This window comes from Bacillus rossius, chromosome 1 (assembly GCF_032445375.1).
Source record: "Bacillus rossius redtenbacheri isolate Brsri chromosome 1, Brsri_v3, whole genome shotgun sequence".
Classification (NCBI taxonomy): domain Eukaryota; kingdom Metazoa; phylum Arthropoda; class Insecta; order Phasmatodea; family Bacillidae; genus Bacillus; species Bacillus rossius.
In genome coordinates this window covers 42887613-43031791 of record NC_086330.1, presented here as the reverse complement: position 1 = coordinate 43031791, position 144179 = coordinate 42887613, and the positions used below count along the sequence as shown (strand labels likewise).

The 144179-nt window shown below is 45.7% G+C and overlaps 1 protein-coding gene across 1 annotated transcript; it reads left to right on the top strand.

Moving 5' to 3' along the window:
• Positions 1-49891: 49891 nt before the first annotated feature.
• LOC134535189 (mitochondrial import inner membrane translocase subunit TIM50-C-like) lies at positions 49892-97253 on the top strand. The gene is made up of 9 exons (XM_063374213.1): positions 49892-50110; positions 53292-53450; positions 58516-58628; positions 66609-66728; positions 68605-68712; positions 71998-72129; positions 78751-78874; positions 82633-82736; positions 96464-97253. The coding sequence occupies exons 1-9, from the start codon at positions 49945-49947 to the stop codon at positions 96551-96553; spliced, it is 1116 nt and encodes a 371-aa protein (XP_063230283.1). The 5' UTR covers positions 49892-49944; the 3' UTR covers positions 96554-97253.
• Positions 97254-144179: the final 46926 nt, after the last annotated feature.

Genomic DNA, 144179 nt, shown 5'->3' with positions numbered 1-144179 from the left:
TTCAGGGTCATGAAGTATAATTGGAATAAAATGCAAATTAAGTGTAGAATACTGTGTGTAATTTTAAAGTGTTCATAGTACTCCAATGACAACACACATTTCCAAAAAATATAATCATTATATATAAGAAATACTATTAATCATATTCCTGTTCCTTAATTCTAATTTAAATAGTAACAGATGGTCTCGGTTAACACGGGCTCAGTTCTGTCAATACAATGCTAATTCTGTCAAATAGCTATCAAAATTGCAAAACATTATTTACTTATTTTCATAATCAAAACGGGATAATCTACGTATGATGGATGTATGGTGTTCTGAATATATAAATCAGATTTAAGCTAAATTAATTTTAAATGTAAACCTTATTACTTCAAAGGCTCAAGCTAAGAGTGCTTAGCATTTGAGCAATTGGACCATTATTTGATGAACTCTAATATAAGCACAAAATTAAAATCAACGAAAATTATTATATTTACTCTAGTATTCATAAGGCGGCAAATTGAACTTTTTATTTATAATTTGCAAGACAGAATTTTCATTGTTGGAGGATCCTATTTTGGATTTGGGGCATTTTGATGTATTGGTTAGTTTTGTTGTTTGTCTGTGAGTGATTTTGAACGTGTAGTTGGGTCAACAATCTTAGTGTTTCAGCCAATCAGCGGCGGTGATACTTAAGATAAGCGTCACTACAGAATTAACGGTAGAGAGTCTTAAATTAACGGTGATGATGGCTACATAGCCCGGGTTGAAATCCCCTCAAAAATCAACGAAGATAAATAGCTGGGTAGATCATCCTACAACCAGGATGTTTAATACGTCGTATAAACCTAAAGTACATGTTATTTAATTAGGGCACGTCATAACTGACGTGTATTTAGGAGTGATTTACCGTGAGTAAACAGCCGACTCATGATGCTATAGTAATGTAACTGTTTTCTACCTACATACATCGTAATATTGCCGACGGACTTTTAAATATTACATTTCATTGTTGAGCACGTTAAGGGACCTATTGAGATAAACATTTTATTAAAAACAATTACGCATCCTGTTTCTACACTTGATTTTGTTCAAACACCCAGAGGTGAACTGAGACAGATGTCTCAAGATGCTTTACCGCAATTATTTATTGAGTTCAGCCGCGGAATATAAACATCAATTTTAATCACGAATACTACAAATAAATATAATTTTCTCACGCTAATTTTCGATTATAAATTGAGATTTCAACAGACATTATTATTTTGAAACTATATGAACTTTTGTTTTATGCTATCATGTGTGCAACCTAGATCCAGCAATTTTAGAAAATATGAATGGCATACCTCTGGACCAACTAGAAACTAAAATATATTTTTATTTGATTAAAGAATATTGATGTTAATCATATGTTTCCATGTTGTCATTTTACAGTGTATGTGTATGTGTCCTTTATGTTTTCAAGTTGTCTGTTGTCTATTCTCATGCCATGTGAAGATTTTAAAGTGTGAGAATATTTCATCTTTCCCTTATGTACCACACTACACTAACCTTGACCTATTAAGGAATTTAAGTTGTGCATAAGGGTGGCGCCCATATATGAATTTTGAAACTTAATCACAGAATATACTTATTTGACAGAGCCATAAATATCCACAGAGAATTATTTTTTATTTAAACTTTATTAACTAAATAACACCATTCCTACATCTATACACCATATTCAGGAAGTGACAATTATATTTTGTTTCTACCTAACAACACCACACATTATCTGTGTATATGTGTAGATAGAGCATAGCACAGAAAGTGGCAACCCAACTAGTGGGGCCCGATTTGTTTGTATCAAATCTAATAGGTTTGTTTGCATACAAGTATTTTATTGAACTGTCAAGTGCGCAGGATATTTGGTGTAATTGTAAATTGTAGTCTTGTTAGAGGTCTTACAAAATGGCTCAGCAGACATTTAATTTAAGTAGGGCCAACAGTATGTGTGAAGAGTGTCCCACGACTCACAGCTCTGACAGTGACACATCGTCGGCCATGGAGGACTGTAATTCGCCAGAAACAAGAGTAATGGAATGACGCCACTCCCGCTGCCTGTCTTTAGCTTTTAAATTTATTATTAATAATGTGAAATATCTCAGGGTTTTTAACGGGGGTTCGGCCTCGTGGCTGCAGGCAGGAGTGCGTCTCGGAGTTTGAAAATTACGTTCAGAAATTACCTGGGCTGTTTAGGCCACCCAGGACGCCTTAAAAATAATTAATGAACAGATTATCAGAACACTGCACTTTATTCAACGTCGATACACTGGATGGTCCTTTTACTGGCCGCGTCCGTTGTCGTACCGCTGTGACACACGTAACGCCGGCGAATAATATGCGCGACCAGGATAGATTGCAAAGTGGATCGACGGGTTGAAGCTGTGGCTACGTGTATCTGAGTAAGATTTAACATACAGTCACGGAGTTGCGGATGCAACAAATTATACAGCAAAGTTAACGAATAGCGGAGTCCCTGTGATTAGGGTGGTTTGCAGTCTAGCCTGCGACAAAACTAAAGACTCGAGAAGTTATGCAGTCACGTCAGTGAGCGACGTACGCGTAAAGTCTCAATGCGTGGCAAGATAGTCACTTAAAACACACGTTACCAATTACACTAAAGCATGAAGAAAGTTACAATATGAAAGTTATTCAATCTTTCACAAGATTCTCGACGGTAACAATTAATTGGCTACTGGAGCCTAAAACTGCGTGCCAATATTACGCGGTCCTTAAACTGGACATGGCCTTACGTATTACGTTAAAACAAAATCCCTAACGGGAATTAAATATTAAGTCAAGTGTCGCACGAAGTATCGTGCGACTTAAGTGGGGTCGGCGCCGAGCTAAATGAAAGGTTTGTAGAAACTTACACTATTGCTGAAATGTTGAAGAGAAACTAGAAGTGCTGGCCCGACGTTCGCGGAGCGTCCGACCCCTGGGAGCCCGAGTTCAAGACTGAGCGCGAGACCGCCCGGCGGCCTCGCGCCTAAACGCGTGGAACGCGGGAAAACCGACCCGACCAGTTTTGGACTTAGAAACAAATTACACAACATATGCTTATAAGACAATTAGACATAATTACCCTTACATGAACCCTTCTTTTAAATTGTTATTAATTTGGTTGTTTTTTAATTACAAAATAATCAAGTTTTTAATTAGGCGCATTGCCACACCCGGCCGGGCGCTGTCGTCGTCGCGGCGTTCGTTGCGGTGCACTTTCTTACACTTTGTGAAGATCACGCTCGGGCTTGTTCGTCGCACTTCGGAGCCAGTGTTGCTGTGGCATAACGACCTTTGCGGACCAGAGGGAGCACCGGCGGTTGGCGTCAAATGCCCCCCCTCAACGAGGCCGTTATGCTCAACAACACTGCCCCACACGCATGGAAGAGGTACGCCGATCGATGCACTGCGGGGTAGGCAAGGTGGGGACCTGAGTGTGGTGTACCTAGTGGAACCGTTTATAACAGAATCATGGGATGATCTGGCGTGGTCCGTCTGAGGGGTGAGAATAGTGATTGCGAGCCTACTAGGGGGTCGAAAATTGCGTGTGGGTCCTCCCTCGCTGAGGTGGGAGACTGTCCTATCAACCCTCCGGATTCCTCTACCATGATCTGCCCCAGAAAGTAGTCTCCTAAGCGAGTGGGTACCCGTGGAACACGGCGAGATACTCTGGTAGGAATCAATATTGGTGTCGTCTGTTCCCGTCGCCCTCCCTGTTGTGCGCGAGTCACCTCCGGGACGCTTGTCGTTCCCTGTTTCTGTGTATTTCCGGCGACGTAGTCCTGTGAATGCACCGGGGGGCGAGGTATGGTATTTTCACTAACACTAACATCTACAAGTGTCTGCTCCTCCCCCTCACCACCGACCCTGTTGTTCTCGGCCGTGCACTCCTTCTCGGAGCTTATCGCGCCTCCAACTGTCGGTTGTGGTTGTGAGCAGTACGTGCGGGTTATCAAACGCCGCCGCCTCTGCGGATACCGCCTCTGCACAGTCTCACCCTCCCCCTCTGACGTAGGCTCCTCAACGGACATATTAAACGTGGACTCGCTCAAGCTGACGTCCAGCGGCCACCAGGGTTCGTCGACCTCGCCCTCCACCTCGGGCGCGTCCCCATCGTCCGGCTGCCAGACCAGGGGAGTTGTCTCCTCCCCCTCCAGAGAGATCGGGTTTAGGTTGGTATTGTCTGTCGCAAGAGGAAGGAGGCTGGGTGGGAGGACGTTGGGGACCGTGGAGTCCATGATGTTGATGGACTCGGCTGGAGTCCTTGGTGCGGAACTTCCTGCAAGAGGAAGGAGGTTGGCTGCAGTGGAGGTTGTATGGCCGTCGTGGTGTCGGTGTGGGTTAGTTACGTCCGGTTCGGGCGAGCCCGGAATCGGGCCCGGAGGTGTGCCTGGTGGCCTATCATCCGGGGTTCCCGCCCCTGTTGGGGCCGGGTGGAGTGCTGCGAGACGCAGGTCGTCTCGGTGCACTTTGGCCGGTCGTCCGCTGGGGGTGCGCACGGTGTATGTTGACGGCCCGGTTCGCCACAGAATTTGACGGGGTTCTGACCACTTGGGGGCCAGCCCCGCGCAGAAGTTATTTTTTCCGGAAGACAAATGGTGTTGCCGCACGTACACCCACTGACCGGGCTCAAGCTGAGTCGGCGGGCGGGTGGATTGCGGTGTCTTGTGGGCCAGGAACTGTGTTTGTTTTACGCGTGCCTGCTCCCTCATGGCTGCGATCTCCTCCCCCCATAGATCTTCAGTGGCCGCAGCGGCTACCCGACACTCCCCAGGTAGGGCCAGGTTCTGCCCCAGGAGGAGTTCGGCTGGAGAGTGGCCCGTGACCACATTGGTACGTCGGCGCAGACAATACAGGAGTTTTGGTAGGTGTATGTCCCACTTTGAATGATCCTCCCCGAGGCGGAGGCGGAGCTGAACCTTTATCTCCTGGTTCCTCCGCTCGGTGGGATTCGCCTGAGGGTGGTACGTAGGAGTGGTATGGTGAAGAATTCCCCACTGGCGGCATCCGGCTCGCTAGCGCCCCCCAGTGAACTGGCACCCATTGTCTGTCAGAAGCACTTTTGAGAAGCCGAATCGTGGGTAAATTTCCGTTTCAAGGAGGGACAGAATGGTGCCTGACCTGACGTTGGAGACCGGGAATGCTTCCACCCAGCGGGTGAAAAGATCGGTAATGACGACCAAGAACCTTTTCCCGCGTGACGTGCGGGGGTATGGTCCCATGATGTCTAAGGCAAGTGTGTGAAAGGGTTCCGTTGGTCTGCGGGGCTGCTGCTGCTCTACTCCATCGGCTCGCCGCGACTTGCGCTGTTGACACAGCTGGCACCTCCGCACGTAGTCGCGGACATCCCCGGTAACACCGGACCAGTGAAACTCCCGACTTAGCGCCTCTCGTGTCTGCTCCGCGCCCGGGTGGCCGGCCAGGTCATGATCGTGGTAGAAGTTGATGACAGCTGCCCGGGCCGCTACAGGCACGTATGTTCTCCAGGCCCCCCTGTCCCCTGGTACCCGGGTCAGCAGCGTCCCGTCCACGCATCTGTGGTGCGGCTGCACCTGCTCCCCGCACCTGGCCACCCACCCCCTTGTTGACTCGTCGTCGTGCTGTGCCTCCAGCACGACACGATGTAGGGCCGTGAGCGTGTCCGGGGAAGACGTGTCTGGATCTGGGTTGGAGTTGGTGGCGTACAGAACTGTGGGTTCGCCTGTCCCAGGAGTGTGCGCGGGGTGTCCTACGGGCGGTAGCAGCTCCTCCCAGCTGCCCTCGTCGTGATACTCCGTGTTAGGGTCGGGATGTCGCGACAGCTCGTCCGCCAATTGGTTTTCGCGCCCTGGAACGTGCTCGACGTGGAAGTCGAAGTTCTGGAGTGTCAGAGCCCACCGCGTGAACTTCGACTTCCGGCCCTGTGCCGAGTCGAGCCATTTGAGACATTGGCTATCAGTTCTTAGGGTAAATGGCCTACCCTCCAGGTGATGTCGGTAGCGCCCCACCGCCCACACGACCGCGAGGCACTCTTGCTCGTTGACGTGGTAGCGGCGCGCCGCTGGGCTGAACTTGGCGCTCGCGTATTCCACTACGCGCCGTTCCCCATCCGGACCTACATGGTACAGCACCGCCCCCATCCCCTCCTGACTAGCGTCCGTTTGCAGGAACACGTGCTCCTCGGGGCGGAGGCGGGCGAGGGTGTGGCACTCCCGGAACAAACGCTTCACGTCAGCCAGCGCGCGGTCCGCCTCGTCTGTCCACCTGAAACTGTTCTTGGGAGAGAGAAGGGCTGTCATCGGCGCCGTGACAGTGGCGAAGTGGGGAATGAAGCCCCTCAGCCAATTGAGTAGGCCTATGAGTTGCTGCAATTGTTTGCGGGTATGTGGTGCGGTTTTGGACTCAATTAGGTCAAGTTGCGCTGGCAGGGGTCGGCATCCGTCCGCGCTCACGATGTGACCTAGGTACTCAAGTTCCGTGGCGCCTACGTGGCATTTGTGTGGCGCGCAGGTCAGCCCATGTCTGGCCAGCCGCTCGAGGACCATGGCAAGATGCTGCGCATGCTCCTCCCACGTACGTGACCAGATGATCACGTCGTCCAGGTAGGCCGCGGCAAACTTGCCCACGAACCCATCCAGGACGCGGACCATCATGGTCTGGAATGTCGCGGGGGCGTCCATCAGCCCGAACGGCATGGCGCAGAACTGGAACCTGCGGCCATCGGGGGCAGTGAAGGCTGTCTTGGGTCTGTCCTCCGGGCACACTGGGACCTGCCAATACCCTGACTTCAGGTCTAGTGAGGTGAAGACGCGGGCGTCTCCCAGCCCCGCCAGAGCGTCGGTTATGTTGATGAGAGGTGGAGGTGCTGGTATGGTGACGGAATTGATGGGCTTAAAGTTAACGCAAAATCTGAGTGAGCCATCTTTTTTCTTCGCCATCACCACTAGACAGTTGTAAGGTGACTCGCTTGGCTCGATCAACCCGTCCCGTAGCATCTCTGCTATCTGCACCTGAATGGCCTCACGTTCTTTGGGTCCAAAACTATAGGGTTTTACGAATTTAGGTTCGTGAGGACGGGTCGGGATCGTGTGCTGTGTTACCGTGGTGCGGCGAAGCATGTCCGCGGCCGCGAACACCTGCGGTTGCTGCGCTAGGACCTCATTGAACCGACCTACGTGTTCCTTCGGTACCTCGTTACGCAACTCCTCTATGGTAATGGCTGGTGCGGTCGCGAGGGGCCTGTCCCCGCCGACGCTGTACACCATTCTGCGGCTCGTACGTCCCACGTGCACCTTACCGTCACTTACGTCGATGGATGCGTCCTCCTGGACGAGCCACGGGAGGCCCAGGATGAGGTCGTCCCTCAACTCCCGCAGCACCAAGGCAGTGGTCTGACTAGTCATATCTCTGATGGTGATCGTTACCTGGGCGCGCCCAGACGTGAGCGCGCGGGTCCCACGAGTGGCCAGGAGGACGTCCTCCTCCCCCGGCTCCAGCTCTGCCTCAGGTACCAGGTGGGCGGCGATGTAGGAGTGGCTCGCCGCGGTGTCCACCAGTGCGTGGACAGGTCGCCCGTTGACCAGGACCGGCACACGGATCAGCGCCTCCGCGTTGCCCCCTGCACGCCCCAGCCGGTTTGGTGTTGCCGTCTGCGCTGCCTGAGTCGCCGGGTGCGCCGACGAGTCGGCGTGGCACGGCGGCGACCCGGGGCGGGGCGGCGACACGTGGTGCGTGGCACCACCGCCTGACGTGACAGATGGCGGTGGTGTGTGGTCGCGCCTCGCAGGTGATGCCGGAGTCGTTGGTGCGCCGACGAGTCGGCGTGGCACGGCGGCGACCCGGGGCGGGGCGGCGACACGTGGTGCGTGGCACCACCGCCTGACGTGACAGATGGCGGTGGTGCGTGGTCGCGCCCCGCAGGTGATGCCGGAGTCGCCTGGTGCGCCGACGAGTCGGCGTGGTGCGGCGGCGACCCGGGGCGGGGCGGCGACACGTGGTGCGAGGCACCACCGCCTGACGTGACAGGTGGCGGTGGTGCGTGGTCGCGCCCCGCAGGTGGTGCCGGAGTCGCCTGGTGCACCGACGAGTCGGCGTGGCGCGGCGGCGACCCGGGGCGGGGCGGCGACACGTGGTGCGAGGCACCACCGCCTGACGTGACAGGTGGCGGTGGTGCGTGGTCGCGCCCCGCAGGTGGTGTCGGAGTCGCCTGGTGCGCCGACGAGTCGGCGTGGCGCGGCGGCGACCCGGGGCGGGGCGGCGACACGTGGTGCGAGGCACCACCGCCTGACGTGACAGGTGGCGGTGGTGTGTGGTCGCGCCCCGCGGGTGGTGTCGGAGTCGCCTGGTGCGCCGACGAGTCGGCGTGGCGCGGTGGCGACCCGGGGCGGGGCGGCGACACGTGGTGCGAGGCACCACCGCCTGCCGTGGCGGTTGGCGAGTCGGTGCGGGCGGGCCTGGTCTCTGGTGACAAGGCCGTGAGCTGGGGGCAGTAGCCCGCTGGTACGCTGCCCCCTACTTGGCATTTCCCGCCGGCGACGTTCCTGAGCGCTGAGCCTGCTGCAGCGCGGCGAGGTTGGGGCAGACTTCGTGCCAATGATACACCACCCCTTGGCAGTACCGGCACTTAGGTGGCCGTGTATGTTGCTCGCCTGTTCGTCGGGTCTGCTGGGCTGCCTGGTCGGGACAGCGTGCGGCCGTCGGAGGAGTGCAGTCCCGTCTCTCGCCCGCCGGTGCAGCGTCTGAAGGCGCGGGGGCCCTGTAGGGCACTACCGCCAGTCGATCCTCCGGCGCCACATGCCGCGGCAATGCCTGTACGTCCCGCTCGATCTCCCTGGCCAGCTGTACGAAGTCCTCCAGGTCCCGACCAGTGGCCCCCCTCAGGTGAGGGCGCAGCTCCCGCCGCATCAGCTCGACCACTATCCCTAGTGCCTCACTTAGATAACCGCCCGTGGCTAGGCGGCGATGAAGTCGTACCTTGGCCCGAATGAACGCCTCCACGTCCTCTCCGTCGCCTTGTGGGGTGCAAAACAGGGACCGTCGACACTGCGCGCGTGCCCGCGCGTCTTCGAAACGGCTTTCCAGACGGGACATGAAATCGTCCCAGGGCATCTCTCCCTCTCCGACCATGGTCCACCAGTCCCGTGCGGCTCCCCTCAGCTGTTCGCTCACCCGCTCTGTCCATTCGTCGAGTGGGACGCTGTAACGGGCCAAACGGTCTCGGCAGGTGCGGCCGAATGCCCCCGGGTCTTCATGTGCTTGCCCGGCGAATTCGGGGAGTCTTATTCCGGCGCCTGCGCGGACTGGGCCGGGCATGACTGCTACTGGCGCCGGCGCGATCGCCCTGCTCTCGCACGCTTGGCACATGAATAGTCCGTCCCGAAACGTCAGAAACTCCCGCGCGACTGTACATGTCCGGTGACGTAGCGTGCCGCACTGGTAACACGTGGCTAGCTCGTCGTCGCGTCCGCGGCACTGCGCGGCTTGGCACTCGCCTACTCGCGACTCCAGTTTCTGTGGTTCCTGTTTCGCGGCTTGGTCCCTCTCGTCCCCGGGACGTCTTGCGGTGCCCGTCTCCGCGGCGTACTTTCCCGCCCGTAAGCACATCTCCCACGGGTCGTCCCCGTTCATATTGGCTTGTGACCTGTTACGCGTTCGCGGCTGACTGTCCGATCGCCGGATCAGGACGCCGATGACAGGGCGCGAGCAGGTAGGGAGGACCGCCTCCCCTCACCCCCGAGTCGGTGTCCCGTGCTCGCACGCCTCCTGTCTCGCGGAAGCCCGGTGATGCGCGCGTGGCTGAGCGCGGCTGTGCGCGGCTGTCTGTCTGGACGACGGATCAGAGCGTCGTTGACAGGGCGCGAGCAGGTAGGGAGGACCGCCTCCCCTCACCCCCGAGTCGGTGGCCCGTGCTCGCACGCCTCCTGTCTCGCGGAAGCCCGGTGATGCGCGCGTGGCTGAGCGCGGCTGTGCGCGGCTGTCTGTCCGAACGACGGATCAGAGCGTCGTTGACAGGGCGCGAGCAGGTAGGGAGGACCGCCTCCCCTCACCCCCGAGTCGGTGTCCCGTGCTCGCACGCCTCCTGTCCCGCGGAAGCCCGGTGCTGCGTGCGCGGCTGTCTGTCTGTGACGTCACCCTGCGCCGCGCAGGTGTCCCGCGGTTGCGACGCGCCGTTCCCGCGGTTCCGAGTCGTCACCGATCCCGGTGAGACGCAGTGTAACCGATCCCGGCCGTATCTCGCGATGCCGACGTTATCGCGTCGCGGCGAAACCGATCTCCCGTCGTTATCTTGCCGCGCCGTCTCAGGTCGCTATCTCGCGGCGCCGAATCCTGTGACCTGGCGCGCCGGCTTCCGCTGACGCCTTGGCGTGAGACTCGCGTTGGAGTTAAGAAATGAAGTTAGAAAAAATTTTAAAATATAAATGTTCCTTATTAAAAAGTCCCGAAATGTACTTTACAGTTCAAAACACGTTCACTAAGTTCGTTTTTGAAAGCCACACTAGTTGGGCGACAAATGACGCCACTCCCGCTGCCTGTCTTTAGCTTTTAAATTTATTATTAATAATGTGAAATATCTCAGGGTTTTTAACGGGGGTTCGGCCTCGTGGCTGCAGGCAGGAGTGCGTCTCGGAGTTTGAAAATTACGTTCAGAAATTACCTGGGCTGTTTAGGCCACCCAGGACGCCTTAAAAATAATTAATGAACAGATTATCAGAACACTGCACTTTATTCAACGTCGATACACTGGATGGTCCTTTTACTGGCCGCGTCCGTTGTCGTACCGCTGTGACACACGTAACGCCGGCGAATAATATGCGCGACCAGGATAGATTGCAAAGTGGATCGACGGGTTGAAGCTGTGGCTACGTGTCTCTGAGTAAGATTTAACATACAGTCACGGAGTTGCGGATGCAACAAATTATACAGCAAAGTTAACGAATAGCGGAGTCCCTGTGATTAGGGTGGTTTGCAGTCTAGCCTGCGACAAAACTAAAGACTCGAGAAGTTATGCAGTCACGTCAGTGAGCGACGTACGCGTAAAGTCTCAATGCGTGGCAAGATAGTCACTTAAAACACACGTTACCAATTACACTAAAGCATGAAGAAAGTTACAATATGAAAGTTATTCATTCTTTCACAAGATTCTCGACGGTAACAATTAATTGGCTACTGGAGCCTAAAACTGCGTGCCAATATTACGCGATCCTTAAACTGGACATGGCCTTACGTATTACGTTAAAACAAAATCCCTAACGGGAATTAAATATTAAGTCAAGTGTCGCACGAAGTATCGTGCGACTTAAGTGGGGTCGGCGCCGAGCTAAATGAAAGGTTTGTAGAAACTTACACTATTGCTGAAATGTTGAAGAGAAACTAGAAGTGCTGGCCCGACGTTCGCGGAGCGTCCGACCCCTGGGAGCCCGAGTTCAAGACTGAGCGCGAGACCGCCCGGCGGCCTCGCGCCTAAACGCGTGGAACGCGGGAAAACCGACCCGACCAGTTTTGGACTTAGAAACAAATTACACAACATATGCTTATAAGACAATTAGACATAATTACCCTTACATGAACCCTTCTTTTAAATTGTTATTAATTTGGTTGTTTTTTAATTACAAAATAATCAAGTGTTTAATTAGGCGCATTGCCACACCCGGCCGGGCGCTGTCGTCGTCGCGGCGTTCGTTGCGGTGCACTTTCTTACACTTTGTGAAGATCACGCTCGGGCGTGTTCGTCGCACTTCGGAGCCAGTGTTGCTGTGGCATAACGACCTTTGCGGACCAGAGGGAGCACCGGCGGTTGGCGTCAGGATGTACCTACACACTCACACACGCAGCATAGTGAGAGGTTAGGGTGGCCAGTGTCACCTCTTCCCACAGGAGAGGTAACACAAAAACATGACATGACAACCACTACACCAAGCATGTCCACATCAAGCCCTGACATGACACAGATGCTACAGTAGCTGTTCCAACAACTGTCCAGGCAGGCAGAACACACTGCACAGCTCACAAAACAAACCGAACAGTCTGAAAACAGGATTATGTCTCGACTGTCCAGTCAGGCTGAACACACAGAGCAATCTGAAAATAGGATAATGTCTCAACTAGCAATACACACTGACGTCGTCCGACCGACGACCATCCCTAAGCCCGACCTGCAACCGCCAGTATACTCTCCCGCTAACGGAACGCACCCCTGGCCGTGGCCCACCCGAGTCGAGCGAGCCACCGAGCCGAACGGCGAAACCAGACATTATTATTATAAAGCACACTAAATCCGAGTGGACTAGAGACGAACCACACCCATTCCCCCTCAAACAATTAATTACGAATTTTGCGACCTTAAAGTCTCTTCCAGACGCAGTCATTTAGTTTTTAACGTAATGAGGTCAAGCTTGGCGCGGCAGGGGCCGACGCGCCACCGGACGCCATGCTAGTTCCGCAGTTCAACTCGACTCGCGGACCGGGACGGACCTACGTCCCACGGAGAGACCACAACCATTGTCTTCATCGCAAGTAACGTCCGGTAAATATAGTCATTTAGCATAAATCAAACCTTATTCTATTCACCTCTCCGTGCGTGCCCGGTCCGTTTTTTACGGTTCAGGACCTAATCCGACCGCGTAAACGTAAAGACGCCCCGCACCACACCTGGTGCGCAGTGTCGTTCTTCAGCATACGGCACGGGCCGTCTCCCGCAAACCACAGAACTTTCTTAAAGCCACGCGCCTTCGCGCGGACCACAAACCCGCAAGGGAAACTTCGCCAAGTTTAGTGGCGGTGCGTGTACCACCCCAGTGGGCACGGCACCCGCGTAGAAACAATCGCTTACGGGACTGGCCGACTCCAGTCACCCACAAACTCTGTGTGCCACGTCAATTGTGCGCGCCTAATTTTCATTAAGGGTACTTTGTTAACGTAATTTTGCGCCACTTCATTTGTGCGCGCCTAATTTTCATTAAGTGTACTTTGTTAACGTAACTTTGCACCACGTCATTTGTGCGCGCCTAATTTTCATTAAGTGTACTTTGTTAACGTAACTTTGCGCCACGTCATTTGTGCGCGCCTAATTTTCATTAAGTGTACTTTGTTAACGTAACTTTGCGCCACGTCATTTGTGCGCGCCTAATTTTCATTAAGTGTACTTTGTTAATGTAACTTTGCGCCACGTCATCTGTGCGCACCTCTCTTGCATCAAGTGTACTTGGCCTGCATACTGTTACCCGAGAAACCAGTACCACGAAACATTGAACATCTACCGGCCTGCACCCCGCAACGGACAAGTAGCCCTCAGGGGCATGTCTGTGCTCAGTAATTGTATGGTGTGACGTCAATCCCTTGAATAAAGGCACGTCGCTACTACGGCAATCCCACGCATTCTTCTTTAACGTAAATTCCCAAGCAATACCGCCGACGGTTCTAGCGGACCACGCTGGGGCAACGAACCACGAACCCCCATTGGTTAGACACCGAGCTAGCCTGGCGCCCTCCCGGAACATAAAACGTTAACCAGACCAGCCACCCCGCTAGAACTCGCGCCCGGACTCGAACACGAGACCGCAGCCGACGGCAAATGGCGCCCAACGTGGGGCAAAATTTTAAGCAAAAACGTGAAAATTGAGCAAACGGCAAGAAAACGGCCATCTTGGACGCACCAAGAGCGGCGGACAAAGGATCCATCAACCCCCACCCCCAGCGCTGACATTCCAGCAGAGCGTGCGACGCAGGCGAACAACATCACAGCCCAGCACCACCCCCAACCCCCCGTCACCCCCGCACCCGCCCGCTTTCACTTTCGCGCGGCGGTCAGAGTACTCTTCCCCCCCCCCTCCCACCTAACCACCCTCGTTTTTCACTCTCCGCTTTGTGCGGCCACCCTGCGCTCAACCCCCACCCATCCACCCCCTATCAACTCTCCGCTTCGCGCGGCCATCCGGACAGCTCCCCTCCCCTTTCAATCCTCCGCCGCGGACAGTTTCGACCTCCGCTTTGTGCGACAGTCCGGGCGCTCTCGGCCATCGCCTCGCACACACATCCGCAACCCGTCCCCGCGCCGCGGCCATTCTCAGTCTCTGTTTTGTGCGGCTGTCCGGGCACCTGCCTAGCCGGCGAGCGCGACCCCGCGCGCAGACTTGCAAAGCGCGCACAGAGCCACGAGTGAAAAACACGACTCGACACAGCTGAACACGCACGATAACAAGAGATGGATGCAGACAAATGCATCGGGTGTTACCATCCCTACCCGAGTTGGTACTTAAACGGCAGGATCGCCGCGGGGTACGAGTGTGGCTATTGTCAAGAGTATCTCACATACGGGATGACGATGTGTGGAAGCCGGTCGTGTCCTGGAGGAAGTAGCATGGGCTACCACTGCGACGAGTGTGCTGGCCTATGGCATCGTAACTGCACCAACGAGCGTGAAGGTACTTTGAGGCGCGAGTCCTTCACATTCACGTGCGCGCGATGTACCGCAGAACGAGCCACCCAAGTGCAGTATTCAGGAGCAGCGCTAATAATTCCTCCCCTACGATACGCCGCGACGATTCACGACATCGAGACGCCACTCACGCAGACGCATGACGTATCACGAACTCACGCCCCGACGACATCCGCACCGTCTTGTACAACCGTCCCGACGCCGACGACCTTCATCATGCAGCCAACAATCCCGCTCCCGTCGCCTCCTGTCCCGGAGCCACCAACCTCGGCATCCCTCGTAGACCTGACGCCTCCCGACCCGAGTCCGGAAACACCATCACCAGCGAGACCACGCTTCATCAACCTGACGCCACTCACGCCGACGCACTACGCCTCACCAAGGACGCCTTCCGTCCCGACGCCGACGCTCGTCAACCTCTCGCCGCCAATCCTGTTCCCTCCACCCCCGGGCCCAAAGCCACCAGCCTCAACACCCCTCGCAGACCAGACGCCACTCAACATGTCTGTGACGACACTTGACCCGCCGAAGCCGACCGAACGACGCATGACGCCGACCTTCCCACCGCAGTCTGTCACGACGTCCCGAACCCGCCTCGTGTCGGAGACAACTCACGACGCCGGGATGGCCTCGCCACCGCACCTGACCACCGTCACCGTGCTGCGAAGGACCATTCCGACGCAACCCGCATCGTCTCCGACACCCGCCTCATCCAGGACGCCACCAGACTCGACAACAACATGTCGCGCCACACCGTCGCCACCGCCTAGCTTCAACGTCATGCAGCCGTCCTCACTGCCACATGAGTACGCGGTCTCAAAAGGGACGCTGGACAAGGCAACGCCCAGGGCCACGACGCCGAGACGCCTGTGCGAGGCCCCGCCGCCTGGATTCGCCCCGCGGTGCCCGCCTGGCTTCGAGGCCCAGTCGCCACGACGCCACCCCTCGGCCGGCCTGCCACAGCAGCTGCCGAGGCGACGCGCCCTCAAGCCGCCACAGGCGCCACGACGCCACCCCTCGGACAGTCTGCCACAGCAGCTGCCGAAGCGACGCGCACTCTGTGCTCCAGAGGCGCCACGACGCCGCCCCTCAGACAGCCTGCCACAGCAGCTGCCGAGGCGACACGCCCTCAAGCCGCCACAGGCGCCACGACGCCGCCCCTCGGACAATCTGCCACAGCAGCTGCCGAAGCGACGCGCACTCTGTGCTCCAGAGGCGCCACGACGCCGCCCCTCGGACAGTCTGCCACAGCAGCTGCCGAAGCGGCGCGCACTCTGTGCTCCAGAGGCGCCACGACGCCGCCCCTCGGCCGGCCTGCCACAGCAGCCACCGAGGCGACGCGCGCTCAAGCCGCCAGAGGCGCCACGATGCCGCCCCTCGACCAGCCTGCCACAGCAGCCGCCGAGGCGACGCGCGCTCAAGCCGCCAGAGGCGCCACGACGCCGCCCCTCGGCCGGCCTGCCACAGCAGCCGCCGAGGCGACGCGTGCTCAAGCTGCCAGAGGCGCCACCACGCCGCCCCTCGGTCAGCCTGCCACAGCAGCCGCCGAGGCGACGCGCGCTCAAGCCGCCAGAGGCGCCACGACGCCGCCCCTCGGCCGGCCTGCCACAGCAGCCGCCGAGGCGACGCGCGCTCAAGCCGCAAGAGGCGCCTTAACGCCGCCCCTCGGTCAGCCTGCCACAGCAGCCGCCGAGGCGACGCGCGCTCAAGCCGCAAGAGGCGCCTTAACGCCGCCCCTCGGTCAGCCTGCCACAGCAGCCGCCGAGGCGACGCGCGCTCAAGCCGCCAGAGGCGCCACGACGCCACCCCTCGGACAGTCTGCCACAGCAGCTGCCGAAGCGACGCGCAATCTGTGCTCCAGAGGCTCCACGACGCCGCCCCGCGGACAGCCTGCCACAGCAGCTGCCGAGGCGACGCGCCCTCAAGCCGCCACAGGCGCCACAACACCGCCCCTCGGACAATCTGCCACAGCAGCTGCCGAAGCGACGCGCACTCTTTGCTCCAGAGGCGCCACGACGCCGCCCCTTGGACAGCCTGCCACAGCAGCTGCCGAGGCGATGCGCTCTCAAGCCGCCACAGGCGCCACGACGCCACCCCTCGGCCAGCCTGCCACAGCAGCCGCCGAGGCGACGCGCGCTCAAGCCGCCACGGGCGCCACGACGCCGCCCCTCGGACAGCCTGCCACAGCAGCCGCCGAGGCGACATGCGCTCAAGCCGCCACGGGCGCCACGATGCCGCCCCTCGGACAGTCTGCCACAGCAGCCGCCGAGGCGACGCGCACTCAAGCCACCACAGGCGCCGCGCCACAACACCGTGACATCACCGCGGCTACCGGGTCGCCTGAACTCCCTGCATCTGCCTGACGCAATGCAGGTCGACGCCACGGCACCTGGACGCCCGACCGCCCCACCACCGCACGTGACCGCCACTCGGCCGATGACACCTGTCATCCGTCTGGCACGACGGGCCGCGAAACGCCCGCATGTCGGCAAGGCTGAGCCGGGCCGTGCCGAGCGCCGCCCGCGCTTGCTGCCCGCCTGCCGAGAGCCGCCTGACCTTGGTCACCGCCGCCCCTGCCGGCCGGCACCCTGGCCACCACCGCACCGCCGCTCGCTGCGAGACACCGCAGCCACAGTCGGAACCACTGTCACCCCCGAGAACGAGTCCAGGGAGGTGCTTAGGGCACAACCGCAGAAGACCACGCCGACACCACCCCATGGTGACGGAACTGGACGACGAGGACGAGGAGGCCTCTACTCCAAACTCGCCCGGCACACCGGAACGGGAGAGGAGGCTGTACCCATCCACGCCGTACCAGGTGCCGAGGGACTACATCAACAGGCCAACACCCGGACTATCGACGTGGGATCACCAGGTCCAGTGCGCTGGCCCTACCAGCCGCTGACCCCACACAGGCGCCACGACGTCGCCCCCGGCACGCCTGCCACGACGGCAACCGGGGCGGCGCGCACGCTGGCCCAGTCGGCCACGATCACCAGGTCCAGTGCGCTGGCCCTACCAGCCGCTGACCCCACACCAGCACCACGACGCCGCCCCTGGCACGCCTGCCACGACGGCAACCGGGGCGGCGCACACGCTGGCGCAGTCGGCCACGAACAGCAGGTCCAGAGCGCCGACCCTACCAGCTGCCGACCCACGGGCGCGCACACCTGCTCCAGAACGCGGGGCCTATCAGCTGCAGAGCCGCGAACCGCAACTGGACAGGGCTGCCGGAGCTAGGGGTGATACCACGTGGCGGAACCATAAGCGGCGCAAGGTCGGGCTTCTCGAGGGGGGGGCGTTTGACGTCGTCCGACCGACGACCATCCCTAAGCCCGACCTGCAACCGCCAGTATACTCTCCCGCTAACGGAACGCACCACTGGCCGTGGCCCACCCGAGTCGAGCGAGCCACCGAGCCGAACGGCCAAACCAGACATTATTATTATAAAGCACACTAAATCCGAGTGGACTAGAGACGAACCACACCCATTCCCCCTCAAACAATTAATTACGAATTTTGCGACCTTAAAGTCTCTTCCAGACGCAGTCATTTAGTTTTTAACGTAATGAGGTCAAGCTTGGCGCGGCAGGGGCCGACGCGCCACCGGACGCCATGCCAGTTCCGCAGTTCAACTCGACTCGCGGACCGGGACGGACCTACGTCCCACGGAGAGACCACAACCATTGTCTTCATCGCAAGTAACGTCCGGTAAATATAGTCATTTAGCATAAACCAAACCTTTTTCTATTCACCTCTCCGTGCGTGCCCGGTCCGTTTTTTACGGTTCAGGACCTAATCCGACCGCGTAAACGTAAAGACGCCCCGCACCACACCTGGTGCGCAGGGTCGTTCTTCAGCATACGGCACGGGCCGTCTCCCGCAAACCACAGAACTTTCTTAAGGCCACACGCCTTCGCGCGGACCACAAACCCGCAAGGGAAACTTCGCCAAGTTTAGTGGCGGTGCGTGTACCACCCCAGTGGGCACGGCACCCGCGTAGAAACAATCGCTTACGGGACTGGCCGACTCCAGTCACCCACAAACTCTGTGTGCCACGTCAATTGTGCGCGCCTAATTTTCATTAAGGGTACTATGTTAACGTAATTTTGCGTCACGTCATTTGTGCGCGCCTAATTTTCATTAAGTGTACTTTGTTAACGTAACTTTGCACCACGTCATTTGTGCGCGCCTAATTTTCATTAAGTGTACTTTGTTAACGTAACTTTGCGCCACGTCATTTGTGCGCGCCTAATTTTCTTTAAGTGTACTTTGTTAATGTAACTTTGCGCTACATCATCTGTGCGCGCCTCTCTTGCATCAAGTGTACTTGGCCTGCATACTGTTACCCGAGAAACCAGTGCCACGAAACATTGAACATCTACCGGCCTGCACCCCGCAACGGACAAGTAGCCCTCAGGGGCATGTCTGTGCTCAGTAATTGTATGGTGTGACGTCAATCCCTTGAATAAAGGCACGTCGCTACTTTGGCAATCCCACGCATTCTTCTTTAACGTAAATTCCCAAGCAATACCGCCGACGGTTCTAGCGGACCACGCTGGGGCAACGAACCACGAACCCCCATTGGTTAGACACCGAGCTAGCCTGGCGCCCTCCCGGAACATAAAACGTTAACCAGACCAGCCACCCCGCTAGAACTCGCGCCCGGAATCGAACACGAGACCGCAGCCGACGGCAACACCAAGCAGGCAGAGCAGATGGAGACAAAATTAGACCTCACTTGTTCCAGTGTACAAAGTCTAGAACATAGCATAGAGGAGAAGCTAGTGCAACAACAGAGGGAAATTAATCAAGTAGTGGAGAAGGTGACTCAGACAGTTGAACGGGTAGGTGAGTTGGAAACACAACTACTAGCCATTCGCGAGAACGTGAACCTAGAACAACATGGTCTGAGGGAGTTTTGTCAGCGCAGTCAAGTCAGCATGAGGGACGAGCTGCATGGACAGACTCGACGACTCGAGGTCAGGCTGGATGACATAGAGGTGGCGACCTCTAGCCTACGAGATTGTCTGCAGAATCTGACTGTAAGTCAGAGTCGTACACCTGACACAACTGGTAATACCCATCGAGAGGCAACTGAAGTGCCACCTGCATGTGCAGATAGACAGCCGTACAACACTCCGCGGTGCAGTTATGACATCCACCCTGCTGAATCACTACCCAGACAGACTGTAGAGACTAGGGCAACAGTTGAGCCTAGAGCAACTACAACAACAGAGCGCCATTTGGACCCGGTAGCTCTGATGCACCATCCAGCAAAGCTGTGGGCAGAGGCCATGCCTACTTTCGCAGGTAGAGCAAATGAGAGTCCTATGAGGTTCCTCAGAAAATTCGAGGAATATGTGACCATGTTTAACCTCACCGACGTAGAGGTTCTGAAATGTTTGAACAACGCGTTAAAGGGTCAGGCATTCTATTGGTGGGAGCTGACCAGCACCAACACCCGCTGTTTCACCCAGTTCAGGGAGCTGTTCAGATTGCAATTCTGGAACATCAGAATCCAGAGTAATCTGAGGGCACAACTCCACACAGAGAAATACGACCCAAGGAAGGGCACATCTCTGGAGGCACATTTGTCTAACATGTACGACAAAACAAGGTATTTGGACCTCCCTATGACCGATGAGGAGTTTGTGGCTGCCATGTTAACACAGCTGCCGCTGAAATACCAGAAGCAGTTGTCTGGCCTACACTATTGTGATGTCACTGAGTTCCGTGACCGGCTGCTCAACTACGATAAGCTCGAGAAACTGGATCGAGTGGCACCCAGGACAGAGGAGGCAGACCGAGCACCACCTCACCAGAAGCAGCACCAGGTCAACCCTTACTGGCAAGGACGTGAGGGGAAACAGAAACCAGAGCGTCAGGCCGCAGTAAACTACATGAGCTGGCAAGCAAGGGGGGAAGCACCTCGTGGTAACGGTGGACCCTACCACAACCGATACAAAGGGGCACACTACAACAGGAAGCGTACCTGGTGGCCCAGCAACAGGGGATACCACAGCGGTGAAGAGGGGGCAGAACGAGCCAGGAAGAGTGCCCGTTATGAAGAGAAAAGGCGGTCATACTCGCCGGAGCAACGTCCACCCAGGGAGTCCCACAACTACGGTCGTCGTGCCTCATCCGATGACGAAAGAGAATATCACTACAACCAACACCGTAGGATGAAGGAGAGACAATACCACGACCAGCGTGAAGATTTCCGCCTGCCATACTACCGAAGCCCCAAGACGACAGACAGCGGTGGAGGCAAGCCCCACTACAGCCACCCGTCTGAGCAAGCGGCGTCGCCCAACAGGACGTTTTGCCAGAGCCAACAACCTGGAATGACCAATCAGCATGGAGCACGTCCACGCTATCTACTGGAAAATCCTGTTGCGGCAGAGTTTAAGTCCGCAGTACAGGAAGCAGCATGTGCCAGTGCATGGTACCATAACAACAGAAATGTGCCAGACTCGCAGGATGCGCGAGTATCAGCAGGCACATCGTACTAATTGGATAGGTCCGAGGCGATCAACCCTATCTACCTGCCCCGACTGAGTCAAGAACAAGAGGAGAAAGATTTACCCACTGGTGAAGAGGTGGAGGAATTTATAAGCAAGAAACTTACAGCAGAAGCTGCAGTCCGCAAGAGGAGGCACCCCGCATCAAAATTAGCAACTTTCAAAATTGGTGACCTAGTGCTCAAGAAAACTAATCCAGTGTGCAGAGCTTGGGAAAATGTTACCAATAAATTGTTTTTATTATTTGATGGTCCATATGTTATAACTGGATCCACTCATGAAAATTGCTATGCTTTAGCCGAAACATCAACAGGCCAGTCAATATGCCGTTACAACATTGCACAGCTGAGGGAATATAAGAACCCTACCTCTGCAAATTAAATATTGGTCGATGCACTAGTTAATGTTTACCTCATTGTCATGTGAGCGAGTAAGCTGGAGTAACAGCTGAGAGCAGTCTGTATGTGATGGCTAACACAAGAGCCATATAATCCCCGTGTTTATAGTGTGTTAGGTTGTTATGTATATGGTACGCCAGGAGAGGCGTAATATAGCCGTTGAGTATACCCTTGCGTAAGAGCGGAAGTGTAATTCCCGCCAGTGTCCTGTGACGAGGTGAAGTGACATGCCACCCGCACTGGGATTTTGAGTAGCCAGTGAAGCTATTATGGGTATAAATTATTTATGAGGTATTTGAGTATTTTACGGCTAATGTATTCCTCGATTTGGGTACTGACCCACTAACACTAACACATATTGGGAAGCACTAGACTCGCCCTATTTACTGTGAAGAGCTATGTAATTATCTAGCAAGAAGACATGAGTGTAACTGTGTTCGACAAAATACATATGAGATGTTATTTCACCTAGCTGTGTACACATGTGTAAACACTGGCATGCAAAGCAGTTCTACAAGCACAAAACACTTTGCAACTACAAGCAAAATTATTCTAGGTTACCTTATTATGGGTTATTCCAGTTGATATTTCGTTGCACTAACACTTTTTCTTGCAGAGATCACCACAATTTAAGATGAAAGAGATATATTATTTTTGGTTTGATATGAGAAAACTAATGAGATTTGAAGGAGTAATCCTTTTTCTGATGTTTTAGGTTGGTATCACTTGGGGATACTGATTAGAAAAGTATGCATCCATTTCGCATACAAATCCAATCTGTTAGTAGTGTTGAATTTAATTAGGTTTTATTCCTATATTTGTGGTTAAAAGAAAAAAAGAAAGGGGTATGCTGATCTGCTATGAAATGATAACAAAAAATTTGCAGAAAACATCTATATGAAGTTTTATTGTGAAAAGGACCCTATACAGAAAATTTATAAATTTTCATTATATGAATCACTCGATTTTTCGAAGTTTGTTTATATATTTTGTTTCTTTGAGGAAAAATCTTGGTATAGGCTGACCTGAAAAACACTGTGTAGAATCCTATGTCGCGAGATGACATGCTCTTGCAGTGAGTGTCCACAGGCCTCAATATAAACCAACTTCAAGTTAATACAATTCTCCCAGCAAAAGAGAAAAATTTTCAAGAAAATATAATTATTTTTTTTTGTCTTAAAAAAAATACTAAATTCAGCCCTGAGAAGAGAGAAAAATGAAAAATGTACTACTCAGCAGGAGCTGTTGCAAGCTATCCTGAAGAACACATGTTTTGTTTACAATTGAAAATATAGCATGTTGCTATCTACACCGAGGCTAGGTGCCTCAGACACATTACAAGGCTAAATTCCTGTAAGGAATATATTTGTGAAAAATGAACGTGAATTTCCGACCCAGCGAAGTCCGCTGCGGGTCGGTAAAACACGATGAAAATGAAAGTGAAATGAAACAGCACTGAACTGCTCTAGCTGATCTGCTCCGACAGTCGCCAGAAGGAAATCGGAGACCACCAAACAGATAAAAGAGTTCAAGTTACTCACTCGCCGAGACGACTGAGATAAGAAAAGAAAAAAAAAAAGACAAGAGAATTCGCTTGCTGCTGTGAGAAAAGAGGCTGATGAAAAGTAACCAAGAAAAGGAACATATGGTGTGATTTCTTTCACACAGCCTTGTTACCTAGCAAAAAACACTTTGTTTAGCTAAAAACAATTTTTGTTTAAAGAATTTAAAGAACGCATTAAAAATGTTATTAAAATCAGGCTATTATAATAACAGCCTATAACACTGTATATAAATGTAATGTAAATGTTATGATAGGAAATTGTGAATTGTAAATTTTTATTAATTGTTGATGAAATGTTAATGTAAGATATACATGAAGTTGATATGTGAAATGATATTGTGAAGTATACAGGCAGCACTAGGCTTAGACTGCATGCAAATGAACATTGTGAAAATCACATCCTAACAATATGAGAAATGTATTAATTTTCCAATTAATTTATGCAAAGTTGTGGTAACTTGAATTTAAAACTTTCAAGAAATAACTTATTGTTAATTAAGCTAATATATTATTCTTGTTAATAGATTACGAACCGAGAGCTATCTAAATGATTTTATTTATTATTATTACATATAAGCATTAATATTTTAAGTATATTTGGGGGTCCAGTGGTATGCATGCATCAAGAGTAGAAGTTGATAGGCCTGCAGACACTCGTGCTTGCAAGTGCACGATCACACATGTTATATCGATAAACTTTGATTTACGAACGAGAGTTTTAAGTTAAGTGAGTGCAGTGATGACACTCGGCAATAGGGGCGAACAGAGACGCGAATTCCTTCGGAAGTGTACCTAACAATGACGTGTGCTGCAATGATGTGCTGGCGCCGCGGTGCTCCGCCGCGTCACGCACTGGGCCAGGACCAGGGCGGCAGGTGTCGTCGCTCCGAGACGACTACCCCAGCAGGAGCAGGTGGCGGTGACCCCGTCTGCTGTTCCGTCGCCGCCGCGCGCCTGTGACGTCAGCCGACGTTCCGCGCTGATTTGGTCGGCAGGGCTGTCCAAGGGCAGCTGAATCACCACCCGGTGATGTATGGTCCCAGGTTCGCCTTCCACAGGATGCTGCCAGCACCACGGATGGAGGCCGATCCACTGCTACAGTGATGACCTGAAAAGTCCCATTGTTATGCAACATGTACATTGTCCTCGCATATTTCCCTTGTGATTGCGACGAATACTTACTGTAAGTATTATCCTCCGAGTGCCACTGCATCCAACTTAGTTCCAGGACTGACGATGCCGAGAACTTCAACAAGATTGCAAGTTTTCCCGCGAAAAATGCAACGACGACCAGCGCAGGTCTGAACTCTGTGACGGAGTGCCAAGTACTGAGGGAATAGTCCACGAATCAGGAGGAGGGGTGCGGGAATGGTGTCCTTTCTCCCGCCAAAGTTTTTTTTATTCTCCCTCTTTCTTTCGTCGTTTTGTGGTGTCGCGCGAGTCGTTGCCTGGCAACTAACTTTTTTATTTAACTCGAGCAGCGAGTTTCCAACTGAAAAGCACACCGTGTCTTGTTTGAAAATTTGAAAACTGCAACACACTATGCTTATCAAGGGCGGCAATTCTGTGCTGAAGCATGACTGTCCTACGCACGGAAGGTGTTTTGTTTAATTTAAATAACATTTTTGATGATTATTATTATTATTTGTTGACATTTTGTGTTTTGTTCTATGGTTATGTATTTGGACGTATCTGCAACTACCATTCTCTATGGTGTAATCTGAGTGACGCCGAAGCTCAATTAACAAGACCCCTCTAGGGAACAATGGACTTAGGGCGGCAAATTGAACTTTTTATTTATAATTTGCAAGACAGAATTTTCATTGTTGGAGGATCCTATTTTGGATTTGGGGCATTTTGATGTATTGGTTTGTTTTGTTGGTTGTCTGTGAGTGATTTTGAACGTGTAGTTGGGTCAAAAATCTTAGTGTTTCAGCCAATCAGCGGCGGTGTTACTTAAGATAAGCGTCACTACAGAATTAACGGTAGAGAGTCTTAAATTAACGGTGATGATGGCTACATAGCCCGGGTTGAAATCCCCTCAAAAATCAACGAAGATAAATAGCTGGGTAGATCATCCTACAACCAGGATGTTTAATACGTCGTATAAACCTAAAGTACATGTTATTTAATTAGGGCACGTCATAACTGACGTGTATTTAGGAGTGATTTACCGTGAGTAAACAGCCGACTCATGATGCTATAGTAATGTAACTGTTTTCTACCTACATACATCGTAATATTGCCGACGGACTTTTAAATATTACATTTCATTGTTGAGCACGTTAAGGGACCTATTGAGATAAACATTTTATTAAAAACAATTACGCATCCTGTTTCTACACTTGATTTTGTTCAAACACCCAGAGGTGAACTGAGACAGATGTCTCAAGATGCTTTACCGCAATTATTTATTGAGTTCAGCCGCGGAATATAAACATCAATTTTAATCACGAATACTACAAATAAATATAATTTTCTCACGCTAATTTTCGATTATAAATTGAGATTTCAACAGACATTATTATTTTGAAACTATATGAACTTTTGTTTTATGCTATCATGTGTGCAACCTAGATCCAGCAATTTTAGAAAATATGAATGGCATACCTCTGGACCAACTAGAAACTAAAATATATTTTTATTTGATTAAAGAATATTGATGTTAATCATATGTTTCCATGTTGTCATTTTACAGTGTATGTGTATGTGTCCTTTATGTTTTCAAGTTGTCTGTTGTCTATTCTCATGCCTTGTGAAGATTTTAAAGTGTGAGAATATTTCATCTTTCCCTTATGTACCACACTACACTAACCTTGACCTATTAAGGAATTTAAGTTGTGCATAAGGGTGGCGCCCATATATGAATTTTAAAACTTAATCACAGAATATACTTATTTGACAGAGCCATAAATATCCACAGAGAATTATTTATTATTTAAACTCTATTAACTAAATAACACCATTCCTACATCTATACACCATATTCAGGAAGTAACAATTATATTTTGTTTCTACCTAACAACACCACACATTATCTGTGTATATGTGTAGATAGAGCATAGCACAGAAAGTGGCAACGCAACTAGTGGGGCCCGATTTGTTTGTATCAAATCTAATAGGTTTGTTTACATACAAGTATTTTATTGAACTGTCAAGTGCGCAGGATATTTGGTGTAATTGTAAATTGTAGTCTTGTTAGAGGTCTTACAAAATGGCTCAGCAGACATATAATTTAAGTAGGGCCAACAGTATGTGTGAAGAGTGTCCCACGACTCACAGCTCTGACAGTGACACATCGTCGGCCATGGAGGACTGTAATTCGCCAGAAACAAGAGTAATGGATGTACCTACACACTCACACACGCAGCATAGTGAGAGGTTAGGGCGGCCAGTGTCACCTCTTCCCACAGGAGAGGTAACACAAAAACATGACATGACAACCACTACACCAAGCATGTCCACATCAAGCCCTGACATGACACGGATGCTACAGCAGCTGTTCCAACAACTGTCCAGGCAGGCAGAACACACTGCACAGCTCACAAAACAAACCGAACAGTCTGAAAACAGGATTATGTCTCGACTGTCCAGTCAGGCTGAACACACAGAGCAATCTGAAAATAGGATAATGTCTCAACTAGCAATACACACCAAGCAGGCAGAGCAGATGGAGACAAAATTAGACCTCACTTGTTCCAGTGTACAAAGTCTAGAACATAGCATAGAGGAGAAGCTAGTGCAACAACAGAGGGAAATTAATCAAGTAGTGGAGAAGGTGACTCAGACAGTTGAACGGGTAGGTGAGTTGGAAACACAACTACTAGCCATTCGCGAGAACGTGAACCTAGAACAACATGGTCTGAGGGAGTTTTGTCAGCGCAGTCAAGTCAGCATGAGGGACGAGCTGCATGGACAGACTCGACGACTCGAGGTCAGGCTGGATGACATAGAGGTGGCGACCTCTAGCCTACGAGATTGTCTGCAGAATCTGACTGTAAGTCAGAGTCGTACACCTGACACAACTGGTAATACCCATCGAGAGGCAACTGAAGTGCCACCTGCATGTGCAGATAGACAGCCGTACAACACTCCGCGGTGCAGTTATGACATCCACCCTGCTGAATCACTACCCAGACAGACTGTAGAGACTAGGGCAACAGTTGAGCCTAGAGCAACTACAACAACAGAGCGCCATTTGGACCCGGTAGCTCTGATGCACCATCCAGCAAAGCTGTGGGCAGAGGCCATGCCTACTTTCGCAGGTAGAGCAAATGAGAGTCCTATGAGGTTCCTCAGAAAATTCGAGGAATATGTGACCATGTTTAACCTCACTGACGTAGAGGTTCTGAAATGTTTGAACAACGCGTTAAAGGGTCAGGCATTCTATTGGTGGGAGCTGACCAGCACCAACACCCGCTGTTTCACCCAGTTCAGGGAGCTGTTCAGATTGCAATTCTGGAACATCAGAATCCAGAGTAATCTGAGGGCACAACTCCACACAGAGAAATACGACCCAAGGAAGGGCACATCTCTGGAGGCACATTTGTCTAACATGTACGACAAAACAAGGTATTTGGACCTCCCTATGACCGATGAGGAGTTTGTGGCTGCCATGTTAACACAGCTGCCGCTGAAATACCAGAAGCAGTTGTCTGGCCTACACTATTGTGATGTCACTGAGTTCCGTGACCGGCTGCTCAACTACGATAAGCTCGAGAAACTGGATCGAGTGGCACCCAGGACAGAGGAGGCAGACCGAGCACCACCTCACCAGAAGCAGCACCAGGTCAACCCTTACTGGCAAGGACGTGAGGGGAAACAGAAACCAGAGCGTCAGGCCGCAGTAAACTACATGAGCTGGCAAGCAAGGGGGGAAGCACCTCGTGGTAACGGTGGACCCTACCACAACCGATACAAAGGGGCACACTACAACAGGAAGCGTACCTGGTGGCCCAGCAACAGGGGATACCACAGCGGTGAAGAGGGGGCAGAACGAGCCAGGAAGAGTGCCCGTTATGAAGAGAAAAGGCGGTCATACTCGCCGGAGCAACGGCCACCCAGGGAGTCCTGCAACTACGGTCGTCGTGCCTCATCCGATGACGAAAGAGAATATCACTACAACCAACACCGTAGGATGAAGGAGAGACAATACCACGACCAGCGTGAAGATTTCCGCCTGCCATACTACCGAAGCCCCAAGACGACAGACAGCGGTGGAGGCAAGCCCCACTACAGCCACCCGTCTGAGCAACCGGCGTCGCCCAACAGGACGTTTCGCCAGAGCCAACAACCTGGAATGACCAATCAGCATGGAGCACGTCCACGATATCTACTGGAAAATCCTGTTGCGGCAGAGTTTAAGTCCGCAGTACAGGAAGCAGCAGGTGCCAGTGCATGGTACCATAACAACAGAAATGTGCCAGACTCGCAGGATGCGCGAGTATCAGCAGGCACATCGTACTAATTGGATAGGTCCGAGGCGATCAACCCTATCTACCTGCCCCGACTGAGTCAAGAACAAGAGGAGAAAGATTTACCCACTGGTGAAGAGGTAGAGGAATTTATAAGCAAGAAACTTACAGCAGAAGCTGCAGTCCGCAAGAGGAGGCACCCCGCATCAAAATTAGCAACTTTCAAAATTGGTGACCTAGTGCTCAAGAAAACTAATCCAGTGAGCAGAGCTTGGGAAAATGTTACCAATAAATTGTTTTTATTATTTGATGGTCCATATGTTATAACTGGATCCACTCATGAAAATTGCTATGCTTTAGCCGAAACATCAACAGGCCAGTCAATATGTCGTTACAACATTGCACAGCTGAGGGAATATAAGAACCCTACCTCTGCAAATCAAATATTGGTCGATGCACTAGTTAATGTTTACCTCATTGTCATGTGAGCGAGTAAGCTGGAGTAACAGCTGAGAGCAGTCTGTATGTGATGGCTAACACAAGAGCCATATAATCCCCGTGTTTATAGTGTGTTAGGTTGTTATGTATATGGTACGCCAGGAGAGGCGTAATATAGCCGTTGAGTATACCCTTGCGTAAGAGCGGAAGTGTAATTCCCGCCAGTGTCCTGTGACGAGGTGAAGTGACATGCCACCCGCACTGGGATTTTGAGTAGCCAGTGAAGCTATTATGGGTATAAATTATTTATGAGGTATTTGAGTATTTTACGGCTAATGTATTCCTCGATTTGGGTACTGACCCACTAACACTAACACATATTGGGAAGCACTAGACTCGCCCTATTTACTGTGAAGAGCTATGTAATTATCTAGCAAGAAGACATGAGTGTAACTGTGTTCGACAAAATACATATGAGATGTTATTTCACCTAGCTGTGTACACATGTGTAAACACTGGCATGCAAAGCAGTTCTACAAGCACAAAACACTTTGCAACTACAAGCAAAATTATTCTAGGTTACCTTATTATGGGTTATTCCAGTTGATATTTCGTTGCACTAACACTTTTTCTTGCAGAGATCACCACAATTTAAGATGAAAGAGATATATTATTTTTGGTTTGATATGAGAAAACTAATGAGATTTGAAGGAGTAATCCTTTTTCTGATGTTTTAGGTTGGTATCACTTGGGGATACTGATTAGAAAAGTATGCATCCATTTCGCATACAAATCCAATCTGTTAGTAGTGTTGAATTTAATTAGGTTTTATTCCTATATTTGCGGTTAAAAGAAAAAAAGAAAGGGGTATGCTGATCTGCTATGAAATGATAACAAGAAATTTGCAGAAAACATCTATATGAAGTTTTATTGTGAAAAGGACCCTATACAGAAAATTTATAAATTTTCATTATATGAATCACTCGATTTTTCGAAGTTTGTTTATATATTTTGTTCCTTTGAGGAAAAATCTTGGTATAGGCTGACCTGAAAAACACTGTAGAATCCTATGTCGCGAGATGACACGCTCTTGCAGTGAGTGTCCACAGGCCTCAATATAAACCAACTTCAAGTTAATACAATTCTCCCAGCCGTCGGCGAGGTGGGCGACCGGAACATCGACACGTCAACTCCGGGATGAGCCGATGACATCACCGCGAGTTCCCCATGCCCGGATGGCTAGGAGGCCGGGGGTGGTGGGGAACAGACTGCTGCACAGCGGGGGCGGGTCGGCCCCGAGAAGCAGAAGCTGCTGTGAGTTCCAGTTCGCGCTAACAAACAGTAGATGCTGGCCCTGGTGGACACCGCCGCCAGCCGATCCTAGATCGCAGCCCAACTGGTGACGGCGGAGGCGGTGACCCCGCGGAGGGAGCTGGTGCAGCTGGCTACCAGGGATACCGTCGTCGCAGCAGGGGGCACCATTAAGGTGACATTGAGCATCTTTGGTCATGTTAGCCACATCGAGGCCTGGGTGGTCCCCGAGCTCCGCGAGGGGCTGATCCTGGGAGTCCCATGGCTGTACGAGGTCGACGCAACCATGGAAGTACAAGTTGGGTGGATGCACTTCGGCACCCGGGGGCGCTGGACGGTGTACAGCGTACACCAGGTTCCCCCCAGTCCCCCTCGGTCAGTCATCCGCCTGGAGGATCTTCAGCACGGTGTCCCCGAGGAGCACTTCGACGCCATCAACAGTGTCCTCGCCTCCCAAGCACAGGTATTTGTGGCCGCGGACCGGCTACGATGGACGAACGTGACCGAGCACCAGATACCGATGGTACCGCACCGCCCTCCTTTTGAGAAGGTATACGGATTTGGTCTCCGAGAGCGAGAGGCCATCCAGACACAAATTGACGAAATGTTACATGATGGAGTGGTTGAGCCCAGAACCTCCCCGTACAACTCGCGGGTGGTGCTGGCCACCAAAAAGGACGGAAGTTTACGCTTTTGCGTGAACTTCAAGGCAGTGAACAAACTGACTATTACCGCCCCGCCCCAGCAAATCAACATCACGGATGCTCTAGCCGAACTGGTGGATGCGACCATCTCAGGGCTGCAACTAGAGTCTTTGGCACTCGGGGCATGAATGGATTTATGCGCCTCCCCCCCTCTTTTTTTTGCACATACCACACCAATAAAGCGGGGCATCCGGGGGCCCTCCCACAGAAAAATGGTGTTAATTAAGCATTTTCCATACCTACATGTAACAGTTTCTGTGCTACTGTAAATTCCATGTATGAACCCACTACCAGTTGTAGTAGGAATTACAATGCAAGCCTGCGATTTCGGCGCCCCCACAGCTTTGCGCCCGGGGCGTATGCCCCGCTTGCGCCCCCCTAGTTGCAGCCCTGGACCATCTTCACGACTCTTGACTTGAAATCAGGCTACTGGCAGGTGCCAGTAAGCCCGGAGGACCGCCCGAAAACGGCATTCACAGCACCAGACAGCAGGCGATATCAGTTCTGCGCCATGCCTTTTGATCTCATGGACGCCCCTGCCACGTTCCAGGCCCTGATGGTACGTGTTCTGAACGGGTACATTGGTGAATTCGCCAGTGCTTATCTGGACGACATCATCACCTGGTCCAGGATGTGGGAGGAACACGCGCACCTTCTGGCACTGGTGCTAGAACGTAAGGCCAGACACCAACTGAGGTGTGCACCAAAGAAATGTCACATTGGGGCAACTGGGATCGAGTTTCTGGGACACATAGTGACAGCGGAGGGGTGCCGTCCCTGACCCGAGCAGTTGGAGCTGATCGATGGGAAGGGGGCAACAAGAACCAGGAAGCAGCTTCAGAAGTTGCTGGGGCTGCTCAACTGGCTGCGGTACTTTGTCCCCGACTTCGCCACGATCACGGCCCCGAGATCCCTTCCACATTGTGGCGGTGGATATCATAGGGCTGTATCCTCGCACGTCCGGTAGCCGGCGTTTCATCGTTGTGGTCACAGACATATTCATTCGCTGGGCGGACGCTTTCGCAGTGCCAAACGTGAAGGCCGGCACCGTGATTGCCCTGCTTGAGTGTGAGTTCTTCCCGCAATACGGTTACCCTGCAGTCCTCCTGATGGACAACGAGGTGCAATTCACAGGGAGAAACTGGCGAATATCCTGCGCGGGTTGGGGGGTGGAGCAATAAACGACACCCACCTACCATCCGCGCGCGAATCCGACCGAAAGGCGGAATCAGGACATTAATACTCAGCTGCGCATCCGGTTGGACGAGGACCACACCAAGTGGGACCTGCACCTACCGACGCTGCTGTATTGCCTGCACCGTCGGACAAACATGGTCACGGGCCATTCCCCTGCTGAACTGGTGCAGGGCCGAAATCTCGCCCTGCCCGGGGAGGCGTCCGCAATAGCCGACTCACACGACACGACCACAGATGATCTACGTGACAATGCCCGACGACGCCAGGAACTCTACCTGGCCCGACGCACGCCGCAGACGCACCAGTCCCCAGGGCAATTGGAGCCTGGCCAGCTGGGTTTTGTCAGGTGTCACCACCTGTTGTCTGGCAAGATGGGCTTCTGCGCAAGCCTGGCCCCTTAGTGGTCAGGCCCGCAGGAGGTGATTGACAGACTGGGGACCACGGTGTACCTCGTCCGTCGCGCCGACGGTCGTACGACAAAGGTACACAGGGACGATATCACATTGGTAGTCGGGACGAACGATGACAGCGGGTCACTAGTTGAGGACGGGGCCAATTATGCCGCCACCGTGGGAATACTGGTCGACCTCAGTGACCCCGTGGAGATGCCACCAGAGCTTGACCAGGGACTTCGACAGGGACACACCCACCCCTAGGGACGGCAGGTGGTAAGCGGAGACGTAGACGGAGACGACGACCCACGGGACACGATGCACAGACATGACACCACAAGAGTACCGACTCTGCCTCCCACGAAGGGGCGTCAGAGATGGGGTGACAGATCCTGACCAGCGAGAGGGGGTGGGGCAAGGATGCCCGACAGAATGGTAGGATGCGGCTTACGTGGCACGAGCATGGTAGAGCTGGAGCGCTTTGTGGACCGGGTACTTCCGCCCGACGACGACGACGACATCGACGGTGGGCCACTCATTGAGGATGTACTAATGACGACACTATCCAGGGGGATCTGGTCGACCTCAGCACCCCTGTGGTGACGTTACCGGAGCCTGACCAGGGACGTAGATGGAGACCCGCCCACCCCTAGGAATGGCGGGTTACGAGAACGGACGTAGACGAGAACATGACTGACGGGGTGACGGTCCAGCTCCTTAGTGGGGAGAGTGACTTTGACAGGGCCCAACAGGTGGTCCTGGACTTGCCCTCCAAGAAGCCAATGACGACCACTCACGCGGGGAGCAGGCCGGCGTTGCGCCGGTCCACGCATGAGATGACTGTCCCTCGCTACCTCCGGGATTACGAGTGGGGGGTCAGTACAAGCCCCAAGATGCGCGACAGACAGCCGCCGGGGGGCTGTGCTGCAGTGTGATGCAGCTCCTGCCCCAGTTCGCCCGACCCATACCAATGACGTAGCTGACTGCGACGACCAGACACATAGCCGGACTTGACCGCGGCTGCCGGTCTAGGCCGACATCGGGAGCCAGGACGGCCTCGTGAAAGGAGGGGCATATGACGACAGTCGTCGTGCCCTCCTAGATGTAGAGGCCGTACCTGTCCGCCGACATGGGCCTAAGGGAGGTATGTTCCCCTAGTGTGCCGTCAGTGAGGTGTTTTGAGCAGGGACGCACCTGCGTGCGCCCTAGCACGTCAGTGAATGTCATGGTGTTTTAATAATTGTTATACTTTTTATGTAATCACGAGCCTCCACGAGTGTATATAATCATAACATACAGAACTCTCACATCTTGAATAGTGTATATAAATGTTGTACAAATACTTCGCTTGTCATTAATCCGTAATTCATTAATTCATTTGTATTTCAGTAAAATTAATTAATTACTGGTTATGTCGTTTTAATAATTCTGTGATTCTTTCAAGTGCTATGTTAGTCATGTAATCGCAGCCTGGCTCACCGCGAGGCAGGCCTCTCCCACGGCGGCCGGTTTTCCCTCCCCTCCTCAGCGGCTCGCGGCCCATGGCTCGTGGACGGGTGGAGAAGGGCAGTGGCGAACCAGACGCGGGGACGAGCTGACGCGCGCTCGCTCCGCTCCGCTCGGGACACGTGTATCTTAGCTTCGAGTTCGCAGTCAGTATTAGCGTCACGGGACTGCCTGTGCAGTCGATCTGCTTTGTGTCAGCATTCGTTGTACCGCTGAACTTCTCTCTGACATTATGTATCGTTACAGGACTATATTGGCATACGTCACGAGCCACGTATGAGCTACTAAGAACCGCTGAACTTCTCTCTGTCATTACATATCGTTACAGGACCATATTCGCATATGTCACGAGCCGTGTATGAGCTACTCCGAACAGCCGAACTCTCTCTGTCATTACGTATCAGTACAGAACTATCTACGCATACGTGACGGGTCGCGTACATGTTGCGTAGCACTGCTGAACTTTCGTAACCGGTACGATTCGCTACGGGGCTGCATTCACTGTCACATCGGGTCACATTTTGTGGCCAAGAGTTTATTTCCAGGAGTCCGGGTTGCAGCGGGGGAGGACGCTCGCTCCGCGACGTGCCGGCCAGGCTGCTGCAGGATTCTTCAAGGAATAAAGGAGCTGGTGAAAACAGACAGCATCATCTTATCCTTGTTACCATCTACCGTTCCTTCTACCTACGTAAAGTTCCCTCCAGGTCCCGTATTTTCTGGTCCTGGCCACATTGGCCTGAATTCCACTCCCTCTGTGACGAGAGCTACGCAGGCAAACCAGAGCGAGTCTCAGGACGATTCACAACAAGGAATTAGGGACCATAGGCAGAGGGATGTCAAGTTTATAATGCCATGCGACCGGCATGGTGCATACAAATATGTTGAAAGTCCTAGAATTAACATGTGAGGCATTGGATATGCACACATTGAAGTGGTGCCATCAGACAACGAGGGAACTCTCATCTTATCTTGGTAAGTAGGGCAGAGAGCCCCGTAGACCCGTGACTTATGTGGATGATTTGCAGTGCACTGCAAATACTCTGTTAATCTAGCGTTGAATAGTTTAGTTACACATGAAACACATAGGCAGAACTTTGTGGGCGATGCATAAAAAGACTATTTGTTAGCCCACTTTAGGTGATGGCCGGTCTACAAGAATAACTCGTATTAAAACACAAGTATAACATATATTGCAAAACGAGTCCTAAATGTACACTATATGATTTTTTAAGCGACTTGCGGTGTCAGACAGAGTCGTGGAAGGCCGGCCACATTTTCGGCGCTGGGTGAACAATGACTGCCTTGTTTACTGGGAGGCACATGCCGCCTACTGTCATGCTCATACGCGAAGTGCATAAAGCATGGGGAACGAATCAGACAATTGTTATCAAAATGTTTTGTCGATGTTAGGGCTGTTCCCGTGGTTCGGAGTCGCTGCCCAGCTGCTCCGGTAGAGAGGGTACGTGCCACATGGCAAGGGAACTACCCTAAATCGGGTTTAAATAAAAGAGTATATGATGTTAAGTTGTGTTTACTGCACACGTCACACATTGTACATGGGCTGTCACGGCTCCCATCTGTGACAGTCCATCAGGGCGAGGCCCGGCTCCACGCACTTAGAGCGCGACACGACACTAATAGTGACCAGACTGGCAGTGACACGACAGTGACGCGACTGGCGATGACACTACAGGGATGCGACTGACAGTGGTGTGAATTATGGTGACGTGACTGGCAGTGACACGAATGACGATGACACGAAAGACTGTGACGTAACTGACATCGCGAATGATGGTGACGTGACCGACGAAGACGCGAATGATGGGGACGTGAAAACTGACTCGACTGACAGTGTCCGTTCGACTCTCACTCACAACATCGCGACCGCACTCTCTCATCCCACTCAGGCGACTTACTCAACCCTTACACCATCATGTCTCCACGGCCTCCCCCCTCACCACTCGCACATGAATCCCCCTCTTCCCTTCGTGTGCGAGTGTGTGGAGCCCACATGGTCACAGGGGGGGAGGCACAACTTAGTCGCCCGGGAAACACATCTACAGGTACATAAAAACACAAATAGATATTTACACACTCACATAATTACATAAACAAAACCTATGTTACACTTTAACGCACGGGCGCCGGCGCACACACAAGCCTGATGCAGCAACGGGCAATAATGGCATCAGCGACCCGGAGGAGCACTTGAGACGATGTCAAATGCCCCCCCTCCCCGAGGCCATTTTGCCCGCTGATGCTAGATCACACGCACTTCACCATTAGCACTCGGGCACTCGGGTGTTCATATTGGCGTCCCATGGGCGGAAGTAGAAGTAACCCGCTGGGTGGGAACCCATGGCCAATAGTCTAGCAGGTAGGAGGGAGAACTGCGGTAACGAGTGGAACGGCAGGCTATTTCCAGAAAAACTGGGAATTCGGGGCGGTGTCTGGGTGCATAGGTTGGGATCTGTCCCCATCCTTCACCTCATCAAGGAGTTCAATGATGACCCCTTCCTCGGGGCCACAGGACCCTTTTAGGTGGATTACCTATGTGGTGGTGGCACCTATCCCTATTTAACCCTTCCATTACTTCCTCGGGGAATACGATGTTAGGGATGGTGTCAATGGCTGGTAATTCAGGGTCCTCTCCATCAGGGATTGGGGTAAGGGATGTTTTAACGACAGTGTTTTTGGTATCCCTGGAGTCCAGCCTGTCAGCAAGCTCATCCAGGTGGTCCATGGTGAAACCGTTATGCTCATACCCATATGCTTGTTGGGTGGGCGTAGCTTCTCGGGAAAATACTAGAGATTCAGGGTTTAAAGAAACCTCGCAACCTGCTGGGTTGGTATTGCCAGTGACCATTTCGTCGCCGAAGTTCATCGGCACCTGAGGTGAGTCCGATCTCCTTCCTTCCCTACTGCAGTGGTTTCTTCCAGGGTTGGTGTCTAAGGGTTTCGGGTCAGAATTAGCACAACGGCCTCCCCGCGGTGTCTCTGGTTGTTTACTGGGGCTGTTCCGGTCTGTAAAACCATCCGCAGCTCCTGCAGTTGACGGCTGCTAAGGCATCGGGACCGTGGTTAGCCGCAAGGCATCACGGTGTTTTTTGTCCATTCGGCCATTCGGCTGCAGCACCAGGTAAGTGGTCATCCCCAAAGGAGCCACCACCTCCCTGGGCTCAGACCACTTTGGCGCGAGGCCCGCACAAAACATACGGCCCCTGAAACTGGGCCTGATGCCTGCATGCCCCAGCCCGTAGGTCCTCTACCGGGAAAGGTTCTTCTGTTTGAATGACGCCCAGTTTGGCTGGCAATGCCAAGTTGTGACCGTGGAGCAGTTCAGCTGGAGAATATCCCGTGACCTCGTTCGTGCGCCGGCAGAGGCAGTACAAGAGGGTGGGGAGGTGAATGTACCACTTAGTGTGGTCCTCATCAAGGTGGATACAGAGCTGGGTCTTAATGTCTTGGTTGTGGCATTCAGTGGGATTTGATCTGGGGTGATAGGTAGGGGTGGTGTGATGATGGACCCCCTACCGCCCACATGTCTTCCGCCAGCTGTGACCCATAAACTGGACTCCATTATTCGCGAGCAGCACTCGCGGATATCTATACCGTGGGAACATCTCTCAGTCCAGTAGGGCGATGATTGTTCCCGCCTTGACATTGGCTACAGCAAACGTCTCGGTCCATCGCGTGAACACATCAGTGACTACAAAAATGAACCGCTTTCCCTGTGAGGTGCGTGGGTAGGGGCCCATAATGTCAAGGGCCACCTCGTGGAATGGGTGGTCAGGGCGTCGGGGAAACTGCTGTTCCATGCTATCAGGTCGACACGCCTTACACTGTTGGCAGCATTGGCACTCACGCACGAACCTCTTGATGTCGGCCGTGACCTCCAGCCACTGGAATGTCCTGCGGATTTCTCGCAGGGTCTGTTCAGCCCCAGGGTGCCCCGCCAGCTCATGACTGTGGAAGAACAGTAGGATGACTGGCTGTGCAGCAGGGGTCGCATGAATGCTCCAGCTGCTTCCTCTGCTAACACCATGGATATGAAGCATGCTATCGAGACTACGCTGATGGGGAAATTCTTGGTCACGACACTCGGCCAGTCGGACTCGCTTTTGTCGGTCGTCCTGCTGGGCATCACGCACGTGAGCCACCAGCTCTGCCATGGTTGCGAATGGGGTGGCCGGCTCTGGTGTGCTGGGCCCAGGCAGTATGTACAGTAGGGCATCGTCGGGGCCGGGTCAGAATAGTTGGTAATTGGAACCGGTGGCAGGAAGTTGTCCCAACCCTGGTTATCGTAGACTGTGGTTCTGGGGTCAGGGTGCCGGGAAAGCTCGTCAGCGAGCTCATTTTCCCGGCCAGGAAAATGTTCCACTGTGAAGTGGAAGCTCTGGAGAAGGGCCCGCTGGGTGAACTTGGACTTGCCCTCCTGCAAGGAATCCAGCCATTTGAAGCACTGGCTGTCCGTGCGGAGAATGAAGGGGTGCCCCTCGAGGTAGTATCGGTATATTTTTAGTACCCACACCACAGCGAGGCACTCTTACTCATGGACATGGTATCGTCTTTCCGCTGGGCCAAACTTGGCACTCACGTACTCGACGATACGTCTCTGGCCTTGGCCGTCCAGCTGGTACAGCACCACCCCCATGCCTTCCTGGCTGGCATCGGTCTGCTCGAACAGTGGTTCATCCGGCACCAGTTGCGATATAGTATGACAGTTGCGAAGCTGTTGTTTTACCTCACCCAGGGCCTGGTCGGCGGCCTGGGACCACCGGAATTTGTGCTTTGGTGAAAGCGGGTCGGTCATGGGCGCGGTTATCAAAGCGAAGTGGGGAACAAATGACCTCAACCAATTCAACAGCCTCATGAGTTTCTGGAGCTGCTTCTGTGTCTTGGGTGCCTGCTTACCCTCAATAATGGACAGCTGTTTGGGCAGCGGGCGGCAAACCTCTGCATCCACAATATGGCCCAGAAACTCGATCTCCTCCGCCCCAAAGTGGCACTTCGTCAGTTCGCACATCAGCCCGTGCCTGGTGAGCCGCTCAAACACCAAGGCTTGATGGTGTGTGTGTTCCTCCCACGAACATGACCAGATGATCACATCGTCCAGGTAGGCTTGGGCAAACTTGCCTATGAAGCCATCCAGGACACGGACCACCATGGTCTGGAAGGTCGCAGGAGCATCCATCAGTCCGAACGGCATTGTGCAGAACTGGAAGCGCCTGCCGTCTGGGGCAGTAAAGGCTGTTTTGGGGCGGTCGGCAGGGCATACTGGCTTTTGCCAGTACCCCGACTTGAGGTCTAGCTTTGAAAATATGGTGGCATTCCTCAAGCCAGCAAGGGCGTCCGTGATTTTGATTAATGGTGGTGGTGCCGGAATGGTGAGGTGATTTATTGCTTTGAAATTTACGCAAAATCTCAGTGTTTCATCTTTATTTGTGGCCATTACGATACGACTATTATAAGGTGAATTACTAGGTTCTATGATGCCACTCGCCAGCATCTCCTCGATTTGCGCCTGTATGGCATCCTGTTCATGGGGTCCGAATTCGAACACTTTCTGGAACGTAGGTGTATGGGGCACCAGGGGTATGAAATGCTCTGTAGTTGAAGTCCTCAGTAACTGGTCCGCAGCTGCAAACACTTGCGAATGAGCCCTTATCACCTCGTGGATGTCGACATGGTGCTCGGCTGGAACTTAATGGTACAGCCCATCCAAACCTACAGCAGTGCTAGGTGGAGATGGAATAGGCCGGTGGATACTGTAGACACTCCAGCGGCCACTGCTACCAAGGTGCAAGCCCCCGGCTCGGACTTCGATTGTAGCATGGACCTGTGCCAGCCAGGGGGCTCCCAGGATCTGCTTCTCTTGTAGCTCATGCAGAACTATGGCGTCCGTTTGGCTAACATGTCCCTTATGTGGATTGTTCCCTGGGCACACCCAGTCGTGGGCATGCAAGCGCCCTGGTGGCCAGCAGGACTGTCCCCGCCTCAGCCGTCACGTCAGCACAGGCGACGAGGTCGGCGGCAATATAGCTGTGGCTGGCGGCTGTGTCCACCAGCGCCTTCAGTTCCTGGCCATCCACCCAGACAGGTATGCGCAGCAGACTGCCTTCCTCGGGACCCATGCGCCTGAGCCGGGACAGAGTATCCTCTAGCCCCGAATCTACTACTGAGGCCCCCAGCGATGTAGGGCGAGCGGCAGAGCTCGCCGGAGACTTGGGGTACGGCCCATCTGGCCGGCACGTACCGCCCCCGCCGACATCATGTGGGCGGGGCAGTAGCTCACTGACGCCCACAGCTGCTGGCGGGGACGCCGACGACGTGGGGTGAGAGGCAGAGCTCGCCGAAGACTAGGAGCACGGCCCATCGGGCCAGCACGGACCGCCCCCGCCGATGTCAGGTGGGCGGGGCGGTAGATCACTGGCGCCCTTCGTTGCTGGTGGCGACGCCGATGACGTGGGGCGAGCGGCAGACCTCGCCAAAGACTCGGGGCATAGCCCGTTGGGCAGGCGCGGACCGTCCTGCCGACGTCAAGTGGGCGGGGCGGTAGATCACTGGCGCCCGCAGCTGCTGGCGGGGACGCCGACGACATGGGGTGAGTGACATAGCTCGCCGATGACTCGGGGCACGGCCCGTCGGGCCGGCGCAGACCGCCCCCGCAGACGTCAGGTGGTCAGGGCGATATATCACTGGAGCCCGCAGCTGCTGGCTGGGACTCTGATTACATGGGGCGAGCGGGATAGCTCGCCGAAGACTCGGGGCACGGCCCGTCGGGCCGTCGCTGACAGCTCCTGCCGTCGTTAAGTAGAAGGGGCAGCGGGGCTGGTTGGAGTTTCAGAGAGCGGGGCCCAGCTGTCTCATCGCCCTCACCTAGGCATTTCCCGATGGTGTTGTGTCACCTCCGTTTCCCTTTTCTCCGGCGGCCTTGACGGGGCATTCACATTGCCAGTGGTACAATTCTGTGAGACAGTACCTGCAGCATGAAGGCCGCTCTTCGAGGGCTGTCGGGCCTCCGCGTCGCTCCCCTTGGTCGGCCTTCCGCCAGGTCAGCCGCGACTGGCTGTGTGGCTCAAGGTTGCATCCCCGAGACCCCGGCGACTGGGCGGATCTGTCCGGCGGTGCGGGTGGGCCAGTGTACTGCACTACCGCTGCAGCATCTTCTGGTGACAGCACCGCTGGGGTAAGGATGGGCCTCCACTGAATCGTGGTCTCCGTTGCACTCCGTATGGCCTGTATTTCTCTCTCTGTTTCCCTCGCCATGGCTAGGAAATCGTCCATGCTTCTCCCCGCGGCATTACGCATGAAAGGTCGTAATTCCGGTGACAGTAGATCCACGATCACTGGCAGTATCTCGGCGACTGAGCCACTTGTCGTCAGACGTCGGTGGAGGCGTAGCTTTTGATAAATAAAGAATTCCACGCTTTCCCCTGCCCGCTGTGTTTTACAGTAAAGCTGGTACCGACAGCTGGCATGGGAATGCGGGTCATCAAAACGGATTCGAACCAGGTAACGAATTCGGTCCAAGACATCCGGTATTCGCCTGCCATTGCCCACCAGGCTTGGGCACTGTCCCGGAGCTGTCCACAAACTGTGTCCGTGAACTCGTCATCAGGCACCGTGTGTCTTGATAGTCTGTCCCAGCATGCTTGCAGAAATGCATGCGGATATTCATGTGCTCGCCCCATGAATACAGGCAGTGACACCGCCACACTTGCATTTCGCGGTACCGGTTCCGGTTGTGACTCCCCATAGCACCGCACAACATCGTTTCAGGCTACGCATAGAAATAGTCCGTCCCTGAAATTAGCGAATTCACATGCAGTCATGCAAATCCGGTGTCTGACAGTGCGGCACACATAGCACCGCGCCGTCTCGCCTGGTCGCCCGGGACAGCCTACCATCGCGTACGTCACGCGCTCCCTTATTACGGCCCGCTCTGTGTCATGATTATATATTTCTTTTTTACAGTCTTTTCCTTAGGGGGACATGAGTACTATAGTGTAGTGCCCTCCCCTCGCAAGCTACCCGCCCCATGTGGCTTATGACACACCTGGCAGACCCCATCCCTATTCACGCACACAGGTGTGTAACATTTCACGTCCTGTGTGGCTGACCGGCCCGAGCGGCGGACCGGGATGTCAGGTGGCGGGGAACAGACAGGCTGGGGGGCACGCCTCCCCTCCTCCACGGCCGGAGGTCCCGTTTCCGCACGCTCTTCGCCCCGCGGAAGTTGACTCGGCGGCGTGGTAAATTTGAATTGTCCGACTCGTCTGTACTCTTCGTCGTTCGGCTGGACTCGGCTCCCGCTCGACCTGAAGGGCGCAAATTGCCTGCGCTCATCCGGCGCGATCCCTTGAAGGGGAAAAGGGGGAAGAGCGAACTAACTCTCCCGGCCGAATGAAACCTGATACCTGTGTGACGCGCCCTTATCGCTTGACGGCACAATCTCACACCATTTTTGTTCGTCGGCTTCCGCTCCCGCGCCACTCTTGTCACCGCTCGACTCCCTGCAGCATCCTCGCGGCTCCCGAAAGTTTTGAAAATCCATACTTTTCATGTCCGTTTCTATGTAATAGCTCATGGTCAGCCACACTAGTTGGGCGCAATTTTGTCGACGTTAGGGCTGTTCCCGTGGTTCGGAGTCGCTGCCCAGCTGCTCCGGTAGAGAGGGTACGTGCCACGTGGCAGGGGAACTACACTAACTCGGGTTTAAACAAAAGAGTTTATGATGTTAAGTTGTGTTTACTGTACACGTCACACACTGTACATGGGCTGTCACGGCTCCCATCTGTGACAGTCCATCAGGGCGAGGCCCGGCTCCACGCACTTAGAGCGTTTCACGACACTAATAGTGACCTGACTGGCGGTGACACGACAGTGACTCGACTGGCGATGACTTTACAGGGACGCGACTGACAGTGGTGTAAATGATGGTGACGTGACTGGCAGTGACGCGAATGACGATGACACGAAAGACTCTGATGTAACTGCCAATGCGAACGATGGTGATGTGACTGATGGTGATGTGACTGACGGTGACGTGACTGACATCGCCATTGACGGTGACGTGACCGACGAAGACGCGAATTATGGGGATGTGACAACTTATACGACTGACAGTGTCCGTTCGACTCTCACTCACAACTTTGCGACCGCACTCTCTCATCCCACTCAGGCGACTGACTCCACCCACGCTCTGCGACGTCTCCGCTGCCTCCCCCCTTGCCGCGCGCTCATGAATCCCCCCTCTTCCCCTCGTGAGCGAGTGGGTGGAGCCCACACGGTCACAGGCGGGGAGATGCGACTCAGTCGCCCGGGAAACACATCGGAGAAGCACTTGGGACGACGTCAGTTTAAAAAATCATTATTTCAGTAATTTAAAACAAATTCGAATTTACATATAGGTAGAAGTATACAGCCATACTCGATAGAGTGATACAGGTTTTGAAGTCGATAGCCACGTGAGTTGATAGAGATATATCGGTTACTCAAGATGTTCGACACACTAAAATACTCGCATGAGCGTGTTCGACACACACACATTGGTTGAGGTGTGATGAGGCATAGCTGCCTGTGCTGTTAGGTGTCAATATTCTGTAATAAAATGGGTATTCATACGTGTTTCCACCCACATAACAATTTAACCTGTGGTAATTCGCATGCGGCTATCTCATCACCCATTACAATATTTCCCATATATATCATGCTAAGGGCTTATGTCAATACTTTGTATCTATTACATCTCTGACTCATATCAAGTCTGTTCGAATATTAAGTTCTGGATTTAAGCCACACATTCAGCCAATCAGGCTCCACGCAATGCATCACGACAGCATAATGCCACTGTGACCATTAACAACCACTGGAAGGATAGGTAGTCTGATGCCTATCCACTTTGCCGAGTTGGTAAGGTGGTAGGTTGGGCACTGGATAGGAAGTCGCGAGGAGACCCTATGCTCATAGAGGTGACGTCTCCACATAGCTGCAAGGCGGTAACAGAGGTATAGACAAAAATATTCTAGGGTGTAAATCCCCCAGGATGCTATGCTACTGAAGACACAATTATAGGGAACTCCAGTTGCAATATAGATGTATTGTGTAGCACACTCATACAGATGCTGCTCTAAGTATTGTGCTATCCCAGTCCTCAAGTGCAGGGTCATTGCTAGGGGTATGGTGTGGCAACTTAGCCAGATCTTATTGAATTGATGCGGTGCTGGGACTGACAACACCCTCGCTATGGGTTCACAGAAACAGGTATGGCTTAGCCACCTATTTTTGAGTCCACTGAGGGGCACAAATGCTATCTTTTGACTTCGTACCGACCATGGCCTCTAAGCCCGTGCTCCGCACCGTTAGTACCCGATCCCATTTTTGGAGCGCACCCCCAGGCCAGCGGGAATGAGTCAGGCGAGCGCCTCGGGCGTGACCCCAATAGACGTAATGAAACTTAAGGGCACAGAACCTTTTGGGCTCGAACCCATAATTCAATTACAGGAAAGCCATTAGTACAAAATGACTAATTACCCGACATGTTATAAGTGTTTCGTAGCCACTCCAGGCTAGTACCGCACGCACGGAGCAGACAACAAACCTTATTTACATTCACCGCGGCCACTGGCCTTAATTAAAGTGCCCATGACTATGTTAAAGTCAGACTAGGAGAAATCCCTCTAAAACAATTCGCAGTGGGACAAAATGTTAGTAAATTTACAGTCGCCAACTTGATGTCACAATTTAAATAATTAAATACATTAAAACCATTGTTTAGCCTTAAGCACCCAATTACCAAGTGCTACATTTTAATTGGGCACCTGGAATGTTTCTTAACTGATAATAGAATAAATTAAATTAATATAAGTTTTTTGGCACCAACTCACAAAGAAGATAAAGTTTCTCTTCCTTGCGAGACGGCCATGTTATGGAGTCTCCAACCACTCCGTGCCGGGTCAAGACGTGTGTCTGTGAGCAGCCTTTCACTTTGTTTCACCGACCAGTCATTCTGCAGTCATTTTTAAAATTTAAACCTTTTCTTTTATTTCATCGCTGCTCACATCGACTCGTCGTGTATTTTGTGGGCCCAGGCTTATCCCGACCGCCTTCGTTAGTGGTTCCGCACCGCGTCGCGGACCACGCTATGTATGGCACTGGCCGACTCCAGCCAACAAGCATGTAAGTGTAATTTAAGGTCATGCTCACTGAGCCACCCTAAGACTTTCGGTACTGGCCGTCTCCAGAACAATCGTAACCGCGTCCCGCGAGACTGCCATGCGAGTTCATTGTGTGAGATTAGTGTCGTGTGTGTTCTGTAATTAACGTTTGTTCATGTAATGTACAACGGCTCAGACGCCACATAGCGCATTAGTATAAACATAAATCAACGTAACCAGTGTTGCGTACAATTATTTCATATGGCCGAGTGGCCTCAGGGGATTTCAGTGTAGACTTCAAGCCGCATACCTTATCGGGCACACGGGGGCAGAGTACCCACGACCCACCATCAATGGCCTATTGTCTCACTATCCTGGTGCCCCCCCCCCCCCCACAATACAACAGCAGCACCAAGATGCCCGTAGCGCCCGTCAGGTACTTCCCAGCCTTCCACAGAGGCTGTGTGATGGCACTTTACATACTTGAAATTCGTCTTAGCATGCAGATGTGTACATTAAATTAGAATATTACACTTGCTCGAGGCTTACATGCCTCATGATTCGGACTTTTGTAATACGAACTTACACATCGAAATGAAACTCTTTTCCAACAGAAAAATGATGTGTTGTGGTCCATTTTCTGCGGAAATTGGCCACATGCGACCGGGCATGCGAATTACGAATATAGAAAATCTCCCATACGGGCCACCAATACATTAAATTAAGCATCTGGTGAGTTTGGCTCAGCTGATAGACTAACCACAAAGCCTGAGATAAAGAAGGGTTCAAAAACTTACTATTGCAAAGAAAGTTGATAATCACAAAGGATGATGGACTTTACGGAGCGACACACACCTAGTACCAATGACAAGTGATGACGAACTGATTAGTCTCACCGAATGGTCATGATTACTAAGGGTCCCTTCCCGGAAAAATACCAGTGTAACTGTGGAGTAAGCGATAGCAGGACTTTTGAGTAGCTTCGCTTCAGTTCAAAAATTATTTAAACATCGTCCATTAATTAGGTACATGATTAATGAGATATACCTGTAGACATAAAGACCCCCGATCGATTTGCACATGGGCGGAAATTGATATATCGGCAGCGGTGTTCATTCGGCGTGCAGCACCACGCTGCACTACACATGCATGGCCGCGCATATGCCCCTGCGAGTGAAAGACTAGCCCTAATGGCCGGTGCGAGCAAAAGGTGGCACTAATGAGTGTCGTAAAGTTGCTGTAATCACCATTAATATGTGGCAAACCATTTACTAGGACGTGCCTAGCTTTGCTCAAGATGGTCCATGTAAAGAGACACACCATGTACGAGAGTCGCTGTACAATATACTCAGTTTGCGAAACTCCTCTTTTATTACAACATAATTAACTAGCACTCCGTGTGGCTGACAACTTGGGTTACCTTTGTCGGATTGTTTCACCAACTGCCTTGAGCCACGTGGCTAAAAATCCTTACCTGGGAAAAGAATTCGTGAACTAGTGCACGCAACTTCCCGCTTGTTGGCGCTCCACACAACAAGACCTGATTAACATCAGCCAAGGCAAGCCGAATAGTTTCATTATAGTTAATTTTTGTCCGTGTTTCGTATTATAATATTATTTGCAATATGAGAAAACATTAATTTATTCATTAAGGAGTTTGAATGTTTATATATCATTAGCAAATACTGAAAGCCTCGCTTACATATTAATTTTTGATGAATTCAATTCGTTTTTAAATTTAGTTTTATTGTTTTGGGTGTTGAAATAATAATCTAAAATCTATGCAACCTTTCAAATTTATCTTATTAAATCAGTATGCTTAATCAGAACATTAAAATATCTAACGTTATAACACTTATAAGCTCTTCAAAATCATTTTGAGGGTTTTTGTTTGAATCACGCTGACGTCGTCCGACCGAAGGCCACCTTAAAGCCCGACCTGCAACCACCAGTATCCGACCCCGCTAACGGAATGCACCCTTAGCCATGGCCCATCCGAGTCAGGCGAGCACCACGGAGCAAAGGTAGAATTGAAGCCCATGCCTTAATCGACAAGACAACACGATTCCAGTAAATTGTAAATTCAACATACATTAATGATCACATTACTTTTAATTAACAACCCCGTGCAAAGGAAGTGTGATGTAGGAGTGCCCAGGTCACTCATGTGTGGTTTTTTATTAATACATTTGTGAGTGCTCCCCTTGCGGCCTTCAGAATTAAAATAATGTAGTGTGTGACTTAATTTAAACTGCCCCAAATTTTCATGTATCATTCGCCACTGGAGCAGTCATCAAGCGACGAACAGTCTCCAGTGTGACTCAAATTATTCAAACTTAATTAATGCAAACTTGTTAAATCCAATTTCCAAAACGTATATATATGTATTAAGTTAATTGTTAATTTTTAATGTGTGAATTTAGAGCCACTTACAATCTTTTGTTAATATAATATTTTACGAATAACAGAACTTTAGAAACCTTGGCGCGAGGGGATGCTCACCCCTCCCCTCGCGCCAGGGCTAGACGCCAGTACAGAGCAACTCGCTGACCGGGACGGACATGCGTCCCACGGGGAGCCTTCAACCATTGTCTACACTGATTTCATTCTGGTAATTATTGTCACGCTTCAAAACCTTTTTTTAGTTAACTCCCAGTGTGCGCCCGGTCCTTTTACGGTGTAGGGCCTATCCCAGCTGCTTAAACGTAAACTCCCCGCACAACCAAGTGTCGCCGTTCGCAATTTACGTGATTGGCCGACTCCTATCGAACTCTTCCCCTCAACCTCGACTGGCGTGAGGGCTTAACCTTAGTGACGGCGCATCATAACGCCCAGTATAAACATAGTGTAATTTGTGTAGGGAAAATAATGTAACTGTAACTGCAAGTGTAGTTGCCAACGTTAATTAAACGTCCACTCCGCACACTCCGTGCGCGACGTGTATACGAGAGTGCAAACCAGACTTGTGTATGTTATTTGTGAAACTCCCCAATCCAGTTAGAGATCAGTGTGCTATGCTGTGTAGGGCCAGTAGTGCATCTGTAATCAGGGACCCCTAACACCACGACCACCGCCGCCATTCCTAGTGGGCCACGCAGGGGCATTCGTACCAAACGACCCACCTCGGGGTTAACCACCGAGTTAGCCTGGCGCCCTCCCGGACACATTTCACGTAAAAAACCAGTCTTCCCGCTTGGAACTACGCCGGATCTCGAACGCGAGAACCCGGGCGACGGCAACACGAATATTTATTTGCATGTAAATATCCATCCCACTGACTGTATGTATTTGTTTGAGACCCTGCATTAATCAAATACAGCGTTAAATAGTTTAAATCACCATTTTTTGGTTCTCCAGGCGGCAACACACGGACATGGTGCTCCTCAACATGGCCCGCACATTCGACTCTGGCCCCCACTTCCAACTGGTCCAGCGCCTGGCCGCCACCGACCTCTCCCCCACTTGGTGCGCCTCATCTGCTCGTTCCTGGGAGGCCGCATCTTCTAGGTTCGGGTGGAGGGGACACTCTCCGACCCCCGCCACATCTCTGCCGGCGTCCCTCAAGGCGCAATCCTCTTATCCCTCCTCTTTGCCCTCCACATCTCCGAATTGAAACCTCCTCCTGGCACATACCTGGTGCAGTACGCCAATGACACCTGCCTCCTCGCCTCCTCTGTCCACGAGCGGATGCTCGGCGACCGACTCAGCCGCGACCTGACCTCCCTCCAAACCCAATTCCTTGCCCACGGCATCGGGCTCAACCACGCAAAATCCACCTCCATCCTCTTCTCCCACCTCCACCCCCGCCAAGACCATCCACCTGTCATCTCCAGCGTGGCCAACCTCTGGTCACCTCAACTCCGCTACCTGGGGGTCACTCTGGACAGGACCTTCACCTTCCTCCCCCACCTGGAAACCGTCTGATCCAAATCCCGTGCCGTGATGGCCCAACTGGCCAACGTACTTCGACCTGCATCCGCCATTCCACTCCCCATCTGAATCACCGCATACCGCACCTACGTCATTCAACACTTCACCTATGCATGCCCTACCTGGGCCCACTCATCTCATTACAACCTCTGCCCAATCAGCGTTTATACTTCCTCGGCATTCGCCTCATCCTGGGGCTCCCCCGCGCCATGCCAGGAACACCCTCGACCAGACCGGTCTCCCCCACCTACACCACACCCTGTCATCCTCCACCGACACCTTCCTCCGCCGCTGCGGGCGCAGCAACAACCCATTCATCAGACAGCTGACTGTCCTCGCAACCTGACACACCACATCCCTGCTGACCGCTTTTCAGCACCGGACATCTACGCGACAATTACGACGACGACAACGATGATGCGCGGCCAGGGGCTGGCGCACGCGCCAGGTAACCCAGGTGACCACCACGTCAACAAGCAGAACTACGGACTACCACCTCCAGCACCACCATAGTCTTCGCTGCCACCAACCACCATCATCAACTCCGCCTCTCTGTGCTGCCACTCATCAGCAGCATGGCAACATCACCAACAGAGCACCACCCCGCCAGTCAGCCAACGGACGCCACCAACCAAGCAGCAGAGCCCCAGGGACGGAACGTCGGAGGAGCTTCTTCATTGAACATGTTGTAAATAAAACCATTGTCACCATGAAGCCCTCGCGGCCATGTATATATACATATATTTTTCACTTATCCTTGTACTTTTATATTTTAATAAAGATGAATTTTCGGCGGGTGACTCCCCTTGTGGGAGTCCCCAATTTAAAATATATATATATATCCTCTTAATTTTGATGTTTACATATTCTTTGGTTTTTAATTTTCAGTTGACTGACTATATTTTCTTCTCTTTGGTAGTTATAACCATGTGGTGCTTAAGCATTTGTAAACATTAAAGTTATCGGCATGGCTTTGTACGTTTTAAAGTTAGTAAGACCGCTGAATAATATTCCAAAGTGTTCACGCTTACTGGCGACATATAACTGCACTTTAAAAACAAATACGTCAAAAATTTTACAGAAGTTTTTAAAATTAACTTTGTTGCCCACCGGCAGTTTTTATAATCCATGCAGTGAGTAAAGATTTTTATTTGTAACATAATTGTTTGTCTCCATTTGATTATGATATGTAGAAATTTTTTTTGGGGTAGTTGTAAAGTTTTAGAGCTGTGAAAAAGGGAGGTAAAATATAAGTGATTATAATTAATGGGCTAATAAAAAATATATATATTTATAATTATGGTTTTTATAGTTCCAAATGAATCTAAGTAACTTGATAGTTGAGTTATTAGAAAGACCAGGAAATTTTTAGGTTATAAATAATTAAAATTAAAAAAAAGTATGTATTAGTTATAAGTTCTTAAAATCACTCAACTGAAAATCTTTTAACATAATGCAGTATACTGTGCGCCAAATCTTTTTGAACAGACCTCCATAGTTGCAAACTTGCTGGGAACAGATCGGCGTAGTCGTAGTGTTCAGAGCTATATGAAACTAAATAGTGCATTCTCGGCAAGGCCTGGTTGGCATCAAGTGTTCTGAAATCATCAATCCATTGTTTTAACACTGGTGTGTGTTTCTACATGTTGCTATATGTTATACATATTTTGAACGGATAATAGGCTTAAAAGAAAAATATGCAGTGCCCTAGGAGATTTTCTAAACTCTTTGGCTGCACCTCGCTGATATGCATTCACTTCCCCTACTTCCCCCTCTTCCCCCACCACGCTTACCGCTTATGCTCCTCATCTGTGCACTGATAGCCCGCAAGATTTTTGTCATTGTTGTAAAGTTGTAAAGCTGCTGTAGCCAGCTAGGAATTATTGAGAAGCAAAATAGTGCAGATTTGTGATAACACTGTGATTAACATACTTTTTCCCCCCCTCAAAATTACTACCTCACTTTACTTTAGTACCTATTATAGTGTGGAAGGATTTGCGGTATTGTGAGTTTAAGAATTTTATCTTCATATTAACTTGATTTAAATATATTGAACTACATGAGTTTCCGTGATCTTTGCAACTAGCATGTTTTTTCATTATTTAAACATAAAGAAAACACATTTTCTAAGATGTTCAATATTTTAGTTTTTAAATGAGGCTGATCTTATCTAATCAACTAGCATCTTTAGTTACATGGGAAAATGCTTGAAGAACTTTGGTGTACATTCATTTATGCTTCATAGACAAACCACCCCATTCAAAAAAATTTAAAATAACATTAAAATGACATAAAACTGATCTAATACAGAAGCAGTTCAGTTTCTTGGCAGGAAGTGAGTTTTAGTGTTGGCCTGAAAATAAGTTACGAACATTTAATTCAATGAATTAGTCAAATAATTTTGCAAAATCCTAAATATTTGCCTAATAAAAACAACTGAAAAGCGCAAGCTACAGTTATAAATTGCCCATTCACAAACTAAATGACAATTTTCTCAAGACCTGTCAAGTTGGTCCATCAATTCCTACATTTGGAAGGAAAACCCTTAGATCCACAGCACCTTGTGCATATATCTAAATGTTCCTTTAAAAAAAAAAAAAAAAAATCTATTTAACAAAATAGTTGAAATTTATTCTGCCAAATGAATAAATGATCATAATTTTAAAAGTTTATACACCTTGCAAAGAAAAAATATAAAATTGGTAAAAAAAAAAAATTATTGGAAATAATGTTTTTAGTGAATTACAAATATTTTAATTTTGTGCTAGCCAGACGGTAGCAATTTCTCTCAATTTGTGTTTTCATCACAGGTCATGAGTATCAATGTCTAAGTATGGTATATGGATATTAAAATTTTTTGTGCTGTAAATTACAAGACATTTCAAAAATATAAAAATTCACAGGTTAAAAGCTCCTAGGTTAAAAGCTCCTTATCTTTTTATAACCATCCATTTCAGGAAAGTAACTACTATTAAATGTAGTAGCAAAAAAAAATTATTTTGGTTAAGTCACCTTTAAAAAAAAGTAGCTTATCGACTCACATACCAAATTCAGCACTTTATAGGGGTAAGCAATGAAGCTCACTTAAATGTGAGTTAGAGGACAAAAGAAATTTCTGGCATCATTTATTTATTATTTTAAATATTATTTGACCCCATTTGTAGGGTATGTGTAGCCAATAGTAAAGCAGTATTTCAGGGAAGTCCCAACCTTTTTTTCTGTAAGGTAGGTGACGTGCTGAGTTTCATCAGTCGTTGGTCGATTACTACTGTGTTAAGAGTACATGCGGAGGGAGGTGGCTCATCAAATATGAGATTGTAAGGATGGACAATTTCACATCTGGGTAACAAGTATTTTTTTTTTTAGTTTTGGGATGTTTAATTAGAATTTATAGGCCCCAGATGTGCGGTGCAGGCCCGGGTGGTTCGCTGGTTTACTGGGAGTATTTTCCAGTGTATTTTCGTAGCTAGATGACGGAGTTGCTAGGCACATTATTTGGTTTTACGGCACAGGAATGCAAATAACGATCAATGAAATTGAGCAAGTGTGTTCGTTCGTGATCTTGTGTAGGACCTGTAGTGTTTTCGTTATAAAACGAATAAATGCCAAATTTATTTCAAACTCATTTATTAAATTTTAACTACCTATACAAAGTTATGAATAATATTAAAATCATCAACAGAATTTTACATCTCACTACCTGCAACAGTCGTCGAGAGATTCTTCAAGTGTTTATGGTTGTGTAAGGCACAGTCATCGTCTTAACCGTGAACGATTGAAACTTGTTACAACTTCATTTTGCTTCTTCACCTCACACATCTCTGCTTGTAAAACTTCTATTATTTTATATAGTGAATATTCATCATCACTACTATAATGGGCATCCTTTTTATTTACTACCATTTTTTATCACTATTTTCCACCTGGTGCAGAACCATTGACATCTGTTCTTAATTTAATTTTATGCTGCAGAAATGATACGTGTGATATATTTATCATACAATACACAAGTTTTTAACAATATTTTAAATTTTAAGCATGTCTCATCCCATTTTGTTTGGATATTGTTTGCCACAATTCTAGCATTACTTTAAGTGTCAGCCATCTTACCGCTGAGGTATGGTAATGTAAGTTTGTGCTAAGTCTTCTTGTGAGCCTTGCAAAGTCCACATTGTTCTCCATGCTGGGGCATGTAAATATGGCTAAATCTTAGGCTTTCAAAATTGTTTAGTTAAATTAGAGTCAACTACATGTAGAGTACATATTTGAGTGTGACAAAATGATGTGCAGTTTGTGTGTTTGGTTTTTTTACAGGAACATTTTCAGACACACGCAAGTTAATAGCTGAAGATAATAAAGAAAGCAATGAAGAACAGAAGAAACGAGATGCTTCGTGGAGGACGATGAAATACAGTTTTATAGCATTTGGAGCATCTTTTGGCATACTTGGAGTTTACATGTTTGTAGAACTAGGTAACGTGTGTTTTCACATTTTGAGTTTTAGAAGCAGGAAGCATTAAGTGTGATCCTGACTCGCACAACACATGTCTTTACCAGCAAGGCTCTGAACTGGAGTGCATTCTTTCTGTCGACTATAACATTTGACCTTACCAAGTTGTAAAAATTGCTAACTTTGCATATAGAATCACCTTGGGGACAGCATTATTTTTTTTTTTTGCATTATTTAGACCATATATAAGGGAGCAGAAAAATTTATATAGAGGTTTATATAGATATTAGTTTCAAAGGATTTTGAGAGTGCATTGCAAGTTCTATGTTACAGCCCCTGTAAGCTGAGCTGTATTCAAGCCTTTGGTGGTGAAAGCATTAAAAAAAAAAATGTATTTGTCTGTGGGCCCAAGGAGAGCTAGCTGTAACAGTGCTCTCTGTTTTCTCCTCAAGGCAGTAGCTTGATATGCTCTCTCTTGTATTCCTTCCTCTTCCCCAGTGGAACGTCGCCATGGGCATCATCTTGCTCCTTGGTCTACTGAGTTTCCTGTCACATCCTGCATGCTCGAGATGGTCTCCGAGCTGTGTAAATGAGAGTAGATCCAGCAGAAAGCAACGAGTGTTTGGGCCTAGCCATTATGAAACTCTGGGACCTTCTGGTTCCACCAGGTACATCCCAACCTCAATTTGTTTGTTTCTTTTTAACCTTGTTGGGTCCAGATATTTTACAATCGTTAAAGAAAGTTGCAGGTCTACCACATTGTGCTTTCACTTATTTTGCAGTAATGTCTTGGTAATAAGTTGCAGGTCACTAGTTATACAAATTTGAAGAGAGGTTTTTTTTAAAAAAAAAAACTTTCAAATATATTTTATCTATTTTCAAGCAATCTGGTTACAGTTTCTCAAGACGCTATAATTATGAATGTTATGTTGTTTATTAACAGTAGCTTTGCTCGCACAATATTTATTAAAGTGCTAATATTTTAACAATTTGAGAGCAGTATGTGATTAATTCTTAACATCCTTCAGTAAAGTGATAGATGCAAAAACATGTCAGGTCTGTAAGGTTTTGTTTGAAACTAAATTATTTTGGGTTGGAATTATGAAAATGATTCTACTTGTGTACCATAATCATTATTCAAGAAAGAAGTTTACTTTGTAATAGAACTCATCCCAGGGAAATGGGAAAAGGAGGGGGGGGGGCGGCGAACCCCCCCCCCCCCCCCCCCTCATTCAAAAGTGTTCATGGATTAGATTGCATTAAAGCTATGTAAAAGGGAAGGGAGGACCCCCCGAAAGTAAAAAAATTGGACTTAATTTTTGCAGCTGATGTAGGAAAAATACTGTATAAGGTTTTGGGTTTGTTTTCACATTTTTTTTTTTTGTAATTACATCATTCTCCATAGTTTGTGGCTATGAAAAAAAATTATGTACATTGAATTTGACATGCCAGAGTCTTTTGGGCAACGTTTGACCTTTACAAGAGGCAGTCCAAGCACGTATTTTTGCAGCACAGAGATTACGGACAGTTGTGGTGTTTGTCTTCCTTAAACTGCGATTACCCTGCACGCTGTGTACTTTAGGCACTTTCCCTTGTGTATTTATTATTCAAAGTAAATTATGCGAATTTTAAAGTTCTATTTCGTTGGATTTTGCTATTCACATAGCCTTAATACAATCAAAACCTTCAAGTTTTCACTTAAAGAAACAAATTAAAAAAAAATTAATTACCACTTGCACAATTCATTTACATTAAAATTATAATTTATCATAGTCTGTATTATTTCATTTATTTATATATTATTTTTATAAGTACAATTAGAAAATATTTTATATAGGCACAACTTACCAATGATCACACAAACAAAATGTTACAGTGGACATACTGTGCAAACAGAGTATTCAATACTACACTAATGAAAATAAAAACAATTTGTATACAATATTGATGCAAAAAAACTGAAATAATTTTAAACATTATAGCAATTTATAGAATTGGTAGAAGTAAAGTCGATTAAGTTTTTTAGACATAAGATAGCTATCAATATTTTATAAATTATTTCTTTAAAACTAAATCTCAAAGATGAAATTTTTATAGGAGTATAATACACTATAGGCCTAGAGGGTTGATCTGTAACAGTTTCAAATATTTATACATTGTTCCAATGAAAATATAAGCTGTCAATTTTTTTTTTAATTTTCTGATTTTGGAAGCTCATAACTCTTAAAAAAGGCAATTTCATTGTTGAAATTTTTTTTAAATAGTGCATAAAGTAGCTACACATCCAGAAAAAGTAATATGAAGAATAGATTTGTTTAGCAAATTATATTCCTTCAAAAATAAAAAATTTGTCATTTTAAAGTACATATTTTAGGTAGATTTTTGCTCTTTGGGAAAACATTTTCTTAAATAAATACTGTAAATGATAAAGGCTGTATCTTCCTGAATTAGCTGATTTTTGGTTCATCAACCTGACCGGTTCCAAGTAATACAAGTTAACACAAACCCTTACAAATGCAAAAATCAGCATGTTTTATATATATAAAAAAAATTGTTTGTCATTGGAATTCAGAAAAAAACAGACATTTTAAATTAATTTTTTGGACTCTCTAATCATGTAGGACTGAACAAACAAAGAATCATTTATTTATAAAATGGTCAAGCAAACAATTTTTTTCTGGATCACTTGACATGGAATGGCCCTTAAAGAATGTATGTCATATTTGCCAGCCATGAAAATACAATACATATAGTTTTGGTGCCTGATCTTGAACTTTCTTTGATATAATTAAAAACATACATGTAGGGTTGGTTATTTTTTAATCTCTTTTTTCTCAACATTTATAAGAGCTGGAAAAATAAACCCAACAGCATCCATTAGGAAATGCTTCAGAGAATAAAAAATTATTTTTTCCATATTCCTACATAAATAATAGCTTAATTTTTTTCATAGTTTTAATGCACACTCAACAGCCAGAAAAATTGACAGTATTGTTAATAGTACATAATTTTACTATAAAAAAAGTTTTGTCAGAATCAAAGAGGTGCTTGTTCAGTAATAATTAAAATATCTCTCCAATAAGAAGGGAAAATTTTTAACTGCTGGCTTTTTTTTTAAAGTTAGAGATATTAACAAAATGTTTGTCATATTGTTTCTATCATCACTATTATCATTTATTAAAACATTGATATTATCTGTTTAAAAATTCTTGACAGGATTTCCACTGGACTTATTATTCAAGACAAATGTCTTTCATACGCTAAATAAAAAAATTAAAAACTGACACGCAACACTAGGCGAGTTAATTGTATCCACTACTCAAAACACATGGTCAAACGTGTTTATCGTGCATTCGTTGCAGTAAACAATAGCTAGATAATTTGATACCGGCTCTTATTTTTAAATTCTGGGGTTTTGGGATTGTGCACAGACGATCTGGAGATAATTCCAGGATTTGGAATGGCAAATTAAAACAACATACAAAAAGTATGTATAATTAAGTTTTTTCATTGTCATTTTACTAACAAAGTAATGATATGTCCTTACACAATAGTCATTTATGAGTAATTAGACTTGAATTCACATAATCGCAATAGTTTTTCCACAAAAATAGAGATCCCCTCAAATTAAAATAAACTTACAATATATGTAATTAATAAACTAAACAAATTACATATCAATAAAATTTAACTCTGTATAAACTTTAGTAAACATTTCACTACTACTAAACAACAAGGTGCGCTAGTAACAGGAAACATTTCATATATAAAAATAAGAATCTGTCAAATTCACATTTCTTATGTCAATAACTCAATGTTTTAAATCTAGTTTTTTTTTTTTTTTTTTTGTGAATTGTGAATTGTGAAAATACGATTGAAGAAATAGCAAGGCGTGCAGTGTTTGGTCACCCAGCCTGCTTCTTTATTTATTGCTCATGTATGCTGCAGCCGAGCAAGCGTGTTGCTTTTTTTTTTATCTAATGTAACACTATAGCAAAAATAAACCCTGAACTGCAAGAAAATATTGTCTGTTTACTATTCACACTTGTAAATGATAATAAAATGACTTCCAAATGTAGTACATAACCATTATTTTAGGTAATTAATGCTAATTAATCAAAAAGCAAATACCGGTCAGTTGGCACGCCCTGCGTCTTAAGTCATCAGCAGTTTATTTGCCACTGTCGTTGAGAGCGCTTACTTGCAAGGCACGTGGAGGAGAGGGCGGGTAGCCGGCGGAGAGTTCGCTGCAGGGAGCGGACATGAGAGAGGACAAGGACATTGTGTTGTAGCAGAGTGCTGATTCATTCACAGGAAATGATTGTTACGGGCTGGGCTGGTGGCGTCCTCGTCTGGAACACCGTGTGTCACGTCAACTGGATACACTCACAACAGAATACTGAGAGGAATTATCAGGAGCACGCGGAGAAAACCAACCAGCGAGATGCAGATAGGATAGGAGTCAACAGAATTTCTTCGCAAGAACAATAGTAACAGGTAGAGCGGGTTGCGGACAAACAGTTCATAAAGAGCTGTGCCATTGTTGCGAGAGCTGGAGGTCTCCGGTTCGTAGCTAGATGAGAGTAGGAGCTCCCAGTGATGTCACGCACAGAAAAGTGCTGATTAAGTAAAGGAAATAAATAGTAAGGCTAAGAGAAAAGAACAGTTTTGAAGTAATTCTTGAGCCGGCCACAACACATGACGGCAATGCCTAATCGATCGGTGCAAGATCCAGAATCCCACCTAAAGCTATTTATAAACTTTGCCCTACCTACTCTCCCTATCCTGTAATCCCTTTTCCTTCTATAGTTAAATCTAGTGGTGTTAGAAGATCCTGAATGTTAAGATGGTGTCTCCGAGTCTCACTAATGGCCAAGCTGTCACAGTTGAGAAATAACCTCAGTTTTTGTCAAGAAAGAGCAAAACCAAATGAGTTATGAGAAAATTTTAATCATAATATGTAAGAGATGGTTATTTGATGTAAGGATTTTCAATTCATCATTAGATCTTTGATATAGTTTACAGTAAAATTCTGATGTTTGTTGTCTTTTTTCCCCCTTCAAGTTAAACATTTTTTCTTTGTTCCAGGTGGGCCACAAAAAGATGAAAATGGTCAAGTGATAGTTGATGAATTCTCTGACATGCCATTGGTTAAGCAGTATTTCTGTAGAATGTTCAGTCAACTAGACTACTTCAAGCGGGTACAGTAGTTTTTTTCTATTACTTATGAGTTACCTATACCTCTACTAAATACAGTTAAACATCTTTAATAGAAACGCGTTACCTAAGTTTTGACCAATTTATTTATAATATTTGCTCATTGTAACTGTTATTTTATCCATAAATATTATCAAAGTATTTCCATGTATTAAACACATGTACAGAAGGAAAAATCAGACTAATTAGTAGCAATATATTTGCATGCACTTGTTCAATTCATTTAACTCACAGTCAGTGATTTAGTTTTCCCAGCAACAGCTAACACTGCAGGAAGCATTTTCAACAGGCCAAGGCTCTGACAAATGGAATGAAAGTACCATAAAACCTGGTGATTAGGATCAAAAGTTTGCATTATTATATTTTGAAACATAATATAGCAGAAAATATTTATATATAGAACTAATTATTAGAACTAACATTAGAACTATTAGAAAAATGTATCATTTTTGTTGCTTTATTATGTTTCAAAATATAATTTTACAAACTTTTGATCCTATTCACCCCCTTTTTATAGTATCTAACATTCATTTATATTACTTCCTCTTCCGAAAGTTAAAACTCACTTATTATTGTGCAGACAACGTTTCTGTGCACTCCTGCAACATGCCAGAAACTGGTGCACTGTGTTTGTAGTCAGTAGCAGCTCTGGGCCAGGCAAACCAGACAACTGCCCAGTGTTCCGCCCAACCCATTTTATTTTAATTATCCTGGTTTATCTAGTTTGACATCGACTGGGGCTTTGCCCCTTTAAGCCTGGTCAGACTCAGCTCTCTTTGCAGTCCCATGACATCCCTAGCCACTCCTTTCTGGCATTTGCACCGTTGACATGTACACGTGCGTGTGCTGCGTGATGTGTGTTTATGAATGGCACGCCACAGACTCCCGTGAGAGGGCGCCGTAGCTTCAGTGCTCCGTCCCCTTACATAATTATAAATTAAATGAATACCTTTATTTTTTATCCTAAGAATTTTGTGGCATGGCAGATTGGCCAGGAGGATTTTGTTTAGGAAATATTACATTTAATTTTGGTGAGACTAAAGACGGCACCAGACGTTCCTGAGGCGGACCCAAGTCCGGCCAAAGCTATACTTTGTTGGAAAATTAATTTTTAAATTACTTATTGATTCAATCATTCTAGCAGCGAGAAAGCACACAATAATTGTATGAGTGTTTTGTGTGTCTAGTGTTCAATAACTCTTGGCACGCAGTCATAAAAACGTAACTGTAGTTTGGTCAGCACGAGAGACGCCATGTTGCCCGTGCAAAGCATTCGTTCGTCCTAGTCCTTCGTCATCACTGGTCGAGAGCACACACACCAGCACTCCGGCGACCACCGCTTCTAATCACTGATAAGTAGTTTTCCGTTCATGTTCTTAAGTCTTTAAATCTTTTTACGTTTCTCCTCAGGGCTACTCTCGGCCGGCAGGCTGTTTCATTAATTATTCTTATAACTCTCTGCAATCATTTAATCACCCTTGCGTAATTCTTGTGTGGCCATGTGTGTGGACCACATCACAACATAAACTGCCTTGGTCTTCTAACTGTTTAATGATGATGTATATGGGACAGTGTAACTTCTTAATAAACATAGACGTGTGATTTAAATGGTGTTCCTTTCTTCTTGTGCCCACGTGTATAACCTCTACTGCATGGCGGCGTGTGGGACGCCCTGAGAGCCCGCTGTGTTAATCCTTAATGTGTGCCTGATGCTGAGAGCGGTCCAGGTCTTGGCAGTTGGTGTGCAAAATTTAGAGGGTCCAAATCTCGCTCCCACATGGGCAATGTCAAGCCCCGAGAGGAGTCTCCGCTGGGTCCGTGTGCCTTTTCATACAGTGTTGTCCATACAGTAGTTCTCGTATCAAAGTAAAATCAAGCCCTCTAGCCCAGACCTCAAGTTTAAGGCTAAGATCCTTAGTTTTGCAGCCTCCAAGAAAATTATTTCTCCCATGAATATCGTAGTAGATAAAAAATACATACTAGACAGAATTGTAAATAAAACTTTGAATTTTGTAAATATGACGATAAAATTTTTTTCAAAAAATGCTTTCTTATTTAATTTTAATTTTGAAATTTTCAAAACTAAATATTAGGTATATATTTTAACGGTACACGGCTGTTACTTTGCACACAACTTAAAGGAGGTACAATGAACAATTCTGTCTAGTAATTTTTTTAATACAACGTACAGAATTTAAATAATCTGAGTATTAAATACTGTGATTTAACTGTCACTTGCCGCTGATGAAAGGAACGAGTTCAACAGTTGGCCGCTAGAGCTCCGATTAGTTCCGAGTTTACTCACTAGATGGCTCTAATATCGCAGGAGTTCAGGCGGGAATATTATCGCTTCGAAACGGTGAAAACACAACACTAGTATCAGCAATGGTAATCAATGAATTGAAAACCGTCTCACGTTGTCGACAATTTCTATAGATATATTTGTCAGCTTTTCAGTGATGTAAATTATTATTAATATGCTTCACTTGTCGTGACAAATTTATTCATAGAATATTTTTTATTTAAAATCATCTAACTACAATTACTGAATTGTTTTAGTAGATAGAGATTTATTATAATAGTTGGGCGTCTTAAAATAAAACTTATTTTGGAAATACTAAAGTGCTAAATATGATTATAATATCTAACCTGTGAACGTCGCACATTACATTTTATTACAACATTATTTCACATTTTATCTTAGTGACTTCATTATGTATTTTGATATGAGTCTTTACCTTAACACATGAATGAATCCTGCAATCACGGTGTATTACAATAATAGCAAAATGGTTTTATATAATAATATAACTTCCAAAATCAATTTAAATTATTAAATTGTTATTTATACTTCTATTCAAGAATCGTACATTCAAGACAAATAAATAATGTTTAAGATTTTATTAGAATATTTCAATTATTGTAAAAAAAATTTATTTGCAAAATGACAATGATTTTCTATAAATTTATTTAATTATATTTCTTTAGTAATATTTATTTAATTGTGTTTCTTTAATTATATTTGTACCTCGACTTAAGCTCTGGTAAAATGGGCTATACCTCTGGGTGTAATGTTACATAAATGAGTTATGATCAAAATATTAATAGTTACTATTGCAACTCTATAGAGATGTTTAAAAAAAAATAGTAACTGAAGGACCAGCCGCCTATGGCAACTTCCTCCCGTAATGATTTAGTTATGTATATAACGATACAAAAATACAAAAATAAGGGCCAATCTCTCGATGCTGTCGTTGAACAATGGTTAACTAAAAGTCGTTTAAAATTACCTTTGGTTTTTAACAATAGATTTTTCACTACCCAAGCATTTATTGTATCACTAACCTTGAGCAGTTAAACATTTTCGTTAGTTACACAAGTTCGTTAGAAACACAATTACAAAGCAGTGGCGATTCTTTTTTTTTTATTTTTCTTCTGGGGTAATGTAAAATTATGTTTGTAAACAAATATTGGCCAGAAAGAATGATATATTTTTCAATTTAACTTCCGCTACATTATTTGCAACTATAAATGATCAAAGAAACATAAGTTCCAAGTGCGCGCATACACGCACGCATATGTATACATGTAAATACTTTTGAACAAGTGAAATGAGGAGTTTTAGCAAATAAACATTCAGGTAATTTTCCAAAATACAATTTTAAAGACCTTTATATTGTGTTCTTCCATTTTCAGTTAGATTTATTTAAATTATTTGGCAAATATTACAATCTAAAAACTTTTGTAAGTATGTCCAGTAATTTTTTTAGGTAATTTTATTTGTGTTACAAGAAACCGAAGATCTTGCTGAAGTAAAATTATTATGTATATAAAATGTGTTTAAATGGGTGTGTTATACTTAGATGAAATTGATCTAGAATTATATGAAATAAAATTCTATTGTTTTACCAGCCTTTGAGCTTTCTAGCTTACGTGAAATTGTTATAATTAAACTTTATTGCCTAAGTTTTGAATTGCTCGAATATGCAAAAAGTAATTCACTCGCTCACACACTGGCCTATAAAAATTCCAACCCACTACAGAGAACCACCAAATATATTGCGTAAGTGTTTCTGAAATGGAGTTAAACTTTAAAATTGCCTTTATTATTTCAAAAAAATAATTGAAAACTCCAAGCAAATGTAAGAACACGTCTTCTAGATATAATGGAAGATTATAATGCTGTGTCAGAATTCGCCTGAAGAATATACTTGTAGATACTTTGGAAGTGACTTCGCAAGGCTGTCAGAAATGGACGTGAAGTATGCTATGCAATACGCAAGTAAATGAATCTGTGTAATTCTCGCGTACTTCCAGTTGAAAATACGTCTTCATTTGAAAAAAATTTGGTCATATTTTATATATCATTTAAATAATTTAAGAGGTCGTAAAATAAATATCATTTATTTTGTATTTTACTGGTATCAATAAATAAATTGACAAAATTAATTTATGGATGTTAAAAACGAAGTTTCAACAAACACATGTATATATTTAGCCTACCGATCGTTACTACAAAACAAAAGTACAATAATAATGTAAGATGCCTTCAATTCACGTGACAGCGATGAAGTGTTAAAAGAAAGGACTAATTTCACATGTGTTTAAAAATAAAATCCAAACATCCTTTTTGGCTGGCTAAACATTGAACATATCCGGATTCGTCAAAGGCAAGTGAAGTACGCAAGGTTGTAAACATGTAACTGCATTACTTTCTGATTAATTTTAATAAAATTATGCATACCTCCAAAAAATGTTCAGTTAAAATTAGTATTGTATTGGTGTTTTTATTAAAATATAATGTATACCGGGTATATTTTTATTGTGTTTTAAGGTTTGTTGACTTTTGTACCTCATGTACTTTTGGTGAAAAGTGAAAATGTAATTATGTAGGTATTATTTATTATCAGGGCCCAAAGCATAACTTTATGTTCGTTGGCCGAAAATGAATTGAAGTTATACTTGTATATCTAAGAAAAATATTTGTATTTTGTATTAATGTAAGTATTTTATTATGTAAATTTTTATTACTTACAAATATTTTGTACTCATAATATCTAGTTTCTATTTGTCTTAAGACATAATCAAATTATACACTCAGCAAAAAATATTTATTGGTTCACAATTTTTCATTGTTACAATATTTCAAAATGTAAATTTGCTATTCAGCAATATCAAATTCTAAAACGTGAGTAAAAATTATCATTAAATTATATCAATGGCATATTTATTGGATTAGTATTCCTTGCTCCTAATCACTTACTCTGGTTGATTACCTTCTGTATAACTTCAGTCAGTGATCGTAATTTATGTACACCTTTTCCCCACTAAGACGATTCAGGTGCAGATTCTGGAGCAGTGTTTTTTTATGTACGGATGTGTCAATAAATCCGTCAGTTTGTGGGTGGTGTTGGGGGGAGGGGGGGGAATTACTACTCTTAAAATATCACTTTATCTGTATGCTTGATAAAATATCCTTTGGTTAGCTCCCTCCAAAATATTCTTATACAACCTATGACGTGTAGCCTACTCCTTAGATATTTTACTTCCAACACGTTTGATTGCGTAGAGAAGGCGATTCTTCGAGTATGTGGCACTTTCAGAATTAAATAATTATTATTAGTTACAACTGATGTTTATTTTGAGCCTCTTTGACTTCCAGTTCATACATAAAAGACGAACTACCAGTGATGCTTGACGTCACCAGTAGGGATAGCGTGAAGGAGCTCCTCATTTCGCCAGACGCGACTGGCATACACACGTATTTATATTGCAATAATAAATTACTAAATGATAGCTTATTTTTCGAAAATATGATTATGTTTTTTTACAAGAAGTACGAATGCCAGGACATTTACAAATAACATCGTTTTTAAACATCACATATAAAAAAAGGAAGTGTAATCAAAAGCCATAAGCTGCAGGTCAGCTAAAAACGGAAACCAAACATTTTTCTAGCTCTAGCCTCATGTATACATGCTTAAAAACATAATACATTTAAAACACTAAAATTAATGCAATAACCTGCAATATTTTGAAGACAGATATTCAGCTACAAAATATTCTCCGATAGTATAAAAAGTTCACCTGTATATATAGTTGCAAAGAAAAATACAGTCCTAATGAGATATCAAATATAGCAAATAATATCGCTTTGCAACATAACGTCATGCTATTAGATGGTCAACGTTCAACTGTTTGTGTAATACACATACGCACACACCTGTGACAAAATGTGTAAAGAAATAAAATTTGTAGGAGCGCAAAACCTTTGTAGTACACAGTTAAAAATTATTATTATATTTTTTACGGGGGCAGGAAAACTACATTACTGGCCAACTTATTTGAATGTAGCGGTTAGCTGTGAACGAGCGTTCTTGGAAAAGAGACCAAATCTTGATAGTTTTGGCCACATAATCACCGCAGTAAAACATACAATTTGTATATCGTATATGTGTAGTGCACCAAATTAATATTTATTATAATTACCTTGCACTCGGTTACGTACGGGTTTCTAACTGAAATGTACCAAAAATAGTAATATTTATTCTCTTGCCCTTTGTTGAGGATCGAGTAGTCTTGGATGGGTGTATGGGAAAGGGACAGATAGGCAAAGGGATTGGAAATCTAATGCTAGCCGAGGAAGAGTACACCCATCCCCACCCCCCTCTCCCAGACCGGTCGTAAACATGACACCCCGCTGGGCGATAAGAATTCTGAGAACAGCGTCCTCTTGCCCACCCCCCTCCTTTTTCCACGCGTCGCTACATCGTTCAACAGTACTGCTAATGCGCTCTGTTGAGGACAAAGATAACTACGCGTGTCTTTGCCCGCTCGCGAGAAACTCAGGATCTTAGCCTTAATGTGAAAAATAATGGAAATTAATGGGAAAAGGAACAATTAAATTGTAAATAGCATGTAATTTTAAGTGCTAATTTTGACTTCAATTGGGTTTTCATGATTTCACATTAGAAAAAACTTTCAATGATTTAACTGCCTCGTGTAATGACGAGATTTCATCAGAGTTTGATTGATAGCATTTTTAAAAACCAACCAAAATTTAATGTATCAGGAAAGAGTATTTAAATTTTGTATGCCAAATTATTAAAACAATAATCAAAATAGAAGTTCCATAAAAATGTTGTTTCAAATAATTTAATTTTCAAAATTTTTCCATGTAGAGCCCTTGAATGTCCTTTTCTCTGGGGGCTATACCTTCTGCCTTCCCAGACCCCCGGTAAAGCCATTATCAAAAATAGTATGGCCCTGCAATGTCTAGGGCTGCTACTGTTTGTATTTAGGTGATAAAATTGTTTATTTCTTTCTACTGCGTCACTATTTTTATATTGAGATAGAATCAAGATTAATGCATAATATTGCATAATAGTTTTTATTTCTTTTTCTCTAATGGTTGGGTAAAAAAAAACAGACTTCTCATTGCCATTTTAATGTACTTTATTGGGAACATTAATGAATACTTTATTTCTTTTATTGGAGAACTAGAAACAATTTATCCGCAACAGCCTTTGCATAATGCCCTGACTCACAAATGACTGTATCACACAGAGTTTTCATGTAACAGCCTTTTAAAACTGCTATGGATTCAGTCTTAACATAAGTAAAATGATCCATAGCCAAAGCTAGAAATAATTTTAGAAGCTGTTGAATTGAAATACACAGTATTATGTACTTTCAGGGCAAATACGATGTAAGATGTTTCATAGCAATGGCACTGGCTCACTGCCCGTTTTGTGTCTACCTCAAGAAAATACACACCCAACAATACTAATTCTCTCAAGTTAATATTTATTTTTATTTTATACTAGACTTCCACATTTTATATTTGAGCAGTGTTAGCTAGATTTACTATACCAGATGTTTTCAGAGTGTGTATACCCTCCTGTGCAGTTTCTAAGTGGAGAACAATTTTCTTCTTTGGTGATTTAGCCCATTATACATTCCAGGCAATTAGGGAGCCATCTAACAAGAAACTTTTGCCTGACCCTTTGAAGTTTCCATACATTCAGCCTCGATACACTTTGGTTCTGGAACTGCGAGATGTGCTCGTTCATCCGGACTGGACGGTGAGTAGAATACTTGTACTTTTGTCACATCAGAGTCAGGATAATCGAGACACATACTTACTGAGGTATGCAGGTATGCTTCATAAACACTAACATGGAGTACCTGTATACACTATTCTCTTAGCTGTACGTGAGGTAAGATGCAGTAAAAATAAATGTGTATGCACTGACAATTAAAAACTTAAGGTCTACGTGTTTCCAGCTCAGTGATATGAGCGAGTATTCCCAGTTGATGCTGTCTGCTTCCTCTCGCAAGCTGTAATGTCTTAGTGGCACTTTGCATGCAACTGTTGGCTGATTACCATGTTTTCTCGCATAATCGTCGCACATATTATTCTAAAATAAAGTTTGAAAAGTAGGGGTGCGACAATTATGCGTAAAAAAAAATTTTTTGTTAGGTAAAGTTATTCATAAAAACAATACCTGTTCATGGAAAGTACGTTTATTTAAAAACAGTTGGAGTATACAAGAGCACGTCAAACAATCTATATTAATAATTCATTAAACATAAACCTTTCTTCAACTTTAAATAGAAAAACCAAAACTCTAACGTAAACGCAAGCCACTTGAATCTGACGTGTACTAACGTGCCGTAGTACACACTTGCCACGAAAGAATGCGGGCTATCAAATGTAGTTAACTCGGCACCTGACAGAGAGAGCGCGTTGCATCCAATCGGCGAGATATCGATATTCGACTACGTGCGCGCACTCTATACGGGAAGGAACATAACCAAACATGAATGATGCGCTGGCTACATTTTTATAAGCGGTACACCGTGGCAACGCAGACAATCAGATAAAGGAAATAACGTTTAAAAACGTCTTTAAAATAAAATTTACATGTCAGAAAACTTTGTATTTCCGTTAATTAAATAAATAAGTGTTAATGACCGAAATTAAATTTTAGATTTCTACTTTAAAATACATAGTTTTATACGGAAAATATATCTATACCGCGGCGACGCAGACAATCAGATAAAAGAAATAACGTTTAAAAACGTCTTTATAAGAAAATTTACACATCAGACAACTTCGTTTTTTTCCGTTAATTAATTATGGAAGTGGTAATGACCGAATAAGTATTAGATTTCTACTTTAAAATACATCTTTTTATACGGAAAAGATACCTACACAAAGCGCTAGGCATCTACTAGCGGGACCAAAAACATCATGCGAGTTTACGCGAGAAAGATTTTTTATCTCAATTTTGACTGCCTAAAATATGGGTGCAACAATTACGCGCGTGCGACGATTATGCGATAAAAGAGGGTGTACCCATGAAACATAACTTCACCGGGTGCCATGTTTATAATCACAGTTAACGGAAATTATTTTTAACAGTTACAGGCTACTTGAGATGTTGAAGATCTTCAATACTGACACTTGGACTAAACATTTGAATTAATATTGGATGTCACTATCACAAGTCAGCTTAGAAAGGTCCAATCTGGCTGTTAAGCAAAGAAAGAATACAGAATCTGAGAATGTGTATAGGTAAATGTGCCACTCTTGATCTTTCAGCGCAACTCTTGTTCAATGGTGTTGTGTTAGGTGAAGTGAAGGTGTTAGCATTTCTGGATCAATCTTAATTAGTTACGGAAAGAAATTCCATACAGAATCAAATCTATTGTACAGTTTTGGTTTCTTGTTTTGATAACTGTAAAAAATATACCATTATTTGGTTTTTTGGCTTAGTTTTTAGGCTAGACACAGCTGAAAAGCATACTGTCATTTTTGCAGTTTAGGGTGTCTTAAATTATAACTTAATGGCAGGGCATGTGGTTGTGGTGCCAGAAATCTTAAAATTCCTTGACATAGAATAAGAGCAGTGTTAAGTGAATTAAGGTATTAATTCTTCCCTTATTTGTTTCCAGTATAAGACCGGCTGGCGATTTAAGAAGAGGCCAGGAGTTGACAAATTTCTGGAGGCAGTGGGAATGCCAAAATTTGAAACAGTTATCTATACTGCAGAGCAAGGCATGGTGAGATTTTTTTTCTAGATTCTGCAATTTTTGGAAAGAATAGTTATTTTTGAAGTACAGTAGAACCTCATTTTTACGTACCCGCGATATACGAATTCCCGCGATTAACGTATTTTTTTACATGCACTGTCAATTTCCCTATACTAATAATGCATTATTTTCCCGCCTTGTGCAAAAGCACTTCCCACTGTTTACGTAGAATTAGTGCTGTATTTCGTGGCAAACCATCGGAAAATCTAGAGAAAACAATAAATTCTCAAAATGAATAGTGTGAAGTTTAATTATTAAGCGTTACTGCATGAGTGTATGGTCACCACAGTTTCGTTCGCCATTGTAAACAACTTACTTTTTTTTTTGTGCCACGTGCTATTGTACACCATACGGCCATGAACCAAACATATCGTGACATAAACATGAAAATTAATAAGTACTTTTCTTAGCGTTCCCCTTTAATCTTAAATGTATTATGCATGAAAATAAAGGTGAAAACTCGCATTTTAAATACACAAAAGAGCGGATTACTGTTCCATTATTAAAATATGTTTTAAGCAGCGTCCGAGTTTCCTATAAATATGGCGTCTTCGTGCATATTCGTCGATGTTCATTTTAACACAATAGAAACATTCTGAAAAGTCAAATGGCTGCAATGAATATCCAAACAATGCTATGGCAATTTAACTTCTATTCCTCAACGTAAACAATTATATTGATGGTGGTAGCTATCGTTTTATAGTGTTATTTATCAAAAAATCTGAAATTAATAAAACTTTAACATGTAATTAAATACAAAGTTCAAAAATCAATTGTATTACAAAATTTCAGCACCAAGTAGCTATATCAAGATGCTTCAACATTCTCATCTCTTACACAAGAACAGCAAATTTCATGTTTAACTTTCGGCAATAATGAAGAACGGAGATATTGGATATATTTATAATTTTAATTATGTGAGATAGTGAAGTTATAGTTAATATATAAAAACGTAACTGTCTCTGAGATATTATTTAGTGTGGTCTATATTTTCTTATTGTTTCCCATATAGTGAGATGATAAAAAAAAAATTTGAACATTTCCCTCATTTTGTGTTTTCCCGGTCCCTTGTTTTCCTGGTGCCTTGAAATATGTAAAAATGAGGTTCTACTGTATACTTCTTTAAGGGCTCTGTCTGCCCGGGCACACTTACTGCATTCAAATCTTCAAGAATAAAAACCCAATTTGAAAACTGCTCAAGATATCTGAGTGGGGTCTGTTTACAAAAAGCATTTAAGAGTTCACAGTGGGCCGAAAAGTACATTTGATTTCAGATTAAGTTATTAACTGTATTTTTAGTTTTTAGAAGAGTTAAAATAGCTAAAAAGCATGATTTCAGAGTAATTTTTAGGCGTAAAACAAATGGTACAGATTCTTGAAAGCTTAAGGGACTTGCATTACATATCTTCATTTCTATGCTGTATAATGTTACGGTCACCGCTAAAATTTCACAATTGTCCTATGGATAACGAGAAGTCTGCATGTCAGTCTTGCGCTTGGAGGCGATACTGCGCTAGAAGCACAGCAAGCGTCACATTTATCATCCCGCCTCACACACATAGACCTAGACTAGACGGGCCCCTTGAGAGTGTTGAGGGTGAAATTTCGGTATGTATCTATATGCACGTCCAATGCACATGCATATTTCATCCAGTTGTATGCAAATGCAAGATATAAAATGGGGTTTACTATTTTAAAATTAATGACAAATGGTTAATTACACACACAAATAAAAATAACATTGTGACAAGTCGCAACCATGTCCGGCTAAGTCAACAATTGTTCCTTACACATTCAGAATACACTTCCGTTGGATGTTGCAAGTAGTTGGTTATAAAATTCAGTCTATGACTATTAAATTCTTCAAAACTGTCTAAGCTTATATTTAAATAAACGAGTTTGAAATTTATTCTTCTCACATCAAAATTAAAAGCCCTAGACATGATTCTATGATGTAAATAAAACACTAAATTTTGTTGCTCGCATCTCACAGTTCTATGCCTTCAGGAAATAATGTCTCTATAAAGTCCCTAGTGACTTTGTCGTCTGCTAGGTACCAACAAAAGCATTATGTCTCTTGGACCTGTGCTGCACATCTGGGGCCTAATTTATAGTTACAAAGTCTGAAACACTAGTAAAAATGAAGGATGAAATACATTAACTTCGACACGACCCTAACCCCAGACGTTAAATTATCTGCTTCTAATCGCTCACATGATTTGTGTGATCTGCCACCCCGCACATCCTTTTGGCACAGTACTTGAACAACGACTGATGAGGCTATGCAGCTGCCTACTGCCACACACGGAAGAAGTAGCTACATGACTTCATCGGCCAATCACAATTACCTCTTACATACCAGGACACATCAGTACACAAATTACATTATACTCACATCGAGGTGCTTCTGTAAAAAAAAAAATATATATATACAATTTCAAAGTTCACTTCTGATTGGCTGGCATGAAAACCTGATAAACGTACCCTTCCCGTGGGCGCTAACACCTGCGGATTTTCCCATTATAAATATACTTGCGGAAAGCACAAGACCGTCTCTGTAACTGATAAAATGTCTGGCAAATTGGCGCCGCCATGTCGTGCACCTGTCTCTCGTCCTTTGGTTTACCAAAATAATACCCAATGTTCTAGAAACGTTACATACTCCCTATGAAATACACACAAAATATAGTTATAAAAATTACATTTAAATGATATAAAATTGTAAAACTTGGTTAAATGGCTTTTCTAAATAAAATAACTAAAAATAAGAAACTATTATAAAATATTAAAGACAATAAAGTTAATAAAAACCGAACTAGGTCACCATGACCTTGAACCTACATAATCAACTGATATACTGCATTAGATTCAGAATAACATTACCTCTCAAAAAATAACATGAAAATTAGGGAAGGGCAGTGGTGAACAATTAACACAGATTCTGAAATTTAGTTTTCTTCAGGTTTTATTATGATTTATTAGCTAAGAAAATTGTGTTAAAACAAACACAGCATGATTTTTGTGTCCATTTAGGTTTTCTTTGATTTTATGAACGTCGCGCTATCTCTTGGTTTTGCTGTATCTGTATGCTTTAGATTATTTGTCAAACTAAAGTTTGTAGTCCAGAGGTCACACGTATTGTACTACCTCTGGTTTATGATTCATAATAAAATATACTCATTCGTAAGTACATGTTTCTTTTTTACAGTTTGTAGGCATGGTACAGTTATTAAATAAATAAATGTGTGCTTTTAGACAGTATTTCCCATCTTGGATGCCTTGGATCCGAACGGACACATAATGTATCGCCTGGTGAGGGATGCAACGCATTTTGTGAATGGCCATCACGTCAAGGATCTGGACTGCCTCAACAGAGATCTGAGCAAGGTTTGCTAACTTTCAACACAGTTTATTTGTAGGATGTCCTCTTGTTTATGAAATGTAGATATTTCCAGAGAAATAGGTAATCAAACTTCTGTCAAGAGCCATTCCATTTCAATTCAGGCAGGAGCGTGTCAGGTCACCATCTCGGATTTGCTTTAAAAAATTACAGCAGTTACAACCAGTGCAGACAAGAAGTATGCCAAAAGGATTTTGTCCCAAAAAATTTTTTCCCCATGTTATAGCCTTTTGAAGTTGGTTCGAAATCAAAAAAGGTGGAAAAAGGGGTGTTTTTTAAATGAGCGGCATTTCAAAACTATTATACTGATTTTGTTGATTTTTTTTTATTTTGTACCTATTATAGTGAACTACAGAGTGGAATAGTTCCAATGAGCCCAACGACAATATCTTTAAGGGGGGGAAACTAAAGAATTTGGCAAAAAATTTGAATTTTTTTGAATTTTAAAAAAAAAATTTTTATGTGGAATAATCAATTTTCATAAAAAGTAATTCTGGTAATATGTGGACCTATTACAGTAGTTTTACAGGAAAAATTGTTTTTAATTCTATGATGCATGGAATTATATAAATTTAACTTTAAAATTTTCAAAATTTGACGAAAGTGCCATTTTTGATTGAAAATTACTCAAAAATCCCATATTTTAAAAATCTGAAAATTTGTAACTTTGTAGTCCTCACCTTTAGTAATAGCATGCACTTTGTTGGATAGTGTGTTTTTGCCTGTAAACATTTCTAGAATTTTGTGAAAATGTATTTTCTTACATTTTCTAAGGTCTGCACACTCAATTAACAAATGTTTTGTTAGTTTCCAAAAAGTGAGATGTAATTTGTAAATTGGGGAAACCTTGGGAATTACAAAAGGAGAGTCTGTGTATACATTATCACATTAACATAATATGCACAATACATATACACACATATAATACATATGCATACTCTTTAACTTGCATGAAAACCAAAATTTCAAAGTAAAATTGAAACCAACAATATGTACCTATAATTAATTATATGTAGACTGCTTACCCTTCCTCAACTATATGTAACATATATTGACAAACTTCCTAAAATATTATTTGGCTGATTAAAGACAGTAGATCTGCTGGATCTTCATCAACTCAGCTTTGTCGAAAGTGTGGAGTCTTGCTGATTGTCCAAGTGGAGTAGGATTGCTTACTGCTAACAAAACATTTTGTAGTGGCACCGGACATTCATCCTTCTTCTTTCCAGATTCCTGTGGCCACTGAAACCCTTTAGCTGGACCATGGGGATGCATAAAAGACACTGTCATGTCGTTCAACTCTTTAGATATACCAGTGATCTGTCCCATCCACCAATTCTGATCGTATACACAAGCAACGAACTGGCCTACTTGGAAATCATTTATTGAATAATGTGTTTTAATCTGGTTAGATTGTACAACTATTTCTATTTTATCTTTAATTGTGCGTCCCATGTATGTCTCATTTTTAATCAGCCAGTAATGTTTAGATTGTATTCCAACAACTGGTTTTACAGTAGCCCATTCTTTTTCCTTAGATGACCTATACATTTGAATTGTTTTACTTTCAAGAGCCAATAGAGTTATCTTTGGTACAAGGTTACCTACTTCAGCAACAAATGAAGCAGAATCTCTAATGGCATTAACACACTCTGCCCGAAGATTGAACTTAGTTGCAAAGTGTTCACACAAACCACCTATTGCATCACATGCACTTTTGCCATGCCCTGTAGCAGAAAAAATCCATTTTTTTTCAACAGTTTGAGTATTTTTACATAGTTCATACAGCTGAAACCTATTTTTGAAATTTCCAGCTGCCCCATCTGTAATGTACACTATTGAACTCAAAAGTTCTAACTGACAAAATTTTGAAATTTCCAGTTTTATAACCTCTAAAGCACAGAGAACGTGAGCAGAGTCGTGAGCTATATCATCAGATACTATAACAAAACTTCTTATTTCCGCACCAAAGTATGCAACACAGGTAAACAGTGAAAGCTGATCAGTTTGCCAGTGGTAAGTTTGGATTTCATCAGGCAATACAACTGACCAGTTCTCAGCAAAATCAAAATGTAAAACAAGAGCATTATTTTGTTGGACAGAACTTCTTGCTTCAGCTATTCCTTCCCTTTGTATTTTCCTAATGTAACTGTGAGGAATAGCTTTTTTAACCCAATGCCTTACATGTTCCAGAAAATTATTTACAGATACAGTTTTTTTTATGAGGTCACCATGTTCCCAAATCGCAAATGTAACTTCTTCCCCTTCATCCAAGCCAAAGTTTTCAACAGTTAATGTTTCTGTGCCAGGACAGTCACCACACTCCTCGAGCCAGCAATCTTCATTCCTTGTTTCGTCACACAAACACTTCAGTAGAAGATAGTCTTCATCAATTTGGTTATTTGTTACATTTCGAAGAGCTACACAGATAAGTTGCATGTTACTGCAGTAAATACAAGAACACACAGTCTGTTCTGGCTGAATTTTCACCCATCTTGGTCGTAAGGCATAAAACTTTGAAAGACTAATTTCTATAAGAGGATTATCTTTTTTGAATGCTTTGTATGCCTCTTTGATGGACCTTGTCATGAATCTTTTAACCTTTTTTACTTTCTCGCCATTACCATCCTTAATGCAAATAACATCTTTTTTGTTTGGACTTCCTTGAACAGTCTTTACTATCTTCTAGGTAATATGATAATGCTAGATCTTGTACCTGTGTAGGTAAAGGATGTCCACTATAGGGGTCAGGTTGAGCATAAATTCCCTTATTTTTTATAACTGTGCGACATTTATCAATGAGGTACTTTGACACTGAAGGTAATTTTTCCTTCAATACAGTTTTACTAAATGTTTGTGGTACCAATGTTAGTAGCTGTACTTTTCCATTGTAGTTACAAGTATGAAGAGCTGAGTCAATATTCGAAAACCATAGACTACAATTGACACACACAGGCATTTCATCATCAGACTCACTTGAAAGATGCACGTGATATATGTCTTGTAATTTGTTCACAGCAGAAGTTTTTAACTCATCAACTAATTTTATCTTCTTTTTCCTCGCATAACCTTCTCTCCTATCCAATCTCACCTCTGAAGGGGATTTCAATGGTGATACTTCTACATTTAATGTTTTAATGAGACTGCTATTTAAAACACTTACTAGTTCATCCTCCGGAATAAAATTCTCTGATGTGGATGTTTCTTCTGCATCTTCAGCAAGTTCCAGAAATTTCTTTTTATAAAAAGTAACACAGTTGCTACACAAAATATCATTTTTATTTACTGAAACAGATACACCCACAAACTTTTGAATATCATCTGCTAAATCATTCACCTTACACATCCTCACACATTTACTTTTATACACACTTTTTTTGTGCCTTTTAATGTAGTCCACACATTTAATTCTCTCCGTACTATGAAAGTCAGACATGATTTAGTTCACTAGCTGAACATCACCCATGAACACACACAACACAACTGTAACAGCAAAAGTTTGGGAATTCCCTTGTAGTCTTGTAGTTGATTCCCCCTATGGTCACCAGGGATTTCCCTCAAGCTACCAGGGATTCCCCTTACAGCAAGCGCCTGGGAATATTCAGATAGGGACTCCCCCTTCATATTTCCCAAGGTTTCCCCTCATACAAAACCAGTTACAAATTATCACATACTATTTAGATACCAACAAAACATTTGTTAATTGAGTGTGCAGACCTTAGAAAATGTAAGAAAATACATTTTCACAAAATTCTAGAAATGTTTACAGGCAAAAACACACTATCCAACAAAGTGCATGCTATTAATAAAGGTGAGGACTACAAAGTTACAAATTTTCAGATTTTTAAAATATGGGGTTTTTCAGTAATTTTCAATCAAAAATGGCACTTTTGTCAAATTTTGAAAATTTTAAAGTTAAATTTTAATAATTCCATGCATCATAGAATTAAAAACAATTTTTCCTGTAAAACTACTGTAATAGGTCTACATATTACCAGAATTACTTTTTATGAAAATTGATTATTCCACATAAAATTTTTTTTTTGAAAATCCAAAAAAATCTAAATTTTTTGCCAAATTTTTTAGTTTCCCCCCCTTAAAGATATTGTCGTTGGGCTCATTGGAACTATTCCACTCTGTAGTTCACTATAATAGGTACAAAATAAAAAAAAAATCAACAAAATCAGTAAAATAGTTTTGAAATGCCGCTCATTTAAAAAACACCCCTTTTTCCACCTTTTTTGATTTCGAACCAACTTCAAAAGGCTATAACATGGGGAAAAAATTTTTTGGGACAAAATCCTTTTGGCATACTTCTTGTCTGCACTGGTTGTAACTGCTGTAATTTTTTAAAGCAAATCTGAGATGGTGACCTGACACATTATCTTGCTAACTGCCTGAATTGAGGTGGAATGGCTCTCAAGTTGTTTGGTCTAGTGGGCAGGACTACTTGCTGAAGGGCCAAAGGTCCCGATTTTGATTCCCAGCCAAGTCAAAGAGTTTTCACTGGAGGGGGTGTTGTTTTGTTCCTTCACCTTTGCAGATAGCAGTGGTTAACCACTGCAAAATCCCTCTTGTCACCATGACTTTAGATGTGTCGCGGCTTCCATCTATGCAGGGTTGCCTAGGGTCACCGCGCTCAGACTTGAGCTGTAAGGACTCATAATCAGTTAAATCTCAGAGTATTGAGAAGAAAAAAAGTTTTTTTTTAATCAGATCACAATTTTACAAAATACAAGGAATTGTTACCTATAACAGGGTAAAGTCAGGGAAGTTGAATTTAGTTAGGGAAAGTCAGAGAAATTTAGTTCAAAAGTCATAGAAATTCTTCAGTGATATTAATTAGAGGGGGAATGTGATGCTCCAGTATGCAATCATCCAGACTTTGAACACTTTTTTTTCCAGATGTTTTAATGCATAGTATAATCAATGTTATACGCACTGTTAAATGGCGTATTCAAGGTTGTGTTAGAACTAGTACAGCTTTAGGGATAGTGGAGGCTGGATTGTCTTTATTTCTTTCAGAAAATTGCAAATAGGTAAATTATTTTTAAAAATTCTTCAGGGAAATGTGTAATTTTTATTATGGAACACTCAGGGAAAATTGTCTTTATTTTTATAGTTAATGAAGTGCAGTTTTTTTTTGCATTAACACTTAAGGGACAATTCTCATCTGTGATACAAGCACATCGCTCTAGTATTTTGATTGGTACTACTCCTAGACTTAAAGTCAGCAACTTTCCTTTATCTTATAGTTTGCTTGCATGGCATACAATGACTTAATATTCTAATATTCTGAGGAGTTGTAATGTGTAATGTATGACTGTAAAGAACCAATTTCAAGCATTACCATAGAACTTACATAGTATGCAGAAATAAGAATATATTTACTAAGAAAATATTATACTTAATAAATGGTAAAAATAGTCTGTAGGGCATATTAATGTTACATTATATGTTTGTCTTTAATTTTTTTATAAATAAAGTTATTTAAGAATTTAAGTTTATTTTTCATAACAACCATCTTTAATAGAGATTGCCAGTGTCATCTCAAACTGTACAGTAGCTTTGCAATAAATAAATATTTCATAGTTTTGCTGTAAGACATAACATGAGTATTGGTTTTGATGTTTAGCTATCTTTATACTCTCTGTTTAAGATAAGATGTTACTCTTAGACAGGTTTTTCTGTGAACATTCTGACATTTAAAGCTGAGTATTACTTGTTATTGATACATGATCAGTTAGTCTGGTGGTACATAAATCTGTGTTTTTATTTACATTATATTACAGGGTAGCTGCAGGCCACAAAAGTCACGAAAGTTAAGAAAAAAGTAATGAAACTGAAGGAGTGGTCAGAGAATTCACGAATAATTTATATAAATAAAAATATAAATGTTTGTTCGTTCAAAATCTTAAATCTCCTTAAGTTTTTCACTGATTGTTTTGAAAGCCTTTTGCTAACTGACATTTTGTTTGTTGACACCTTTTATTCAGTTGATAGTCGCACTGTCCTCATACCTTTATGCATGTTACTTTATTGTTTATCCGTATCTGTTGTGGTCGCCGCAGGTATGTGGTATGCTGACCTTCATGTGTCGACGAACTGTGGATGCGCTGACCTGCTGCAGTGTGTTTCCCTTCAGGTTAGCTTGCGTGCTCTCGGTGCAATATTTGTACTGACTGCATTTTTCTCTTGTCTGCATGTGTCGTGCCCACTGCAAAAGTCTTTGGCTGTTGGTGGGCATGAACAAATTATAAATAAATAAAATTATTACAGTAACAGTTTTAGCTTTATAACATAAAAATGTACCTAGGAATGGTAGATTAATTTGTTTATCATGTTTATTTTTGCATATATGTAAACAACAATTTTGTGATTTAAAAATTTTCTAAGAAAATTTTACTAAAATATCCTGAAAAAGTCCTGAAATTGGTTTACCAGATTTTTGTTGATATCCTTCCTGCATTACAATTATCAGCTGTCAAATTCTAAAAGTTCACTGAAGCACCTGTTTAAAAGTGGCACTTTATCTTGAACGGTGTGTATGTAGTACATAATGTGTTGCATTAACATTTTGATCATATTCATAGTTATGTTAATTTCAGGTTATTGTGATTGACTGGGATAAGAATGCAGTAATGTTCCACCCCACGAATGCCCTGATAATCAAGAGATGGATGGGAAATGATGATGATCACACACTCGCTGATCTCGCAGCATTCCTGACAAGTGGGTTAATTTCAGTTTTTCCAACACATTGTCTAAAATCTGCTGTCAAATTTTTTTCACTCTTACGTCAGTTCACCTTTGAAGTTTGAACATAAGCTATAACCAAAAAAAAGAGCCATTGCTGACGATAATACTCGTGTAATGTTGGCATCAGGACTCAGTTATAATTAGATACCTATAACATAAACCTCTCTCCTATTCGTAGTTAACCTACACTTACACTCTCCTGTTTGCAAAGCAGTTTAGGCTCTACCATCAAGCTCCTACATAGATCTTTCCTAAAGAGCTATCTCGTGATGAAATTACAGTTTTGGCCGTGATGCTGCATATCTGCAGATTTTGGTTTGAAACTTCCCCTCACCCTCAATTTTAGGGGATTGCAAATATTAGTCTTCGCCATTATGAAAACTGCATTTCAATTTTAAAATTAGAAACGTTATGAAAGCCTCATTCTTTTAGAAATGGAGTGTTGGCTTCAAGGCTGTACAGTGAAAGTCCGTTGTAGTGAATACGGTCTATAACGTAAAGTCCGCTATAACGATAATTGCCATTGGCACCGTCAGTTTTGCATATGCTGCGTAGGATAAAAATTTCGGAAATAACGAATGCAGCGTGGGCTCATTTTCGCTATAGCGATAGATTACACACCTGTAATTTTGCTCTAAAACAATGAGAAAACATCTACAATTTCCTTAATAAATGAGAAACAGCTTCGCACAATTCCACGCGTCTGGCAAATGAAACAACGCTGTCTTGGCAACACCGCACAAGGTGGGGCCCCACAGCGAGCGACGAAAGTAAGTGTCGTTAACCCACTGCGACAGGGCCCCGCTGCTAGCATTACTTATTTAGAATCACGCCGACTAGCTCGTAAATGAGCATAACTCGTCTCACACTTTCATCGTAAGCGTTGCATACGGTGTAGTTTCAGTGTACGGCACTACGCGCATTGTTGTTTAAGTCTAGTTATACGGGACACGTGTAACTACGTACTTAGCTTCAGATATGGATAAAAAAATAAAATCTCTCGAACTATCTACTCAATTGAAAATTTTACAAGAGTGTGAAAATCTGTCCGTCAGCAGAAGTGAAATTGGTAGACGCTACGGTTTGACTCCATATACTTTATTCACTATTTTGAAAAATAAGGAAAAAATCCAGTTGGCAGCTTTAAAAGATTGCGCACCAGGTAAAACAAAAAAATTACGTGCTGCAAAACATATTGATCTTGAGGAAGCCTTGTTTACATGGTTTTCCCAAAATCGCGCACGAGGTATTCCGGTTGCCGGACCTATGTTAAAGGCTAAAGCTGTGCAACTAGCCTTAAAACTGAACATTGACGAAGACTTCAAATGCAGTGATGGTTGGCTGAACAGATTTAAGGCAAGAAGAGGAATAACACTGCACTAAATTTCTGGGGAGTCGGAAAGTGTCAACAAAGAAGCAGTCAACAACTGGCAACCTATTCTTGCATCGGTACTGGATAGATACAAACCCTCCGAGGTTTATAACGCCGATGAGTCAGGGCTTTTTTATAATTTACTGCCTGACAAGACTTTGGCAGTAAGGAATGATTCTTGCAAAGGGAGAAAACGAAGCAAGGAACGACTGACAATACTTTTGTGCGCAAACATGGACGGAAGTGACAAGTTAAAGCCCTTTGTTATTGGAAAGTCAAAGAATCCCAGGGCTTTTAAAGGTGCACGCAACATTCCATGTGTTTACGAAGCAAACAAAAAAGCATGGATGACGTCGCAGCTCTTCACGCAGTGGCTTCACAGCTTTGACACCAGAATGGGGATGAAAAATCATAAAGTTGTTTTGTTTATCGATCGTTGTCCGGCACATCCAGACATTCAGCTGAAAAATGTGGAGTTGGTGTTCTTGCCAGCTAACTATACTAGCATCTTGCAACCCCTGGATAAGGGTGTGTTTAATTTATTGGAACTGGAATTTCGCAAGATGCTTGTGAATGCGGTGATGAGGAAACTTGCTGCTGGGAAAACTATCAGCAAGTGGAATCTATTGGAAGCTATTCAGGCCATGGCAGTTTCGTGGGAGAATATCACGCCTGCAGTGATAGCTGCGTGTTTCAGGCATGCAGGTTTCCGTGAATGTGAAACTTATGCTTCTACATCTGACGATGCATTGCCAGATGGTTAAGCAGATGAGCCCGGTGTTTGGCCTACCATTGCTGAACAACTGCATGTGCCATGTACGTTCCACGAATTTGGCACGGCTGACGATAATGTTGACGAACACGGAACTTGTCGAGCTCGTCTCTTCTAATCAAAACGAAGCAGCGTCTGAAGATGATGACAATAATGACGACGAACCAAGTGACGTATCGGTTAAGTCGAAAACGTCAATGATGGAGGCACTTGACACAATCAGTCGTTTTTATCAGCATACAAATGCTTCGACGAAAGATTTGATGAACTTCCAAGAGGTCCAGTCGTTTATTTTGTCCGAAAGTCTAGTGAAATCAAGGCAAACGAAAATTGAATCGTTTTTTAAAAAGTGATTTTTAATTTTGTGTTATTTACAAAGGGTCTGTATGAGTGATTATTTTTGTGTTATTGACCAATTGTCGGAAAAATTATTTTTTTATAATTTGTATGGTTGTCCAACATAATTAGAGATTTTGTAAAAAAAAATTTTTGTGTTTGACATTGTTCATAGGTGTCAACGTAAGTAATAATGTGACAAATTTTAAAATAAATTTCACTACATCTTTGAGTTTACATATTGTTAGTAAGTATTCAAAACTCCGCAAATATGCACCCGATATCATCAGCTTAGCGCACATGTCTCCAGCATACCAGCTGCGGTCAAAGCGACAGGAAGCAGCCGGCATGACCTGGCGTGACCCCGCCCGCCCGTCTTAATGTAAACAAACAGCTGTGCGCTTAGCCACGATGTGCGTGGCGGCCTTATCACGGCCACGCGGTCTCATATTTCGCAGTCGGCAAGTGCTGATATACCTTAAAAATGTTATTTTAGTAAGTTTTATGTATATTTCCTTTACTTTTGTTGTGAATTTCCATAGTAAAAACAAGCGAGAAAATAATATATTTTAAAAATGCTACAAAAATAAGATTTTTTTTAAATTTTGGCTATAACGAAAATTCGCTAAAACATAAAATTTTGGCGCTGTTATAAATGTACGTTATAACGGACTTTTACTTAATAATTATTTACTCATCAACAATATTAGTAACTTTGAATATTTGTGCACACCTACCTTTCTTATATAAATTGTATAAGTGAAATTCATTATTTTCTGTTATGAACATAATTATCCAATTTGGTGCAAGTACCAAAGATTTATTTGCTTATTTATTTATTGTTCACCTGATGTGTGTTTAGTAAGAAATCTTTTCTTCTAGGTTTTATAAATTCTTTAAATGATTTTATGTTTAAATGGTTTTATGTTATTTTCCATGGCCCTCTTAAAGATCTTTAGTTGCAATGAAATTTTAAAAAAAAATTTATTCTTCTAGCATATTAAGAACCTTTTTACAGCAAACCATTGCACTAAAAATTTAAGTAGCTATGAATTTTCCACCTAAACTGCATGTGTTAAATATATTCCTAGAGATAAAATTAGTTTTGCTTTCTGTTACAAAAAAAAGTTTTATGAATGGATATTATTATTTTTTTACATTTTCATGATACAATAAGTGCCATTGTGTTACCTAAGTAACACATTAATGAGAGTTGATTGTTGAAATTTGTTATGATTATTTAATATTCAGCAATAGCATCAGAGAATGTTGAGGATGTCCGTGTTGTGCTGGAATACTACCAACAGTTTGATGACCCATTGGCAGCATTTAGAGAAAATCAGCGTAAAGTACTGGTACGTTACAACTTTATTTTTATGTGTCAATCTCGTACTACTTTATCTGGCTTTAAGTTCATGTCAAATATTACTAAAATGCTTAAAGTGAATTTGTCTGTCTACAGAGTACTATAGTACTAGAGAACCATAATATCATTAATCCTCATTTTTCTGTTTCTATCTCAAGTTTTGCTTTCTTTGGCCATCATGTTTGATATGAATAATGAATAACATGGGGAACAAAGGTAGTCTCCTGACAAGCACATGGTTACTGACAAGTCCTGTGTGAGGCTACTTTTCACTGCAATTGCTGGTGCTAGTAAAGACGAGCAATCTAAGTAAAGCAGGTGACACTAAATGAAAATGAACCTATTCTAACTTTTCACAGAAAATTGGAAAATAAACAGCACCAAGTACTAACCTGTGGATGTATGCTTTGGTAAACACAGTCAGCTGCTCGAGATAAAATGGAATTTAAAATGGATGTTAGAGTTTGGCCAAACTCTTATCAGTTACCTCATTTATTAAATGTATTTACTTGCATAATAACTACACTAGTTCAAACATTTTTTTCCTACCAATAAAATTGTGATTCTAGTGTAAACAATGATTGGTAGAAATTGTCACAACTAAATTCAAGAATTTTATATGTGCTTTGGTTTTGGTTTAACATTTTTCTCTTAATGACTGGAACTTTTCAATTGCATTGAGATAATGCATTGTTTAATTGTTTTGTGATAATTTTAGTTGTCATGCTCTGCATTTAAAACCTGGTCTGTGGTAATTACTACAGAAATCATTGGATTTTAATACAAACCTTATTTGTAAATATTTACTTATAAAATATAGAAGGTCTTGCAGTCACTAGCATCCGTTATCCATTTTCAGAATTGACTTGATTCTAAGATGTACATTTTTGGGATTTTTGATCTCTGAACATGGGGTCAGTGGTGGTTTTACCAGCAGGCTGAGTAGGCTTGAGTCTAAGGCAGCATATTTTTGGGGCGGCAAATTTGGGGACCAAATTTTATTTTTTATTTATTTTTTTTGCTACCTCATAGAAGTCTGCAACAAATTTTGCCGATGACTTTCCCCTCTCCCTTGTCATTGTACGTTCCGTGAATCAGTGTAGCAAACTTCCATATTCTAGAGTAAAACAGCTAGTTCGCCGCCCCCCAACCAGTAATCGCCCTCTGCGCCCTCTGCCCACACTGCCCACACTTTGAATGAGTGAAAAGAGCGAAATTATAGAAAATGTATTTCTCTCTTCCCACTATCAACCCATACATGCCAGTCCTACTACTGGTTGGAGTCTGCGAACTGGATGGTTTGTATATAATTTTGTGATTTTAATTTGAATATAGTGAATAATTTAGTGAACAATTTTACCGATTTCAATCTTATTTACCGACTATTATGTGTTGAACATGCACTAGCTTTAGGAAATTTTATTGGCATTCTAAAAAAAGAAAAAACTTTGAGCAGCGATAGCGAGATAGTCAAAAAAATATTTTTCCCGGAATGCAGTATTTTTTTTAACGCTACAATGTTATCAATGACGTTAATGTTGCACGTGCACGTGGCGAGGCCCATTCTCCATTCCAATAACCGTGTGGGTTACCCCGGTTACCCGAACAAATCGAGGCAAAAAATGAAAACAACATCGAAACAAAAGAAAATAAGGCATGAAACTACAAAACCACGAGTTGGCCTCGGTTGGTAGCGTCCTGCTGTAATTGCATAACGAATTGATATTTGTACATGGGTGTGTGCTGTTATTTTTCGAAGTGATTCATGGATTGTATGAATACGTATTTTCACAGCACCGGTAGGTAAAAACTTTTTATAATCATAATAAATTATAATAAATCATCTGTAACGAATAAATTTATTGAAATATGCCCTGCAAAAATATTTCATATGGTCACGTTAAACTTTTGAACATTTTCATATTAACTATAAATAGTATTCTAAAAGATTGTTAATGGTAATCTTTTCATTTGGTATTTTTCAATGAAGCAAAAATAAAAAAAATAGAATTAATAATTCACAAGAAACAATTAATCGGAAACTATGCAAAGAAGTTTTGATTTTTTCGTGATAGCATAAAAAAATTACGTTTTTACGTTAACTATTTATTGTGTGAATTCTGAACTGAGGATATCGCTGCTTGCGTAGAAGAAATAAACTTTTTAATTTCATCCTTTCCATTTCAGTTCCTGAATAAAAAATTGTTAATGAATGATGGGAGAAAGCGACTTAGTGGAGCGGAGTACAAAAAGAAGGCCAAAATAAAAAAAGAACAAGAGCAAATTATACGAAAAACCACAAATATTGACAGATTTTTAAAAAATGAAAATTGTGTTGCAAAATCGGGAACCTCAACAATGCAATCTGAAAAGGATGAAACGGACTTGAAATCTGCTGCCCAACTTTCATCTGTTGAACTATCGACTAAAGAAAAACTGATGATTATGTTCTTGACGACGAGTGCTCCAAAATTTAATATGCCCCAGACGGAGTCGTTAAATGATGACCGAAAGCAAACAACTGTAGATCAAAACAAAGATCCAGCTTTATGGGAAATTAATAGGGATGGGGCGACCGAATCCAATATCAGCCGAATCCGCCGAATCCGCCGAATCCTAGGGATTCGAAGGTTCGGCGGGTCTGATATAGGATTCGTCAAAGGATTCGGTTTTTACTATTTACGGGAAAAAAATACAGTAAAACTCTCTTATGAGGTCCCGCATGGTAGGTTTTTCCGTATAAAGCGTTTAAATTGCCCGAGGTCTCGTCATTTACGCCATTAAATGTGTGATATAATGTCCGTTAAAATTTTTTCTGAAACTTCTTGTCTCAAATAATGGCACACGTAAATATGAAGAAAAGACAAATGAACAACAACATACGAAGAAATATGGATGATGTACCATACTACAGTACAAACCCAATAGTTATTTTAAGATAATTACCATAAAAAGAACTAAAGATTCTTTGTAGAATACCATAATTACTACAGAAGCATTATAGCTACCATATTTGCACTATAGTTATCGTAACAACTGAGATGTATATTTACCGTGATAGTAATGTATTATTTATTTATGACATATTAAATTAAAAAACATTGTTAAAAAAAAAAGGATGTTAAACTTTGATATGTATGGTTCGCACATGTTGCTAAGAAATAATGCGATCTGAAAGAATGCAGTACTACTACGAAAAGTGAAAATGGTACTCGTGGATTTTTAGGTTATGGCAGTCTCTTTCGTTTTTCAGTAATATCGGCCGAAAATTAACGAGCGTACTGTATCGGAAGTCGGCAGAAATGCCGATTCAACTAAATATTGGCAAAATCGGCTTCTTCAATACAGCTCTACATTTAATGACATGAGTAAACATATTTCAGACTTCAGGATATTGAAAAAGACTTTAACCCTTAGCCAGAGACGTGAAAATATTTGACATATCTGGTGACGTGGTGCCCCTCAGACCCCAAAATGTTTTGTAGAAGTTAACTGATTAGAAATTATTTTTGTTCCATGTAAAATTATTTAATGCATTTTTTATACTTATTAATTAAATTAAAAAATAAATTAGTAAATAATTATTTACCAATTATAAAATACAATTTTTTCCATTGGTGCTTGCTCAAATAAATCTAAAAATGCCTATTTGTAATAATTGCTTTTTTAAAAAAAATAAGCAGATGGTAGCCTAAAAGTTTTATTTGCTATTCAATATAGATATAGTGACAAAACAAAATCTAGAAAACTTCTATGAATAATAAGACTTTTTCATAAAATCTACAACAGATAAATTTTCCCAAAAAAAGAAATTACTTTTTTCCCCTCCAAATATTTTCCTTGCATAACCAATGCTTAAACCACAACAATATATATAATCGAGCTAACTAGAAAGCACATGCATACTTATATATTTTGAAAATGCCATTTTTACATAAAATATATTAGCCGAACATTGTTTGAAAAAATTAAATTTGTACGAAAAGTCACATTTGTTTGCTCTGCAATCATCACACATTGCTTTTCCACACACACTTTGATAAACTTAAGTCACTAAAAATATCTTTCAACCACTTAGAAATAGTTTCGTCATAATCTGGATCGCCCACACGTACACGTGTTCGTTTAGAAGCCTTTTTATCACTTCTGAGATAGAAACATAACTGGTGACGTGGTGCCACTACGACCCCAAGTTATCTTTTCGACCTGATATCTAGCTCCAGACAGCGTAAACAAATCTGACACTACAGGAGGAGACTATGTGATATCCAAGCGAAAGGTAGATGGTACCACAAGCAAGTGCCTTGAACTGCACATAGATGGCAGCAAGTTAAAGTTTTGCTGGGGTCACGGAGACCCCACGTCTCCGGATAAGGGTTAATTTCCATGTAGGTTTATTGTGTGTATGTTTTTTTTGCAAGTGTAAATTGAATGAAGTAAAATGTTTTTATTTTTATTACTTTCAATTGATTAAACTTTAATGACCAGTTACAGATATTTATGACACTAATTTTGAGGTTAAGCAATTTTACTAAAGCATTCCAGCCAAGCAGGTTGCCAGCGAGAGACGCTTCTCTTTTGCTGGAAACACTATCTCCAATCGTAGAGCTAATTTAACTCCTGAACGTGCAGAACAAATTATTGTTCTGAATGATAGATTAAAGAACAGAATTTAATACTCTGTGACAATCTCTCTCAGAATTATTGTGCTGAAAAGTGGAAATGTTGAAACAATGTGAATGTACTTTTCAAACAACATGATTTTTGGTGCTAAGTTTGTTGAAGCTCAGTAAGGACTCCAGAAAAATTGACAAGGGTGAAATTTTCCCAAAGATATGTTACATTTACACAAACATATACTTGGTTATGTTAGTTGGATGATATCAGTTACTAATGAACCAATGGAAACAGGTAAGATTCAATGAAAAAAAAATGTTATTTTTATTCTAGCAGTGCAAAATGTAAACACACTCTGTAACAGGGACTGGAAGTAACGCGCTACTAGTAACGACATTATTTGTAACAGTTACTTTTTATGGTAACGATCGTGGTAACGCAATATATTAAGTTTTCAGTAACTGTAACTGTAACTGAATTACATTTTTCTGCCTTAAAGTAACGATAATTGTCGTTACTTCTTGCGTTACATTTTTAATGTATTTATTATTGAACGAACAACGATCTGTTGATTTTTTCAATCCCATAACGAAAATCCCAACGAGCATAATTATTTACGATGGTATTGCTTGTACTTGTAAAACTGCTGTTGGCTAGCCTGCGCCCGTATTTTGATTTTCATTTCTTTAATATTTGCGGCATGCGGGTTTACTGCTGTACTGTTTAATTAATTAACCTACGTGTGCACATGCGCGAAAGCAATGACAGAATCTAATGATGCGAGAAGCCGAGAAAGCAGTCCAGAATTTTCGTTGCAGTGGCCTTCATATTCTAATTTTTTCGAAGTTCGGTCGAGTGATAAAAATAACCTTATTGTGAAATGCTTGTTGTGTGGTGCTGCGAACAATTTTGTAGTGTGAACTAAATACTCAATGTAATTTAAGACCTATTTAAAATTTGTCAGTTTAAATAAACATATATCTTTACTAAACACAATAGGCCCCTATGTTTTATTAGCTTTTAATTAATTATAACAATATTACGTATCACATTTTTAGTTTTTCACAAAGTAACTGTTAAAGTAACTTACAGTTACTTTTCTCATATCTGTAACTGTAACTGGTTTATTTTCAGTAGTGTAACTTGTAGTTGTAACAGGGTTACATTTCCAATGGAGTATTTGTAACTGTAACTGAGTTACTTTTTAAAAGTAACTTTCCGGTCCCTGCTCTGTAAATAGTTACCCAAAATTAATAAGCCCACTTCATTTTAATACTTTATTCAAACATGATATTAAGTTTAAGATAAAAATAATTTCCCAAAAGTGTAACTGTACCACAAAAGCTCGAGCTCGGCTCGAAGTAAAATTCTTAGGCTCGCAGACCTCTAGCTTATTTATAGAAAAAATCCTAACTGCTAATCTGTACTAAAACTGAAATTTCTCAAGAAAAAATTGTTGTCTTTATATACACTTATACCAGAAATGTACCAATCTACATGTGATAAAGTCAAGGGACTTTTAGTGCAAGCAGAATACATCTCACTTACATTAGATATGTGGACATCATCTATTAAAAGATTCGGGTTTGGGTTCGAGATTCGGCAATTCCAGTCGAGGATTCGAGTTAGGATTCGGATTCGAGGAAATCAGGATTCGCCCCATCCCTAGAAATTAACGATACTTTAAGGGAAATTATTGCAAGATGCGACTTCGATCAAAACAAGTCTTCTGACTTCTCTAAAAGTGAAAAACTATATACTGATCAACGTCGTTTCTTGCCAGTGAGTATCTTCCAATGAAAAATGAAAAACAATGAAGTGAAGGACCGAAATTGGCTGGTTTACTCTGAAAATAAAAGGTCCGTATATTGCGGACCGTGTTTGGCATTCGGTCTGAACCACACTGTGCGCAAGGTATGTTCAAAACGTCACAGCATCCTTCAAGCTGAACCAGCCAAGGATGATTAAAAAAAATTGTAAAAAACAAGGTTTCTTAAGAAAGCAGGAGGTGTAGGGGTAATTACGGCGCACCATCTAAAGAATAACCCAAGATCTATGCAAGACTAATATTTATTCACATTAGCAACAACCTCTAACATAACAAATATATAAACCGATGTCTCAAGCGTAACAAAGAATTAAAGGTTAATACATTAAGTTGTATTCTTAGTAGTCCATCATGATTAAATGATCAAAGAAAGTTATCCTAGCTTTTACCATAAAGACACACATACGATGCGCCAGACATACGTGTATACAACTAGGCATACTTTAAACAATACATCTAGATCATGGCGCCAAAAAATAACATCAGGTGGTGACGCAATTGGTAAACGAGATTATAAACCAATATCTGTAAACCAGCCTACTTTATAATGTTTCCCAGTGACCTGCAGTCAGACCAGATATTTCAATCAAAATCACAACACACTAATTATTGACGGCGCGCGAGCCATATGGTCATGGGGGAAGAGAGAACAACTGATAATAAACGAGAACTTAGAATGTGGCCAACGAAAGGGAAAAATTGACAAACACAACTTTAGGTTAACTAACCACTACATACCAACACACACTTTATTAAAGTTCTATGTTGCTCACGCCCATGACCACGGCTTCGACGTCACCAAGTGCACAAGTGCACACACCAAACGTCAAGGCAGACTGCAGGTAGCGACACCGCTAGTAGCGGTATTTTATACTAATTAACTAGGGGCGGAGTAAGCACACAGGGGAGAGGGGAAGGAAGGGGGGAAGTAGCCCGAACCGTCCAGACTGAACTGGCTTGACCGAGCACACTCCAGCGGAGGGGAGGCAAGGAGGGGCAAGGGAGGTGAGAAGGAAGCAACCACAGACACAGAGAGAGCAGTCACGTAGCAGCCGGAGGACAGTGAGACGTGAGTAGACACGTAACAGCCGGCGGACAGGTGAGACATGCGTAAGCACGGCTCAGGTCCATTGGAGAATAAAACTCAGTTCGAGGACTAAGGATTTAATGACTGGAAAAATACAGAACACAAAGTAGCTCAGCATGAAAACTGTGCATCATAAATCCAGTATCCTTAGTCTGAAAGCTAGAAGTGTGATTGACGGTCGAATCGACAATTTACTGCATTTGCAAATTGATGAAGAAATTACTTATTGGAGGAGCGTTCTGAAAATGGTTGTTGATGTAGTGAAGCGGCTGTGTTCAAGAGGTCTCGCTTTTAGAGGAAAAAGTGAAAAGTTTGGTGATCCACACAACGGAAATTAATTTATGATTCTGGAACTGTTAGCTGAGTTCGATCCTTTCTTAGCCAGTCATAAACGGTTTGGGAATCAAGGATCCGGAAGTACCAGTTACTTATCGAAGACAGTTTGTGATGAGTTTATACTCTTGATGGGCCATAAAGTCTTGAAGCAAATTGGAGACGAGATAAGAAGGGCGACCGAAATACTTTTCCTTAATCATCTATTTGACACCGGATATAGCACATGTGGACCAGCTCACCTTCGTGATTTGATATGTTTTAGAAACAGGAGAACCCTGTGAAAGATTCCTCAAGTTTTGGCCCTCAGTGGGACATAAAGCTGAAGAAATGTTTGCTGTCATTACTTCGGAACTAAAAACCTTGGGTTTGAATATTGAAGACTGCCGTGGACAATCGTATGACAATGCCGCAAATACTTCTGGCATATACAATGGCTTACAGGCTAAAATTCAAAGTCAAGCACAGTTTGCTTTTTTCGTTCCTTGCTCTATTTAGTGGCAACTGCGACTGCTGAATCTTGCACTGAAGCTTGTCGATTCTTCATGTTGCTCCAAGAAATATACTTTTTTTTTTTTTTTTCAAGTTCGACACAACGCTGGAAGATATTGATTACTGAAGTCGGAGAAGGCAAAACAGTCAAGAGAGTAAACCTTACACGTTGGTCAGCTAGAATGGATGCATGCAGACGTTTGAGAGATTCATGGCACAAAGTTATTAAAGCTTTGGAAACAATCAGGAACGATTGCACCGAAAAGCCTGTCACACAAAACAAAGCAACGGGAATTCTTTCAAAATTAAAAAAAAATGGAAACGGCGTTAATGGTTGTTGTGTGGGATTTTTTTTTTTTGAAAGAATAAACAAAGTAAATGTTTAAATCCAGGCTTCTACCGTAGATTGGATTACTGTAGCTGATCTTTATGAATCTCTTCGCAAGTTTTTCGTAGATCAAAGAGAAAACTTCCAGTATTTCGAGGAAATGGCAATGGAATGAAGTGTGTTGAAGCAGTACACAAAAGACCTGGGAAAAAGACAACCGAAAAGAAAAAAATTTGCTGATGAAACACCTGATGGAGAAATTAGTATGACCGCGAGTGATACTTTCAGGGTTAATACATTTCTCGACATCATTGATAGACTCGTATCCGAATTAGAAAAAAGGAAGAAGGCGGGCAACAATTTCAATGACAAATTTTCATTTCTGACAAAAATGAGCGAGTTGTCATCATCAACCCTTACGAAAAAGGCTCCATCCCTAGAATAAATGTATCCTGATTTATAGACTGAGTTGGTTCAAGAATGCATACATTTTCGAAGCCACATATCTTCGCAAAGCATTCTGGTAAAACCAGATTCTACATCATTACAGAGTCTATCTTCGTTTCTGCGAAAACAGAGTTTGCAGAACGTTTATCCGAACTTGGACATAGCCCTTCGTATGGACTTAGTACACCATGCGACAAATTTTTTGGGTGAGAGAAGTTTTTCTTGTCTAAAAAGGGTAAGACAATTATCTGAGAACGACCTTGAGCCAAGAAAAATTAAACGCTTTAGCTTTTTTGTACATAGAGTGGAATTAATGAACAAGATTACTTACGACGATATCATCAATGATTTTGCCAATTAAAAATCGTGCAAAAAGGTATTGTAATGAACTTTTATAATTTGACTGAGTTGATTATTTTTAACTGTTTGTAAATGCAATAAAGATTATTTATTCACGTTTACCAAATGTACATTATTGTGTAAGTAGCATGCATTACCCCGCCTTATTAATTGTACATGATTGAGCTTTGATTAGCTCAAAAATATACCCAAAAATTATTTTACGTGCAACTTCAACGAAATTGTTGGATTGTAAAAATAATCTAGGACACGAAAAATGTAGAGGCAAGGGCGGCAAAAACTTTACAGCCTATACCTTGAAAATTTCTACATCCGCCACTCCATGGGGTTCAATGCACAATGTGATAATAGAATGTTAGATTCAATTAAATATACTTATTTTCTAAGGTGAGAAAGGTCAGTAGCAAATATTTGTTACATTTGTCTCTGTTTGTTGTTAAAAATAGTCGTAGAAAGGTCCAGAATAGTCACTAATATTCATGCAATTCAGGGCCGGAACTAAGGGGCGGCAAATATCAGGGGGCGGCAAAATATGAAAAGTGGTTCACTAAAAAAAGTTTTGAAAGTGTACATATCGCAACCAATAAGTTAGCCAAGAAATTAAGAAATTCTATTTAACTTGATTATGCATAATTTGTAAATATATTCTTACTTCAAATGCGTTACTTCACTCTAAGAAACAAATATTACCATAATTCGTGGTCTGGAGTGAGTAAAACCACTGCGATGAGAGCTGGTATCTCAAGGACCCGTTGCGCGGGTGATCACTTGGCTGAGCAAGATGTAGCCCTTTCTCTGATAAATAACCTCATTTTTCCAGCCCCTACTCAGTCGCTCCTGTGTTTTCGTACCATGTGCGTCTCTGCCTGAGGACGGGAGCAGATAGCAGTTCCCGAAACGTCGCTTGTTTCTGTTTTGGAAAAACTATTGTGTTTGTTTCGTCTTTTCGTTTTGTCGTGTTATTGTCTCGTTTAAACTGTTGTGCTGAATTTTTTTGGGTTCAATATTTTTGTGCTGTCATCATTTGTGGGGTTTTTATCGTTCTATTCTGTTTTGGAAAACTATTGTGTTTGTTTCGTCTTTTCGTTTTGTCGTGTTTTTGTCTCGTTTCAACCATTGTGCTGAATTTTTTTTTGGGTTCAATATTTTTGTGTCGTCATGATTTGTGGTTTTTTTTTCGTTCTTTTAGTACATTTTTTTTTTCTTTTTCTTTGTTTGTTGACCATATTCCTGTTACGGAATATTTTGTGGTGTTTATATTCTGTTGACAACAGCAATTTTTTGCTTAATTTGTGATTTTTGTCTTTTGGTTATTTTTACTTATTTTTTAATTTTATTTTTTCGTTTTCTTCTACAGAAAAAGTGCTTAGCAATGGTGTATGTCCAAAAAACTTACATCAAGTTATGATGAAAGTCATTGACAGATTAATTATGGAACTGAGTAACAGGTTTAAGGCTTTGGAGAACATTAACAATAAGTTTGGATTTTTTAGTGGTGTTCAAATTCATAAAATGGAAGTAGACGATTTAAAAGTCAAAGCAGCAGAATTAGGAAACACAGTGCCGATCTTAACAAAGAAGAATTCGTATTTGAAATTGAAAGTTTTAAGCACCATGCATTAACAGTAGACTATGAATTAAAAGATGCTACAACATCAACAATGTTGAGCCTTATCTACAAAAATAAGCTGGAGGAGGCATACCCTAACATTACTACTGCTCTGAGAATGTTTCTCACCCTTCCAGTTACAATTGCGTCAGGTGAAAGAAGTTTTAGTAAACTTAAACTTATTAAAAGCTATTTGAGAAGCACGATGGGCCATCAGAGATTAACAAATCTAAGTATTATATCTATTGAACACAAACGAGCTGCTTTGATCAATTTTGATGATATTATTAACACTATTGCAGCTAATCATGCTCGAAAAATTAAATTTTGAACTGAATTTCTTTGTATGGTTATCAATACAATATTATACTTAATTCAGAATCACATGTTCCTTATGTAATTTTAGTACTTAATAAACTTATTGGTAAGACATTAATTTTCACTGTTGTGCAAACAATAAACAATAGTTTGATAACAGTCTACTTCATTATAATAAAAAAAGTAATTGTATTAGTTTTTCAATTAGTGTACTTGATAAATAAAAGTTCTCAATTATGTATAAGTGAATGGTATCATTTCAACCACAGCTTCTAACGAAAAAGGGTATTTTATAATGTTGGTAAGGAGGGGGCGGCAAATTAAGCTTTGCCCCCCCTAACGAATCTCCTAGTTCCGGCCCTGATGCAATTTATCTGCAATGGTGTGGGTAGTTTGTATGAGCTGCAATGATAAAATGGTGTGAAACACAATAACGATTTCCAAGAACTGTCAGGCTGTTGGTTTGCGTACAGCCGGCACAGTAGCGTGGTACTCGTGTAGCATGCTATTCCAAATGCTGCTAGTGCTCAATGTTCCAATAACATGTAGAACAAACAACTGACCCAGTTTACTGTTAAAACAGTGGACCTTTCTGTATGCCGTCTGTCCAACTGAATTTCAGTCTTTTGTTTTTGGCAGAAACTACCATTTTCAATCCTTCCTTACAGGAATAACCAAGATTTCATTCACTGATAAAAGTCCAGGATAGACACTATTCCAACCTAGTAACAAATCTGATTGGACTCCTAAAATAGGGGAACCTTCAGGGTGGCTAGCAACAGGGAGAACCTGAAAGTCAGAGGAATTTCAGCAATAAGAAAAAATCAGGGTAAAGTCTGGGAATTTCTTTGGTAATTATGGAATTATTAATAATGATGAGGTAACTGAAAAATTAAATCATTAGCAGAGATTTGTTTTGATTTTTTTGTGGTTCCACATACAAATTATGTGCCCGGCTAAGATTATGGATGATCTTTCCTTGTACATACAGAAAAACAATATCATCTCATCGAATGTTGCAGGTAGTTTGGGGTAGATTTTTTCTATAATCATTAAATTATTCAAAAAATTTTAATGGTTGAATTTAAATAAAAGAGTTCGAATTTAATTTTGAACTTTATTCTTATCTCAACGTTAATACATTTGATGAACCACCGAATGACGCAACCTCTCGGCACAACACTCGAACAACGACTGGCGAGGCTACACGCAAATGCGTACCAACCACCCCAAGGGGAAGTGGCAGACGCATGGCCTCATCGAATAATTACAACTCAGTTCTTATAAGGACACAACAGTGTATAAATTTCTTTACCCTTGCAACAAGGTTTTCCTGTAAAAAAAATAAAACATTAATAATCACAAAGTTCATTCTGATTGGCAGGTGCAAAAATGTGATAATTTGACCATCTCTTATGGGAGTGAACATCTTCAGATTTACCCAGCAGAAGAAATACTCACAGAATGCACCAGAATATCTCGACATAAAAATGTATAAAAAAATTAGTGCTATCTTGTCGCACACCTGTCTCCTGTCTCCTGTCTCTCGTGCTTTCTTTTACCAACACAATACACAATGTTCTAGAATTATAATTATAGCTTCCAAATAAATACAAACATATTTGAAAGTAATTAATTTAATGAAAAATAATAAACTAGCAAGCTAAGCGAAAACCAGTAAAAGTATAGTTACATCGATTTTCTGAGTAAAATGATTAAATATAAAAATTTACATAAATTATTTACGTTCCAATACAAAACCAGGTCGCCATGAACTTGAACTATATAATCAGCTGAACCATTGAATGACAAAAACATATTTATTCTTCTCAAAAAATACTCGTAAAATCGGGGAAGGGCAGGGGTCTTGCAATGCTACAACATCCTTTCAACCCTGTATCCAAGTGTTATATATTGTATATATATATAAGAGCACTTCGAACGTGAATAGACTTCAATACTATTGACAGTAGTGCGATAAAATAATTGATAGTTGCCTGTTGCAGTACTGAAGTGTGTTATGTCTACGAGTTGTGATTTTGAATTTGAATTATTGATAGGTTTTGGAGACTAATATCAATGTTCAAGGAAAACATTTTCCTGATCTGGAAAAGTCAGGAAATTTTTATCAAAGGTTTGCTAGCCACCCTGTTGATGGAGTAGTAGAGATTATGCAAGTGAATACATATGACAACTCACCTTTTTGTTAGATAACAGTCATTCTGGTTCTGAATGAACACTGTATTTACATTTGGTTTCTTATCGTGTGTTGATCACGGCTCTTTTTACCCTCACAGGAGCAGATGCAGCAAGAGCAAAAGGAAAAGGAGCAAGCCAAGTCACAAATACTGACCAAAGGATGGACTCCAAGCTTTTTACACAAATGAAGCTGAAAACAGTTATCTCATATGTAACTAACAGTTATCATTTACAAGGAGAGATTGACTGCCATTTTCACGGAAAAAAATTGCGGCATAAGTTACGTTATCTTCAGTGTCTTATGTTTGACATTATCAGTTCTGTATTACCTGCATAGCCTACCAGAAGTGCAACTGTACAAGAGATTTCCATTTTTAGGAAATGTGTAATATATCACGTTTAAGTTTCTTTCATGAAATTCTGGTTCTCAGTTTCACTTTGAAGAATCATTATGAAATGTAAGTTACATACAAGTTAATATTTACATTAACTAGTGATAATTTATGCCATTGTAAGAAATAATTCTGTGTTTGGTTGTTATAATGCTGCTTATATTAGCATTGTTTTAATACAGAAAAATTAAGAGTCTACTTCAAACTGTGATTATTTAAAGTTAAAAGTTGTTATTGTCTAAAAAGACCAGCATTAAAGTGAAAATTTACTTGTGATGTGAAGAGATGGATTTTTATTCTTAGTTTGCTCTAGAAGTCTGACTGCGAACCAAGTTCTGATACTTGACACTTGTGTAAACAGGTTATTTACTGTGTAAGTAGTGGAACAAACTTTTTTTTTTTTGCCGTTTTCATTGGCTGTATCAAATTAAGTTTTCTATCAAATTTCTGTTACATTTCTGTTTTGTAGAAAAATATACTTTGTTGTTAATTGTAATTTTTTTCTTTTCTTTTTTGCTTGTAAAAACAGCATGAGTGATTTTCAGCAGTATCCAGTTCCACTAGAACTGTCGGTTCTATGCTTGGCCAATGCACTATTTTTGTATCTAAAGTGCAGGAAATGAAACAGTTATATTTAGGGACAGGAAAATATGGTTTTATATTTTTTAATTTCGTTTTAAAAATTAAGGATTTTGGTGTTTTGTGGTTTTATAAAAAAAAGCCCATACATGACTAGGTTATTCGCAAAAAAAAGCCTTTAAAACTTAAATATTTCCCATCTTTAATTTCTGTAGTCAATTAAATTCAAAAATTATCAAATTTTCAATCAAATACATTTATGCATTAAGCATAAACTACAATAATTATTATTGACGATAACCTCTAAAACGAACTAAATAATATACATTAATTAAAATTGTAGAACTCCTATATGATCCATATAACTGTTTTGCACTTCACTCATTGAGACATTGACCGTTAATAAAAATTAACCATTGTCAAGATTTCTGCATTTGCTGGCAGAAGATTGCGGCACCTGTCGCTCACTACAAGTCAGTATTGGGAGAATGATCTCTCACTGTCCACATTACTGGTAGGCAACCATATTGCCTTCAAACATCCTGAAGCCTTCAATGAGCACAGCAGATTCACCATGTCTACTTCAGAACAATCTGGCCTCCCTAGATTAGACTTGCGCATAATAGTTCGCGACCGGGAGCGCTCCTTTTAGTTCGCAGCTCCTTGGCGAACTAGGTCGCTCTTTTAGTTCGTCCGCTCCCATCTCGAATTCAAAGAAGACAGGTCACAGATAGTTCGTTCGCTTTGCTACCGCTACTGCAGGCAATCTTCTTTGTATGTTATAGTAGTTATTTTTTATAATGATCAGTGTTGTGAACGCATAGATTATTATCCTTTTTTGGGTTATTACACATTAAATGAGTAAATAAAACAATAATTTACATAAACATAAAATGGCGTATATAACAGTTAGGTTTTTATTCTTCACTTAACATACACTATAATTGAAAAAAATTAATTTATAAAAGGATTTATTTTATAGCTAGTTTAAGAAATATTATCTATGAAATGTGTTTATTTTAGTGAATAAAATACAGTTTTATAAATATACAAATTTTAATATTTTTTTAAAGAAGTAATCAACAAAAAATGTGTTATTATGTACAGGCCAAAAAATTACGTAAATTATTATTACTCTTCTAATTTGTTACCTTATTATTAGACATAGAAAAACTAATAAAAACTCTTAAGTAAGATTGTATGCTAATATTGCTTAAGAATGTGTATGTTCATTAGGACCTATATATAATTCAATAATTAAATATTAGCAAGTTCATCATCACTTAACATACACTATAATCGAAAAATTTTAATTTCTAAAATTATTTATTTATTAGCTAGTTTAAGAAATATTATTTATGAAATGTGTTTATCTTAGTGAATAAAATACCGTTTTAGGCCTATAAAAATACATTTTTTTTTAATTTTTAGAAATAATCAACAAAAAATGGTTTGTCTGTAAAGTCGGTTTACGGACGATAGTTTTACGTGATGTCATAACAAAAGATTGATGAAATGATTTCATACTTTTATGAATAAAATTGAATCATTATTATTGTATTATCACTATTTTGTATGGATACAAAGAAGGAGAGAAATGAAATCTACAATTTAATTGATAAATTAACTTTTATTTGCACTCATTAATTCAAATATGTATATTACTTTAATGAAGAGATTATTTTAACTATAACTTTTATACATGTTTGCTATTTAACTTCTTCTAATCTGTGTTATTCTGTTAAGGATAGAACGATGATAGGAAAAGTAGGAAACAAATGGAAGTATTTCAAGTTTAATCTGCCTCGAAAAAGTCAATTCTATGGTTGTTCCAATCGAGTGGAAGAGAGATAGATGCGGCGCAAGCGTACAATGAGCATAACGGGACACAGCATAACGGGACAATGTGCATAACGGGACACTTTTTTGTGCGTGCAGCCGGCGTTCATCGATTTATTAGACGTCACGTCAAAAATAAGTTTATTTAACAATGGTTTTATATAAGTCAAAATTTTAATATTAAAGTTGTCATCAGCTGTCAAAATTATTTTATGAATATTGAAATCATTTTGTAAACACTGATATAACTACCTAATGTAATTATGTCTGACTTGTTCTCAGTATACACCACAGTTTCCCCACCACGAAGTTAACGTGCTCGGACACGAGTATAAAGCTATCCTCTATCCTCATCAACAAAACGATTATATTTGAAAATGTTTCATTGCAGTAAACATTTGCAGCGATCAAGAGTCAATATTTTTGTAAAGTCAGTATCCGTTAGACGTCTGAAATTTCAGCTATCCGACCCGAGCAGATAACGATAGCCAGCCAAAACTAATACCCGAAAGGGAGAACGAGTGTCGACTTTTGATAAGAGCCAGATCATGTGCACAGAACTAAAAGAAGATCGGAAAAAGAACGAACTAATGAACTGAGGAGCGAGGGATCTGGAAACTAGTTCGCGCAGTTTGTCTGTGGGAGCGCTCTTCCGAACTAGTTCGTTCGCGAACTACACAAGTCTACCCTAGATCTTCTACGATTGTGTTTCTCATGGCATGAAAACCTTCTAAAAAGGTTTGCAGGGCAAGTTGTTTGATAAATGGTATGTTGTTTATATCCTTCTGAAGCTGTTTGTTTTCTGGGATTGGTTTCATAATGTTTCTGGGATTAAGCAGAACACTTATGCTCAAAAACATTTTTGCAGCAGAATAATTTTTCCTCAAATCTTGAAGTTTGGAATGTGCCTTCACTGCTGCTGCTTTAAGTGATGACAGTTCCTCAGCTTTCTTAACTGCAGACAACTGCTCAAGCAAAACCATACAAGGGCTGAACTGCTCAATTTGTCCAGTGCTTAGCAACTGTAGTTTTGTCTCTATATCATTTAGTTTACAGCACAGGATGTGTGCTGTTGCATAAGAAGAACCTTCAAGAAAAGTTATTAGCTCTTCAATTGGCTTGCAGTATTCTGAAACAAATATAGCCTCAACTTTGATTTGTAGCAGTTCTGCAGAGCTCATCTCCTTTAGCCAAGTAATACCGCTGTTATCATAGTCTGATGAATTACCAGATGATGCAAAGAACTCAATAATGTCATCAAATTAGCTGCAAATGTAAACTACTGAACGGAACCACGAATTCCACCTCGTTAAAAATGCCTCAACTTTGATTTGTAACAGTTCTGCAGAGCTCCTCTCCTTTAGCCAAGTAATACCGCTGTTATAGTCTGATGAATTACCAGATGATGCAAAGAACTCAATAATGTCATCAAAATAGCTACAAATGTAAACTACTCAACGGAACTACAAATTCCACCTCGTTAAAACTGGCTCAGGGAACACCTTTACTTTTCCACTGGACATTCCATACTTTTCTGATATGTAGGATAAGTAGTGGTGTTTCCTTTTCCTGCTGTTCAAAAATGCCTTCTTGATCTTTGCCACTATTTTGTTTAACAGTGTTAGTGAAGTCTGCCAAGTGTTGCCCACTAAGTGCATCTTGTGGGCCCAGCATTGCAAATGAACTGCATGTTCCAGTAGACCAGACAGATTATTGAAACATTTTGTCATATAAGGAGCAGAATCACTCACTATGACCTTAACTGAATCAAATCCAATTCCATACTTTTCTAGGGGATCAAAAATTGCTTTTGAACATGTTGCATAGTTAGCAGCATCAAGTATAGTGGAAGCAACTAGCTTTGTGGTCTGGTTACTGGCTGGTTCCAATTTCTTAAAGAGAATGTTGAAAACACATCTTCCACCTTTGTCAGTTGTTTCATCACAAAGGACACAAATATCTTTACCATCAAAATCTTTCTTAATGTCATTGTCAATTTTTTCGCCTAATTTGGGGATATATGTTCTACGGAGGGAACTATTCTCCGTTCACTCTTAGCTGAGTTCTGAAATAAACAAACACCGCGGTATCACTGCGCCGCGTCAGCAAGTGATAGGCTGAATTAATCTGGCGCGCCAAGCACTAGTTGCAACACACACACTTAAGTACAGTCGGTGCTAATAAAATAACGGAGACGTAATATAACAGGAAGCACCGTAGCACTTTGTTCAGCGTAGGTGGTTCATTTGTGATGAAAAAACTATGCACTTTACGCCTAATAACCGTCTTCACAAAATCATCACAAGTTTTTATAACAGGATACTCAAGTTTCCTTTTCTTCCCGGAAGATGTTAATGTCCCGGTGTCCTGTAATTATTTCCTTGCACGAAGCACACTGCTCTTCGAAACACGCCTAAATTCCGCAGTTAAACTCGCGATATCGTTCACACGACAATCCGGATATTTGTCTGAAAATGTTTTAAAAACATTCAACACAATAGTTTTCTGTGCACTTTTCAAAGGCTTTCCCGTTCTGTGTTTTACAAAACTCGGTCCGACGTCAGCCATAACAAACCGTGCGCGCGCGAATCCGAAATGCAACTGTTGCGCCGGGCATCAACTGTACACTGTACAGTACCTTTTGTCTATGCCACCGTACACACGGCGTCTGCTAACATAATTGTAAGTACATACTTGCTGACACATTAAACTGTATTGGAAATTAATGATGAATCGCTATAATGATATACATCAACAATTGTTATAAAAATACAGTGTAAAAATACTTACAAATGGTACGTAACCAAGGGACTATTTCTTGCGCACGAATAATGTGCGCGGCGGCCGGCAGCCAATGAAAATGTTTGTTTACAAGAGGCTTTGTTTATTCCAAAACTCAGGTAAGAGTGAACGGAGAATAGCGGAAGGAATATCCCCATCTCCCTTAACATTTTTGTTTATCCAGTCACAGAATTTACTGTCTAAATTTTCAAGTGGTATGTTCGCCGAAATAAATGCTTCTGTGGTTTCCAAAATGAAATTTTCCCTGTCATCTATCATCTTCTTTCCAACTATAGCTACATTTTCCAGTGTTGCAAGGCGTTTGTTGCTGGTACCAGTACTACCTAACCTTACTTTAATGTGATGTTTGCCTTGCACATGTTTGACAACAGTGTCATGTCTTTTATGGTCCACTCTACAATTACACCATTTGCAAAACAAAATTTTGTTTGAGGTATACAACCCTTTAGATTTGAACTCTGCTGCAAGCGACACGGGGATGGCTTTAATTTTTGGCATCGCGGTAAAGAAAAACACACTCAGTACTACCTCATGCACAATGATCCAGGAAACAAATCAATTATACAACCGCGAACCACCACAGATACAACACAGAAAACACTATAAGTACCAAAAATAATTATTTATGAACGTAAACAAGAATTTGACGTATCGATTTTATTCCCTGCAGTAAATAGTGGATTGATCACTAAATCGATATATCGAAAAAAATTACAACTGCGCAAATGTATGGTTAATATTCCAATATCCGTGTCTTTTGAAATCAAACGTTCCACTGCGATTTAAAAATTTTAATTAATTTTATTTCATTTGGGTCTCTGTTTTTAAAAAATGCAATCTCGTTATTTACGTAACGTTTTTGGTAGTTTAGAACACATTCTCACTGGCGCCCTCCGCTACCTAGGGATCACTCTGGACAGGACCTTCACCTTCCTCCCCCACCTGGAGACCGTCCAATCCAAATCCCGTGCTGTGGTGGCCCAACTGGCCCATGTACTTCGACCTGCATCTCCCATTCCACTCCACGTGAGAATCACCGCATACTGCACCTACGTCATTCCACACTTCACCTACGTATGCCCAACCTGGGCCCACTCATCTCGATTCAACCTCCGCCCAATCATACTTCCTCGGCATTCGCCTCATCCTGGGGCTCCCCCGTGCCATGCCAGGAACACCCTCCTTGACCAGACCGGTCTCCCCCACCTACACCACGCCCTGTCATCCTCCACCGACACCTTCCTCCGCCGCTGCGGGCTCAGCAACAACCCACTCATCAGACAGCTGACCGACCCACAACCTGACACGTCACACCCCCGCAGACCGCTCTTCAGCACAGGACACCTCCGTGACGACAACAACGATGACCCGCGGCCGGGGGCTGGCGCGCACGCCAGGCAACCCAGGTGACCACCACATCCACCAGCAGCACTGCGGACCGCCACCTCCAGCACCACCATAGTCTTCACCGCCACCAACTTCAACATCAACACCGCCTCACCATGCTGCCACTCATCAGCAGCACGGCACCATCGCCAGCAGAGCACCACCCCACCAGCCAGCCAACGGACACCGCGAAACGAGCAACCCCCAGGGACGGAACGTCGGAGGAGCTTCTTCTATGTACATATTGTAAATAAATAAACATTGTCAACCTGCAGCCCTTGTAGCCATGTATATACATTTATTGTTCACTATTCCATGTACCTTTATATTATTAAAGATGAATTTTTGGTGAGGACTCCCAGCAAGTGGGAGACCTCAATAATAATAATAAAACAGAGTAAACCCAAGTTATGTTATTATTTAGCTACAGTTCACTCACTCTCTCTTGATGACTAGGGTAACTAGTGGATATTTTAGTTTCAAAAGGTAAAATAATGATTTCGTTCAGATATAGGTACCTCTATTTTTATTTAACATTTGATTACTTTCATAATAAGATAAAATTAGATAACTTGATTGACATGTACCTATATAATGATATTACATTGACATTGATTTAAAACTTCATTATTAAAAGAATGGGCCGGCCCTCATTAGAAAATTGCCCTTAATTATACAATTATTATATAATCTGCCATAATAAACAGGTTGATTCACGGGCAATCCCAGTACACGTAGAGCAATTACAAGTCCTGAAAAAAATACATTTTTGGTTGTCCGATCTTATCAACGTCGTGATTGAATACTATTCTGAAGATATAAAATACTGAAGGACTGGCGGTGTGACGATTGCTGGGCAAAGTGGAACTGCTAACTGGATGTCAGAAGGCCCTAGTCATCTGGCCCTTAAAACGGTTATTACGTTTTAAACGGCCGCGCCGCTGTGACGTCAGGTGGGCTCAAGTGACACGGTGGTTGGTAGTCGCGCATGCGCAAGGTGATGGCAGCGCCACTAGCGGTGGTGAGCGGCGAGGACTGTTAAGGTGGCAGAGGAGAGACCGTGTGGTCAAGCGGTAGACGTTACGCGACGTGCTGGAAGTCTCGGCGAGCACACAGTGAAGTGCTAAGAGACTTAGAGGGGACAGCAATCGAGGGTCCCTCGGGCAGCAGAAACGTAACCGTTCGACAAGGAAGCTTGCAAAGGGGTGACCGGCTCTTCAGTGACCCGGGCTATGAATATTGTAGTAGAACGAGATGCTGCCGATTGGGCTGCGCTGGCGCCGTCCATCCATGGTGGTGGTCAGATTGGGGTGACCAAGAGGATGACGTCTCCATCAGCTGCAACGGCCGCAACGTTCCGCAACGCTTCGCAGGAAAACTAAACGGACGCGTCGGACAATAAGGTGGGAGAAAACTATCTAATAAAACTTTTAGGACGGATCATTTCCCAGAGGCTTTTCAAAAGAGTAAACTATTGTTAACTTGTTGTACCAGTGTAATTGCGTACTATCAGTTCCATCAACGTAACTATAATAAAATTCTGGAGGATAAAAACAAAATTATTTTTTTTATTAAGTCGTTAAGTTCACCAAGGGGGCATAACGTAGGTGCGCCACTCTGCTCCTTCAGAGCGGAGGTGGAGCTGAATGGGGCGGTTAAACCGGTTAGGTGCCACGTGTCTCAACAGGGTAAGAAGTAATCGACCTTTTTATGGGACCTTGGTTACGAGTGTGGCACTAGCGTGTGTAGTAATAATCGTAATCATAATGTTCTCCGCCACTTCTTGGGCTCAGAAGCTCAGTAAAGCGTCGCTGATCGCGATGCTGAGCGAGGCGGGCGTGGAGCATAACCCCGATGAAGGCATTGAGGCATTAAGGGTCAAGGTGCGAGAGCTCATTCGCCGGGATGGCGATAAAGATCCGGGGACGGCAGGCAGCGTGGGAGAGTTCATTCCGATTGGTTTAAAGGTACAAAGTAGAGTCACGACTTTAATTGATAAAATACCTGATTTAAAAAGTTTGGAAATAGATCATGTTATTCGTTTCTTAATTGAGCTGAATAAAATGTTAAAATTAGGTATAGGCACTCGCGACATGTGGTATGGTGGAATGATCGCGAAGGTTCCGGAAAAATTCAGGGAAATTTTTGCGGAAGCCACGTTAGAAGTCTGGACCGCTGATAAATTATTTAAGGTATGTTTGAGTAAAGTTTGTTCCAGTTGGTCATTAACGAAAATACGGCTACGGTATTTAGAGCGAACACAGAAAGAGGGGGAAAATTTGCCAGATTATGTCACTGACATAATACGTCATGTCGAAATTCTCGGTATGCCTGATGAGGAAGAGAAATTGACAGCGATTATAATGAATAACTTTCGTGAGGAATACGTGAGGTATTTTATAGGCGCGACACGTCCGGCTACGTTAGCGAGTTTGCTACAGCTAGCGGAAGTAAAGGAGATGGAGAAATTGGATAGCGCTAAGTTATTTATGCCGTCTACGGTAGCAGCAGGCATGGAAAAAACCAGACAACCGTGTAGTATTTGTCGGCGAGTTAATCACACCGACTCGCAATGTTATTACCGTAGTAAAGATGATAGGCCCCGAAAACGGGACGTAGCTGTTGCGGGGAGACGCGACCACACTAAAATTGAGTGTTGGAATTGCGGGAAATTAGGTCACCTGAAGGTGGAGTGTAAGACAAAAGGGAAATATTCAGAGGAAAAGAAACAGACTTTACAGGCCGTAGAAAGGGAGGGGAGTCACGATAGTAGTCATGAGGAACAAAGAACGCAAACTACCGGAAACGAAAACAAATGTATAAAAAAAATGTTGGGAATGCGGGTCCAATAATCATTTACGTGCTGACTGCACGACGACGACGTCAGAGAATATAGGCGAAAATGGGACCGAGTGTTGGGAGTGCGGTAACAAAGGGCACCGACGAGGAAACTGTTTTTTGAAAAAGTTTGAGGTACAAAAGGGACCGGAACCATTACGTAAGCAGAAACCGCTTAGTTCTATTACTGTGCCTATTATGATTGGAAAAATCCCCGTGCATTGTCTGGTGGATACGGGATCTTCAAGTACATTGATAGGAAAAAAATGTTGTAATCAGTTACTCCGGGAAAATGAAATTGGGGTTATAAAGGTGAAGAAAATACCACAAGTGAAATTCACCACAGCTAACGGGGGGTTTTTGTTGTCAGAATGCGTCGTACGGGTACCTATTAGAATAGATGAGTTTACCTGGAAATACGAGTGCTATGTACTCGATGATATAAATTATCCTGTAATTTTAGGGATAGATTTTTGTCTCATACACAGGCGATAGTTGATTTTCGTCGAGGTAAACTGAGTTTCGGATTTAGTAACAAAAAAGGGCAGGAGGTCGACCTAGAAATAAGTAAAGGAGAGAAACAATTGTACCGGGTTGCGGAGAATAAAGAAAGAAAGGACATGATTGAATATTTTCAAGAAAAATATGCCGATGTTTTGACTGACAAACTGGGACATTGTACGGTTTTACCGTATCGTTTTCATCTTAAGGACGCCGAGCCAGTTGTTTGTTTACCGTATAAGGTGGCTGCTGCCAAGGTCAAGCCGTTTCGTGCGATAATCGCAAAAATGTTGGATGAAGGAGTAATTGTAAAGTCAAACAGTAAATATGCTAGTCCGGCATTTTTGGTGCCGAAAGGCAAAGGGAAACCATCGGCGTATCGCTTAGTTACGGATTTGAGGAAGGTAAACTTGAAGTTATGCGCAGACCCCTTTCCGGCCCCGAGTGTGGATATGGCGTTATTACAGCTCGGAAAAGCGAAGTATTTTACTATATTAGATTTAAACCAAGCGTTCCTCCAAATCGAGTTACATCCGGACTCGAGAGAATCCTTATCCTTTGTTACGCCGTGGGGGCACTATAGCTGGTGCCGCGTGCCGTTCGGATGTAATAATGGTGTACAGGCGCTATCACGAGTACTAGAGCAGGTGTTAGGTTAATATCAGTATGAGTTTGTTTTTAATTATATTGATGATGTCTGTATATTCAGCAAAGATTGGGAAGAACATAAGGAGCACATTAAAAAGGTATTGAAAGCATTGAGCGCGGCGGGTTTAACGGTAAACCCAAATAAAGTAACGTGGGCTCAGGAACACACGAAATTTCTAGGATTTATCATATCCGAAGGTCAGTTAAGATTAGATCCCGATAAGGTAGCCGCGGTCGTAAATTTTCCCCGGCCAACAAATTTAAAAGCCCTTCGCAGATTTTTGGGGATGTGTGGGTACTATGCTAAGTTCATTCCGGACTACGCGAATAAGACTGACGCTTTAAATTTGCTGAAAAGAAAAGGAATTGATTTCGTCTGGGCAGACGAACAAGAAAAATCGTTTAAATTTTTGAAACGCGCTTTGACCACGCCGCCGGTACTGACGCTACCGGATTTTGAAAAAGAATTGGTTTTACAGACTGATGCCAGTGGTATTGCGGTAGGTGCAGTATTAAATCAGCGGGTCGAAGGGGCTTTAAAACCGGTAGCTTATGCTAGCCGCTTACTAAATGCCAACGAAAGGAAATATTCGACGTATGAAAAAGAGTGCTTGGCATGCGTGTTTGGCATGGAAAAATTCAGTGAATACTTAGAACCGGTACAATTTCAAGTAGAAACGGATAATCAGGCACTTACTTGGTTATTAAAATCACAGAAGGCATTAGGACGACTTAGCCGGTGGGTGATGAGGTTAATGCGTTTTAATTTTACAATCAGCCATATCAAAGGTACCGATAATAAGGTCGCGGATTGTTTGTCGCGTATGTTTTCTGAGGAGCGCCCCGACGCGGAGGACGACGTCACGAGTAGTAGTGACGAGAATAACTACGATAGAGGTACATTATGTATCTTAAATCAAGTACCGGCTATCTTTGTAGATCTAAAGACGAAGCAAACGAACGACCCAGAGTGTGAGAAAATAAAAAAGAAAATCGAGGAAGGGAGTAAAGAGTATGTAGTTAGAAGCGGATTGATAGGGAAAATTGATAAAAGGGGCCAGTTTGGAGTGTTTTTACCGCGGGAATTGCGGAGGCTCGCATTTCAGTATTATCACGACACGTTTTTCGGGGCTCACCAAGGGCGAGAACGAACCTTGCAGCGGATTAAGCGTGAATTTTTTTGGCCCGAGGTGAATAAAGAGGTACAAGCATGGGTGAAGGAATGCGATATTTGTCAGAAAACGAAACCAAGGAATAAAAAACCGCAAGGAAAACATCAGGCGTCAGTGGCGAGAAAATCCTGGGAAAGAGTATATATGGATGTTTTCGGTCCTTTACCGCGGAGTAAAACCGGATTTAAGTATATTCTATTGCTTATTGACAGCTGTACCAAGTTTGTATTACTATTTCCGATGCGTCAAACGCGATCACAGGATATAATAGGTATTTTGACGGAAAGAGTTTTTCCAATATTCGGGTCACCGTTAAACATGGTAACCGACAACGCCACGTATTTTGTGTCACAACAAATGAAATGTTTAGCGATAAACTGGGGGGTAAAGTTTATTCAGATAAGTGCGTACCGGCCCGAGTCCAATGTGGCGGAGAGGGCCAATCGTGATCTGAAATACGCCTTGAAGGCATACCAAACACACGCTCGTGAACATACTCGTTGGGATCGTGGTCTGTATGAAATAGGATTATGTTTTAATAATGTTAAAAGTGGGGCGACAGGAGTAACACCGGCTGAAATGTTTTTTGGCAGGCGCTTGTACCATCCGTTGATAAACGCGTGGTGTTACAGTTATGTTACAAGTGAGGATGATAATCGAGTATTCAGTCAACAAGACTGGGAAATAGCCCTAGATAAGTTGAGGAAGCATAGGGAAAGACTTAGGGAAAGATATAACCAAGGTCGTATAGAAGTAACGGTAAAAACAGGAGATTTGGTTTTGGTGGAGACACATTATCTGAGTAACAAAGCGCAGAATTTTACGGCGAAATTAGCGCCGAAATATGTTGGACCTTATCGAGTCCTGAAGTTTTTAACTCCAGTGACTGTCCAATTAGGTGAGGTACAAGACAATACCATTGTTAATAAAGTTCATGTTTCTCATCTAAAACATTATGTAGCCCAGAATGATGGACAGTAGCAATATGTAAATAATTGTATACTTTTTGTTATTACGATTGTATCATGTAAGTCAGGAATATGTGTAAGTTAGTTGTATTAGTTTCATAGCTAATAGTTACTAAAATATTGTAATTAAAACCATGGATAGCAATAGTATCTACAAAAATATAAAAGCCTCTGGTAGGTAGGGAGTGCAACTTGTAAGATATTAAACAAAAACAAAAAAAAAAGCCTCTGGTAGGTAGGGAGTGCGACTTGTGGGGCTTCGAAAAAAAAGGCAGTTTTTTTATAAGTGGAGGGAGGATAAAACGGTTATTACGTTTTAAACGGCCGCGCCGCTGTGACGTCAGGTGGGCTCAAGTGACACGGTGGTTGGTAGTCGCGCATGCGCAAGGTGATGGCAGCGCCACTAGCGGTGGTGAGCGGCGAGGACTGTTAAGGTGGCAGAGGAGAGACCGTGTGGTCAAGCGGTAGACGTTACGCGACGTGCTGGAAGTCTCGGCGAGCACACAGTGAAGTGCTAAGAGACTTAGAGGGGACAGCAATCGAGGGTCCCTCGGGCAGCAGAAACGTAACCGTTCGACAAGGAAGCTTGCAAAGGGGTGACCGGCTCTTCAGTGACCCGGGCTATGAATATTGTAGTAGAACGAGATGCTGCCGATTGGGCTGCGCTGGCGCCGTCCATCCATGGTGGTGGTCAGATTGGGGTGACCAAGAGGATGACGTCTCCATCAGCTGCAACGGCCGCAACGTTCCGCAACGCTTCGCAGGAAAACTAAACGGACGCGTCGGACAATAAGGTGGGAGAAAACTATCTAATAAAACTTTTAGGACGGATCATTTCCCAGAGGCTTTTCAAAAGAGTAAACTATTGTTAACTTGTTGTACCAGTGTAATCGCGTACTATCAGTTCCATCAACGTAACTATAATAAAATTCTGGAGGATAAAAACAAAATTATTTTTTTTATTAAGTCGTTAAGTTTACCTAGGGGGCATACCCTTGGAATCTAATCTGGTCCTTGGACCCTGTCTGTGAACAGATCCGAAACACATGTTCAGGACTGGTTCCCAGACAGTTGGCAAAATAGGCAGCAAATGCCTTCTAACCACGATGATGGTCAGGGAATAAAGGTTGTCAAAACTCACCATACAGGGAGATGGCTTCCAGGATCAGCCTGGGTTCGGAGCTCGCTAACCCGCGGTTGTCGCCTACATTTCCATCATTAAAAAAAATTATGATTGACCAAACATGACTACTCCTACGAGGTACACAGACTGACTAAATGCTAATCACTAAAGTTGTGGGAATCATATCCCTTACCTAGCTGATAACATCTTAAAAAAGGGGGGGGGGGGGGTGTGACGTCTTTATGCCGGAGATACAGTGTGGTCAGTCCAGAGGCGCGGGGTGCAGTAAATTTGGGGCGGCAGCGACTCGTAATTAAAAGGCGAAGTCCATCAAAAGAAAGGGGGGAGGCTTCGGCTTCCTTACCCAAAGGTTCCTAAGATTATCGAGGGGCTAGTCGAAAAATACAGACTTCGATATCTCGAAGTTGGTGGTACTGGCTGGTGTCAGCACGACCTACTGAGGTGTGTCTGAACCAAGTAGAGGTCGACTCACATGAGGCGACTGCTAAAGCATTGTGCTTATGGATGGGACTAGGCCCGTGCTCTGATGGCCTAGAAAGGAACTACGGGGTACTGGTTGCTGCGGGAGACGCCAGAGGGCAGGCGTTCAATCACCCAGAGGAAATAATTTTCAACAATGCCACTAGGGGGCATAAGCATATACTTTCCAAGACTATTGTCGAGACCTTGAAGCAGGCCGACCCTGGCCGGGGTTAGTGGCTGGTGAGTGCTCTGGGCAGTGTTCCCAGGAAAACTTGGAAAAGTGGAGGGGGGGAAAGTGCGTTGACAGTGGGAACGAGGCTCTACTGAGCCTGGAGGCGTAACTGGACTTTGGTGAAAATGACTCGAGATCATGCCAAGTAGTATTCACTTCAGACGAGGTCTTAGAAACAGCCTGCCATGATAGCTTGCAGGACATAGTAGTTCTTGTCATGGCTCTGAGGCGACGTACATGCACAAAGACTGGGATAAAATTAAAGCCATGCTGGGTCATTAAATGGTAGGCAAAATTATAGGCTGCGGATTGGGTAGACAGGTCTGACAAAAATAAACTGGAGTGTACAGGAGGAGAAACAAGTTTAAGTTCTTGCAGCAAGTAAATAAAATGACTGGCGACAGAATTTTTAAAAAAATTCAAATTTAGAATTGTGCCAAAAATAATAATTGGCGGCACACAACTACAAGTGCTGTTAGTTCGCAACTGCTGAGAGCTTTGCTAAACCGATGACGGATAGAATGTAAATGACATTAAAACCAGTGAACCTTAGGTTACTCGGATACAGATGACTTTTCCGTCTGGATAGACTCCGAATTCTTTTACTGTTAACACCAATTAATTTTAGTTGGTCATACTAAAGTTCAGATAGCCATTTTGAGTCGCGATATCTACGAATATTCATGTCGTTCGACCAAAGGTCACCATAAAGCCCTACCTGCAACCGCCAGTATCTGACCCCGCTAACGGAACACACCCCTAGCCATGGCCCACCCGAGTCAGGTGAGCCACGGAACAAAGGGTAGGATTAAAGACCATGCCCTAATCAACCAGACACCGCTGTTTCTGTACATTTAAAATGCAATGTAAATTAATGATAACATCACTTTTAATTAAAAACCCTGTGCATAGGAAGTGCGACGCAGGAGTGCCCGGGCCACTCACGTGTGGATTTTTATTGATACATTTGTGAGTGCTCCCCTTGCGGCCTTCAGCCTAAATTAAATAAAGTAGTGTGTGAATTAATAATGACCGCCCCAATATTTATGTATCATTCGCCACTGGAGCAGTGAGCAAGTAACGAACAGTCTCCAGTGTGACTCTCATTATTTAAATGCAATTAATTTAAACTTGTTGAATCCAATTCCAAAAATGTATATCTGTGTATTAGATTAATTCTTATTATTTGATGTGTGAATTTAGAGCCACTTTCAATCACTTATTAATTTAATAATTTCCGAATAACGGAACTTTAGAAATTTTGGCACGAGAGGACGCTGAGTACTCCCCTCGCGCAGGGCCAGACGCCAGTACCGAGTGACTCGCGGACCTGGACAGACATGTGTCCCACGGGGAGCCTTCAAACATCGTCTTCACCGATTTCATTCCTGGTAATTATAGTCACTCTCCAAAACCTTTTTGTAACTAACATCCCTTGTGCGCCCGGTCATTTTATGGTGTAGGGCCCATTCCAGCTGCTTAAACGTTGTCGCGGCCTCGTCTCTGGTGAAGATGTGGAGACGGGGTGGACGTCGCTCGGTCGTTCGGTAGTCGTACTGTTTGCCCGGCGCCAGCTCTTGGGTAGATCAGCCACACACTCTGAGGCGGGAGTGGACCATTCGGCCCAGTGCAGCTGACCGACGACGTGCTTATAAGGATGGTGCCCGCGGTCTCACAAGGAGTCGCTAGCGGAAAGTCTGGGAGCAGGAGAGGGGAATGCCCGCGGTCTCACGAAGAGTCACTAGCAGAAAGGTTGGTAGTGGGAGAGAGGGATGCCCGCGGTCTCATGAAGAGTCGCTAGCAGAGGATTGCCCACAGTCTCATTAGGAGTCGCTAACTGAGGAGAAGGAGAGGGAGAGAGAGGTATTCCAATAATTCCACAGTTACTTGTATTGGTGTTTATTCTCCCAGATTGGCTGGGAGAGGAGAGCTGTCTAGGCGATTTTATTTTTTTTTCCTAACCTAGCTAAAACTAAGTGTATTTTGTTTGGGAGGGTCTGGGTTAGGGAAGACTCTAGGTGCGTCCCAGGCCGAAGCCTTTATGCCTATTCATGCTGGGCTTAAGCCATGCAGACAAGGGAGCATGCATCGTGTGCTTGTTCGGGGATTGGCCAGCCATGGCTGCGATTAGCACCATGACTAACTCCCCTATCTTAATACTAGACTTTAACTAGATAAGTTGGGCCCAGGTAGAACCTCCATAGACAGAGGGAAAACCCTGGGCACTTTCATGCGGGATGCAAAATTTCATGCATTAATTACGAGCAGGTTGGTTACAGGAACAGAAGGATGGTTCAGGAAGAAGAGTTGGTCAGAGTAGAAAGAGTCTACCATGTGGGGGTTGGGCGCTTGGACGGTTGTGTCCGCTTGTGGTGTTTAGAGGCACTGGTGTTTTGGGGGCGACTTAAGTCGTTTCCCCCCAGCTGCCAGCCAGCTGAAACTTAAGACAATTTTGTATTCTAAATCTTGACGTCGTCCGGCCGACGACCACCCCAGAGCCCGACCTGCACCCGCCAGTATACGCTCCCGCTAACGGAACACACCCCTGGCCATGGCCTACCCGAGTCAGGCGAGCCGAACAGCGATTAATGACAAACCCGCGAAAACCTGAGTAGACAAGAGAAGAACCGTACCCATTCCTCCTGGAACATTAAATTAGGATTTTAGCGACAATAAAGTCTCTTCCAGACACACCCGTTTGGAGTCTAGCGTAATGAGGTCACGCCTGGCGCGAGAGAGGCCGAGCCTCCCTCGGACGCCATGCCAGTTCGGCAGTTCACCGCAGCTCACGGACCGGGGCGGACCTACGTCCCACGGAGGGGCAACAGCCTTTGTCTTCATCGAAAGTAACGTCCGGTAAATATAGTCACTAATTAACAGAACCCTTTTTTCTAATTAACCTCTCCGTGAGCACCCGGTCCCTTTTTTCGGTCCAGGAACTAATCCGACCGCATCAGTTTAAAGACACCCCGCACCACACTTGGTCAGCAGGGTTGATCTTCAGTATACGGCACGGGCCGCCTCACGCAACTCACAGAACTTTAATTAAGGTCACGCGCACGGCGCTGACCACAAACCCGCAAGGGAGCTTGGACAAACTTAAATGCGGTGCGTGTTTCACCACAGTGGGCACAACACCCGCGCAGAGACATTCGTATACGGGGTTGGCCGTCTCCAACCGTCCACCCCTTAATTCAGTGTATTTTTGTGTCCCGTATTTTGTATTACTAACTTACGTTACCCGAGTAACGAGTGCCACGTAACTTGTGCGCGCCCCCTTAATTCAGTGTATTTTTGTGTCCCGTATTTTGTATTACTAACTTACGTTACCCGAGTAACGAGTGCCACGTAACTTGTGCGCGCCCCCTTAATTCAGTGTATTTTTGTGTCCCGTATTTTGTATTACTAACTTACGTTACCCGAGTAGCGAGTGCCACGTAACTTGTGCGCACCCCCTTAATTCAGTGTATTTTGTGTCCCGCCTTTGTGTTACGAAATTACGTTACCCGTGTAACCAGTGAGACGTATGAGACGTAACAGCGTCCGAGGCCCACGTAACGTGGAACACAAACAATACGGCGCCACGGAATAACGTATAAACCCCCCCCCCCCCCCCCCGGGGGACCTCTCTAGAGTGTTGTATTGTGTACGACTCGCTCCTATGAATAAAAGGTACGACACCGCCACCTCAACTCCACGTCTCTTATTTAAACACCATCTCACGCAACACCACCGCCGGCCCTAGTGGGCCACGCAGGGGCACATAGACCCACGACCCCAAATTCACGACTAGAACCCAGCTAGTCTGGCGCCCACCCGGACAATACATATCAAGATCCGCCTTTTCCCACTAGGAGCCACACCGGGACTCGAGCCCGAGACCCCGAACGACGGCATTTGGCGCCCGCTGCGTGGGGCAGAAAATAACGTGAATTTTTTTTTTCCCCCTTCTGGACATTTTCGAGATAAATTCACCAACAGGCGACAGCGGAGACACGAAACGGCCATTTTGGACACAGGAAGGGTCGAAGGCCAGACAGACCGGCGCGACGAGGCGAGCGGACAAAGGACACTCCAACCACCCCCACCCCCGCACGTCATCACGGCGAGGCGAGCGACGGAGCGACGTCACCACCCCCAACCCGCGCGGACCGTTTTCGCCTCCTCTTTGTGCGGCTGTCCGGGCACCTGCCCCCACCTCGCCACCCCTCTTCACGCTCTCCGCTTCGGGCAACCATCCTGATACCCCTACTCCGCGCGGACTGTTTTCGCCTCCTCTTTGTGCGGCGGTCCGGGCACCTGCCCGCCGCCGATCTCAAACCCGCGCACTACAACACACGCCCAGACTACAAACAGCCCGTCACAAATGGCGAACTTGAACGTACAACATACAGCTCAACATGCAGGCACCACCTACAGACCTCGTGTGCACGCGTTGCCTATTACCAAGGGAAATAGACCTATTGACGGGATCACTGCCGTGGTATAGGACATGCCAATGCGCGAACACCCGGGACGACGTCACCGACCATACCTGGGGCAAGCCCTGGAGCGAGACGTTACTCGGCGAGCAGCACACCCAATTACCGTGGTCATGGGCACCGCTCAAGACGGAGGCACCAGCTAACGTCACACTAGGAGGCATACTACCGACTACGTGCTGCACGAGTGCCCGGACCAATCTGGCACCCAAATACATCCAACCACCAAGCGCAATCACCGGACCAAACACGGGGATGCACACACGCAACCCGTGCTACACAGGGAAGTTAGCACTACCCGAGTTCAGCGGAATAGGGCACGAAGTACCCAGAGACTTCCTAACGCACTGCGAGGTCAGACTGGCGCGGTCCGGAATACCGACCGACGAATGGTCGGGGCGAGCGAGCGAACAGCTGAAGGGACCACCCGCCAATGGTGGAGCCTCTGGGGACGCTTCGGCATGCCCTGGGAGGAGTTTGCAACGTCATTCAACTGCCGATTTGGCACGGACCACGCACTGGTCCAATGCACTACGCAGTTCTATGGCGAACGCCAACGCGACGGCGAACCCGTTGAACAGTTTCTGGCCAAGAAAATACAGCTGTTTAACCGAGTAGCACCCGGCGCCGCACCAACCGCCGCGCTCGCAACCATAACCACCCTCCTACACAATGAACTGCAACCGTTCATGCGGTGTTACCGCATGGAGGAAGTCGAGGACTACGTCCGACAAGCCATAGACACGGAACGGAACATCCGGGGACTGCGGCACTACGACCCCACGAACACCGATCGGGGCCTGGTCAGACGCCCAATGGGTCCGAGAATAGCCAGTGTCCAGAACCGGGAAGCAAGGGGCTACCCACCCGACTACCCGCGACGAGCCATCGAGGACGCACCACCACCCGGTAGGCCCGATGGGACATCGACGCAACAGGAACCCCCACTACCGCGATGCCAGTTGGGCTGCCCCGCAGGTACACGCCACTGGCATGCCAACTGCCCTTCACGCCGGCAAACACCACCCGTCACCAACACGTCGGGAAACGCCCACCCGGGGGCGCGGCAGTAAGACCCGCGCCTCCGAGCAACCCGAGCCAACCCACACCCGCCGCGGAGGCAGCCCCACCGCAGCTAAACCAGCTAGTCCGCCCACGCGACAGCCTACTCCGCATCCCAGTGGAAGTCAACGGACGACCCACGGCAGCCCTAGTAGACATGGGCGCGAGCCACGTGTTCGTGGCCCCCCACCTGGTACCTCCCGGCGCGCTGCAGCCCCACCAAGCCGAATTGCGGTTGGCAACCAGCACACAACCGGGAACGACAGTGGGGCAAGCCGAACTCGAGGTACGCATTCGGGACGACGTCACCACAGTAACCGCCCTGGTGGTAGAGGACTTACACGAAGGGATAGTACTAGGCCAACCATGGTTAGCGAGACAAGATGCGGTAATCGAAATGAAACCCAGACGAGTTTACATTGGCACCCGCGAGCGACTCACGGTGTACACCATAGGCACTACCCCCGAGAGTCAGGGGGAGAAGGTAACTTTGGACCAGTTCCGCCACAACGTCCCCCACGAACACCGAACAGCAGTTGAACTCGTGTTGGCAGAAAGACAGGACGTCTTCGCGGTAGCCGACCCACTGAAGCGCACCACCATCACCGAACACCACATCCCGACCACCCACGACAACCCAGTACACGAGGCCCCGAGAGGCTACGGGTTCCGGGAGCAGAGGGCCATCCGGGAACAGGTGGCGGACATGCTTCGCGACGGGGTAGTCGCACCGTCCAACAGTCATTACAACGCTTGCGTCGTGTTAGCCCCAAAGAAAGACGGATCGCTACGCTTCTGCGTCGATTTTCGGCCGCTAAACGCCATCACGATTATCTCACCCCCACCTCAAATCAGCGTCGACGCCGCCGTAGCCGGACTCGGCCGCGCGAAAGTCTTCAGTACGCTCGACCTGAAGGCTGGGTATTGGCAAGTGCCCATACGAGCAGAAGACAGGGGAAAAACCGCGTTCACGATACCAGATGGGCGGAAGTTTCAATTTCGCGCCATGCCTTTTGGGCTAAAGTGGGCACCGGCCACGTTCCAGGGAATGATGACCCGAGTGTTGGAGGGGTACCTGGGGCGGTTCGCGATCGCGTACCTCGACGACGTGATCGTCTTCTCCGAGACGTGGGAGGACCACGCCAGACACCTGGCGCTGGTCCTGGAACGCTTAGCCACACACCATCTAACGGCCGCACACCACAAGTGTCATATAGGGACCCAGGAGGTCGAATTCCTGGGCCACCTAGTAAGCGCGGCTGGCAACCGACCCCAACCCGTTCACTTGCGCAAGATCGCTGAAGCGGCACCACCGCGGACGAGGAAGCAACTCCAACGGTTCATCGGCCTAGTGAACTGGCTCAGGGGGTACATTCCCGACTTCTCACGTACCATCGCACCGCTGACCGACCTCCTGTCACCACGGGCACGGTACCATTGGGGCGAACCCGCGCAACGCGCCTTTGACGAAATAAAAGCCGCCTTCACTCGCTGTCACACCCTCACACGAGTAGACCCCGGACGCCGCCTCTACCTCCAGACCGACGCCAGCGCACTCGGTGTGGGCGCGGTGCTTTTCCACACGGACCCGAACGGGGACCGCGAGGTCGTCGACTACCCTAGCGCAAAGCTCGGACCGGCCGAACGCCGGTATCACAGCAACGAGCAGGAGTGCCTAGCTGTAGTCTGGGCCATGAAAAAGTACCGGCCCCACCTGGAGGGGAAGTGCTTCACACTGAGGACAGACAACCGCTGCCTCACCTGGCTGCGTACAATGCAGGGGCGGAAGGGAAAACTCATACGATGGGCGCTATTCCTCCAGTCGTTCGACTTCGACGTCGAGCACGTTCCCGGCACAGAGAACCAGCTCCCCGACTTACTGTCGCGGGAACCCGACACCCGAACAGAGCTGACGGACGAGGACGACTGGCAGGAGATTCTACCCCCGGACACACCACACGGACACGCATCGCACGACTCGGCATGCGCGCGCAAAACGGCCGACGCGGATGGGGACGAAGACCCACCCAACACCGTGGCCGACGTCCAGGACCGGGTACGTCGAGCACAGGAAACGTCAATAGCCGCGGCAAAACGCCGCCAGAAATGCGACCGCCGGACATGAGGCGTGGCGCGTGCGAGACTGCCTGATTCAGACTCACACGCCCGGACACCAGGAGGACTGGAGGACCTACGTCCCGACGGAAGCCCGAGAAGCGGTCCTTCGGTTCTTCCACGACCACGACCTCGCTGGACACCCGGGGACCGATCAGACACGACGAGAAGTCACCCGACACTACCACTGGCCCCGCATCACGTACGACGTACGTACGTACGTGCGCGAATGCGAGATCTGTCAGGCGAGGAAAGCGAGGTGGCTTGACAGCGAGGAGCAACAACGACCCAGGGAACCCACCACCGCCTTCCAAACGATAGCCTTGGACGTGAAGGGCCCCTACCCCCGCACGCCGCGCGGTAAACGCTTCCTCCTCGTCGTAACGGACCTCTTCACGCGGTGGACGGAGGCGTATCCATGCGGGAACGTGCGCACACCTACCATCATCAGCCTGCTGACCAGGGAATTCCTGTCACGTTGGGGATACCCCCAGTCGGTGTTGACGGACAACGTCAGTCAGTTCCTGGGGCGACATTGGAAGGGCTGGTGCGACGAACACCAGATCGAGCACCACACGACGCCCGCCTACCATCCGAGAGCGAATCCGACAGAGCGCCGGAACCAGGAGCTGAAGGCACAGCTCCGGATCCGGCTGGGGGCGGACCACACGCAGTGGGACCTACACGTGGCTTACGCCCTCTTCTGTGTACGGCGCCGCACCAACGCCGCAACCGGCCGCACACCGGCCGAAATGATACAGGGCCACAACCTGCCCTTACCGGGAGAATGGGCCACACACGGCACTCCACACCCCGACGAGACGACGGAGGAACGCGACAAACGACGGGTGACTCTGCACGACCAGGCAAGACGCAGGCAGGAGAGATACGCCAACCGGATCACCCCAACCACAGACCATCCTCCACCCGCCGTGCAGGTCGGCGATCAGATGTTCGCGCGACTACACCCGCTTTCAGCTGCACCCCGCAACTATTGCGCGGGACTGGCCCCGCGCAGGGGCGGGCCATACACGGTACGGCGACGACTAGGCAGGACGACGTACTTAGTCCGCACGGACGGACGGCGCTTGAAGAAAGTGCACAGGGACGACATCCGACTCACCGCCCTACCTGGGGAGAGGAACCCAGACGGAGACGAAGGACCCCCCACTCCAGACGAAAACGGACGCCGTACGCCGGAGAGCGACGCCGTCCAGGAAGAAGACGGCTTGCCAGAAGCGACCCCCGCAAGAAGCCGACCCGAACCACGCCCATACCGCACCCTGGTGTTCACGAACACCACGTCCAACAGGCCCCGAGACGAACCCGTGGACACGCCCGATACATCACCCGCAGAGGCGGCATCAGACGACGAGGCGAGGCCACGACCACGGCGGTGGCGGCGCCCGCCCACGTACCTCGACGATTACGCCCTTAACATGACCACGGGGGACACCGGGGGCGACCCCGCCCACGACGTGCCAGACGAACCGGAAGAGGTCCACGAGGACGCACCGGAGATGGCAGTGGTACCCTGGGAGGGGAGCGGGGTGTACGAGAGCCCTCCACCGCAATACTACCCACGGGGCGATGAAGCAGAGGCCGTGGAGATCGCCGAGCTGTCGCACAGCATAGGTCAATCCGATGCGGGCAACGACGACGGGCCAACGCCGATCGTCACGCAACCCGGAGAGACCGACCCGGAGATCGCAGCCTCAGCATCAGCCGCAATACCCGAACGGGAACGGACTCCGTACCAGTCCACGAACTGTCAACCGCCGCCGAAGGAGGACCTCCGCGGACCGGGACATCGACCGGGGACAAGCGAACCCGCCAACGAGCCCGCGGAACGACCCCGAAGGGCCCACAGACCCCCAGTTCACCTAGCCGACTACGACCTGGGTCCAGGGCGCAGAGCCGGTCAGCCGCAAGGCCACCTCGACGAGTCGACACCCGGATGTTCGGCGTGGGACGACCCGGGACAGGTGCTCGGGCCCTACCAACTGCGGCCACCGCGAGCACCACCCGGGTGGAGCTGTTGCCGGAGCTAGGAGGCGCAACGACGCCGCCCCCGGCATGCCTGCCACGACGGCAACCGGGGCGGCGCGCACGCTGGCCCAGTCGGCCATGATCACCAGGTCCAGTGCGCTGGCCCTACCAGCCGCTGACCCCACACCGGCACCACGACGCCGCCCCTGGCACGCCTGCCACGACGGCAACCGGGGCGGCACACACGCTGGCCCAGTCGGCCACGATCACCAGGTCCAGTGCGCTGGCCCTACCAGCCGCTGACCCCACACCGGCACCACGACGCCGCCCCCGGCACACCTGCCACGACGGCAACTGGGGCGGCGCGCACGCAGGCCCAGTCAGCCACAATCACCAGGTCCAGTGCGCTGGCCCTACCAGCTGCTGAGCCGCGAACCACGCCGGGATGGAGCGGCCGGAGCTAGGGGTGGCCCCATGTTAGCGGGACAATAAGCGGCGCAAGGTCGGGCTTCGCAGGGGGGGGGGGGGGCGTTTGACGTCGTCCGGCCGACGACCACCCCAGAGCCCGACCTGCACCCGCCAGTATACGCTCCCGCTAACGGAACACACCCCTGGCCATGGCCCACCCGAGTCAGGCGAGCCGAACAGCGATTAAAGGCAAACCCGCGAAAACCTGAGTAGACAAGAGAAGAACCGTACCCATTCCTCCTGGAACATTAAATTAGGATTTTAGCGACAATAAAGTCTCTTCCAGACACACCCGTTTGGAGTCTAGCGTAATGAGGTCACGCCTGGCGCGAGAGAGGCCGAGCCTCCCTCGGACGCCATGCCAGTTCGGCAGTTCACCGCAGCTCACGGACCGGGGCGGACCTACGTCCCACGGAGGGGCAACAGCCTTTGTCTTCATCGAAAGTAACGTCCGGTAAATATAGTCACTAATTAACAGAACCCTTTTTTCTAATTAACCTCTCCGTGAGCACCCGGTCCCTTTTTTCGGTCCAGGACCTAATCCGACCGCATCAGTTTAAAGACACCCCGCACCACACTTGGTCAGCGGGGTTGATCTTCAGTATACGGCACGGGCCGCCTCACGCAACTCACAGAACTTTAATTAAGGTCACGCGCACGGCGCTGACCACAAACCCGCAAGGGAGCTTGGACAAACTTAATTGCGGTGCGTGTTTCACCACAGTGGGCACAACACCCGCGCAGAGACATTCGTATACGGGGTTGGCCGTCTCCAACCGTCCACCCCTTAATTCAGTGTATTTTTGTGTCCTGTATTTTGTATTACTAACTTACGTTACCCGAGTAACGAGTGCCACGTAACTTGTGCACGCCCCCTTAATTCAGTGTATTTTTGTGTCCCGTATTTTGTATTACTAACTTACGTTACCCGAGTAACAAGTGCCACGTAACTTGTGCGCGCCTCCTTAATTCAGTGTATTTTTGTGTCCCGTATTTTGTATTACTAACTTACGTTACCCGAGTAGCGAGTGCCACGTAACTTGTGTGCACCCCCTTAATTCAGTGTATTTTGTGTCCCGCCTTTGTGTTACGAAATTACGTTACCCGTGTAACCAGTGAGATGTATGAAACGTAACAGCGTCCGAGGCCCACGTAACGCGGAACACAAACAATACGGCGCCACGGAATAACGAGTAAACCCCCCCCCCTCCCCCAGGGGACCTCTGTAGAGTGTTGTATTGTGTACGACTCGCTCCTATGAATAAAAGGTACGACACCGCCACCTCAACTCCACGTCTCTTATTTAAACACCATCTCACGCAACACCGCCGCCAGCCCTAGTGGGCCACGCAGGGGCACATACACCCACGACCCCAAATTCACGACTAGAACCCAGCTAGTCTGGCGCCCACCCGGACAATACATATCAAGAGCCGCCCTTTCCCACTAGGAGCCACACCGGGACTCGAGCCCGAGACCCCGGACGACGACAATCTAAATGACATGTGTTGTAGCGCATGTGTGGGCATTAAGTGTGTTAAAATACTTTAACTATTCGCGAGCTGAGACAAGGGCCTTACTCCAGAGAAACTATAGCTTCAGGTCGCCTGTCGTCTGTCAATGACTGTCGGCACTTAGAGAAATTAGTTCGTCCATCATTGCTTAACCCATTATCACAGCATCTACGCATCCAGAGCTACGAATAATTAATTAAAACAGTGTATCCGCGAGTTGGCACGTCAGGAATCACTCAGGAATAGGACACAGCACTTATCGCCTGTCGCCAGTAAGGGCAGTCGGTCGGTCGTGAAACTATCAAATTCCTTCATCGCGAGCCCTTTAGCCCCAACTTCTACGCTTAATTTTCTACGAGTTTTTGTGCGTGTAGAATTAACTGTAGATGTGTATAAGAGCTGCCAGCATTCTTGTGTGAAGTGCACTAGGAGAACTGTGCATTTTAAAAACATGCCTGCCTTCGCTATGATAAAATATAGGGCAGAGTTTTCTCGCCAGTCCGCAACCGTTTGGTCGGGGTCTGGCTTTTTCGGTGAAGCTGCGTCGAGCGTGGCCGGGTGGCCGCGTAGGCGCGCTGTGATTGGCCGCAGGGTCCGGCCAATGACAGGTCACTTGTGGTCGGTGCGCGAGTACCATTTTCGGTCGCTTAAACTTAATTATTTCATCCGGGTCATATTGTCCGAGGGATGAAACAAGTGGGTTTTGGTTTGTCGCACATTTATCGTAAAATGTTTGTGTAGTTCAAATGTAGAAATCGTGTAATGTCTCCATGTCCGTTTCCATATGTAGAGCCTCGACTGGGCAGTATCTGGGGGCATCTGTTTTGTATTCGCTGTAATTTTAGTAAATGTGTTTTGGCTGCTGTGGCCCACACAGGGGATGCATATTAGTGATGGGTCGTTCGTTAACGATTCGTTCAAAAAGAACGAATCTTTGAGAGAACGAAATCTTGCGATTCGTTCGCGATGTAAAGAACCGGCTCTTTGAGAGCCGGTACCTTGAAAGATTCGGTAGAACGAAAATGCGGAGAGAACGAGAGAACCAACCGGCTCTTTGAGAGCCGGTACCTTGAAAGATTCGGAAGAACGAAAACGCGGAGAGAACGAGAGAACGAGATGAGAGAACCGGCCACGCGCCCGGTCTGATTCGTTCGTGAAATGATTCATGACGTCAGGAGTCTGAAGAATTAGTAATCACAGCGTGAGCATGTTCATAAGAGCAAACGATAACTGATCAAATAAAATAGGGTAACATGAAAAGTATCTATACCTGAAAATGTCAACTGTTAAGTAGTGGTTTAAAATTGCGTTTTCACATTCACATACACAAATTTGGGGAAAAAAAAAAACATGAATTAAAAATAACAGGGAAAGTAACTACAAATGTTCACACTTACCATTTAGGTGTTAATTAATGTACCTACTTCATTTTTCTCTCTTCATACTGAATCGCAGTAGTAGTATTCAATTTTTGTCTTTTTTTCTCTAAATGTGTTGGTCTACATGTAAACACTTTACTCTCTCTAGAGTGTAAATAGCCTGTATATTAATATTTGTAACTTAAAAAGTAATACAATATAAATAATCTTGTTTCATATACGCAACTGTGATTCACTGGCTACGAAAAGCAATGTTCAAGTACTAGCTATAATAGTGCGATTACAAATTAAAGTTAAGAAAGATCACTTTCGTACCTAACATTCTTAGATTTAATGCTCCCGTATTATATAGAATCACTGCATGAAGCATTTGCAGCGATCAACAGTCAATAATTTTATAACAGTCAGTATACAACTAGACGTTTGAAATTTCATTTACCCATGCAGAGTAGATAAAGATAACCACCCACGCGATCCAGCCTCCTCTCGTTATCGGGTCACGCGATAACGAGGGGAGGCTGGAAGCAAACACGTAGCCAATACTCTAAAGGATGAACGAGTTACGTCACCTGATAAAAGAGCCAGATCCTATTCACAGAAAAGAACGAAATGACCGAGATGAACGAATCGTTCTGAACGAATCTTTCACGGAACTGATCCGAAAGTACCGGTTCGGTCAAAAGAACCGTTCTGCCCATCACTAATGCATATGTAATTATGGGTCGAATGAGGGCAGTATACAGGGCCAAGCCATTGTACACACAGTGCCTCAATTTTCTTTTTTTCCTAACCTAACTAAAACGCCTCTTAGTAGCCCCCACAATTTATACACGTTTCTTCTACAATCATTTCTGTTAGAATTTTTCACATTTCTATCCCTTTGGATCTTTTGCATTTACAATATTATTTACAAGTCTACAAAACATACTTCAATACACACTTAATAATCTTTATAAAAATTTACAACAATAACATATATAACATAATTATAATACATTGTCTCTTTATATTTACAACTGCCATCTGGTGACGCATGGTGTCATTACCAGGGCCATGGCTGGAATGTTGTGATGCGGACAGGGCTGTGACCCGGGTTTTTGTTTAAATAAAGAGGAGGTACGATGTCAGAACCCCACCCCCCTGGAAAAGCCCGGGTCTAGGCCATCCGCGCGACCTCCAGCAGCCACATGATGCCTTCTCCCCTCGTAGTTGCGAGCGTCAGGGCAGGCCTGCCGGTTCCGGACTCCCAGGGTCGCCATTCACCAGTGTGTCCAGTTCGTGGCCGATGACATAATCTGCCAGGTACAGTGGGGGCCGGCGTCGTCGTCGGCGGTGTCTCTGGTTGTCCTCAGATGGTTCCTCTACCTTGACCCGAAATTCGGCATCGGCGAGGGAGGCACCATGCCCCCATCTGCCTCGGGTAGGGGAAGGTGGTTCTGTTGTCTCAATGTCATCTGGTTCTGTCACCAGGGGCTGCTCCTTCGTGGTGCCTATGCCCGCCTCAGGTGTCCCAGTGACATCAAGGATCTGAATTTGTGCTGGGTGCCTCTGGTGCTGTCGCCTCGGGGTTGTGGCAGGGGCTTCTGCAGGCATCTCCATTCTTGTGTTTGGGCTCGGTGTTCCCTGGAACAGATGCTGCATTCCTTGGGGTGTGACAGATTGGTGGTTGTCCGGCATTGGTCCTGTCACATCTGGAGTAGGATCCTCCATGGCATTGCCCCCTTCCTAGAGTTCTGCTTTCCGGATGTGGTCCCGGTGTACTTTTCGCATTTGTCTGCCCCGGCGCACCAAATAAGTGCTTTGACTCAGTCGCTTCAGGATGTGGTGTGGTCCCGACCACCTGGGGCTCAGTCCAGCGCAGTAGTTCCTAATTGTGTTGGACAGGGGATGTGTGCGGACATACATGTGGTCACCTGGCTGTAGCTCTGGTGGTTGTCGTGTGGTCTGCGGGGTTATCTGCTGAGTGTAGGCCCTCTGGTGTTCTCGCACTGTTGTCAGCTCAATCTCTTGCCACCGACAGCGATCCTCGGGGTCTTTTCCTTCTTCTGTCACTCCGTGGGCCACCCATTCGCCGGGCATGGGCAGATTGTGGCCTTCGACCATTTGTGCCGGGGACATCCCTGTGGCTGCATTGGTCCTGCGGTGGATGCATAACAGGGCCTCCCCTATGTGTTCATCCCATGTGGTATGGTCGTCCCCTAGACGTATGCGCATTTGGACTTTCAGATACTGGTTACGTCTTTCCGTTGGGTTGGCTCATGGATGGTAAGCCGGTGTAGTCCGGTGTTCCACTTGCCATGCCCGACATAATTCTTGCCACTGCCTTCCGATGAACTGGCTGGCATTGTCCGTCAGGAGGTCCCTGGGGTATCCCCATCGTGGAAATAATTCCGTCTGCAGGATTCTTGCAATGGTTTTAGCTCGGATGTTACTGGTAGGATATGCTTCTACACATCGTGTGAAGAGGTCCGTGACCACTACCAGGAAACTCTTCCCTCGGGCCGTATGGGGATACGGCCCTATAACATCCAGCGCGATGGACTGGAATGGGGTAGTGGGGAGGCGCGGCTGCTGCTGCTCTGTCTCATCACTCCGCCGTGCCTTTCGCTCCTGCACTTCTCGCAGGTTCTTACATACTCCCGTATGTCCCGGGCTATGCCAGGCCAGTGGTAGTGCGGGCTGGTTGCCCATCGGGTTTGGTTCGCTCCTGGGTGTCCTGCCAGGTCATGTTGGTGCATGAAGTGCAGAACAGCTTCTCGTGCTTCTGGTGGTACATAGATGCGCCACTCCTGGTTGGTTCCTATCCCCTTCGTACACAACATGCCCTCACTCATGGTCCATATCTCATCCAGTCCTTCCGCTTGCTTTGCTCGTCGACGCTCAGCATCTGGGGAGGTGTGTTGGGCATCGAGAACTCGTTGCTTGAGTTCGAACAGGTCCGCTGGAGGTGGGTCATCATCTTCTCCCACAGTGAGCCGGCGACAGGTCGTGTCTCTTGGCCTGTGGTCGTGTGACCTGTGGGAAGGTGGTATGCTTCCTAGTGTATATACTGCCAGGCGCTCACGTTTACCTAAATTTACCAGGCCTGTTGCTGGCGAAATCAAGGCATCCTGATCTACCAACGATGGCTGCCCGAGTACCAAATCTTCTCTGAGTCCTACCATGACTGCTGAAGTTTGGGTTACCATCTCCCGTATACCCACAGTGATGATGGCATCTCCAATGGCTGTCCCAGTTCCAGTGTTCGTAGCAAGGCGCAGGGCACAGTGTCTGGGTGTGATATCTGCGGGTGGTACACAGTGCTGGGCGACGAACACATGGCTCGCCCCTGTGTCTATAAGTGCGGCAGTCGGTCTCCCGTTCAGGGTGATAGGGATCCGCATCAGTCGGTTTTCTTGTGTGGTGAGCTGCCCCAGTTGTTCTAGGTTGTTCTCTGTTGCTTGTGGCAGGGGATTGGCTGGTGCGGGGGGTAAGTCTGTAGGTCCTACAACCCCTACTGCCCGTTTCCCGCCGGTTGTTGTCGCTGTTGGTGTCTCTGGCAGTCCTGATGCCAGTGAAACGTGCCCTGTGGGCACCCAAGACAGCACTGTGGTGGTCGGCCTCCATCGCGCCGATTGCCTGCATTCTGCCATTCTGGAGATGTGTTCTGGCCTGTCCCACCAGGTGGGCCCTCGATCGCCCGTATTGCTGTCCGCCATGGACGTTCCTGCGGTATGTCCCTGCTTGTCCCTGCAGGTGCTCCGACCTGCTGTCTGGGCCCTCGTTCGGGGATAGTTGTCCCAGTCCGACGTCCCAGGAGGTGTCGTAGGTTGCCTTCTGTAGCTGTTGCCTGTCGTACATAGTCCTCTACTGTTCAATTGCAGTATGGCCTGAGGAATGGTTGCAATTCTTCTCGCATTAATGCTTTAACTTCTGGTAAAGCTTGCTCGGGGTCTTCTCCTGGGGCTATGTGCCGGTACAGCCGCAGCTTGTTTGCCACGAACTGCTCTACTGACTCTGAGTCCTTTTGGGACTCGCTGTAGAAGCGAGCCTTACAGCTCGTGACTGCCATGCGGTCGTCAAAGCGCCGTGTTAAGCGGGTAGCGAACTCTTGCCACTGCATGTCATAGCATCCCCACAGGTTCCACCACTCACGAGCTTGCCCGCATAATTGCTCACTCGTGCGTTGTGTCCATTCTCAATCGGCACCCCACATTGTGTCAACCGTACATTACACCACTGTACAAACTCGCATGGGACCTCATGCACCAGCCCACTAAACTCTGGTAGCAATATGCATCCTGTTGTGGTAGCTGTCCGCCCCATATGCATGTTTGGATGCATTGCTGGGCTTGCAAGCACCTCCCAGTCTATGAAGTTTGCCCCTGCCTTCTGTGTCGGTGCCTGTGTGGGCCTTGGTGTTGATATTGTGTCCCAAACTAATGTACCCGTTGCTAACTCCGATCTCACTGGTTTGCCCTCAGATGTGTCATGCCACTGTCCCTCTCCTGTCATTAGGTTAAAGTCCCTTGGTGGCTGACTCATCTCACATGTGGTTGTCAGTCTGTGTGGTAGCATTGTTTTTGAATTTCTAGACTGTCTGTCCTGCACCCATTCTTCTATACTTGTTTAGTGAATAATCACACTTCGGGTAACCGAATGCTGCTGGCTGTTCGTGCTCTCTTGTAGTATCGATGATGAAGTGTGCCACTTGTGTGCCAATTGTCGCGGCCTCATCTCTGGTGAAGATGTGGAGACAGGGTGGACGTCGCTCGGTCGTTCGGTAGTCGTGGTGTTTGCCCGGCGCCAGCTCTTGGGTAGAACAGCCACACACTCTGAGGCGGGAGTGGACCGTTCGGCCCAGTGCAGCTGACCGAGGACGTGCTTACAAGGAAGGTGCCCGCGGTCTCACAAGGAGTCGCTAGCGGAAAGTCTGGGAGCAGGAGAGGGGAATGCCCGCAGTCTCACGAAGAGTCGCTAGCAGAGGATTGCCCGCGGTCTCACAAAGAGTCGCTAGTGGATGGGTAGGCAGAGAGAGGTAGGATGAGAGAGAGAGAAGGAAGTCCGTGGTCTCATTAGGAGTCGCTCGCTGAGGAGAAGGAGAGAGAGGGAGAGAGAGGTATTCCAATAATTCCACAATTACTTGTATTGGTGTTTATTCTCCCAGATTGGTTGGGAGAGAGGAGAGCTTATAATTTTGTTTCTTCTCCCAGATTGGCTAGGAACTACGCCGGACCTCGAACACGAGAACCCGGACGACGGCAAAATATAAATAACGACATTTCATTTAAATAAAATAATGTAATGTTTATGTTATAAATGTTAGCGATCAAATTATAGTATATAGGTTCTTATAATGAGCATTAAATACTCTTATAAGTTTAAATTCACTTTTTGATAATTTTTAATAAAATTTTTATTTGTTTCTATTTAAGTTATTAATAATGCTTATGATGTTTCGAACAATAACATCTAAAGTAATGTTATATACCTACAATATAAAACAAAATTACGAAACGTAAGGATGTAGGGACACATCAGAAGATGTGAGTGTTGCATTCCTAGAAATATGACTAGTGGTGATGTCGTAACTCCTTGCCTATTAATTAAAACCCAGGTCCCAGCCCTGCCCGCAGCATGTTGCAGCAGTATTTGTGACGTACTGCCGTTCTTTTTACGTGGAAGTGGCATCTCAACATCCTGGTCTCTAGTCACTCCGGGGCAATTGTCAATTGCCAGACACGGTCGCGAGGCGCTCCATTGCAAATCTCTCTTTTTTTATTTATGTTTCACTGTTGGTTCTCCTTTGTATCATTATGTGTTTTGTAGCTGCACTTCTTAGTGTCGTGTTGTATAATCAATGGTTACTGAACTGTAAGTATTTTTTTGTGACAATCCGCCTGCCTCCTATTTGTTTTGTCATCCACAGGCCACCAACACGGGACCAACTAATAGTCCACTAAGTTTTTGCTGCAGAGTTCTTCACGTGGGTGACATCCTCAGTCAGCCACATTGGCCCGAATGGTTCACTCTGTCTCAGAGTTACAGGTTGCTCTTTTCATATAGCTGGTGCCAGGCAATCAAATATCCAATCATCAGCAAAGCAACGGAGCGACGCCCGCCATGTCTCCACATCTCTGTCGGAGACTGGACTGCGACAGTGGACGCATGAAATTAGGCATCGGCATCCATTCTGAGAATTCGGAATCAACACAAAGATGGCTGCATTCAATACGATGCACTTTTATTGGACAAAGGAATCGATTAAGATGTTAATCAGATGCAGCTCTAATATAAAAATAGCATTCATTAAAAGAATGTAGATGATATAATGTATGAATAATAATACCTAAAACTTGTATGAGATGTATACAAAGATCTTAAAATTAAACTTAAAAATTAAGAAGAGTTTGCTGTAACATTGTTATGATAAAAACTAAACGAACTTCTACTTATTTGCACTAAAAAGAATTAATTAACCTCAAAATTTCACTAGATAGAACTATACTTGCTTGAAGATTAAAATCTATATGGAAAACTAATATTTATTATTTTGCCATCAGCCGGGGTTTCGGGTGCGATTCCCGCGGTGAGTCTAAGGAGCTGTACGTGAAAATTGGGGTGTTTTCCGGGAGGGCGCCAGGCTAGCTCTGTCGTCTAACTGTGAGTGGGTCGATCGGCCCCAGCGTGTCCCCTAGACTCGGTGGCTTGACTTGGAAAGTAGCGACGGCCGGGTTAATCCCTGCACCGTAGAAAAAAACCCGACCCGGAGTCGCGTGGGGAGTTGCGTTGAAAAAGGTATTCGGTGATGACTATAGTTACCAGTCGTGAGGGATCAGAGACAAAACTTGAAGGCTCCCCACGGTACGCGCACGTCCGCTCCGGGCCGCGAGCTGATCAGAACTACCTCAGGGGTTGGCGTGCGGAGGGGGCGGACACTCCCTCCATGCACCAAGGTTACGCCGCTCGTCTCATTTGGGTGAAGACTTGGCGAGGGGTGCGTTCTGCCAGCAGGAGCCAGTACTGCGGGCTGAGGCCGGGCTAATGGCCTTCGGTCGGTACGACGTCAAACGCCCCCCACCGAAGAAGCCCGGCCTTGCACGCGATCAGGCTCTGCGGCGGTTTGCACCCCTAGCATGTCGTTGACTCCCCATCCTGGCGCCTGGGGTGGCTGCGGCTGGTGGGGCCGGCGCTCTGAACCTGGTGGCTGCGGCTGGTGGGGCCACGTGGAGGCGTGATGAGGTAGGTGGTGGTGTGCAGTGTTGTGGTCGTGTGGTGGTGTGGTGTGGTGGCATAGTTTTCACAGCATGTCCAGGCAGTTGGGGCTCTGGGCGGTCGCAGGTAGTAGTGCGTGTCCACCGGTGGTCGAGTTTTCTCCGTCATGCCCTCAGAATTACGGGGGCCGCGGTGGCCTCTCTCGGCCCTCCCGAGATCGTACTCGGCCAGGTACCCCGGGGGCCTCCTGACCCTGGAGGGTCTCATCACTTGGCGTGTGGGCGGTTCGTCTGGCGCTTCTGGTGGGTCGTGAGGCGTCCGAGTGGTGGTTGTGGTGGTGTTGTTGTGGTCTTCCGTCGGTGTTGTACGGCGGTTGCTCGCGTCGTGGTTGTTGAATGGCCCGCTAGAGTAAGGTTGCCTCCTTCGTTCGGGTATACCCGGGGTTTCTCCTGCCTCGTCGTCGGGTTCCTCCACGACGGGTGTAGTGCCCTCAGGTAGGGTTGCCGCCTCCTCCTCTGATCCGTGGGCGATCACTGGCCCAGCCGCACAGAGTTGTAGTTGTCTGGTGGCGCCGAGTACCATGTCGTCGGGCTCGTTGATGACGGTGGTGGTGTCTCCCAATAGGCCCTTCGGATCACTCAGTGAGACGTCGGTGATGGTCACCTGTCCGTGGCGGGTCATCTGTCCTGGTTTTTGTGATGTTGTAATCTCGTGCGTGAGATCTTGTGCATTACTTGGTGTTTCCAGGTCATCGAGGGCCTTTTCTGGTGTCCTGGTTCGGATGTCGTGGTCTTGCTCTCCAGTAGCCAGTTCGGGCTCGTCTGCTACCCGTTGTTCATCGTCGTGCATGTCGTTGTGTGTCTCGTCGTGGTCGGGTACTTCCGGCATCAGCTCACCCGGTGTCGTGGCCAGTCGTAGATCGTCGCGGTGGATCTTCCGGATGCGCCGCCCCCCGAGTCTGACCAGCTATGCGGTCCTGCCCACGGGTCTCTGGATTTTGTAAGGCCCACTCCAGCGTGGTGCCAATCAGGCGCAGTAGTTTCGGGGGGCTGCAGACAGCGGGTGGACCCGGGCGTAGACTTGGTCTCCCGCTCGGACTAGGGGTGGCTCCCGCGTGGTCTTGGGGGTGATATTCTGCGAGTAGGTCGTTTGTCGTCGCCGTGCGTCTTCATACATGTCTGTCCTGCGCTGGTCACGTTCCTCCGTCCCTTCTCCATCGTGCAGCGTCCCATGGGTGGCCCATTCGCCTGGGAGGTGCAGGTTACTCCCTTGCACCATCTCGGCGGGTGGGTGGCCTGTGGCTGCGTTCACACGACGGCGGATGCAGAACAGGGCATCGGCGAGGTGTTGGTCCCACTTCGAGTGGTCGTCAGTCAGTCGGAGTCGGAGTTGGATCTTCAAGTCCTGGTTCCTGCGCTCGGTGGGGTTGGCTCTGGAATGGTAAGCTGGGGTGGTGTGGTGCTGGATATGCACCCGTGCGCACCAGTCCTGCCATTGCTTGCCGATGAACTGGCTGCCATTATCGGTCAAGGCCGACTGTGGGTAGCCCCACCAAGGCAGGAATTCCTGCATCATGAGATGGATGATGGTGGACGCCCTGGCATTACTGCACGGATATGCCTCTGTCCATCTTGTGAACATATCTGTCACGACGAGTATGAACCTCTTCCCTCAGGGCGTCCTGGGGTAGGGCCCCATCAGGTCGAGTGCGATGGTCTGGAAGGTGTGGGTCGGTTGTCGTGGGTGCTGTTGCTGCTCCCCGTCGCGTCGGCACGCCTTGCGGACCTGGCAGACCTCGCACTCCCGGACGTACTCCCTCACATCCTGCGCCACGCCAGGCCAATGGTAGTGTTGGGAGACCGCGTGTCGTGTCTGGTCCGTACCAGGGTGTCCTGCCAGGTCGTGGTCATGGTAGAACCTCAAGACGGCCTCGCGCGCCTCGGGAGGCACGTAGGTCTTCCACGACCCAGCTACTCCAAGCGCTCGGTGCATGATCCGGCCGTCCTGGTCTCTCCACGTCGGGTGTAGTTCGTCTTCGGCTTGTTGTCGTCGTCGGGTCATTTCGGTTGATTGACGTTGAGCGGTCATGACCCGTTGGTCGACGTCAGTTGCGGTGTCTGGTGGTGGGTCGGTTTTGTTGGCGTCGGTCGTAATCTGTAAACAGGTGTTTAGTGGCGAGAGGTGTTCGGTGTTGGGACCGGGCGGCAGCATGTCCTCCCACTCCTCCACGTCGATGACCTCGTGTTGGTCGCTTGGTTGCCGCGACAGGGCGTCTGGCAGCTGGTTTTCTCGCCCTGGCACGTGCTCCACCACGAAGTCGAAGGACTGGAGGAGTAATGCCCACCGTATGAGTTTCCCTTTTCTGCCCTGCATTGTCTGGAGCCAGGTGAGGCAGCGGTTGTCGGTCCGGAGAGTAAAGGTCCGGCCCTCGAGGTGCGGCCGGTACCTTTTAACTGCTCAGATCACCGCCAAACACTCCTGCTCATTGCTGTGGTATCTACGCTCAGCAGGCCCAAACTTCGTGCTGGCGTACTCCACTACGTGCTTGTCTCCTAGGTGGTCAACTTGATACAGGACAGCGCCTACCCCTAAGGTGCTGGCATCTGTCTGCATGATGAGTTGGCGTTCTGGGTCAATATGCGCAAGGGTGTGGCAGCGAGTGAACGCGCTCTTCACTTCCTCGAACGCACGTTGCGCATCGCTGCACCAGTGGTAGCGCCTTTGCGGTGACAGCAGGTCGGTGAGGGGTGCGATTACGCGGGAGAAATCGGGTATGTATACCCTCAGCCAATTGATCAGACCGATAAACCTTTGGAGCTGCTTCCTCGTACGTGGAGACTCCGCGGTCGAGATCTTCTGGAGATGGCCAGTCTGAGGCTGGCTCCCCTCCGCGTTGACGCGGTGCCCCAGGAATTCCACCTCCTCGGTACCCAGGTGGCATTTAGCGGGGTTCGCGGTCAGGTGGTGGGTAGCGAGACTCTCGAGCACGAGTGCTAGGTGGCGGCAGTGGTCCTCCCATGTCTCCGAGAAGACGATAACGTCGTCTAGATACGCGAGGGCGAACTGGCCGAGGTACCCTTCTAGCACCCGCATCATCATTGCTTGGAATGTCGCTGGTGCACACTTGAGCCCGAAAGGCATGGCCCTGTACTGGAATCGCCTGCCATCAGGGACGGTGGAGGCGGTTTTCTCCTGGTCTTGGTGTTTGATTGGTACTTGCCAGTACCCTGACTTCAGATCTAGCGTGCTGAACACTCGGTCCCTCCCGAGGCTGGATTCCGCCGTCTCGACGCTGATCTGCGGGGGAGGTGCGCTGATGGTTACAGCATTGAGGGGGCGAAAATCAGTACAAAAACGCAGGGTACCGTCCCTTTTGGGGGCCAGAACGATACACGCATTGTAGGGGCTGTTGGAGGGTTCGATCACCCCACTGTGCAGCATTTCAGTGACCTGCTCCCGTATGATCCTCTGCTCCTTGTACCCATAACCCCGGGGTGATTCATAGATGGGTTATTGGTCGGTGGTGGTCGGGATGGAGTGCTCGGCTACAGTGGTGCGCCGTAGGGGCTCGGCGGTCGCGAACACGCCTCGTCGTTCGTGCAGGACTTTGTTGATGGCGCTACGGAACTCCGGTGGTACATCGTGGTGGAGGTCGTCTAGGGTTATGGTTGGGCCTGATGGACTAGGTGTTCGACCCACTGCATACACAACGAATCTCTCAGTTCGCCCCACATTGATTTTAGCTGTCCCCATCTCCAACACGGCATCGTGTTCTGCCAGCCAGGGTTGCCCTAACACAAGCTCTTCACCCAAGTCCCCCACAACAACAGCGGTCACTGGTGTAGTTAGCTCCCGAAGGCTTACCTTCACATCCGCATGTCCCATCATCCGGCCGTTGTGGGTGGTGGTTGCCAGCCGGAGCTCGACCTGGTGTGGGCGGAAGATGCCGGGAGGTACCAGCGAGGGGTGGATGAACACCTGGCTCGCCCCCGTGTCGATGAGGGCGAGGGTCGGGCGCCCATTCACCTCGACGGGCACGCGGAGCAGGTGGTCGCTGGGCTGTGCGAGTTGTCCCATCCTGGGTGGTTGTAATTGGATTGGTCCGCTGTGGCTGGGCTGTTGGGCGTGGTGTATGTCGGCGCGGTGAGTGCGCTCGGCGGTTGAGCGTGGTGTGGTTCTGGGGTCGCCTGGTCCTGTCAGGAGTGTCGTGGTGGGTTCTGACATGGTTGGTATACCTGGTGGTCTTCGGTAGCGAGGTGTTGTGGTGGGCGGCGCTTGTTGTGGCTCGTCGTGGTTGTCACCGGTGCTCATGTGGCGTATGTCGGCACAGTGGATGCACTCGGCGGTTGAGCATGGTGCGGCACTGGGGTCATCGCGTCCTGTCGTGAGTGTCGTGGTGGGTGGTTCACGTCGTGCTGCTCTTGTCGCGGGTGGGTTTGCAGTGCTCGTGGCATCACCTGGTTCGCGCGTCGGTATTGCGGGTGGGGGATCCATCTGTGTCCCCCCTTACTCGTTTCCCGTCGGCTCTTGGTCGTGCGAGGTGGTGAGTGGCCGGTAGGCAGGTTGTGTCGTGCGCCGGGCGTTTGCCCCCCTAGGACAGTCGCTGTGCCAGTGGTACGTGCCCTGGGAGCATCCTAACCTGCACTGCGGCGGTTGATAACTCGCGTTGGCTTCTGGCCGCGTCAGGCCGTCGGTGCGTAGCGTTCTTGGCTCCCTGAGGTTGGGGCCCCTCTGTTGTGGTTGGGGTGGTGGTGCCTGGATTGCTAGCAGGTGTCGGCGGTTGGGTGGGCTGCTCCATTCTCGCTCGGGGCCACGTGCGCTCCTTCCCCACATCCTCTGAACATTTTGCTCCATCGCCACCGCGAGTTGCACGTATTCCATGACGGTGTTTACGTGGGTGACGCGCATGAACGGCTGGAGCTCGTCCCTCAACAGTAGGGTGATGGTGGGGAGTGCTCTGGTGGGCTCTGCGAGTGGTGCTATGCGCTTGAAGAGCTATAGCTTGTGTGCCACGAAGTTCTCAACGGGTTCGCCGTCTCGCTGTGTGTTCCCGTAGAATTGTGAGGTGCATTGCACCATCGTCGCGCCTGCATCGAACCGTTGGCTGAAGGCCTCCGTGAACTCCTGCCACTCCATATCGAAGCTGCCCCATAGGCGCCACCATGTCAGGGCGTTTCCCCGCAGCTGTTCGCTGGTCCGCTCGGGCCACTCCTCGATTGGGGTTCCGCTTCGCATGAGTCGGATTTCGCACTGGTTGAGGTATGCGCGAGGGTCCTCGTGAGGCGCACCACTGAATTCGGGTAACCTCGATGAGTATGGGGCGGTTCGCACCGACTCCATGTGCGTGTTGGTGGGTCGCGTTGCTATGTCGTGCCCAATCGGTTGTGCTGTGGTTTGGTGTGGGGGCATGCCGTAACATGTGTTTGGCTTGTTCCCGGTGACTGGCACTGTCAGTGTGGGTTGTGGTGGTATTGTTTACCCTGTCTCTAATTTTTCCTTCCAAATCTTCTCCCAGTCTATGTTCCACTGTTCGTGGTTCGCTTGGTTGGTTGGTGACATGGTATTGGTTTGCGCTGCGCATTGGCACGTGCTTTGCCAAGGCAGTGAGCCTGTCAGCAAGACGGCAGTTCTCGGTTGGTTGCAGTGTGCGCATGTCCCGTTGGATGTTTGGTGAAACATAGTTGTGTTGCGACTCGTGGTGCTTTGGACAGCTGTTATCGTTGATGTACCGCGCGCGCCTTAGAGGGTCCGCGGGCTAGGTGCCCGGACAGCCGCACAAAGCGGAGATCGCGATTGGGAGGGCGGGTTGGTTGCGCGCGCCGCTCCAGTGGCCAGGAGAAGGGGGTGGTGCGGACACTCGTGTGAAGGTAGGGGCCGAGAGCGCCCGGACTGCCGCACAAAGCAGAGGACCGAACAGGCGGGCTGGAGGAAGGGGAGTGCGGATAGCAATGCGCAGCGGCGGCCGAGAGCGCCCATACAGCCGCACAAAGCGGAGGTCAAGAATGGTCGCGGTGGAGGAGGGGATGCGGATGGGCGTGCGAAGCGACGGCCGAGAGCGCCCGGACAGCCGCACAAAGCGGAGGTGAAAAACGGTCGTTGAGGGGAGGGGATGTCGGGCTTTGGCGTCGTGCTACCGCGTCGCGAAGGACGCGAAGCTTGATGATGCGGGTGGGTGGGGAGAAGCTTCTATGTCCTCTCGCCTCGACGCGCCGTCTGTCTGAACCTGATATGTTCTCGCCCGCAAAATGGACGTTTCATGCCCGCTTTGTCGTCTAAGTTGGGAATGGCTTGAAGAATTCTGTTTTTAAATTTCTCCTGGATTGTTTTCTGGCCAGTTTTGCTTGACGGGTGTTTCTCTTGCTAATTTATTTTGCACTATTTGCCACACGCAGGGGTGCCATTTGCCATCAGCCGGGGTTTCGGGTGCGATTCCCGCGGTGAGTCTAAGGAGCTGTACGTGAAAATTGGGGTGTTTTCCGGGAGGGCGCCAGGCTAGCTCTGTCGTCTAACTGTGAGTGGGTCGATCGGCCCCAGCGTGTCCCCTAGACTCGGTGGCTTGACTTGGAAAGTAGCGACGGCCGGGTTAATCCCTGCACCGTAGAAAAAAACCCGACCCGGAGTCGCGTGGGGAGTTGCGTTGAAAAAGGTATTCGGTGATGACTATAGTTACCAGTCGTGAGGGATCAGAGACAAAACTTGAAGGCTCCCCACGGTACGCGCACGTCTGCTCCGGGCCGCGAGCTGATCAGAACTGCCTCAGGGGTTGGTGTGCGGAGGGGGCGGACACTCCCCCCATGCACCAAGGTTACGCCACTCGTCTCATTTGGGTGAAGACTTGGCGAGGGGTACGTTCTGCCAGCAGGAGCCAGTACTGCGGGCTGAGGCCGGGCTAATGGCCTTCGGTCGGTACAACGTCAATTTAAATAAGAAAATAATGTGTAAAACATGTTTTATAATGGGAGAACCCAGTTTGTTTGGCTCTGCATTCCCAACACTCTTAAGTTATTGCTATGCACTTAACCCTTACGAAACTCCCAAAAAATTAAAAAGTGAAATTTTTTGCTTATATGTTAGATAGAGATAAATTACTAATATTTTTTAATAGAACAAGATATAATAATCGAGAATAGTAAGGATGTGTTTATGATCTCAAATGAAATTACTCTTTTCCATATAAATATGACGCCTTCTGCCTTCTGCCAAGGTGATGTTGAGGGTGTGGAGTTGCTTCTGGGCGCCAACTAGCAATAATAGCTACGTGCTAGTGCGTAGCCGAGACTCTTGACTCAGGGCGTGACGTCGCCACGTGGCTGGCAGGCAGTAAGGGTCGTTCCGTCAGAGTTACCCCCGGCTGTTTTAGCCACCAGGGACGCTATACTACGGGCGTTGTAACAAATACGCGGGGCTCAATTCAAAGTGATTTATTGTCAGGCACGCTATACATGCGCTGCGTCGTGCATGACCTGCTTACTGGGAGCTGCGCTCTACAGGACACGTTTCTGATGGGCTGAAAACTCACGCAATTCCGGTAGAGATGGCAAGGGCGGAGGTCGAGATGCTCCGCGGGCGACTCGCGTCTCGTCTCCTTGGAGGGCGGTGATTAACTGGCGAGGGCTGTGACGTCCGCACGACTCCCCAGCCTCACTCCCGCGAAAACGTGTCGTGTTCAAAAGTAATCCCGGGCCATGCACGCCGCCTGATCGCGCTAAAGTCCAGAATTACAATTAATATTTAAACATAGTCATTACTTAATTAATATTGTTTTTTAGAGTGCTGAATGTTAATTTCAAAGTCCAAGTAATCAGGTCACCTAACAGTACCCCCGTGGTCGACTTTCGCGCGGGCGACAGTCGATTAGGCAGGGCAGCTTACGTTCGAGGCGTTGCACCACCCTGCACCCAGGTGCGTTCACGTCGCACACGCTCGGGGCGAGGCGGCGATGCGCCATAGCGGTCTGTGCGGATTCGAGAAGCACTAATGGTTGGCGTCAAATAAATAAATTGTAAATTCTTTGAATAAAAAGTACTAAAAAAATTCTTGTACATTTAAAACAAGTTTTGATTTTAAATAAATCTAAAACTTGAAGCTTATATATAATTAGGTACCATTGTGCGGCTTAACTAATTGTCCAAATGGATGTGTGTATTATAAGGTAGGTATCTGGTATGTGAAAGTAACAACTTGTCATACGAATATGACCTAGCTCAATGCTCATTTGGTGTGTCATAGTCACTCGCAGGTACACTCCGATCGAGAAATATTCATACCTCTTAGATAAACTAAACATATTGAGCCAGTGCCATGGTCGTTCTTGTTTTGGCTAGTAATCCCTTCACTGGTTCAATATTTACACACTTGTATGCTCGTAGCTTTAATATGATGTGACTTTTAGTTAATAAAATTCGTTACAAATAATTACCCATTTCAAAGTACAGAATTAAAATTATTTTACCAGCAAAAATATTTAGTTACACAATTAAAACATTACTTACATAACACTGTTTAACAATACTGATTTACACAATTAATTAAATTAATAATTTATACATGAAAGAACAATATTTTCTTTAGAATGGCTCGTGGAACAGTGCAAAACAATAATATCAAACCCTGTTGTGTTGCCCTCTGCCCAAATACGCCCTAAAGTTAAAGTGGCATCAGGTGCAGGCAGGTGCCTACCTCCGTGACATGCCTACCCCTGCAGCATAGCAGGGTTCAACCTGAGTTACATGCTACCAATGGATACTGCTCAAGGCTGGTCTAGCAATCACCAACCGCGCAGCAAAGGTCACGGAGTGCAGATAGCTCGATGTCTACCCCCAAGAAACAACTGCGCACATGAAAGTGTACAAGTTTGCATGTGTGCAAGTTTTCGAGAGCGCAAGAGTGCAAAAGCGCAAGAACACAAGAGTTTAAGAGCACAAGATTGCAGGAATGAAATAGCACAAGAGAGGAATATAACAGGAGTGCAATAGTGAATGTATGTTTTTTATTTAAACATTTCCTTGCTGTCTCCTCTATCGGTGTCGCTACCAAGTTCCTACCATTTCACATCCTCTCCCGGTTTCCTCACCACATACATAGCTATTTCCACTCATACGATCTTTTTTTTCGTAGGTAACTCTCGAAAATTGTTAACCCCTCAGCAAAGAAAATTCACTTAAAAATCATAACTTGTGACCAAAGTTTAAAAGTAACAGAGTTTAAAAAAGAGTCTACTTTTATACTTAACTTCTATTTAACACAATGTAATGCCATCAACAGGGGTTTCGGATGCGATTCCCGCGGCGAGTCTAAGGAGCTGTACGTGAAAATTGGGGGTGTTTTCCGGGAGGGTACCAGGCTAGCTCTGTCGTCTAACCGTGAGTGGGTCGATCGGCCCCAGCGTGTCCCCTAGACTCGGTGGCTTGACTTGGAATTACGTGAAACTATATGCTAATGAGGTCGGGTGCACTCCCTAGACAGTGCAAGGGGCTGATGCCTAACTACAAACAAAGAAAACACTCATTGGACTCTCGTGAAACGTGGTTACACATATTTATTATTGAACAGGCGTTACACGATTCTACACGCGCGCTGGCCGATCGGCACTTGGGTGGAAATTGGTACACGCAAAAACATAACACTACACTACACTCGTGATAAAATTGATTAGCTCTCCCTATGGCAGTCCTTATTGGGGAAGTAATAGTGTTGGTGCTTGGAGACGGCCAAGCCTGTAAGTGAATGTTAACAGTAGGCAATTACGATTCGCTTAGCGAATCGAAGCACTAAAATTGTTCAGGGAAAATTCGGTGAGGCCGGCAGGCATTTGCGCGGCTGCATTAAGGAAAGATTGTTTGACTGGAGTTGGCCAGGTCCATAAGTGGCTGTGCTTAAGGCGGCCTTGTAGCCCGCGGCCTTAATACAGGAGAGTAGCGATGGCCGGGTTAATCCCTGCACCGTAGAAAAACCGACCCGGAGTCGAGTGGGGAGTTGTGTTGAAAAAGGGTTTGGTTATGACTATAATTACCAGTCGTGAAGAATCAGAGAGACAAAGATTAAAAACTCCCCATGGTACGCGCACATCCGCTCCGGGCCGCGAGCTGATCAGAACTGCCTGAGGGGTTGGCGTGCGGAGGGGGGAAAATTCCTCCGTGCGCCAAGCTACAAGCGACAATGAACTTTACCGTTATTTGGTTTAAACATTTGACGCCTTCCCGGCTGCCTGTCCTGAAATTATGCTAATTAAATTACGTGAAAGGAAATTTGGTCTCGAGGGCGGGGTTCTTTGCCTCGTGGTTGCAGGCAGGGACGCGTCTACAAAGGGCCCCCCGGGCTGTTAAGGCCACCCAGGATGCCGTGCTATTAAAATGACAATCGTGAACTTAACTGATTTATTACTGAAGCACACGTTGCAATACTTCACTTCGCATAAGGCACTTTCACGTGACTGGCCGTAACATCATCGACCTCCACTCCGCCCACACGGCCCTCGAATGGCGGTACTGGTTAGCGTCTGACGGTATTCCGGGAGACTACCACATCGAGGGGTGCAGGCTACCCTGAGAGCTACGGTGACGATGATTCGAGTGAGCGGCAAGGCTAGTGCTTAGCACGTGGCAGTCTGTATGGTGCGTAACACAGAAGGTACGCTAATAACTGAATGGTGAATTACACATAACACTGAAATGGACACATACGTAAGATCTATGGCGAACACTAACACTACTGAAATCTAACACTTAAGTCACTACGAGCAAGTCCCAGTCTCGGGGTGGTTTCAGGCCGCCTGGTCAGGGGAATTATGTAAATCGAGGCTCTTTTTCGTGGTGGCGTGGGCCACGTAAAGCTGGGTACGGGCGTGGCGGAACCCAACATGGTATTTTGTCCGCGACCGTAGCACATCCCAGGAAATGATGCGTTCTGAAGTTCAGTTTCGTGTTACGCGCAATGCCGCCCTGCGTGGGCAATGTACAAGTTCTCCGTGGAGAGTTAAAAAAGCGTGAAGCGCAGGCACCTCGGCGGGCTGCCTAAAAACACTATCATTTACGTAGCACGCTTGAAAGACTCGTAGTCGAGTCGCACAATTTAGTTAAGGACCGTACGATACATTGTACGGCCGGTTAGGGCCGACCGTGGAGCTGACGAAAGAAGATTCAGAAATATTACCTATGGACGATACATGTGGAATCTGGCGCTAAAGTTGGATGCTCCCAGTGCGCGGGGCTGCCGGCCCTGGTGAGTGCTGCCAGGCTACTGACGACTCTCCTTGGCAACCTGGTCAGGGAGGGGAGGAAAACCAGCGGGAAAACGACGGAGCGCGGGAAGATGATGCCGGCCAGTTTTGTGAGCGAAAAGAGTTTACAATATCATTAATTAATTAACAAGAATTATTAGGCTTATTAAAAGTTTTAGTTTGTGTTTGTTATTTGAATTACATATGCACTGGATTCTCTTATGCGCATTGCCACACCCGGCCGGGCGCTTTGTACACCTAGCCGGCCGTGACTGACGTCACGCCGTTCGAGGCACTGCCCCCCCTTGCACTAGGCTACGCGCGCGGGCGTGTTCGTAGCACTGCACTGATTCAGGTGTTGAGGACACATAACGGCCTGTGCTCTCAGAGGGAGCACCGACGGTCGGCGTCACTTTAATACTTATTTTTTATTTTTTTTTATTTTATCAATTTGTTACATGCTTACCAACGGCATAAGGCCATGGGTGGTAGGCACGATAAACATAAAAAAATACATAGACCAAACAAATACATGAAACAAAATGAATAACATTGAGGACAATACTATAATAACACATACACAAGACAACACAGACAAACATACGTGGCCCTTTCATATTTAATTATTCATGTGTGAATTACTTTAATAACTATTGATTAGCTCTTTAATTACAAATATTGAAAGTTAATATTTGAAAAAAAAAAAGTGTCAAGTTAAAGACTGTTACTAAACGCTAAAACCCACTGATTTTACGTGTATTTGTGGATTTGTTCCAGGTATTGTTCCAGCACTTTGTGGATTTCTTAATTTGAGGCTCTGAGCCAAGACGAAAGTTAAATGTGTTCGTCAAACGCATTTTCCTTAAGGGAGTTGCACTTATGGCTTACGACGCACATTCCGAAACACAATTGATTAATTCGGTTTGACTTGATCAGTGTACTGTTTGATTAATTGGTGCACTGTCGCGCGGGTGGTAAGTACACTACACAATAGGTTTGTTTGACTCGAGGTCTCTTTTTGACCTGTCAACTCTCGGGGCGCCCTTTTCCGGAAGCAGTTAGGCGGATGGTCGTTTTACTCGCAGGGGCAAGTTGCTCTCAGGTCACTCAGGTCATGCTCTCGATGCTCCTCCTCTGGAGGAAGAGTTGCGAGGGCAAGTTGTCTGCTGGTTGTTTTGGCGCGACTTTGACGATGGAGTCAATATGTTATAAAGCTACATTTGGTGATGACGGTAATATTTTAATTAGATGACGACATTGAAGCGGAAAAACATTTCAATACAACTTATTTGGCGTCCTTTATTTAAAAATCACAAGATTTGCAATCGTTTCCTAGTACAGGTTAGCTTATGCATACCACAAGTGGTTTAAAGTGAAAAAGTAATATTTATATATTTTTACCTTCATCAAGCTCTCTCATAATTTGTAGTC

Bases quoted from the DNA above. Each gene is read 5' to 3' on its own strand.
- LOC134535189 (XM_063374213.1), top strand. From the start codon at position 49,945: ATGGCTTTGTACGTTTTAAAGTTAGTAAGACCGCTGAATAATATTCCA. The intron at 50,111-53,291 runs GTGAGTAAAGAT...GTTTTTTTACAG, and splicing joins CAGTTTTTATAATCCATGCA to GAACATTTTCAGACACACGC. The intron at 82,737-96,463 runs GTACGTTACAAC...TTACCCTCACAG, and splicing joins AAAATCAGCGTAAAGTACTG to GAGCAGATGCAGCAAGAGCA.